This window comes from Ptychodera flava, chromosome 20 (genome assembly GCF_041260155.1).
Source record: "Ptychodera flava strain L36383 chromosome 20, AS_Pfla_20210202, whole genome shotgun sequence".
In the NCBI taxonomy this organism is placed as follows: Eukaryota; Metazoa; Hemichordata; class Enteropneusta; family Ptychoderidae; genus Ptychodera; species Ptychodera flava.
The window spans coordinates 22,845,790-22,989,968 of NC_091947.1; the positions used below are offsets into that span (position 1 = coordinate 22,845,790).

Here is a 144,179-nt window from a genome sequence, read left to right on the forward strand (position 1 = left end):
TTGACTGATGACTAACTGAACCAAATGCATCGGCTAAATCAAAGAATGTTACATGAACTGTTCTCTTTTTATGTCTAGCATCAGCAACAATTTCTGTTAAGCATCGAGAATGTTCAATGCAACCACTGATACCAGGTAGAAAAGCTTTCTGTGTTGTATTGTCAATGAGATTGTTCATTAAAAGGTAGTTTAGTGATCTGTTCGTTAGTATCTGATGATACAATTTACCAATACAAGATGTAAGAGCTATCATTCGAAAGTTAGACGGGTCATGAGAGTCACCACCTTTATAAAGCAACGAAATACGGCATTGAGACCATGATTCTGGTGGATCACCATAATGGAGCTGTTTTGTGAACATAGTTGCTAGAAATCGATGAGTAGTTGGTAGCTTTTTAAGAAGCCCATAAAGAATTCCATCATCACTGGCGCCGATTTAGATTTCTTTGATTTCAAAATGTGCTTAATATCTTTTGTCTAACAGACTTAGATCAAATGACGTATTTTGTGTTGTTGGTATCCAGGGGAACCAAGATAGTTGTGTCAAATTAATGACAGCTTCATTAGCATATTTTGATGGATAAAATGCATTAGCCTCCTGTTTTGTAAATGTCGTTTTGTTGGTACAGTTGTCAAATCACCAGCGGTACATTTTTTTGCAAAAGCGAAAAAGTTATTTCTATAGAGCTTTTCTTGGTGAATCGTCGACTTATCAATATTATTTGCCCTGTTCTGTTTCTTGAGGTAACTTACGATCTTGACCGCTTCGCGAAAGCTTTTCTGTCTTCTTCCGTGCCATCCGTACCATATGCCTTTCTTCGCAATGCATTTTTCTTTCTTTTGGCTTCAGTCAAAGTCTTTGGTTCATGGCTTCGATATACGAACTCTTTTCATTGTCCACCAGCTCGGTTTGGAAGACAAAAACCCGTCAAGTAACACAGTGAATTGTTCCCCAGCTGTTTTAGGACTCATTTGATTCTGGCAAAGTTCAAAGTGCATTGGGTTTATGACATCTGAGAGCTCTTGGTTATATGTTGACCATTGTTTATACTTAGAAAGGGAATGTCGAATTTCAAAGGTGCGGCACAACAAAACAATGAAACAAAGTTACTAGAACAGGTGTCACCGAGCTAGCCATTATGAAAATTCCGATGAGGTGGGCAGGCAATCACGACAATAGAAGATTGAAGCACTCGCTATACCGACAGAATCTGCACGTATTTGCGTATGGGTACAAACCCACCTGTCGTCACAAGAGTTCTTCAAAATTAGTAAAGTGAAAAAGCCAGAGTTATATATTTACATCACCGTGAATTTACAAGTTATTCTTGAAATGACTTCGGAATTTTACTAGACGGCGTGTATATTTTGACGAATATAATTTTGAAGATATGTTCACTTCCGATATGACCACTCTTCGTAGTTGTTATGTACTGTCCGCTGTATCCGCCTGATTCCGTACATAAAATATGACAATACTTCCACAAAGCAAATATTTGCATCGATAAGCTATTTAACTGACGTCTGTAATTTGAGTAGTTACAGTCCGAAGTATCTTAAAATACACTGGCAGGTAATTATTTATTTGTGACTGACAAAACAACGAGTTATTGTCGTACGAATGGCTTTCCTGTTGCTAACCGCTCTTATCGGCAACCTGTAAACCAGTGGATAAAGTACGAGTATTTGACCTAAATTACAGTGCCAGTACGGTCGAGAACAATGCTGTGATGTCATTCGTCCTCATTTGTTTGGTACAATGGTCACAGCTGAGAAGCAGTCTATGAGATTACCTCCGTTGACCTCGTCTTCACAGTGCATGTGAAAAGAATAAGCTGAAAAGATGGTAGCTGAATATTTTGAAAAAAAGGGTCATAGTGCCTCCTTCTCCGACTTTTGCGAAGCAGAAGACCTCATATGACGATGAAAAGGAGACAAAGGAGTCTCAACATGTAAAAAAATTATGGGATTGAAGCATTTTTGTCATCAGTGTCAACACATCACTCAAAACTGAAATATTTAAGTCATTTATTGTTTTCTCTATTCGTGAAAAGCGTGTGCACCAGAATTGCAACACCCGGGTCTTCGTTTTTAATATGGTCAGTTAAATGGGTAACAAGACTGTTTCATTTGCTAATTTAGACATATCGACTACATTTCAATGTGCGCTGCCAATGTTTTTGAATGCATCTTAGCGTCACTGTTGCCCTTCTAGCTGGAAATGCAAAAACTGTGGAATCTAATATACAGTGCGCTTATCAACAATTCAGGGAAAATTGCAATCTGAATTCCGATAAGCTTCTTCCACGATCTAACGGTTTCTCCCCAAAAGTGAAAACAAAGAGAAAAGACTACTTTGATCATATATTGAAAGTGCACAATGATTGTGAAAATTATCCTGCATACGTAGAATTATAAATAATCTTTAAAACAAAGAGTTAATATATGTAAGTCGTACATATCTTTTTTCGCTAAAACGTCACATCAACCAAAAGCTGTAATATTGACCACTTCAAAAACAACCCTAAATGCACTGAGTTACGCATGTTACGCTGTGTCCTTTCAAGTGCACTAAATGCCTATTGATTTGACTTGTGGTAATTCAACAGGCATAAAATGTTTTACTGTACATAAAAATAGCATGATCATTACTTTATATTCCTCCTCCTAAATCGTCTGATTAAGAAGCAGCATCATACGATGAAGTTTAACTCATACAAGTAGTGTTACGACTGTAACAATAGCATACATGCGAATTCCGCTTTACTTCATAAACACTCCTATCCAAAAGGGTTAAAAGATAAGGAAAATATCTTTATCCAAAAAACATATCATTGGTAAAGGACAATATGAATCAATCCAATAGAGTATTAAAATCCGGAAACATGAAGTCACAGTTGAAAAAGAATCGAAATGTCTGTTTATATCTACGTAGCTTACTTACTTTGCTTGTCATACTTTAAATTGTCCCCATAAACGTCAATGATTGTGTATTTACTTTAATATAGATTATACTTGAAAAACAAAGCTTTACTTACATCGAATAATGCTACGCTAAATAAGTAACTTTATTTTTTGCACGGGATTTGACTTTGTCACTGTTGTTATCTCTGTCATATTTTGTACTACCCTATTTAGTACATTTTTTTATTAACTAAGGCCCTCCTCCCACTTCTAATCAAGATCACGACACGAAAATAGTGAAACGTATTGAATCATTTTATGCAGGGCAAATGTTGATTTTCACGAAGGGCGGTATTGGATTTTTGAAAAACAGAATCCCGCAATGCAACTTTAGTACGGGACCATGCGGTAAATTACAATTTGCAGTGGTCATTGATAGCACACACAATGACAACAAATCGATATACAGTAAAAGACAGCTATAAATGATGATTCATGTTACTCTACAGGTGTATACTGCAAAACAGGCAAAGTCCAAGGTCTTAAAACCTGTCTTCCTTGACAGTTGGTTCAATTTATATTATAGCTCTTAAATTACTCAATGACTAGCTAACCTATACATCAAACGAAATTATATTACCATGCCCTGCCCGTCGCATTTTGATTGGTCGAACTGAACCACGTGACTGACCACAAATACACAGTAATGGTTTGTTTACATGCCCGTGAATATGAATAATAAGATTAACAACTCAAAGTATCGTAATTTTATAGCCAAACGTAAATCATAATCAATCACAAAATAAAATGGAGCACTTGTAGGTCAAGTTGAGATACATTTTCTGAAAACATTTCCGGATTTGCCAATTTTTTATAGCGCGCGTGACAGTGCGTCGCGTATTGCTCAGTTTCTGGGGCCCAGTTGTCGTTCGCTCCTGAAATTTTCGCAAATTTTGACGGTTTTCTTGGGTTCGCTGATAATATAATGGAAATAACAGACTCCGCTCTGACCATTAACGTTTATTTGTGGGCGCGGGCTCCAGGAAAGCCAAATTAACGGGCTCGGCAAGCCTCGCCCGTTAATTTTTGGCTTTCCTCTCGCCCTTGCCCACAAATAAACGTTAATGGTCAGCGCGTCGCCCGTTATTTCCATAATATTCAACCTTAATCACCATATTTGAACTCACGGTCAAAATACAATGATGTAATTTGTCTTCTTGTGAATAAAGAAGACAACGATGTGGAACAACAAAAAGTGATCTTAACAATTTAAAGATCCATTAGTTGTAACTTTGGTCATTTTTTTTATTTTGTTTGTTCTGTGTATGCATCTGCAGTTTCTGGTTTGAATCCCTGAACCATTGAGAAATTCCTAATATTTAGCTCATAAATATACCCTATATGAGTTTAATCTGCATTGGTATTGAAATTTTGTATTCAGGTCCGGACTAGAATACATTTATCAACTATAAAAATAACAATAACAATGGTCATTTCACATATACAGGCTGTGTTCGCAAGCAGGACACCGGGCATTGGTCATTATGATCGGATAATAGTAAACTTCTGTAGTTGATACATTGAAACAGAGTAGTGAAAAATTAGTCAAAAGTTACAGCTAATGTCCCTTTAAATTGGTACCCTTGGACCATATTTACCCACAACAACAATTTTGGGTTCCCTGTGTTACTGTTTGTGGGCAGAGAAGCCATTCTTACATTCGTTAAATGTTGTCATAACAATGGCCTGCAAGTGTCTTGTCGTTCAAGTCATTGTTATGTATCATATTGTGACGAAACAAAACTTCTTTGTTGAATAGTATGAATTCATACCTAAGGGACCCAGGAAATCACTTATACCGTCGAACTAGAAACGCCCAGCAAAATAACCATATGTGAGGGCATATGTGGAGTATTGAAGTCGAAAACAAGTTTCCAAATTTACAGTGATAACTAAACAAAAAAAAATATCACAAATTTCTAAAATTAGATTCAAATGGACAAAAAATGTAACAAATATCAAAGAGTGGATTTCAAAAAAAGAAAGACCCCTACCCAAAATAGTATTCTGAACGTTGCTCATATGTATGAAAATCCGATTTGGATCAGGTATACATGTAGTAAGATTCGATTAACCTATTCAGGGTATATTATGGTCGAGGACAACAACAGAGCAGCTAACTACATGTTGATAGAATTTCCTATGAAAGCATAAAGACTCAAATTTGTGAGCCTGCTAATTTCACTCTTTCACAACTATGAGTTAGTCCTATCGTATCTTTTACACAGGAAAGTTTGACCTTCACCACGGGAAATGGGATGAAATGGGTTTTTAGTCCATTTATACAATCCCTATTCTCCCAGCTGGTATGCAAAGGGCGAGTACACGCTAGGGTGGGGGGGGGGGTTGTGACTGAGACATTTAAAGGTCAGAATCGTATGAATCATCATCGCTTATTTCTGCAAGATATGTCCTTCCTTTTCCTCGGTCCGGAGATTCCCATCTTTCCCTTGGAGCTCGGAAGTCTGCATCCTCCAATCCAGCACTCCTCCTCATCTCATCCTGATGTCTAGCAGTGGGTGGTCTCTGTCCTTTAAATATCTTCAGGATCTCTTCAGTGCTTTCATGATCAATATTCACCAGTCTGATTTCCTTCAATATTCCATTCGACGTCTGACTGCTACAAAATTCTGTCACCGCATCAAACAAGGCCTGCGCACAGACCGGCTTCGGAACGCCAAAGATTCCCGAACTCACTGTTGGGATCGCAATTGAACGGACTTTAAGATCTCTGTCGGCACAGCTGAGACAGTTTTGGAACGTCTCTTTCAGCAGACTGATACAGTAGCTCTTGTCTTTAAAACGATACCACCTTGGACCAACTGCATGTATGACATGTTTACATGGCAGGGTATACGCTCTAGAGGGGACAATTTCAGATGCTGCGAGTGGCTGGTAGTTTCGACGGTACAGGATATCTTTACACTCACTCTGTAGTTGATAGCCGGCGGCATCAGAGATAGCAGCAGCCAGTCCTCCGATGTGATCGAGGTCTTCGTTTGCTGCATTAACGATCACATCAGTGTTTTCATGAGTGATGTCACCTCGGTAGACTTGAATGGAAATATCATTCAAGGTAAACTGACATCGATCATTGTATTCCATACCTCTTTCTCGGCGATAGCCACTTGAGAGATTATTATTATATGTCGGGCTAGTCGGGTCTCGTCTTGCATGACGTCTCCCTCTCGGGACGTTTGGCTCATTGCTTGGGTTTTCGGTCGATGCTTTATCATCAAAGTCGAACTTACGGCCCATTTCATTTGCATTGTCATTATCCTCTCGATCTAGAAGGCCGAGTGCACGTCTTAGTGTTGATTTTGCATTTTCAATGTCTCGTTCCTTTCCATAGAACACCATTTCATTACTTTGCATCTTTACGTAAACCTTTGGATGTTTCATTACAACTTCAGCTCCTGCCTTTGTCAACTCCGATTCAGAAGCAGCAACGTTCATTTTTCTCTGGCATAAGTCAACAACGCTATCTTGATACAACTTTGTAATCGCGGACTGTGCTTTCTCGAGATTATCTTTCGAGTGGGCGCTGGGATCATTTGGATAGAGCCTAACAAGGGATTCCTTATCATGTGGTTTTTGTGAGACTTTAATGCGGTGAGTGCTTTTGATTTCAGAAAACTGATGGTTATGAACATGTTTTACGAATGCAAATATATCTGGATTAACCCGTAGAACATATGAACTCTCATCTGAGTCATCAGTCTTCTCATCTTCACGCACACCTGGTTCAATCAACCCACACCTAGTCGCTGCTTCGTCTTGCTTTTGACTTTCTCTGTCGCAAGGAATTTGAATGCCTAACTTCATTTTCTCTGGATTTCCGTCTGTGCTTTTAGCTTGCGGATTTAACTGACTTGTATTCCACGCCTGTGATGTCAATGTTTCTGGAACATCGTGACTACTGGGCGTAAATTTTTCATCAGGTGGATATTTAAGTTGAACATCTTTTCCAGTGTGTTCAGCTTTATCCTTGCTCTGGCCAGCGGATCTACGAGATTGCTTGCCCTCGTCTTCAATTTTATCATCGATGTACTTCTCAAAGAACCTCTGAACATTTTGAAACTGATAATATCCCCCCTCTACAATGAATGCTTTCCCTTCTTTTGTGTTTTCTGTGTGTGAGGTTATACCAGTTTTAGCTGATAAATTCTCGAAAAATTCTTCTTGCTCTCCGATTAAGTCTAGCATCTCCGCAGATATCACCGCACGGACATTACTAAATGGCTGCAAAAGAAACAACAGACAAATATGTGGCAAATGAACTTAACATATCATTTATTTACGTTGTATATATAGAGAGACTGAATGTTGAACTTGCGCCAAGTCTGTGGGCATATAAATATAGTCAATTGAAGGAATAAACTTCAGCCGACTTTCGCGTTAGTGTTGAGGTGATCGCGAAATTGAAGCATTACACTCTAGCAGGCTGTCCCGTAGGGCTTAGGGTGAACGCGATGGCCTACAGTTAGGCCCAGGCAGTAATTGCCACCCAGAAAAAAAACAGGTTAGGCGACTGGGGCCAGTCTAACTGAATGTGTATAATTGAGATGTCCATACAATTTCTAAACAAAATGTCAGCCTCAGCCTGCTCTTTCTTTTGAGTTTGAGAACTGCGTGTTTAACTATTTGTGCTCTATTCCTTTTCAATTGTTATGAATATTCTAGTACTGTTCCAGGTTTATCTGCATCTACTCAGCTTACCTCTGGAGGTTTAAGTTGGACCTTCACCTCACTTTCGAAAAGACGATGTTTTCTTTTCAACACTGTATCTATAACTGGAGAGAGAGAGAGAGAGAGAGAGAGAGATTTTATATACACTGTCACAAGTTACACTACTAAAAATAGTACATTGCTTCTATCGCGGTAGGTGAATTCATGCACGATTTGTGGAAACGATTGTAACGCCATTGTAACGCCACCATGACCACTATTGCAATAGCAAAGTCAAGCAACAGCTGATCATGTTGGACGCTACGATTTAAATGTATACGTGACTGCAAATCATTGAATCAAAAAATGAAAATGTAAATACATGTTTTGCTCCGTTAAATAAATGATTAATATGTAAATGCTATAATGCAACATCGGCACCAGATTATTGTATATACCTGCTTTATCGTTAAAAAACACCATAGCTGCATCTTTTCTTTTGGATGACAGTGGAAACAAGACTAAATCAACATCACCACCTCCATTTGACTTCTTTTGAAAGTAGATGGTGATCTGATCCTTCATTCTGTCGACATTGCCACCTTCACGTCGTGGAATACCGGTGACGAGAACGCTACGGGACGCCATGTCTAGAGTCCAAGCAGTACTGCGATGGCACTTAAATTCTCTGTGACAAAGGAAGACGTAAACTGTTTTCATGTTTTAATAACAACAAGAATGGAAACCTGTCTATATGTTACCGTCACGGTGAAAAGACAACCGATGTCCCATTAACCTTGATAGAACGTGTATGGAGAAGAAGCATCCATTATTGCTCATTTACTGCGTGTGCATGAGTACAATTATACCCTTAAATTGTGAGGCTGCTATTGAACAGTTTCATTTCCTGTGACTGTATAAATAATACGAGAGTGCCGGAGCAGTACCGGGACAGCACATTAATGTGCAATGCTGTAACTCTATTTTCGAGGGTCTGTTCTAAGTGTGAATTTAGCACAAATTCTGAACGTCATTCAGCATTCATGAGCAGTTTGGTACTTCTGTATATATACAATAATGACAGAAATTTGATGTTTTTATTTTAAGAACAACAACTGCAATAACAACAACAACAACAACAACAATTATGATAATAATAATGATAATAATCGAGATGAAAAATTAAACTTAATTTTGACAGTACGTACACTGGTATTACCAACAATTCAACGCAAACGGTTCAACGCCAACCGCTGTAATATCTGCTTCATAAGTTTCATGCATCTTCATATGGACAAGTTTTTTCAATATTCAATATTTCAATATTGTACTTCTTAATCCACACCGAAGAAAATTTTTCACTTTTCTGGTAAAGAGATGTTACTAGGGAGATGCTCATAGAGTTATACCATGGGGCCAAAAGGCAGTATACTAAAACTGTAAAAAAAAAACCAAGTAAGGGAGGAGAAGGTCATTAGTGGAGATTACATTTCAGAGCTTTCTAGTATTAGTCGCTTTTTGCAAGGTCCTTTCTACAGTCAAGTCCGTGTGATTATGTCGAGATTTTAAAAACAAAGTTGCTTAATATTTAATGGCATCATTTGCATCCATTTGTATGTCAAGAGGGCGTCTTTTTTCCTCCTCTATATAACTACAGTCACTAAGAGGGACTGTGATAGACGCTGGAGCGCCTGGGTGGTGGGATCCATTATTGTAACAAAGTAAATATGAATTAAAGGGACTAAGTCGGCCATTTTTCATGAATTTTGTTTAATGCGAGATACTTCTATATTGTTTGAAATGTTGAAAGATACTGAATAAATGGGTGACCATGCATATATTCGATCCCGTTTTAGACATTAAATGAAACAATCGCGAAAATGAATTAATTAAATTGTCATGACCATTAAGATTTTGGCGATGGTTTCATTTAATTTGTCTAAAACCGGGGTCGATTACATGCATAGTCACCCATTCATCCAGTATCTTTCAGCATGTCAAACAAGATAAGTAGTATCTCGTATCAAACAAAATTCATTAAAATGGCCGACTTTATCCCTTTATAGAGATTGTAGTAGCACACTGTCCAACTTCAGTATTTCTTGTCGATTACATGAAGTACAGAGGACCCAGTAATCTGGTTGTTGTTGTTTGCATTGTTGTTTATGTTTTTATTAGTCTTGTTGTTGTTGTTGTTGTTGTTGTTGACCAATACAATGCAACGAACATAACTATAGTGATGTTGTTTCAAACGTAATGTAAGCCTACTATACAAACAACAACAACCAGATTACTGGGTCCCGTGTGATTGAAGTTCCTTTTACACATATTTTACGATCAAAAACTGACAAAAACAACATCAGATTTCCTCAACTGGTTCGACACCTGAGCTCATGGGTGTGTTTATGAGTCATCATGCGGTTAAAAATGGCTACATAATATCGAAGTCGTTTGGGAAGGATTCTTTCGGTGTCATCGACATATAAAACGAACGGTAAACCTGGATCACTCACCTTTTGTATTGTACTGGTCTACCAGTAATCGCCGCGCCTTCAGTCACAGTGCAGGACGAAGACAACCAACCGATCAACCATTACGCAGAACTTCTGTCGTTCAAAGTCCTATTTGTTTACTTTATTTTCAAAATGGCCGATGTTGAGTTTCAGACGGCAACCTATGTTTTCTTTCGTCGGAAACTGGAGCTTGCTATTGTACATTATCATCGGTGGATTTCCCCGCAAGTGAGGACGCCTATTGATGACTGATGACGTTCATATAAAGTGTGAGCCAATCAGAACTTGCGATATCACGGGGAATCCCCGAAGAGGAACTTGTGGACGAAGCAGCAGTGCGCGCACAGCGGCATCGCAGCCTTTTTGGTCAGACTATGGCCGAAACTTCGCAGGGTTTGCTGGTAAGAGGCGTTCCCTTAAACGTCGACGAGTGCACTGCAACCGACAGACTTCAGATTCACTTCCAACGGACGGTCATCTCAGGCCCTGATGGTGAAGTAAACTCGGTTTATTCGCACGCAGGATCTGCGACAGAGCGTGCCTTCGTCGTTGTGTTCAAAAACGGTAAAGGTACGTACACAGAGAACTTCGGTGGAAGTAGCTATCCCGGCGGCGCAGGTCTCATACCGTTCGATTGAATGCTTTCGATGAGACAAAATATTATTTTCTCCCCATTTTGCCCCACCCTAGAGTCTGAACAATAGTGTACCTGTGCACGGCAATATTATAGTATATGTCGCATACTGCCGCGTCGGCCATACTGACAGACGTGCAGACGCTACGGGCTAGACAACTGGTGGTGCAGCTAGCAGCTGTCTTCCCGTGGCGTCTGACTCAGGTTGCGGTCTAGCTTGAATCTATCATACGCAGCGAACAAAGCGAGCTGATTTGGTGATTACCATCTGAAGGGAATGTCAGTAGAATTAGACCGACAAGCCACCAGCAGACACTAGTCTATGTATTTCTAACTTGACAAAGCTTCGGACACCTGTATGAAGAACACATCTATTGCAAATTGGTCTGAGAAACTATTATAGTATTAAAATGGTCCGATCACAGACGACCCAACTGGGTCACCACGGTCAGTCGACAGGCTGGTTGAAGCTAGTACTAAGAGTTTGCTGAATTATAAAGTGACCCAATGATAATTATTAATGATGATCATAACGTGATAATGTAGCATACAACATCGTTAAAAATACGTAACAAATATGGGCTTATATTAAATTTTATCTTTGAAAATACTGTCGGGTATGTTTGAACTCCTCAGTTCTGGGACAAGAGCCCACGACACTGACTATGAGTATTTGCACTCACTGATATCTGATGGTGCATCTGAAACATGTGGAACTAGTGTGATTTTAACAATTTGTTATATGCAATATCTTATTTACAGAAGTCGTTCAAACAGTACTTGAAAAGGAGAAGAGAGTTCACAAAGTGAACTTTGATGGAAAGCCAGTACAACTTGAAGTTACTGCTATTCCACTAGATCTTCAGACAGGAGCTGTGTTGTCTTCAAGGTTAATCATGGCAGACAAACCAGACCAGGTAATTTCTGGACCCACTTTACAAATATTGATTCTTGTCACAGTATCCAGCTAGCTAGATCATGTTTTTTTTTTTGTATATAGCCCGATTAAAGATAATAATTAAAGAACTTAACGCTAATGAACACCCTAACATTAAAACAGTCTATTTGCGTGAAGACTTTAGAAAATTAACAACATTAAAAGCCAGCAAGTATTGGGAATTAAGTGTTTGTGTTTTCCACCTTTGAAAGTTTTACTGCAATATGACAACAAATGTTTAGAAATGCAGGGACAAATGTCACAATTCCTTGAAGCATGTTACAAAGTGAAAGTAAAAAATTTAACAAAGTTTTAATTTCAGTTCTCTTGTAACTAAAAATAAAAAAAGAGCATTTCATTATCTCTCTGATAATCTCTCAGAATTAAGCAATGTGCAGGTCTTAACCCTGGTGTCCCAGTTTGAATGCTGATTGTGGACTACAGAAAAGCGGGTTTCTCTACTGTCCAGTCAAAATGTTGAGAATTACTGCATTTCAGTGGACAAACTAGTTTAAAGATTTAACCAATACCAGGAATTACCTGATATCAGTTCTGAAGGAGGTCAAAGGTCATCATCACAATGGAGAACAACATGCCAGGTCAACTTGGGCAACTTAAAGTGAAAGAAGAAAATATATCTTGTCATAGAATTCCCATTGGAATGACTGTTTATTGATGGTATTGCTTGTGTGTGTGTATGTGTGTGTGTATGTGTGTGTGTGGGTGGGGGTGGGTGGGGTGGGGTGGTTGGTGGTCCCCCAAGGATTAATGGTCTTGTTCCTCCTGGCAGATGTATTGAGGTCAATAGAGTTCGCTGCCTATTTCATTGGTATTTCTTTCCTTATAAAAGCGCAATCTTGAACATTTTTAAATGATTCTATAGATGTGTGTGAATGTGTACTACATCTCTTCCTTTATGATCATTATATAACCTTATAATTGACAGCAACTCGACAACACTCAGGTGTGCATGTAATATTAATTTTACAATTAGGTTTCAATGTCAGATTAATTTAGCATGTTGAATTAAAGTCCAAATTAAACACAAATTTTCAGATCATGAACATTTTTTGACACTCAGGGTTATGATAGAACATAGACACATGTTAATTGCAGAAATACAACAAATATGAAACCAGAAACAAGCACAACATGTGTATCTGAGCAAGTTGGTCTTGTCACTGCATAATGCATAATCTGAGTTAAAAAATCAGATGTACATATTGGTTTTTTCTCTCTGTTTTTGTGCCCTCTATATTCATTTTTAGTTGGTAATTGCATTCATATGAGAGGCAAACTGGGTCAGCAAATATGAAAGTGGCAATATGAAAACAAAGCACTTCTGCTGTAGATCTGATTTGAATCAGATTGAGATATGCTGAACTGCCATGTTTGTCAACAATTTATTGATTCAACTTCTGTATTTATTAATAGGTAAGCTGCACCCAAAACATACTTTGATATTCTCCTTCTGTGTCTCCTTCTGTGTCTTGTTTAACCTCTAAAAGTAAAAGTGAAAGTAGAGTTTTCATTTAGTTTTCTCAGAATTACAACGTATAAGAGCATTTCTGTGAATCCAGTGAATCATATGTTGCATTTAAACAACAATGAATGGCAAAGAGCATTTAAAACATCTGTATAGCCATTGTTTATGTGATTATCAATCAGAGTTAAGCAGCATGAAGTCTTGACCCCCGGTCTTGACACCAACAGTTTGAATGTTGACTGTGGACAATAGAAAACATGTTTCCTCTATTAAGGATTGTCTTTCAGTAATTTATTTCGACTGTTTGCAAATAAAAGGACTGTCACAGTTGACATGACATAAGACACAAGACATGTACATCATGAAACTCCATGCTTCTCAAAGTATTGCATTTTGGAAATGCTCATTCGGCTTGCAAGCAAAAATTTGCAGTGTCCCATATATCGGCTTTCTGGAATGATATTTTTGCCATGTTTGTTGGAGAGTTTTAGTTTCATGGGTTGTTGACGAAAACTGAGGAGTTAAATTATAAATTGGTTCCTATACTATCAATGATTAGAATATCAGCCATAGAAAATTTCTACAGAGTTGTGAGTTAACTGAATTTGCAGTCATTTTCAATTGGGAAATGTCAAGTGATTTTTTTTCAGATATGCAAGAGGATTATGATAATGAATGACAACAGGCAAAATGTTGAAAAATGCTGCATTTTTTTAAAAGCAAAGTACAATGACATAATTTAGTCTTCAGCCATATCCCAGGAATTATCCCCAGCCCATGGTTAGTTCTGAAGAAACAGGAGGTCAAAGGTCACATGCACTGAAAAACCTGATAGGTTCGTAGCAAGTTTCAGAGCAGGAAATGGCTATTTTGTTGTGTAGTTCTCACTCAGATAAAGAATCAACTCATTTATGGCGGCAAGAGAGCTGACATTTTGGTTCCTGCTTTTATTGAAAAGGTGCAGATTGTTATCAAATCAGGGTCAAAGTTCACTTTATGGTTTTCCTTTTGAGGTTTTCCCTTGCAAAGTGAAAGTGAAAATATTAGCAAAGTTTTATTCAGTAATCTCTCAGCTAATTCAGAAAAGACTGCATTTCTATGAATTAAACTGCTGCATGTGTATTAGCATTGATTTGCGGCAATGCATTTTTATTAAAAAGTCTCTCTATCTGTAATTTCCACATAGGATCCATTAGAATTTTAGCAACCTCAAGCTATATTGACTGTAGAGAACAGAAAAAATCATGTTTGCATTCTGTCCTTGCTTTGAAATGTATGCCTGTCTAACTAGTTTCCCCTGAGCATTTAAATGAAAGGACGGAACACATGAAATTGCAAATTCATAATACTCCTTTCTCCTTAAAATGTTTTAAGTAACTTGGAAATGCTTGTGCTGGTAGTGATTCAAAAAAAGTCCTGCAAGAAATTTTTCAACATGACATTAGGTATTTTCAGTATCCTTTCTGTTTATTGAAAGTTGCAGTTTCCCGTAGCATTAAACACAGGAGAAGGGTTTAATTGTAAATGATAATTAAAATTGGAGACAATAATATTGGGTAGATATTTCAGGAATGAAATTTGCAAATTGCAGATTTTTTTGTCATGTTAAAGGAGCATGTCATATGTTTGTGTCACCAGAAGTATAAAAATTTATAATAATAAACGAGAAGAGAAATGTTGAAAATTAGTGAGGTTTTGGGAATCAAAATACAATGACATTAACTTCAACCTTTAGCCATGTATACTAAGAATTACCCTGATGCCTGTTTCTGAAGAAACAGGTCAAAGGTCATTTCTATTGAAAGCCATGTGAAAGGTTGAATGAGGCAACTAAAAGTGAAAGTAGATGAATTTTTTTCATGCAGAGCTCAGCTTTTTAGACACTACCATTTCATCACATTTAGTTTCTGTTTAATGACCTTGTTTCTTCTTGCTTTGAATTCAGAGCAGATTTTCATCTAGTAAATAAAACTTGTTTCCTTATCTTGCTCCTACCAAACTGTCACCTTGAGAATTCTAAATTAATGGCTTTGTGCCAGAGATATCGCCACGTATACCAACAACTCTTTCAGTGTGCCCAGATTTCTGTAAATGACATTGCTCTATGTACTGAAAAATACTTAGTATATGACAGAAATTATGATTTTGAAAGTTAAACCTATCTCCATTATAAGCAAATAAAGCATGTTGATCATGCTGAAGAAAAGCCCTAAATGGCAAAGGTTCTGACCTTGCAAGTTTGTTAGGTTGTGATAGAATTTTGGAAAGATGCAGCAGAAAAGACAACAAAATATTGAAAAAAGACAAGCATGCATGGTATTTGTATTTGACCCAGAGGCTTACTAGTGTGAGTAATGCACAATCTGAGTAAGGGATTAGATTTAGATTGGGGAGGTGGGAGTGGAGGATTTTGGGAAAAAAATTGTTGGTAGTTGAAGGAGAAATAAAACAAGTTGATCCTGTGATGGCTTGAGAAAAAATTGTTCCTACAAACAGAAGTTAAAAAATAAATTGTCGCCATTTGCTAAAATGAAAAGTCCTGGGAAATCTGATTCTGTCATTCTCTTGAGGCACTGCCTTTGGCAGAGTGTTTGTATTTTCAATATTTGTCAGCAAGTCCTGTGTTTTTTGCATTTATACAAAAATCTGGTTAAAATTCACTGCATACAAATGCTAGACAATCAAATATGCAATAAGTAATATGTGGCCAAAAATGAAATTGAACTTTGCAAATATAACACAGAGCCATAATAAGGTTATTTTCACAAAATTGGTACACTTGAACTCATAAACATTGTTTTCTATGTCAGTTACTTTAATCAATCCATATATTAATTATGACATGCGAAACACCTGTTTAAAAACGCAATTTAGAAGTCAGACTTTTACACAGTAACCGAAAAAACTTTTGTAAGATTCCATCCGTACGCTACCATAGCTGTCAATTTTTGCGAACTCCAATAGGCAAGAATTTCAAGATTGAAAGGGAAGCTAAAATCAAGAAGTGATATGCTTTTTTAGCTCTGCACTCTGATTTACTCTGATTTATTCTTTTTCATTCTGATTTCTTCTGTCTGAGCATTGCAGGATGCATGGAACTTAAGGAATAGATATTATTACTTAAGTACTTGAAGTAATTTGCATTATTTATAATGCTCTGCTTTAGCAATGAGCACTGTAATTTCCGAATTTCCCATGAGGACATCTGTATACTTCGATATATATATATATATATATATATATATATATATATATATATATATATATATATATATATATATATATATATATATATATAATCAAATCTAAAGATATTCTTCCACAGACACCTTCTAATAAAATTTGAAAGGTGTCAGCTGAGTGGTTTTAGAGTATTATATGTTTGGACAAAATGTAAAAATGTTCATAAACACTGTCTGATTTGCATGTGTGATTCAAGTGATTACACAGTTTTGTTTGCAAAATATAAATGTTTTCTGATCAGGGCTTTCAGAGAATAGTGTAAAATAGACAGTTGACCATTGATTGTATATGACAGATGCTAAGGACAACTTCCCTGTCTGACAAGTTCATTATTGAAGCTACAAATTTGAAAATTGCCCTACCTGAAGTCTGCATTTGCAAATTACACCATATAAAGAAAATCTTAATGAAAGCACCCCAGGCATTTATGAAAATTACAAAGCTGTAAGCCAAATGCATCAAAAAAAAGATGTTTGACCAAAGTTGAGTTATTTAGCCTTTTAAGTTTACATATGCAAATAGAAAATAACATGGAAAGCTATCAGATGAGCATTATAGCGGAGTAAAACTGTTGTAGACATAAATTTATGTATGCAAATTGCAAATAAATTGAAACTGTTGAATAAAATCGTGCCAAGGAACCTTAAAAAAAAACTTGCAATTTTAATATCCAAAAAATTGTTTTTCAGAAAGTTTCTTTTGTTTTTGGACAAAGAAAATTGGCCACAAGAATTAGTATATCCACATTTTCATCTTCATTTGAGCATTAATTTGATATAGGTCATTTTCAGAAACTTTAAAACATGATGTCAAGTTCTTTTGATTGTACATAAATGTTTTAAGGTATTGTGCACCTCAAAAGAGAAACACTTAAATTTAGCTCAAACTTGCCGAAAGGAAACTTTAAATCATTCTGTTTCAATATCATCGATAGAAATCAGGAGTCAGCATGAAAATTTTGGTTTTCTAGGAACTAATTATCTAAATGTACCAATATTTGAAAGTTATGGCCACCATAAACTGTACTAGCTAGATCACACAGGTTTTGGAAAAAATTCATATCTGTCCCCAATTGTATTCTTCCATACTTACTTTGATCAGAAAGTGTTATGAAGTAAACTCTATTCCAACAGCCATGGTAAAAATAGATTGCAGTTTTTGAATAGTGTCTCAGAAAGTGCAGGTCAAACATGAATGATATAATTTTTTTCTCTCTTTTTTATTTGTAACCAAAAGAAAAAAAAGAACTTTTTGAAGTTTTTTTTGGTATTTTGAAAAATGAGAGCAGTTACAGGAAGGCAAGTGCAGATTTCTGTGCGTCAGGTTATAGGAAATACTGTTTTCAGTCACCAAACTGTAGATTGTGTAAAGATTCACACAATAAATGCAATACAGTTAACATCTCAAATTTGCCTGTGGCAGCAAACATTTCCATTTCAAAAACTAATTTTAGGTTGTTTTATGCAATGCTTTACAGATGTTAACTCAAGCTGGTGAACAAAGTGAGTCTGAGGGTGAAAACAATCTGCGCAATTTGAGTCAAACTGGTCAACAGTGGGATGGATACCCAGGCTTCACGCAACAACCAGGAGGAAATTCCACTATGTATCCACCGCATTCTGGAAATTATAATTTTGCTGGTGCAAGTGAAGCCCAAGATCCTAATCTTTCCACAACATCAGAGGGTTCAGATCAGTTTACAGGCATGGCTACTCCACCCAGGAGTTTGATTGGCCCAGGTGGAGCAGTACGGCAGTCACCATCTGAAGGTGATTTCCAGAAGCATGAGGAACCTGATCCGAACATGCAATATGGGCAACAACAATATCCACCTGGTTGGAATCCATACCAGTATTATCAAGGGATGTATCAGCCACAGCCGCAGCCCCAGATGCCTCCAGGCTATCCAAGTTATCCCCATCCATATCAACAATATTATTACCCTGGATATCAGCAAAGCCACCAGCCACCAAACCAACAGCCTGGACAGAGCAACCAGCCAGGACCAAACTGGGCTCCACCACCAAACCAACAGCCTGGACAGAGCCACCAGCAAGATGATAGTAGTCATCAACTCTCCCAAGAGGTCATTCAAAAATATATCCAAAGTTTTCCACCTGATCAACAAGCGAATCTCCAAAGATGTCCACCAGAATATGTGACTATGAGTTTCCACAGCTTACCCCCAGATAGGAAAGAGTTTTTTCTGAGAAAAGAACAACCTGAAGATCAAAACTCTCAAGAAAAGGATGGAGATGAAGGTAATAACTGATAAGACTTTCAGAACAAACTTCACACCAGTATATATACCTCTTTCTGGAAAGGGCCGATATAAAGGTGAAAAGACTTGCAGTATACACTAAAAACTTTATACCAGTGTACCTACCACTTCAGTTCACTCTTTGTCGTTTGATACTTTTAATATGTCCAGTGATAATATACAAATATGAAATATTTTGTTGGCCAAACTGATTTCCAGTGGAAATAGAAAGTTTACAATACCATAGAATTGGTAACAAGGGAATTCAGGCCCCGTGAAATACTTATTTTAACAATGAAATTAGTTACTTATTGCTAAGAATTTCTTGATCCATGTTTTCAACATTTAACTTACAATTTAACATATGCCTATTGTCTATGGTTTTATAATTTGTTATTAGAGATTTTCTGTCCAAATTCAAAGTTACTGTAAATTTTAGGCAATAAAAGGGTATATGAGTATTTTACAACCTATCTCCTCTTCGAAATTTCAGACTCTATAAATATTGATGACTGTACATTAGCTGTCACTGGATTTGAGATCGGAACATCTGCTGAAATGTTGGAAATGTATTTTGAAAATGAGAAAAAATCAGGTGGTGGTCAGGTTAAAAAGTCGGAAGTAAAGGATGGTACCATTTTCCTAGTCACCTATGAAAGTGCAGAAGGTAAGTCCGAGATCTCTCGCTACATGAAATCTGGCTTTCGTCATGTTGGCTTCAAATCTGGGCTTCAAGATACCTGATCATGATGGCCGGACAAACAACAGTAGTAGTTGTTACTGTGATATTGTTTTCCTTCACTCTCAAATTTGAAATGAACAACAATCCTACATCATAAGCATTGTTTTCTCTACAGAATATAATCCAACCAGATGCTCAACCGTATTTCTCTTTCTGTATACCTGAAATATTCACACCTTTAAAACAGTCAACAGAAATATCACTTTAAAATTTGTTGTAAAGCCATGTTTCAGTGAAGCATACAAAGTCACAAGATCGTACATATTCAAAGTGTCTGTATATTTCTAATCAGAGATTGGTTGATGCAATTACTGATAACATGGCGAAACTTGTGATATGATGTCTGAATATTTTCATCTACAGTGGCAGAACGTGTTATCAACCATGGAACTCATGTTTTAAAGAATAACCATTGACTGTTCAGTGGTATAAATCTGAAAAAAAGTGAGCGATAACCTACAGCTGCTGCAGTAACTTGTGATTATAGTGCACACACAGGTATGAATATTATTAAAATTATTTAAAGCCAAGAAAATGCTTGCTATGTTTGTTATTTCACATGCATAAACCTGAACATATACATTATAAAATCTGCTTCGGATCTACAGTTTATCTGCATGCACAAACTCTTTTCATATTTGTTAACAAACAGCCTTATCCATTTTCATCTGCAAATTCTCCAGTTTCTAGACTAAATTTGTTTTCTTACTTCTGGAACGACTTTTCACAGATTTTGAAGATGCTGTCCAACTTGACCCTTGTAAGCTTCAAGTCACTGGATTTGCGACAGGAACCTCTCAAGATACTTTGGAAATATATTTTGAGAACACAAGAAAATCTGGCGGCGGCCCTTGCACAAGTCTGAGTTTCTTGATGCTGAAACATTTGTTATCAAGTTTGAATCTAGAGAAGGTAATATTCAAAACTGTACAATAACTGAAAATGAAAAGGGGAATATTGGGTATGTTGTTGTTTTCACTTCAGAAAATGAAAGTGTTTACCATCACTTTTCACAACAAACGAAAATGCTGAGGTCTTGATTGTCAAAACAATTAAGAAGTGCAGCTGCATTTTATTCTGCAGTTGTCTTGAAATTGAAAATTAAACATGTGGGTTTAATAAGACTGCAGCATAGTGACCGTCTCAATTTTCCCTACAGGTATAAATATGGCAATGAAATCTGTAGACCAGAAGTAACAAAGAGTTTGCAGAAAGTTCAGAAATGTTGTGGAAGCAAAGATTTGTGGAGGCAGATAGTAATTTGCATTAATCACTAGTAAGCTATTGAGTTAGTGTTAGGGATATGGCAAGGTTTGTGTGTTTGTGTTTATCAGAACAATTGGCAACTTTGATCCCATTATATGCTACGTTCAGACAGGTAAAAATTTGAAACGCTTCTACAGCACAATTTGTGATCTGTAAACACAGATGATTAATAGCTTGAGTCAGCTTGTGTCCACACTCACAAAATTAAGCCATTGTTTTGGTGTTTAAGACGTCTTAATGCGCCCTCTCGAGTTCAAAGGTGATGACCAAGCATACGGCATTGCCACAAGATGGCTGAAATGAACCACGTGGTACTGGCTTGTCTTTTGGTTTTTTTTACCTGCTGCATATGCGATCCAGACCAAGTCGTCGTCGCCTTAATGATCTGAATGCAGACCGAATGCAATCGTTAAACTATTTAGCCCTTGCGTTTGATACTTTCAGAACTGTAATAAAGGGAATACCACTCCACGCATCTCATACAATATTTTTCGTGTTTTTGTTCATGTTTTATTTTGACTATTGGTGTAGATATAAGCCATGGCGAGACGTAGCCGTAATCTGGCTGTCGAATGACAGTGTTATCCTTTGACGCTACGTTTCGAAACCAGTGTGGTTCTTCCTCAGTCACTTTTTTGATATTTTCACCCCTTGGATTTTTGTTTCACTGTTTGTGGCTTAATCATTGTCAGTGTTTTGTTCGTCCAGTAAGGAGGCTAGAATATTTATATTCGAGTCAGTTGATTGTTTTTCATTGTTCGGTCTTTTCTGAAAGATTGTGTACTTGTGCATTTATGAGCGTGTCGCCAATGTTGAATTTCTTTTGTATGCGATGATCAGTTCATCGTGAATAAATTATTTAGTGTTTGGTCTTTTTCTATTTCTTCCTAGTTCTTCAGGAGTGCTTGTTTGATGTCTTTTGTTGTGACATTTGGATTATGTGGACTACAAATTGTGTTGCACTATGCGTGATGTGTGGTAGAAAATATCACTTTATTAGTGTTGTTGTTGTGTGTTTGTTTTTGTTTGTGTTTCTTCGTGTTGCGTAATTTGTTTCCGCATGGCTGTTTCGATATTTGTTGTTGTGAATATCCTCGTTGTAGCAATTTTTCATTAAATGTTTTGACTTTGTTGTTAAAGTCCTCTTTGTTGTTACATGTCCTCATGTACCTTAATGTTTCGCATTTGGTCAGCCCTTGAAGGTTGATTTTGGATGACATGATTTTCTGTGTAAGAACTGGAATGTATCTGCTGGTTTTGTGTGCGTACTTCTAGAGTCTAGTATGTTTTCGTTGTTGTATCGTTGACCTTTGTAAATGACTAGGTCAAGATATGCAATTTCGTGTGAAGAACTTTCATATGAAAATTTGAAAGTAGGATGCATTTTACTGCATTTACTGTTATAAATTCGTGGAGTTCGTGCTCTGTTCCAATTAAGACTAGGAAAATATCGTCTCTGTACACCATAGTGATATTTTTGTTGTGTGTTCACATATGATTTTCAGTTCTAATTCGTGAAACGTGATGTCGATCGGCAATCTCGGGTGGTGATGGCGCACCCACATGTTTGTTTGTAGAATTCGTTGTTAAATTCGAATGTGTTGTTTTCAAAATAATGTTTAGCATCATAGCTAACAGGTATATTGTTGTTGGTGTTTCTACTGGGATTGACAGACGGCCGATTACTGAGGATCTGAGACAGTTATTCAAAGAGGCATCGATATTCTTCCTCTGCCGCTCTGTCTGTTGGAGAACACAGTGATATTGCACTTTTATATGGTATCCGATATTTACGGCTACTTAAGACTATACAATATCGAAGTTAGATTGGCTTAGCTAGATCTATAAAGGGCTGAAATCTCCGATATATATATCGGATATTTAGCGCGATTTGACAGAATCTAGTATCGTCTAGTATAAAAGCAAGAGTCAGTCCTTGGAAGTCGGGTTTGACCCGAACTTTTAAGGTGGCGACATCTCCGATATATATCGGATATTTACGCATGATTTGAATGAATCTAGTATCGTCTATAGTATTGAAATAAGAGCCAGTCCTTGGAAGTCGGGTTTGACCAAACTGCAAGGTGGTGAAATCTCCGATATATCGCATATTTATGTGCGATTTGAATGAATCTAGTATTGTCCAGTATCGCAGCTAGAGTCACTCTTTGGTAGTCGGGTTCGACAAGAACTGTAAGGTAGTGAAATGTCCGATATCTATTGGATATTTACGCGCGATTTGAATGAATCTAGTATCGTCTAGTATCGAAGCTAGACTCAGTACTTGGAAGTCGGGTTTGGCCAGAAGTGTAAGGTGGTGAAATCTCCGATATATATCGGATATTTACGCATGATTTGAATGAATCTAGTATCGTCTAGTATCGAAGCTAGAGTTAGTCCTTGAAATTGGATTTGACCAGAACTGTAAGGTGGTGAAATCTCCGATATATATAGGATATTTACCCGCGATTTGACAGAATCTAGTATCGTCTAGTATCGAAGCTAGAGTCAGTCCTTGAAAGTCGGGTTTCACCAGAACTGTAAGACGGTGAAATCTCCGATATATATCGGATGTTTACGCGCGATTTGAATGAATCTAGTATCGTCCATGGAGTTCTGTCACAGTATCGATATTAGAGTCCCCAAATTGCTGGTAAATATCGGCGATTTCATAGATGCTTCCCATGGGACAACCACAGTTCATTCTAGTATCGTCTAGTATCGATATTAGTCCCGAAATCGTCGATATGTCAAACTGCGATACTAGATTGTAAATATCCGACATTTAAAAATTGTGCAAAGTCGCGCCTTCATGGTCTGTTGCTGTCGACAACTTCTTTGTAAAAAGTTTGTAGATTTTAGCTTCAGTGGCTTGAGCTTGCGGTGGCACTGATCTGCTGTCCGGTTTAAACCTCTCTGTAGAGCCTTTTCTGCAATTTTTTTGTACACAAGGCTGTTGCGACACGTTCTCTTTAGCATTCTTTGAATGCTTTCGTCTGCCCAGACTCAGATTAGCAAGCCTATTTCGTCGTCTGACCAGTTATTTCCACGAGATGTAGAGCTGTGTTCGGCAGCCATGACCAAAGTGAATATTGTATGTTGGTTGTTGTTTGTTTATGTTACAAATACCTGTCGCGTGAGGGCGTTTAAAACGCCTCTGAAGCGGCTCGGTCCGTCCACACAGCGATTTGCAGATAGAGTTAATCCCTACAACGGCTCAGGTCGGGCCGACTAAACCGTCTCAAATCTGAAACGCTTCAGAACCACTTCGGAGTGTCCACACATAACTTTCTGTGCCAGTATTGGCCCAGAACCGTTTCAGAGGCGTTTTAATGGCCTGTGTATGAACGGCATATTAGATACATCCTGCCTTAATTTATATTCAAAGAAATAATTGTTCGTGTACCCTCTTGACAAAAGTCAGTTGAAAATAATGTAAAACAGCATCATGATATTGCGTTTCAGACATCCTGTACAATTAAGTGCACTAAAGTGTAAACTGCAAGCCAATGCCAAGTTCGTCCAGTTTCACAGCACTCAATGCAGTGGTACTGTTCATCCATACATTGTGACTGAAAAAAAAATGTTTAACAAATTTTATCAGTGTAATTCAAAAGTCTGTAGGGAATGGACTCTTTTCTCTGCAGAAGAATATGTCGGGCATATTATCATCACAGACTGAACATATACAATAGCTCCTATCAATTGAACAGGGAATATGTGCTTTCAAGTAGATAATACATAAATACACTGGGGCAGGTACATTTCTGAGCCTTAATAGAGTCAAATATGATCTCATTTTGTTCCTCGATAATATTTTGCTGTAATTTGTCAACTTCCGAGATCTCATATGTAACCTAATAACCTTTTTTCACAAAGTCACAGTTATCATGTATACGAAACAATTCTCGTAGGCAAGTTTTGACATGATGAACCAGTTTATGATGTATATTTACCTCTTTACCCTCAGTGGCAGAATGTGTTCTCAGCCGAGAAAACCACACCTTGGAAGGCTCAACATTGACAGTGCAACAATTTGTGCCTTCTCTCAAACAGCCTGATGAAAAAGACATGCAAGGTACATGCTTTTTCCACTGTTCTCTCACTCTCATACCATCAGATTATGCATTTTTTCATCGGTGTACAGTTACATGTAGCTGTTTTGCTTTTGTTCAGAATGAAGGCAGTGAATATTTGTGGACAAATATTGAGTGATAAACTGCTTTTGAGAGATGGAAAGATATTTGAGATGTTTTGTAGAACTGTAGCGTGGTGTTTTAACTTATCATTGAAGTATTGCGGTTGTTTATTATTATGATGTCAGAAGGTAAAGTGCCAATTCCCATATACAAAAGACTGATCCCAAGTTCATTTGTTCCTCCAATAGCACAATTAGTGTCGCATAAGCATGTCATACTTAAATTTAATAAGTAGGTCATGAGTACACTATAAAATATTAACATATTCTGAAACTGATACAGGAACTCAACCAGAATGAAAAATACATGTATGTCAGTAAAATTCAGGGTCTAAAGAGAGCACCAGAAACCCCACCCCCACCCCCAACCTATGAAAAAAGTTACTATATGCAGTGGTGTTTGCTCTTGGATAGTTACCAGATGTTGCCAACAAGTGCAAATGTATTCAATCCTTTAGGTAGTAGAGAAGCACTTTTTTTCACCATCAATTTTCAACATCCTGACCCGTATTACTGAAAAAAATTTTGAACCTGTACAGTAGGATTTTTTTATGCAGTGCAGATATCGAAGTTTAAATAACCTTTTAAAAAATCTTCAGGTGTTATTCAAATTGATCCTTGTAAACTTCTGGTCACTGGTTTCAAGAAAGGCACATCTAAAGAAACACTGGAACTGTATTTTGAGAGCAAGAAGAAATCTGGTGGAGGTCCAGTAGAAGAGTCTGAAATGATAGACGATGGAACATTTGTGATTACATTTGAAAGTTCTGAAGGTAAATATTCATACCTATTTTAATGATTTGTTATTGAAAACATTGCATATGTTACATTCAAGCTAAGATCGAACTTGGTTGATCTATATGTCTGATACACATCATTATCCTATATTTGCTCTTGTGGTATAAACAAGTCATTCATGAAATATTTGATATTTTGTAGATAGTATAAAGAATTACAAAATCATCAGCCCTTAAATTCAACACTGTCTACTTCTGTTTAAGTCTATCTAATTGTTGCTAATATAGGATGTCCTTGTGGATGTTCTTTTGTGTGCAACAGATAAACATTCATTGCTGCCTAAGACACTGATGTCTAAGAAGAATTGCATGGCTGCAACTGTTTCTTGCATGTTTTTCAGTGACACATTAAATGTGGTGCTTTAAATTAGAACCACAGACAACACTGAAGTCTCCCATTGGGTCAAAATTGAAATTATCCAGATCATTGTTGTCCTCAAAGTTTCACATGTTTCAATGCCATGAACTGCCACTTGAAATCAAGGAGTTCTGAGATGTTGCCTCGAGCGTAACTATGCCATTGCATGCATGAAAATCTTTTGGAGATTTTGACCAGTTCACAACATATATGCACGAGCGATAGCGAGTGCATATATGAAGTGAACTGGTCAAAATCGAGTGGTATACCATCACTGGGTGTGATTTATTGCTATTATATCATAACAATATATTGAAATTCTGGAACGGAACGTCAAAAACGTTTTTTTTGCTCAAGCTGAGAGCTCGCATGTATACCAGCCGTGGTATATGGCCAGTATACCACGGTTCTTTTCGCGTCTCGACCAATCAGATTGCTGTATTTGAGCCATCAATATACTGGTATGATATAATGTATAATATACAAAGTCGTTTTCAGAGGTTTAACATTGACTATTGCTCTAATCACATATGTTGCGTTTCTTGAAAGCCGGTTCTGCCATCTATTAATTTAAAATACCTTGTATCTATATATTCTCTCTACTCTATAGACAACATTAGATTAGATATATAAAACAGTGTTCACAGTTGGGTTCTGGACACCTTGGGCCGAGGGCCAAATGGTGTCCAATATATTTCAGCACAATATCTGTCCATCTGTCCGTAGACAGATTTGTTCCAGTCATAACTAAAAAACTATTGTTTAGAGTATCATGCAATTTAGTATATAGCATTAACATGGAAAGATTTGGATCTGATCAGATTTTGATATCTTAAGAATTACTTTACCAAATTCAATGTAACTATAACTATGCAGGTTCTAAAACTGTTCTATGGTCTTGCCATGCTAAAACTTTGGTGGGCTTGGCTTACAGATTATAATCTCATTTGCATATTTAATGATTTTTTGTAATTAGGCTCTATGCACCAATTTTGACTCTACCTTGGTTGGAATTAAGTCTAAACCAGCAGTGTGTCATTGAAATATGCATCATTTCAAAAACAAAGGAAAGAACTATTGGGCGATTAAAGTGGGAACACAATTTACATGCATCATAGGTGTCATGCTCAAAATCTGATGAGTAACATTGGTTCATTTGCATATTTATAAATAGCCATCTGTATGAAAGCCAAAAATGAAAGCTGAATACTCTGAATTTGAACAAGTACAACGTCGATGAATGATCTGCATGCATTTACACCGAACATCATATGCATACTTTATAACAAGAAACTGTTTAACATGTTCAAATCAAGTTTATATAGCATGCACAATATGTATATACATCAACATCTGTTTTGTTATTTTTGCCGCCATACCATGCATGTTTCTATTCATGCCTCCTTTTGGCTTATGATGTCCACCCAAGTCGTTTCTTTGATTTACAGCAAGTCATTATCATAATGTGAAATCATCAATATTGAACAAGGTGAGTTGTATGTACTTACTGTGCACTTATGACATATTTCTTCCTTTTTCCCTTCAGTGGCAGAGCGTGTTCTCAGCAAAGAAAACCACAGCTTGGCAGGTTCAGAATTGACAGTGAAACAATTTGTACCCTCTGTCAAACAGCCGGATGAAAAGGACATGGAAGGTACTTGCTTTTTTAGTCCCTCTTATTCACTGGTCAAATGTTAATTGTTCAATATTTCAGTACAGTACAGTATTCAGAATGGATCAGCATCTACATTATACATTTATGTTAGCAGTGTACAATGCTGATTGTAGTTGTGACTTTGGTAGTTTAATTTTCGTCATTCATGCTGTACAATGATGCTTAAATTGTTAGATGTAAGATATAAATTATTTCTTTCTTCACCTGTCGGTCTAGTTTCAAATAGCATAATGTTTCACATAGGGCATGTAAAAGTAATGTAGGTTGTTGACTATTCTTGCAAAGAATAGAAATGTGAATGGATTTACTGAATAATGCTGTTGTTCCATTAGTAAATTTCAAACTTTGCATAAGTGAATGCCATTCAAAGTTCCAAGTTTAATGCTACCATCTATCCTTTTTACACAATCTTTAGGTGCTGTCCAAGTTGACCCTTGTAAAATTCTGGTCACTGGTTTCAAGAAAGACACATCCAAAGAAACACTAGAACTGTACTTTGAGAGCAAGAGGAAATCTGGAGGAGGTCCAGTGGAAGAAATTGAAATGAGAGACGATGGTACATTTGTGATTAAATTTGAAAGCTCTGAAGGTAAGAAGGCACACCTTTTAAATGAACTATAATTGAACATATATACCAGTATTATATATGCATAACATCTGGTAGTTACTTAATTTTTTGTACAAAATACAATTCTATAGTCTCGCTCATTGCTAAGTATTCACCTGGATTTTTTAGCTACTATAGACTATAGAAGCTATTGGGATGGATCTGTCCGTCGTCAGTCTGCATGTATGTATGTATGTATGTCCGTTTGTTAGGATGTCCGTCCACTCAAATATCTTGAGAACCCCAGTACTTACAGATTTGATATTTGTTGTGTGGATGCAGAATATGATTATGAGAAATTAAATTTTTTATTTTTTTTTGATAATTGTTGAAAATATGCAAATTAGCGCAAAAAAGGCGTTTTTGGTACAAAATCTTAAATTCTTCTCCCTAACCAACGGTCAGACAGCTTTGATATTTGGTATACAGGTCCCTAGGGATGACCCAACTTAGATTTGTTCAAATTGTAATGAAATATGCAAATTTGTATTTTTTAAGGAATTTTTTTGTCATTTTGGTCAAAAATTTATTTCATCAAAACCCCTTGTCTGACAGCTTTGATATTTTGTATACAGGTTCGTAGGAATGATCAAAATATGATATATTCAAACTATGATGAAATGTGCAAATGTACTTTTGGTGCAATTTTTGCCATTTTTGGTCAAAAATTTGTTTCTCAAAAACTAATTATCTGATACCTTTTATATTTAGTATGCAGGTTCCTGGGGGTTGTCTCAGTGTGATATATTGAAATTGTGATGAAAATCTTGACTTTTTGTATTTTTGGGTCAATTTCTGCCATTTTTGGTCAAAATCTTTGTTTCTCAAAAGTTACTCATCTGATAGCTTGGTATACAGGTTCCTACAGTTTATCTTAATGCAATTATATATGATGAAAACTTCAATTTTGTATATTTGCAGCTAATTTAGCCATTTTGGTCAAGCTCTCCTGAATTGAGCTATCAAAGATATTCACCTTCATCATCAACACATGTGACACAAAAAGTTATTCTCTACATAACACAGCAGAGCTCTGTCGACTGTTAGACTGCTTGGTTTTTCAAAACCGCTGGTCAGACACAGCTTTAATATTTGGTATACTGTTAGGTCCCTAGGATGACCTTATTGAGATAATTTCATAAACATGTATTCACGAGGTACTTAATTTTGTATCCATGTCTATAGTAGCTTCATAGACATTGGCCCTATGTTTACATAAATTTTATGAACTACAAAATTGTCTGCTCTTTATGCATAAAGGCTTCCAAAGTATTTTCTTGCTCCACTGTCAGTGATGCTAAACTATTGAGATATTTGATTATACATCGTCCTCTGGTGTCTGCTATTCAGAATTCCCTTTCTTTAGTCTTCTCAAATAAACGAAAAATAAAATTTTGTATATTTAAAACTTTTAGAATATTTTTCTAATGTTTTGCTTAATTTTCTTAATTTTTCTAAAACTGTTTGTCTAATAGTAAACTAAATTGGACTGTACATTTACCTTGCTAGGGAAAACCACATTCAGTTCAAAAGTTGATTGGACTTGCATATGCAAATGTTTTTAAGGCTAGTTTTCTCATTTTTGGTGGGAAGATCGTGTTTCTTTATCGCCAGTCTAACAGCTTTGAAATTCTACATAAACCTTCTCAAGGATGTCAAAATTTCTTGGTGTTTGAATCAACACAAATTTGCCTATTTCTTAGAAAATCAGCAATTCTACATTTTGCTGATAGACCACTAGATGTATTTCTGTCACACCCATTTCATAGTAGATTCCAGTTGCTCATGCATGTGCAAAACAGATCACCTTCAGAGGTGTCAAAGATTTAATAAGATATAACTATTTTGCAACAACATGTATGACTTTGAAGGACATCTCATACGGACAAAAGTAAAAATTTGGTGCTCTATCTCATTTTAGAATCAAGACTATACCATTCAGATCATACCTTTATATCTTCAAAGCAGATCTTGTCTCACATTCATGGCAAGCAAACTCCCTCTTGACTATCGAGAGCTTATGAGATGTTGTTATGAGTAAAATATGGATTGCAACTAAAAAGAACAATTTTGATGGATAAGCTCAAGCAACCAAAATTTGTTATTTTTGTTACTCTTAATAACTGTGTCACTTAAAGTAGACTTTATACATTTCAAATGAAAGTCAAGCATGATTCATATTGTTCCGGAAAAGCCTTATGACTGTCATTTATCAATTTGAAATCACATCATATCTGCAGGATAGTCATCCCAGGAAGATATTCTACATTGCAAATGAAATAAAAAATAACTTCCAATAAAATATCAAAGTGTCAATGTCAAACAGGAAAGCTGTATGATGTAACCAATGACAGCATAATTATTCTTCACTTTCAGTGGCAGAACGTGTTCTCAGCCGAGACAATCACAACTGGGAAGGTTCAACATTGACAGTGCAACAATTTTTACCCCCTGTGAAACAGCCTGATAAGGAGGATAAGCAAGGTATTTGCTTCAACACATATTCATTAGTGTCAACTTGGGTTTGTTTTTAATTAAATACACTTTTTACTCTTGATTATTTATTATATGTCAGAATGTAACAGAGAGACTGATATATGTGGCAGAAAAAGTATATTCCTCCAAGCAGTCTAATACTTCATATAGTGTACTTAATAGTTAATGCAATTTGCTGATTGCATGTACAGCAGATATTAAAGTGAATGGATTCACTGAAACTGATTCAGAGACTCCGAACAAGATTCAGAGACTCATTGCAGAACAAGATTATATATTGGTTCAAATGTGAAAGGTATATACCTATGTGTATACATGGAGAGACTCAAAGGATTACAGCCAGACCAGATGTTGAAAATACTCCCATATGTTTAATAACATGCATTGTTTATAAACTGATTATGTGGATCTCTGACAAATATTCCTACAGTATCTGATATTATGATCAACATCAAAGGTGAAATTCATCAAACTTCTTTCAGTCATTCCAATAGAATTAGAAATGTTTTATTTTTTGAAGGGCACCTGTATATGCGCCTGAACATTAATAAGAAACATGAAAGTGCAAGAATACTGCATGGCACAAATCAATACATGGAAAAGTGTTTGCGTTTGGATAGTCATCAGCTACAACAAGCATATGCATTTTGGGTACTTCAAGAAGTACAGTAAATCTCCTTTTACCATGAATTCCTTTCATGATGCCTTTATTTCCCTGGTAAAATTTGAACCTTAAGTGAGGATTTTATCGGCTAGAACAAAGGTTAACATCTAATGCTAAATTTTCTTTGACCTTTTTTACATAATCTTTAGGTGCTGCTCAAGTTGACCTTTGTAAAATTCTGGTAACTGGTTTCAAGAAAGGTATTTCTAGAGAAACATTGGAACTGTATTTTGAGAGCCAGAGGAAATCTGGTGGAGGTCCAGTGTTACAGTCTGAAATGATAGACGATGGAACATTTGTGATAACATTTGAAAGTTCTGAAGGTAAATATACATTCCTGTTTTAATGATTTGTCATTGGCCACAATTTTTAACACAACTGACCAAAGGTCTATTGTGTTTTTGTGGTTGGGTTGATCATGTCGGACAGTGAGCAATTTTCTGTAAACAACAAAAAAGCAAAAATCGCCGAACAGACTGTATTGATATTTTGTACAGACTTTTAGACCGTGGTGAATGTTGCATTTTTGTGAAAATGGAGCTAAACGGAACAGTGGGTCATTTTGTTTGTGAAAAGCCTTATGACTGTCATTTATCAATTTGAAATCACACCATATGTGCATGATAGTCATCCCAGGAAGATATTCTACATTGCAAATGGAATGTAAAATAACTGCCAATTTATAGTGTCAAAATGTCAAACAAGGCAAGCTGTATGATGTAACCACTGACAACACAATTATACCGGTACATTACTTTCAGTTGCAGCACGTGTTCTCAGCCAAGAAAACCACTCCTGGGAAGGTTCAACCTATATAGTGAAACCATTTGCCCCTTCTGTGAAACAGCCTTATACAAAGGATAAGCAAGGTACTAGCTTTTAACATCCCTCTTTTTCTCTCATCAACTGCTCAGTGTGTGAATTTTTCAGTAAATATTAGTCTGCTTTTATTTTTGAAGTTAAACACAATTACATTGGTCATTTTTTGATACAAAAGAAGCACAGCGAGACCTTCTTTTAACACAAATGTCTATATTAATATACCGTATATGTAATACCATCATGATTGTATCCCTAGAAAGATTTGAACCGTTTGCTGAGATTTATTCAGCCAGAACAAGGTTAAAATATAATGCCAAATTTTCTTTGACCTTCTTAAACAATTTTTAGGTGCTGTCCAAGTTGACCCTTGTAAAATTCTGGTCACTGGTTTCAAGAAAGACGTATCCAAAGAAACACTGGAACTGTATTTCGAGAGCAAGAGGAAATCTGGTGGAGGTCCAGTGGAAGATTCTGAAATGATAGATGATGGAACATTTGTGATTACATTTGAAAGTTCTGAAGGTAAATATGTATAAATGTACCTATTTTAATGATTTGTTATTGGACACTACTTTACACTAGCATTAGTAGGAGTTTTATGTAATTATAGTTATGGTAAGGTGTGAGCAAATCTAAACTTCATGTAGTATATATCTTTTGTAATCTTAAAGGGTCCTTCCTTACTTTTTGTACAGCCAGCAACTGCAACAGACTCTTTAATATTGAAGGTAGATTGTAGCTTGCATGATCTTGCTATGAGCACAACTGCACAGAAGAGAGTTTTTCTTTTATTGAATTAAGCTGTCATGAACTCAAATTCAAGTTTTCCCTTTTGATTCAGTGTAACATTTTTCTCCTACATAGTTCCCAAACTTGTCTTGTATGGAATTTGAAAAAAGGTTTGTATTTTTTTGGTTTGTTGAACTAGCATGTTCAAGGAAAACTCCAGATGACAATATGTGAACTAGTGTCTTTGGTAAGCAGACTGTATCAGGATCCTTCATGTACCACCACTAAATGTGAACAGCATAGACTGTAACTACACAATGTGATAATCATAATTATTTAATGTCTTGTATATAACTCTGAAATAAATTATTCTTTGCTTACTTGCAGTGGCAGAACAAGTTCTCAACCATCCAGTCCACAAAGTGGGAGGATCAACTTTGACAGTGAAACAATTTATACCCACTGTACAATGCATTGACACTAAGGATGAGGAAGGTACACATTTTTATGCTGCTGCTCCAAGGCATATCTTTCAATATAATCTTACGCAAAAAGAGACTGTGTTCCACATCAGTTTGTTTTAATATTTATTTCAAATAAATATATATATATCCAAAATAAAAGGACACTTCCCCGGGCAAATGTATCTTAGGATTAAATATATGCAGTCTATAGTCCTGAAAAGTGACCACAATATATCAACATCTGGATGTGTGTCTAAATTACAGCTGCATTCAACATTCCTTTTCTATTTCCTTGTGTTGGTAGTTTGATCTGATGAGCTGACACAAAAACAACTAAAAAAAAGACCTAGAATGAAGAACAAATCTAGAATGCTTGTGGCTTTACATCTTGAAGCATTTTGTTAGTTGATAAGTTTGGTTCCAAACAGGAATTGAAACAGTATTGCCGCTGAGCATTGCAACATAGTCACCTACCCTGCAACTAATGTTAACACATAATAAATGTTTTAAATCTTGTTTGCAAGTTGGTCACATAGTCTTTACTGCACAAAGGATCCTTGGCCAGCATAAAGATAGATAAAATGATGATACGGTAAAAATTATTCTCTCTTCACGCAATTTATTAGAGAGTGATCAAGAAGAAGAAGCAAATCGTACTATAGAGGTGAGAGGGTTCTCAGAGGAAACAGGCGTAGAAACACTGGAGATGTACTTTGAGAGTAAAAAGAGATCAGGTGGTGGTCCCATCGAATCAATTCGGATGATTAATGATGTCATGGTTGTCATATTCGTAAGTCCAGATGGTAAGAAAGTTGATTTTACAAAGTATTGTAACTTTGTTTCTAAAATGTAACATTTTGTGAGTAGCTATTTTTAACAATTTGCAACAAGGTGATATATGTGATATTGTGATTTCTATCGTTGGATTTTTCAAATCAACACACATTTTATGAAAAGTTTTTTCTGTCACTTCTCCATGATAGCAACTTGTTGAAAGTTCTGGAAAAGCACAGGGATAAACATAATGACAGCAAATTTTCTTGTGATGCAACATTGTATGATTTTCATTAAAATGTATCAATAGTATTAAACATGTTATAGAGATTAAATCCTGAAAAGCGAACAAACACAACTAATGAGGTGGGAATTAGTATGAAACAAAAAGATTTATGTCTCACCTGATGTAAAAGAACTTAAAATCATAAATCCTTGCATAGTTTTATGGTCAATTAGAAGTTAAATCTGTAAAGGAAAGAGTAAGTCTTATTGAAATTACTTCAATTCTTGCAGTAGTGGCAAGAGTACTCAAGAAAAACCACAAAGTGTCCGGAGTCAAGCTTTCTGTAAAGGAACCTGTAAAGAAGAAAAAGAAACCCAACTACCGAGAGACAGAAAGAGTTTTCTTCTCAGAGGTTTGGTTGAAGGGACATCAAGAGAGAATCTTGAGTTGTATCTGGAAAACTGCACTGGTATAGTTGATGATGATGAAGAACCAGAATTGTTTTTTGGTGAAGAACCAGATGCTGTACTTGTCAGGTATCCTGTAGAAATAAAAGGTAAAGTGGAATAAAAGTTTAGCAATTCAAATTCAAACTGGACCATCTATCAGTTTTTATAATCTGAAGCAAAGCGTACATAGTTTCTGCTAATATAAGTATTTTTACATTTAAAATTTGCATGCAAGATATATACATGCATGTTTTTAAGGGCATGTTCTGTGTGCTTATGTGAATTAACAGCATATTGTGATATCAAGAAAATACGGAGTACATGCATAAGGTCACTCAGTGTACAAAATGACAACAATACATAACTGCAAACATGTAAAGAATTACCTCTTAGCTGAATGCAAACAGATAATTTCATTTTGACCTCTAGACAAAACAGTTTTTAGCTCACATGTTCAACATGTTTACCTCTTAGCTGAATGCAAACAGATAATTTCATTTTGACCTCTAGACAAAACAGTTTTTTAGCTCACATGTTCAACATTAGCTTATGTTGTACTGATATCTGTCTGTGTGTCTGTTGGCTCGATATCTCAAAACAGGTGATCATATCAGAATCAATTGTTACATACTATTACTAGATTCTATTCTAATAGCAAGAACTGATTACATTTTTATGGGTGGGGCTTGCATATTTTATGCTTATATGCATAATTAATATTTTAGAAATAATGAATATACATCAAGAACAGCTCAACAAAATTTGATGAGATTTGCTACAAATGTTGATCAATCTAGGGTACATCAGCTTTGAAATATATTAAAGGGTGACATGAAAGTAAATTGCTAATTTGCACATTTGATGATCTTTCATAATCTGGATTATGTGGAGCGCAGTTAACAAAATTGAAGATACTATGATATAAATTATTGGAAGTCATTTAGCATTTTTGCTTTAGCTAATTACTAATTTGCATATTTAATAAACTTTCCTAATTAGGGATATATATCTTGATTGACTTGATCAAAGTTGACGAAACTTGCTATGTACATTGAGGATACTATGATATAACATTATTGAAAGTGAATTAGCAATTTTACTCAAGCTAATTTTTTTTCTTATAAGTGACATGAGACTGGAAGGACCTGAGCAAAGTTTATGCAAATTACTATGGGTTTTGATAAAAAATGAAAGACATTTTGCATTTCTGAGTCACTTAATTGATAATTTGCATTTTTATTGAGAATTCAAAACTGAAAGGATCGAACAAGTTGAAAGTACTATGTGTATTGATGATAAAGTTTTATAATTATTTAATAGCAGTGAAAAAATTTTGCATTTTTGCATCAGCTAATATATGATGTACATATTTAATTAGCTTGCACAGTTTGGCATATAAAGCTTGAAGGATTTGACCAAAGGCAATTAGACTTGCTATATAAAGTGGTGATACAATGACAACATTCGAAGAAATTTAGTATTTTTATTTCAGCTAATCAGTTTCTGGTATACTTAATGATTTTGAAATAAATAAATAGGGAATATTGTTTATGATGTTGACATAACAATTTCAATGGAGTTGCAAAGTTGTGGCTAAAGATTCAATTTACAGACTACTGCAATATGCAATGCACAGTTCATACCTTGTTCCTATTCCAACTTGCTTTAAAAATTGCCACAATGTAAGGGAAAGCTGCTATCTTTTTCTATTTGAAAGACACTGCAAAGTAAAATTTCATTTCAAAAGCTTGCATTACGTCCAAATTTTATGTAATAGTGTATGTTCAGCCATGATTGGAAAGAGTTATAGTCTTGAATTTTTGAACTTATTTCACTGGTACAGACCATAAAATGTTTCACTGAATGTTTAATCTTGTTTGAATGCAATTAGAGTTCAGGTTGCACACAGTGACCGGTATTTCAGCACGTTTCAAGAAGTCAAACAACACAAACTCCTTTTCATAGCTGACAAAATTCATGACGAAAGCTCAAAAAAGTGCAACTTTGGCCCTTCAAGACTATGCATATAATAACTTTGTGTATCAAGAAACTCAATTGATAAAGTGGCTGTAAAATTTTGATCATCTCACTCTTCACATGTGTCATTTGATATTGAGCTGTCCTGAGCACACACATATAGCTAAAACAAGTTTGTTGCAATCAGGCTGCTCGGTTGAAATGAAAAAATTGTGAATTCATTCAGGAAAGTAAACCACTCGGGTTACATAAAATGTTTAATTAAGTGATTAATCTAACAGTAGGTTTTCACATGCATGTTGTGCCTTCCATTAAAACCCATGGAATTTTGTTCAGTTTTGATACAATACTCTGCTACTTTTGAGAATTACAGTGATATTTTTGTAAGCCAAGTTTACTCTGTACATCACAGTACATAAAGCAAAAAAATACTCATTCTGATATTTTTTAAATCAATTCACTCTTTGCTATTCTATATCACTTTCACTTTTGTGTTCCTCTCAGCATAATACTCTTTTACTGATCTTTTCAAGTTTCCGTTAAGCGATGAAGAACAACACTTCAATTTGCTTGTTTAAGATACTAGGCTTTCGTATTGCATGTAACCTCAAGCTAAGTTTAAAAATCGTTTTATACAACGTGCTGTAAGTTGTGCAAGCAGTGTTTCATTTCCAATTAAATGAAATTTTTAAGTGACCTCTTTATGTTATTATTTTCAAGATTATGAAAATATTGTGAAAAGAATCACAAAGAAGAAATTAAACAAGGCTAAGATAAGTATTGAATCAGTGTATCTCACAAACTGTATCTTGGTTACAAATGTTCCATCAAATTGTACTGAGGATACAATCGACTATACTTCGAAAGCACGAAGAAAAGTGGCGGTGGTGACGTTGTGGACATTGAGGTGAACATGGAGAAGAACACTGCTCTTGTCAGTTTCAAAGACTATAAAGGTGAGTTTGGAGAAAATGACAAGCTGAAAGCAATTTAAGTTGTGTTTTTCCTCATCTGATATGGTAAGGTTAGGTGTATTGTGCTTGTATGTTTGTCCACATGTTTGTATTGCTTTTGTAAGAAAGTCTCCCTAACTTATCAAGTTGGTTTGCTATTTAGACTGTGGGTGTCAAGATGGAATTTCTCAAATATATGTTATGTTAGTCTCTTAAATGTAAAATTGAGCTTATGCTGTGTGAGCATGGTCAAATTCGGTAAATTCTGGTAAAAAATGCAAACTCAATAACCATTGGCTTATTGCTTTGGTAGTTCTCATGTATTGATACCAAGGGAAGTCCTGACTAAGGTTTGTTCAAATTAACATTAAATTTGCCTATGAAATTTCTCACTATTAAATGTTAGCTCTGCTGTCAGCAAAGCGGAGCACACTGTCTGGTGTTTGGTGTCCTCTTTCAACTTTGCACTCTTCTTTGAAAGTGCTGCTCAGAAATCTTTCACATTTGGTCTACAAGTCATTCAGAATAATCATTCATAGATTTGTTAGAATGATGAACTTTGCATATCTAATATTTTTTAACTGATTTGGGTTAAACAGCTTCTTCTCGGAAACCACTGGACTGACAGCTTCAATATTCAAATTGTGGCTTAGGATGCCTACAATACGTTTTAGGAAAATTACCATAAAATATGGACATGTAAACTTTTGCAATTTTTTCCAATATTTTGCTCAATTTTCTTTGAAAATCTTCTTTGTCCTTCAAAGAGCAATCAGTCATTGTTTAAAGTTGCCGGGGATATTTCTCAGTTTTGTTTAAACGGTGATGAAAGTTGCATAAATTTTGTCCCAAATTTTCGTATCTTCCGATAAAAAATTTCTCTAGACTTCTAGTTTATGGCTTTCAAATTCTCTGTGTACCTTCTTTGGTATTTTCTTGTAAAGTTGTGTAAAAATTGGCATTAAATTGAATATTTACCTTTTGTTATCACTCTTTTGTCATTTTTCCCATATTTTCTACAATTTATGTTTCTGAAAACTGTAACATTAATTTGATAGCAATTAAATTTTGTCTTTAAGTTTCATGTCAGGAATAACCTTGTTCACTCTTGTTCAAATGAATATGATATTTCAATATTCAAATTTTTTGCTCACGTGTTGACACACGTGGGCATATGTCGCAGCGATGTCTGGCTGTCTGTGTGTGTGTGTGTCTGTCTGTCTGTCTATCTGTCTGTCTGTGTATCAGATCAGAATCAAATCTGGAACATAGATTCAGTTTGCAAATGGCAAGAACTGATTAGTTTTTGGTGGGTGTGGCTTGCTTACCTTTTGCTCATTTGCATAATTAATGATTTTAGAAAAACTGATATATATTGACAACGACTGCACATAATTTGATGAGATTCACTACAAATGTTGATCACACAAAGATATATCAGCTTTGAAAGATATTAAGGGGTGACGTGAAAGATAATTACTAATTTGCATGTTTAATGAAATTTCCTAATTAGGAGTATATATCTGAATTTACTCGATCAACATTGACGAAACTTGGTATGCATATTGAAGATACTATGACTTAACATTATTGAAAGTCATTAAGCATTTTTACTTCATCCAAATCCCAATTTGCATATTAATGACCTTTTGAAATTAAGGATATATATTTGAAGTTACAAGACCAAAATTGATAAAACTTGCTCTGTACATTAAAGATACTATGATAGAACATTATAAATGTCATTAAGTATTTTTACATCTGCAAATTCCTAATTTGCATATTTTATGAACTTTCCTAATTAGGGATATTGGTCGGAATTAACGAGACTACAGTTGATGAAACTGGCTATGTACATTAAAGATACTATGATAGAACATTATTGAAAGTCATTAAGCATTTGAACTTTAGCCAATTCCTTATTTGCATATTTAATGAACTTTCATAATCAGGGATATTTATCTGTATTGACTAGACCAAAGTTGACGAAACTTGCTATGTACATTAAAGATACTATGATACGACATTATTGAAAGTCATTAAGCATTTTTACCTCATCCAGCTCCTAATTTGCATATTTAATGAATATTTGAAATTAGGGATATTTGAATTCACATGACCAAAATTGATGAAACTTGCTATGTACATTAAAGATACTATTATGTAGGCTAACATTATTGAAAGGCATTAAGCAATTTTGCTTCAGCCAATTCCTAATTTGTGTATTTAATGAACTTTCCTAATTAGGGATATATACTTGGATTTATTTGATCAAAGTTGGCATAACATGCTATGTACATTGATGATTATTCAAGATTATACCAATATTGGAAGTAATTTCGCACTTAAGTTTTCATGTCAGCTAATTTATAGTTTGCATATCTAATGAGCTTTCAAAGTTTGGAATATATAGTTTGAAGGACTTGACCAAAGGCAATTACACTTGCTATGTAAAGTGGTGATACAATGACAGCAGTCAAAGAAATTAATTATTTTTATTTCAGCTAATTGCATATTTGAATACTTAATGACCTATAGAGTTAATCTGTGGTGAATATTGTTCATTATATTGATCTTAATACTGTCAATGAAGTTGCAAACATGTGGCAAAGGTCAAAGTTACACATAACTGCAATATATAATGAAACACGTGAGCATTTACAGTTCATATCTGGCTAGGGTTAGTTTTCTCATTTTTTTGTTTTCATTTTCAATATGTACCTTCTTAGGGATGCCTTCATGTAGCGATGTTCAAATCAGCATAAATTTGCATATACTTAGAATAAGAGCTATATCAGCTGCTAGCTCATTTGATTCTCATGTGTTTTAAGAAAGTTTTTACTCTGATTTTCTTCTTGTATGATTATGCTTTAAAATGTTTCTTTTATATTCCCCGGTTATGACCTCATCATACTTCATGAAAGTAATTATCAAATTTGCCACTTTGATAAAGGTTGAATGATCGCTTACCTTAAATTACTTTTGAAAAAACAGTATCATTGACTCTGTTTTTTCTTTTTTTTGTGGACTGGGGAGGGGGATGTTTGTGTGTGTGGTTAAAACATGTACCTTTACCTTCAAAGGTAATTGTCCAATAACTTTCCGATTTGACTTGTAGGGTTCTGTAGATGACCTCTTTAAGATTCAATTTATGATCGTAAAATTTGCCTGTGTGCATACATACATGTATGCCAGTTTCCTTGTATTTTTTTAAAAAGATCTTTATGGATTCGGTCGGTGGCATTCAAACTAGGCATCTCTAAAACACACTTGATTCTGATCAAATACGATTGGAAAACAAGAGTCATTGATATTTGTTTACTTTGGTATTTTGATATTTTTGGTCAACAATATTTGACAACTTGTTCTTTGAGTGTGATGGTGTTTTTTCACTTTTGTCAGCCTCAAACAGTGACAAATTAGTAACATTATATCTTTAGTTGCCAACCTTGCTTGAAGAGGTGCCAATTTATGGGCACACAAAACATGAAACATAACTCTGCAATGATGAAACAATTTTAGAGAAGAAATGCTATTGCCATGATGGTATTTATTTTGAATACTTAGCAATGTTAGTTTTGTTTTCACATTTATTAGTCCCCACGGACACCGTCCGGGGGACTTATAGTTTGGTCATGTCCGTGCGTGTGTGCGTGCGTGCGTGCGTGCGTGCGTGCGTGCGTGCGTCCATTCACGCAGATATCTCAGAGATGCAAGAAGCGATTTCATTCAAACTTGGTACAAGGATTACTTCATATGTCACACAGATGCACGTCGATTTGTTTTGTGATACGATCCAATATGGCCGCCAGGCGGCCATTTTATTACGATTTTTTCATGTACAGAGCCATAACTCAGACATGTTTCAACCGATTTTATTATAAGTTGGTACAAGGACATTGACCAATGTCATAGATATACACGTCATTTTGTTTTGTGATACGATCCAATATGGCCGCCAGGCGGCCATTTTATTACGATTTTTTCATGTACAGAGCCAGATCTCAGACATGTTTCAACCGATTTTATTCAAAGTTGGTACAAGGACATTGACCAATGTCATAGATATGCATGTCGATTTGTTTTGTGATACGATCCAATATGGCCGCCAGGCAGCCATTTTATTACAATATTTTCATATACAGTGCCATAACTCAGACATGTTTTAACTGATTTTATTCAAAGTTGGTACAAGGACATTGACCAATGTCATAGATATGCATGTCAATTTGTTTTGTGATACAATCCAATATGGCTGCTGTGTGGCCATTTTATTACGATTTTTTCATATGCAGAGGCATAACTCAGGCAAATCTCAACCGATTTTATTCAAAGTTGGTACAAGGACATTGACTTATGTCTTACATATGTACGTCAATTTGTTATGTGATACGATCCAATATGGCCGCTAGGCAGCCATTTTATTACGATATTTTCATGTACAGAGCAATAACTCAGACATGTTTCAACGGATTTTATTCAAAGTTGGTACAAGGAGATTGACTAATGTCATACATATGCATGTCAATTTGTTATGTGATACGATCCAATATGGCTGCCTTGCGGCCATTTTATTACGATTTTTTCCTGTCGAGGGCCATAATACTCTAAGGCATATCTTAACCGATTTTATTCAAAGTTGGTACAAGGACATTGACCTATGTCATACATATGCAGTGTTTCCCCTGGGTTCCAAAATCTTGTAGCAAATTTGGCTAGAAGCCCTAAAAAATTATTCGCCAAACCAGATATTCAATTAGCCAAGCCGATACCACTGATCACAAATGACGTCATTTCTTTCTCATTAATATGCAAAAATAAATATTTGTCTGCATTTTCCGTAAGAATGACGGAAATAAACCCTGTTAGTGCTACTATGGATACTAAAAGTAACACCAATTTATGGTTCAGATTACAAGGTGCCAACATCATCCACGCATACAACATAAAATTTGTCCGAATTTCAAGCGACACTTGTCCAAAGTTAGCTGACTATATTCGATTCAGTAACAAACCTGAAATCGCTCTCGTGCGATACTGTACATATCGCTACAGACATCGGCACCAAACCTGGTTCAGCATACTAGTTTTTTCAAACGAATCAGATATCCATTATCGTAGCAGTTCGAAAGTAAAATACTCTCAGACTTGAGAAATATGTGCATTTTTTTAGACTTCCAATACATTTGCTTTACGCTTGAAGTTTAGCAAGCGAAGCTCGGACAGCGCACAGCGTATCAATGGCGCTTGGGTCAGGGGTCATCATCAAAGACGTAAGTGTGTATTCACAGCCACTTGAATCATGCCATGGATCGCGGAAATCACGGATCATAAATCCAAATGTTCACGTCTATTATGTAAACAGAACCGTAAAATATCAAATATATACCATTTTGATATGGAGAAACATCTTTTTGTTTCACTGACGATCAAGTTAAATGCTCAAATATCGCGACAAGACTTAGCGTATTTGCACGATGTGAATGCGGAACTTGGCCGACTCAGCGGACGAGCGAGCGCCTTCTCTGAAAGTCTGTATACGATGTCACGTCACAATACACCACGGTCCGTGATACACTGAAAATTGCCGCGAATTTATATTTAAGGAAGCCAATTCACACAAGTTTCTAACGCCAGTAAAGGTATTTTCTTGTTGGCAGCAATACACCAGGAACATTTTCGCTATTCAAGTGTGCCTTACTCGCTCTACGTTCTAAAAAATGCCATGCGTATGCATGCCGCTACCTTCCTTTCCAAATTCACGGTCGACTTTCCTACATTGATCATAATCTTTCTTTCCATTTCATAGCTTTACTTGCACGTAGAATGTGTGTTGTAGGGGTGGTTCCCCCCATATTGGTGGAGCAGCCAAAGTCAAAAAGGAAAGTTTGCCGTTTTTGCTTAGTTTCACAGTCACTACGATCCTTCAGTGTTGACGATGACATGGCTGTCACTGCACGGAGTTATCACATATTGCGCGTAGTCAAACCCAAAACTTCGCAACATTTTAGTCAACTGGTCATGATATACATGCGGTACTATTGATTTGTGAGTTATTTCGTTACAATTTATTCATACTGTATGTGTTACAAATAGGATCTCCTGACGCATAAGGTCGGGGATGTAGAGAGATAAAGCATGACAAGTTGAATGCAGGACATCGATGTGCGCGCGGACAGACAAAGTGATGACGTCATAGTGCAATTTTCGATTCGCAAGTTTGGCTAACTTTTGCCAAAATCTTCTCGCCAAACGCTACTTTTTTCTCGCATTTGCGATTTGGCGAGCGGGCAGCGGAAACACTGCATATGTATGTCAATTTGTTTCTTGATATGATCCAATATGGCTGCATGGCAGCCATTTTGTTACAATTTTTTCGTGTCCTTAGCCAAAACTTGGGCATGTCTCAATTAATGAAGAGGACTCTATCCTCTTAGGACATGCAATCAAAGTACCCATTAACAAGTGGGGACTGTGTCATCAACGATGACTTGTTTTATCGATAAATGTACACGTAAGACGGTAATTTTTCAAACTGTTAAACAGTAATAGCGGGAAAAAGTACACCACATTATAGGAATACCCCACTTCCCTACTTAGTTATCAGAGGATTAATTTCACAGACCTGCCTTTCCTACAATGGCACCAGCTGGATAAGATAAACGTAACAATGGAACATTAACACCTTGGGGGATTAAAAGTCTTCTGTTTGTCACCCGAGTTGGTCAGGCAAGGACCCGGGTTTCAGGTACCATGCAAGTTAATGCAGTCTTTCCCTAATGAATTTGTGTCATGAAGGTAAATGAAATTGATATCTTGTTTTCGAAAGTTGATCACAAAAATCAAAATGTTATTATGTTTTTTTTCATCTGTCCTCAGTCCTAGAGTCAGTGTTATCCAGACAACATACATTGAGTAAAAAGTCAATACAAGTTCAGCCATACTATGAATGCCTTGGAGAAGTTGTGAGCAGGGATGAACCACCAGCTCGAATACCAGATCCAATGACACTGAAAGGCCCTCAATTCTCAGTTCTCAGTTATATCATGTCTAAACAAGAGCTGCTGTCGGAACTGAAGCAAACTCTATCTAAAGTCTATGCTCAGCATGAGTGGCCTGCCGAGGGAAAAGACAATGCTATTCTTCTCATTCCAAATTTTCCCAAGAATGTTGAAAATCAGTTTCAAAAATGCAAAGCTTGGCCAAAGGAAGTGGAAACAGCACTTACCACATATTTGAAGAATTTCAAGTGCATTGACATCCCAGTGCTGGAAGGTATCTGGCTTCAAGTGATTAGTCAGAAGGATGGATGGGCTACAGGAGATGTGGATGTGGTGGAAGATCAGGACTCATCACAACTTTTCATCAGTGGAAGGACAAATAGTGTGGAACAAGTTGAAGACAGAGTGAAACGTGTTATTAAAGACATTGAAGAACAAATGCAGAAAGCTAAGCAAATGATCAAAGACACTTCAAAGCTTAATGGTACCAAGATCAAACAGCTTATGATGTGCAGTTTTGCCAAAATGGTAATGCACAAATTTCCAGATGTAACTGTGAAACTAACACCAAAACACAACCAAGTGACATTTGAAGGTCTTCCAAATGATGTCACCTCTGCAAAATGTGAGATGTATGAAACCTTGAACAACATGCCAAAACTGAGAATCAAACCAAAAACACAGTCTCAGCTTCACTTTCTACAGCAAACAAACGCAAGCCAGAAAGTTTATGACATATTCAAAGAAAGGAAAGTGCAAGCTGTTTACTTTGTTGAAAATGAAGAGGTGGTCCTATCAGCCATGATGAAAACATCTTAACTCAAGCCTGTGAGATATTAAGAAGGACCATCATAGAGGAAAAGGTGATCCTGAAGCCACGTTCACAAGCTGCCATTCAAAAACAGGAATGGAATTCATTGGTGCAGAAACTAGAAGATGAACACACTCTTACAGTAGTCATTCCAAGACATAACCAACATGCTGTATTGGTCACTGGTTTTGAGACATCTGTCAAATCCGTGTTACCTCAACTTCAAGATTATATAGCCGTGAACACTGAAGTTGATGAGTCAGTGAAAATTGAAAATGGTAGAATGCAGTACATTCAAACCTACGCAAAAGATGAAATCAGCAACATACAGAAAGGGGCAAAGAGGCTACCATTACGAATGAATATTCAAAGCAAAGGTCACTTTGTCATTTTGACGATCAGTGGAACAGAAGATGATGTCAAAATAGCAGCAAAAGAACTACAACAGCTGGCAGATAGTGTGTGTCGACGTCCATATCCTATTAACAAACCTGGGATGGCCAAGCTCTTCATGGGAGACAAAGGTAAATCATACTTGAAAATGACAGAAGATCAATTTAAGTGCATAATTGATGTCAACAATCCATCTGAAGAAGATTCTACAATGGCTGATAGCAGTCATGAAGAAGACTTTGAGGAGATTGATTTTCCAAAATCTCAGCAAACAACCTATCACATTCTTGTTATTACACACTGAAGGACAGGAGAAGAATTGTGGTTGGGAAAGGTGACCTAACAAAGATGCATGTAGATGTCATCGTCAATGCAGCAAACACAAGCCTTGATTCCTCCACTGGTGGACTAACAAAAGCAGTTGCTGATGCAGGTAAAAATTGGTTAATCTTGGTTTTTGAGTCTGCTCCATTGTATCTGCTGTTTGAAAAGTATATAAACAATACAGTACTATAAGACATTTTGTTGTATGAATAAAGTTGCCAATGCTACAAGGTTATTGATAGGTTGAACAAAGATCCCATGATACAACATCAGCATACATGTAGTTGCTGTATATTGTCTAAGAAATAATTTCTGGTATGCAAAAGCTAGAGTTTAGATTCAGAGTACACAGTGGTGATTGCAATTTTATGTAAATTACAGATATGGTAAAAAGCTGTAAAAGTCATGCCTTCAGTATGAGCATTGTGTACACACCGAAGGTTAATTGAATTGTAGCTAATGAGCTAATGTTGCAGCAAAGTCTGTCCGTCTATGTAGACAGCCTGTCTGTTGGTGTGATATTATCTCAAGAACAGAGCTTTAAGGTATCTTTAATATTAGAATTTCTCTCCAAATGATTAGGTGTTCAAGATGCATCACAGAGTACAATTCTTCAGCAGCTTACTTTGCTAGCTTCTTTGGTTACATGTTATGAGTGTAAAATTATTAGACTGGTATTCAGTTCTTGATACCTTTGCTGTTTTCTGTCAAAAGTGTCAAATCTTGCTTTTTACAGATATTTCTGATGATTGATTTTCTTATTGGGAAATCCGAGAAATTCTTTTGCATGTTCCTTTGTCATAAAATGTGAAAAAATATCAACTTTTTTTTATTTCGAAGGTGGTCCAAGTATACAGGCGGAATGTGCAAGGATAATTGGGAAAAGGGGAAGGCTGCTTGAAGGGCAAGCAGTTGCCACAGGAGCAGGGAATCTACCATGCAAACTCATTGTGCATGCTGTGGCTCCAACATGGTATGGATCAGGATATGGTCAGTCGATTGCTCTAGATGACAAAAGAAAAGAGGTACTTCTGCTGACTGATGTTGTTCGAAATAGTCTCAAGATAGCAGAGAAGATGGGTCACACTTCTATTGCCATACCAGCCATCGGTGCTGGAGGCAATAGGTTTCCTTTGGATTTGTGTGTTAAAACTATACTGGAGGCAGTGGACTCCTACTGCAGAACAAACAAACCCAAGTCTCTCATGGAGATAAGAATAGTCGATAATGCTGATACAACTTGTCAAAAGTTTCAGAATGGTTTGGTTGAACAATATGGCTATGGTAGTGTTGTGATAACCAATGATGAAAGATCAACAGGTTTGTAATGATGTTATAGAATTTGATCGGCGAAACCTTTTCGAGTTTGAACATCTTCACAGGATAAAACAGTGCTCAATACCCTGTTTGGTAGAATGGAACCATGATCCTCATGAAGTACATTGTGGGAAGACATTTAATGAACAAAAGAACACACAGAATGATGTGCAATTACAACAGAAAGAAAGCAATTGAAACATTCCTCTTTTTCTTACCTCATTTGCATATTTTTGACACTGACATGTTCATTTGAACAACATCACATCTCAAGCCCTGCATCTACCTGTACACCAAATACTGAGATGGTTGCTTTGGCGGTATGGGAGCCTTTGTGTGTGACGGACATACATCCGCACATACATACCCACATACATACATACATACAGACAGACATACAGACGCCATCGACTCAACGTATAAGCTCTTTTTGGTATTATATACATACCAAATATGAGCTAAAAACTTTCACCATCTTAGGTTTTTGAAAATCAAAGATGTTTTCATAGAGTTAATACAGGGACAGTGGCCATTTTGAATTTCAAATACTGGTAGATCTTGGATTTCAACTAACTTTTGGGCAAATTTGAGTAAAAGCTTTAGTCTTTCACTTCCGAGGCACACACTACCTTAAGCCTACATGTACATGAGAGGCTATTTGTGCAACTAACTTCTCTTGATTATTAAAAATTAGGTATGTATGAATTTTTTTTTAGCTCACATTTGGTTATACCAATGTGAGATTATCATATAAGCTGAAGTCGGTGGCATCTGTATGTATGTGTGTGTGTATGTATGTATGTATGTATGTATGTCCGTCAACTTCGAAAACTCATAAACCGCTGCTCTTTTTAGCACGGTATTTGGTCTGTGGATGCATCCTGGGCTGTAGATAGGATTTTGTTCAAATGAAGTTTGCAGTGCCCAAATTATGCAAATGAGCTTAAAAAATGTGAAAATGGTCAAAAATCAATAACTCAAGAACCGCTGGTTTGATTGCTTTGAAAATTAGTATGCAAGTACCTTAGGTAGACCTTATACAGTTTTATGTATATCGTGAAGATATCTTGAATTTTGTATTTTTGCTGAATTTTTTGATTATTTTCCTCATTTTAAGTAAAAATTCTTCTTCTCTGAAACCGCCATCCCAGTTTCTCTCAAATTTGGGTTGGATGTTTGCAAGGGTGTTACCCTTCTAATTTGTTGAAATTACGACAAAATTGGAAAAATTACTGTTTGGGGCAATTTTTGTCATTTTTGGTCAAAAAATCTTAAAAATATTTTCTTTTTAAAGCCCCTGGACAGACAGCTTTTATATTTGGTGTACAGATGTCCAGGGATGACAATAGTTAGATATGTGGAAGTTATCCTGAAATATACAAATTTGTATTTTAAGACAATTTTGTCATTTGTGGTCAAGAAAACTTGTTCTCAAAATTACGTGTCTGATAGCTTTGTGGGATGTTATTAGATAAATTTTCTGCTCAAAGTGTTGGGAAGCCCCCAAATTTTTATATTTTAGGTAATTTTCTCAGTTTGTGACCTTAAATGACCTACATGTACACCAACCCAGGATATGTTATGAGACAGTTTTGAAGGCTGTGAACGTAATTTTGTCATATTTGGTATCGATTTGTTGTAAAATTTGATCCAGAAAACAAAGCTGAGGTAAATTTTTTCATTGCGGATCAATTTTTGCAACATTTCCATGTAAGACACACAAGAACTGATGAGAAATTTGGATCCAGGATAATTCCAGATGTCGTAATAACCCCTCACAGTGGAAGGCATTTCACTATCTGTAACTAATTAAAGTGCTGTTTACATTTGAATGATAGCACTCATAGCATTAATTAAAAAAACCCCAAGGTTGTAAATATATTTCCTGCCATCTGGCCTTATGTAAACATGATCAACAAAGGGATGGAACATTTGATATTCAGGAGGGGGTAGGGTCTAGAAGATTGATGAGATAGCATTAATTTTTTACCAGATCCCTTGTACATTTTTTCCCACTCTTTATTTTTTCCCCACTCTTCCAACCTTTTCTTTTTGTCAAGCCTTCTCTGGCTAATTTTTTGTTGACATTTGCTTATGTATGTAGGATCTGCTTGTCCTATTGCTATAGAAGTTGATATGCATGTTCCTAAAGATGACCTCCAGTACCTAAGTTGCAGACCTTATTTGCTTTTGTCATTCTTGTTTTTCTGGTTTAAATATTTCTTGAATGGACCAATTCAAACCGAATGTGAGCACACTGTCCTTGACGGTTTTTTAAATTCTTGAATCTTGTTCATTTAGATGATTGGCAAATGGCACCAAGTCATTCAGATGGAGATATGGAAGAAGACAGAACTACTGGGGCAGGTGCTCAGTCTACAAAAAACCCATATGTTATGAAAACTGCAGAAGGCAAGAGTGTAACATTGATCAAAGGTAGCATTGCAAAGCAGAAGGTATGTAAGCTTATCTAGCATACTTAACTTGAAACATTTGTGCATGACTATGAATTGGCTTATTGTAAGCTTAGTTTAATGCTTTTGGTTGATCAATATTGAGACTATGAGGTTATTACGAAAATACCGCAAAGGATGCACGAGGACATTGGCGCAGCGTATCGCCCGACGCGAAGCGGAGGCGATGCGAGGCGCCAATGTCCGAGTGCATCCTTTGCGGTATTTTCGCAATAACCTTATTATTATACATCTTACATTCCTGATCGGGGCATCAAAATGTCGGTGTAGTGACCGTTTTCGTGCAGTGCCAACAATTTTTCTTCCGATTTTATCATGCCAGTGTGAAACGCTACCTCGGACGCGCTTCTGCAAGTTTTGGAGTGTGTGCACTACACACATACATACGTACAGAGCGCGCGCGAGACTTGTTCTGGCACTCGTCCAAGGGGTCCCTTGAAACCGTTCTACAGTGAACGCGCAGATACAGCCGCAGGGAATGAGGCGCCTTGAAACCGTGCCGTATGGAAAGGGCGCGAGTTCTGTACGGCTTTTTAGCGCACGCTAAATTCTATTGTTCTCGATGGTAGATGTATAATAATACATGATATTACAAAATAAAATTTACACAGAAAGCCAGCTGAGAATGAACAATTCAAGGGATCGAAATTTTATAACACTTGTGTAGCTGGTTTGTAAACTTGTTTCAAATTTCACTACACAACCTGTACTTGCTATTAACTTGTGTCCAACAACAGATGGTACTGTTGTTTCACAGTATAGGCTTCCGCTGTAACTTATTTCTGGAGGAAAAGATATTAAATGGTTCAAAATGTTCAACCGTTTGTAAAATAATTTGGTCTTCTTTCAACCGTATCTTTTTTCTGGGAAACATATTCAAGAAATGCCAAGGTAAAGACAAGAGTGTAGCTTGTCTCTGACTAGCTGCTATAATGTGAGATGGGCGTATGGCAAAGTTGTAAAATAGCCTGTAAAAGTGTACCAGTATATATCCCAACCTATGTTTTATTATCCATCAATTAATATACAGTCCTTTGGTCAATGCCACTTAAACAGGAATATACAGGACTTTGGGCGCTCATTTGAGGAGTTCTGATGACAAAGCCATTTGGATATACTGGGCAGGAGTTTTTGTCATAGCTAAACTCTGACAAGTCTCAAACCAATTACACAATTGTGGTAACATTTAGATCCATTTCATTGTTCATTCTCAACTGGCCTTTAGTGTAATATTCTCAGGGAAGGAACAATCAAGACATTTACATAATTTAATATGCTGATTAAGGCATAACTTTGTCAGATATATCTAACAGAAAGTTTAAAAAGAAAAACAATAGATTGACAAAGTGTTAACTAACACTTCACACATCTGGTAATGTAAGATCCGGGATTGAGAGGGCTACCTTTAATAGAAATGTCAAAGCTCCATAAGGGTCCCTTCTGCAAATATATTAACAATCCAGCCAATGGACAAGAGTAAATATCTATTGTTCTAAGGGATTATAGATGGATTTTTTGGCCTTCAATACATTTGTGTAGTCTAATTCAAACATGTGAGGACATCATGACTTTCATATTTGTATAAACCATCAAACCTTTTTTTTTGCAGTTGGTTTTGACTCATAGGATGATTGATGTGGTCCTATGTATATTTTTGAGTAAAACTACATCTGCATTGAGGGGTGTGAAAATTTCAGTGAAATATATATCTGCAGTAAAGTATTTTTATGCTATTTTGTGATTTTCGGTAAAAAATATCAAAACTACTTATCAGACAGCTTTGAATATTGGTAAAATGGTTTCTTGGGATGACCTAGTTGAGATGTGTTCAAATTGTGATGAAATCTACCATGAAATATTTTTAAGACTATTTTCATATTTTTCTGTCAATAAGTCATTCTTCAAACTACTCATCTGAGATCTCTGGCATTGGCATATGTGTCTTTTGGATATTCAAGTTCAGATACTTTCAAATTATAATGAAATCTAAAAGTTTTCATTTTGAAGAATATTTCTGCTATTTTGGTCAAAAAATGTATTGTTCAAAATTTGTGCAACGTTTTTCTTTAATTTTTTTATGCAAGCCCCTACTGATGACATTATATTTTAGACATGTGCAAGTTGTTGTCAAATCTGCATTGTAAGTAAAACTTGACAGGACCAGCAAATTTAGATTTTAGAATTTTACCCACTTCTGCACATTTTTAAGCTTACCGGTATGTTGTAAACTGTATGGGAGCAACAGTGTCAATGACATGATATTTTTAAATTCTTAACTTAAGATCAATACAGCATAACATGCTTTAATTCCTTCAAATAGGCATGTTAATCTGATGTAAACATTGTTTATGAAATATAATTTAGTGCATGTAAAAACATTCAGTCACAGCTGAATGAAAATGAAACACTTAGGTTTGTCAAGAGAAACAATGTTTAGAGTTAAGATAGTAAGATTGTGACTAATCCTTGAACACTGCCAGGTTGATGTGATAGTAAACACTACACAACCATCTTTGGATTTAAACACTGGTGCAGTTTCTAAAGCCATCCTCAAGGTGGCTGGCCAACAACTTCAGCAGGAAGTGAACATACAGAAGACAGAAGTGTCCACAAATGAGGGGGATATATTGGTAACCACAGCAACCGGGAGCCTGAAGTGTAAGAAAGTGTTCCATGTCTTGTGTTGTCAGTGGGACAGTGGTGGAAAAGCAGAAAAGGTAAGTTTTTGAACAGATCACAGGGTGAACTGGATTTTTGATGATAGTTAACACATCAATTCTGATATCTCCTTATATCTGTTGTTATGCCCAGCACAAAAGAAACTTATAGGAAATGATTCCCCACAAAAATGAACACTGTAAAAACACAAAATTTAGTTTAAGTATGTATTTCAGGGTCAAATATTAACTCTCAATTTTTGACAATACTTAACTGGTATACATGCCTGGGTGGACTCATTTTAAGGCTGGTGGAGTAATTATAGTCTTCATAGTACTAGTCTTGGTCTTTTAAGAATCAGAAATTTTACTTTCCCTAGAGTGAATACAGGATATGTTATCATTTTGAATAGCTGGTACGGAAAAGTGTTCGGTAATAATTTGTTTGTCTCTGTATACCTAAATGTGCTGGCTGACTGCATTCTCTGTTCCTGCGTTGAAAGGGAAATAGCTGGCGATTTGTTTCTCTAGTACAAAATGCACCAGCTAATTTTATGTTACCCAAGTTTCATGCATCTTGCATTTGTCAGACAATTTTTCCCTTATGATGTTTCCTCATTAGCATTTGAAGCTATTCTTATAGGTTGGTAAAAATTACCTGTCTGTATATATATGTATGTGTGTCTGTCCACTGCAAAAACTCCTAAACCACAGCACCTACAACTTAGCATTTGGTGTACAGGTGCACCCATGGGTGGAGTTGTGAAATTGTTCAAATGAACGTGTCAATGTCAAAAATATGCAAATGAGGGGAAAAAAGGAAAAATCATGCAAATTGCTAAAACTCTGTAAGTGTTGGTCAGATTAGGTTGAAACTTGATATACAGGTTCCTTTAGGTATTCTCAATGAGATGTCTACAGATTTGGGTCTACAGATTTGCATGTTTGTATTTTTGAGTTAATTTTTTCAGTTTTAGTCAAAAAATCTTGTTCTCTGAAACGGCTTGTTGGCATGCTTTGAAAGTTGGTATCCATGTCCTTCCGGATGACCTCAGTCAAGTTTGTATAAATTGTATTGAAATTTGGATATTTGTAATTTTGGGACAATTTTCCCAATTTTTGGTGAAAAATATTTTATTCCAATGAGTACTCATCTGATAGCTTTGATATTTGGTGTATAGGTTCCTAAGGTTGATCAGAATGTGATGTATTCAAATTCCAATGAAATCTGCAATATTGTATTTTGGGGCAATTTGAATACATCACATTCTGATTCCAATGAAATCTGCAATATTGTATTTTGGGGCAATTTTTGTCATTTTTGGTCAAACAATGTGTAATTGCTCTAAAACTGCTCATTTGATAGCTTTCATATTTGGTATACAGGTTTCTTAGGTATATTTTAATGTGATATATTAAAATTAGGATGAAATCTGCAATTTTGTATTTTTTGGGCATTTTTTGCTATTTTTGGTTGAAAATTTGTTTCTCAAGAAATACTTGTCTCATATCTTTGATATTGAGTAGACAAACATGTTCCGTCGGATGATCACAATTTAATATGTTAAAATGATGACAAAATCTTGTCATGCATGTGTCACAAAAAGTTATTCTCTACATAACACAAAGGAGCTCTATTGGCTGTTAGGTTGCTTATTTAAATTTTCAGAGAAATCTTTTTCAAGTTTTTATATTGTGCAGGTTTTTTCCTAATTTTTGACAGGAAGATTTAAAAAAATATTCCAAACAAATGTCAATGAAAAAAAATCAGCCAGTGAAGGTTTGCCATCCATATTTGGAATCCTGGCAGATTTTCAAAAAATATTCCAGACAAATGTTAATAAAAAAATCAGTCAGTGAAGGTTTGACAAAAGAAGGTAGGTTAGTGGGAAAAATAATGTACAATGGATCAGATAAAAAAGATAATGTACCGCATCGATCTTCCAGACCCCCCCCCCCCCCCCCCCCCCACCTTCAACCCGATATCAAATGGTCAACCCTGATGTCTTTCTGCACACAATTAACCATGCAGTGTATATTAGTTTAGTATGTCAAGTTAGGTAAGGATTTGAAAGGAATAGTCAAATTCACCACAGTTAAATTTCTTAACTTTATCTCTTGTGTCATCATCTTTGTGTGATTGGTTAAGTTTGTAAGTTGTTCAAATGTGGATGCACCAGTTGTACTGGAAGAAAACAATGTTTACTTTTTCCTGTAGGGTTTCTGAGTTCATGGTTGTATGTTGAAGTTTACTTTTTCCTGTAGGGTTTCTGAGTTCATGGTTGTATGTTGAAGTCTCTCCATGTATCTGGTGTATGGGCAAAATGTAAACATTGGTTGCATGTTATGTATTTCAGTTTATGTCAAATATTGTTCATGAAAAATCAAGAAAAGTATGCTGTGTGCATGTACTGATAACATTTGTCAATACATAAACTGCTTTGCTGATTCATTGCCTTAAAATTTACACAGAAGTAGACAAGGAAAAGAAACTTATCAAATTGATGTAACATATTCACTCTGAGTGCCTGTAGGCCTATATTTAACTATTTTATCATTGCATCCAGCTGTTTGTTATATCTTTATCACTAGTACTCTCCATGGGCCAAGGCACACTTGGGGGCCAATGCCACCACTCTGTGCCAGTCTGTGTATATCAGTCTGTCTGTATGTATGTCCATGTTTCATACAATTGTTGGCTGGTTTTGATAACTATATGGGAGCAAACAGTGACATTGTCACTATTTTAGCTCACATTTAAACCAATGTGAGGTTATCATATGAGCTGAAGTCAGTGTCGTTTGTATGTATGTATGTATGTATGTACGTACAGTATGACCGTCAACATCAAAAACTTGCGAACTGCTGCCTTTTTAGCTTGGTATTTGGTGTGTGGATGCATCCTGGGCTATAGATGGGATTTTGTTCAAATGAAGTTTGCATTGCCAAAATTATGCAAATGAGCTTAAAAAATGTGAAAATGGTCAAAAATTAATAACTCAAGAACCGCTCTTTTGATTGCTTTGAAAATTAGTGTTCAAGTACCTTAGGTGGACCTTATACAGTTTTATGTATATCGTGAAGATATCTTGAATTTTGTATTTTTGCTGAATTTTTTGTTATTTTTCTCATTTTAAGTAAAAATTATTCTTCTTCTCTGAAACCTTGCCCAATTTGCTCTCAAATTTGGGTTGATTATTTGCAAAGGTGTTACCCTTCTAATTTCAACAATTACGACAAAATTGGCAAAATTACTGTTTTGGGGCAATTTTTGTCATTTTTGGTCAAAAATTGTCAAAACTCTTATTTCTTTAAAACTGCGGGAGGGAAAGCTGTAATATTTGGTATACAGATGCCCAGGGATGACAATAGTTGGATATGTGGAAATTGTCCAGAAATATGCAAATTTGTATTTTTAAAACAACTTTGTCATTTTTGGTCAAGAAAATTTGTTCTCAAAAACTACTTGTCTGATAGTTTTGTAATTTGGTAAAAGTTCTGAAGGATGTTACCTTATGCTCAAAGTGTTGGGAAACCCCAAATTTGTATAATTTGTGACTTAAATTACCTATACCAACCCAGGAGATGTCGTGAGACAGTGGTTAAGGTTGTGAACATGATTTTGTCATATTTGGTATTAATTTATCGTGAAATTTGATCCAAAAACAAAGCTGAATTCATTTTTAGCTCATATTTGGTTTTATATATAAATACCAAAAAGAGCTTATATGATGAGTCTAAATGTCTGTATATTGTGGGTATGTGCGGATGTATGTCCGTCACACACAAAGGCTCCCATACCGCCAAAGCTACCGTCTCAGTATTTGGTGTACAGGTAGATGTAGGGTTGAGATGTGAATTTGTTCAAATGAACACATCAGTGTCAAAAATGTGCAAATGAGGTAAGAAAAAGCGAAATTCTGAAACAGGCTTGAAACAGGCTTACTCCACTGACTTGAGTCATTTCCTGTCATTGTCATTGAACTGTTACATATTAACAAACCTGCTCAAACCTTAGACAGTAGAGGGGAGGAAGACCGTCAGTAGAGGGGAGGAAGACCGTCTATGGTCAAACTGAGGCAGTAAGGGGGCTAGCTGCCTTTCTGCTATGCATGTTGCTAAAGTTGACCTCCAGTACCTAAAGTTTCAGACCTTAATTACTTTTGTCATTCTTGTTTTTCTGGTTTAAATATTTCTTGTTGTTTTTCTGGTTGTACTGTGCAGAAATCATTGTCATAACATCAACGTAGAATTTTCCTGCACTGAACAGATAGAAACAACATTTATTGTTGATCTTTGGTACCCATACTGGTATGTACAAATTCTGAGCAAATGTGAGCAACACCGTATAATTGCGGTATTTTTTTCATTTCAGACCAATGTTTACCAATGTTTCCATGTAAGACACAAGAACTGATAAGAAATTTTGATCCAGGATAATTCCAGTTGTCATAATCACCCCCAGTGGAAGGGCCTTTCACCATCTGTAACTATAACTTAAGTGCTGTTTACATTTGAATGATAGCACTGATAGCAATTAAAAAATCCCAAGGTTGTAAATAGCTCACCTACTTTACATTTCCTGCCATCTGGCCATTGTAGCTCTTTATGTAAACACTGTCAATACCAAGGGTTGAAAATTGTTTTTACCTAATCCTTTGTACATTATTTTTTCCCCACTCTCACACCTTTTCTTTTAGTCAATCTTTCTCTGGCACATTTTTTATTGACATTTACTAATGTATGTAGGATCTTCTTGTCCCATTGCTATAGATGAAGTTGATATGCATGTATCTAAAGTTGACCTCCAGTACCTATGTTGCAGACCTTATTTGCTTTTGTCATTCTTGTAAACGTTTTTCTTGTTGTACTGTGTAATCATTGTCATAACATCAATGCAGAATTTTGCTACACTGAACAGATAGAAACAACATTCATCATTGATCTTTGGAACCAATTCTAGTATGTACCAATTCCGATCAAATGTGAGCAACACCCTATCATTGGCAGTATTTCTTTATATGGTTTGGATGTACCATTGTACTGTAGTTCTAGGTGGTGTTGAACATAAATAATATTTGTTTTGATGATGACACTCAAATCAAATAATGAATTTGCCTGTTCAATGTTGTCATAGTATATTTTACCAGAAACAATATGTTTGGTACCTCAATTACAAAGAGAGATATTCTCCCCTTTTGATAATATTTATTTTGAAAATCTTTTTTACCATTACACCACACCTAACTAAACTTGAGTTTGTTGCAGTACACAAGGAAATATGTGAAAGCTCAATTATAAATAACCCTAAAGTGAATAAATAAAACTGGTTTTGGTAGCATTAAACACTCACAAATTTCACAACTCTTTCAATTTCTTGACTGTGTGTAATATACTATGCACAATGCTACTTTACATATCCAAAGGAAACTTGATCTATTGTTTTTGGAGTGTGACTGGATCTACAGTATTTTGCTGTCCATGAATAACACAGTCTCCCAGCTGTCCTCAAAGCTGCATTTGCTTCTTCTGCATAAAAGAAGGTATTCGGATGAGCAGTTTGAGTGCTAACCACGTCTTGCGATATTAGATGAAGTGATTTCCTAACAAATTATTGTTGATAGGACAAGTAATGGGTATGTGCCTTTCTAGGTGGTAAAAGCATATTAATGTCTTACAGTATTTACTCAGTTTTTATTGTAGGGTCAATACTTTGTTACAAAAGTTATAATGAAACTGAACAGCATTGTGCATTGTATTATTTTTATAGCTTTTGAAGTCAGTGATGCAGGGATGTTTTGACAAAGCAGATAAGTCGGGGATGCAGTCAATCGCTTTCCCAGCTATTGGTACTGGTGGTCTCAATTTTCCAAAGGATGTGACGGCGAAGATCATGTATGATGAAGCTAAAAACTATAGTGCTGCAAACCCCCAAAGTCAGCTAACTGATATAAAATTTGTGGTTTATGACCAAGATCATGAGACAATCACGGTAAGCAGTGGCATATTCATATACATTTATCTGACTTACTTCAAATGAGTGTTTGGTGGCTAGCTCTTGCCTCAAAGAAAATACCTTTAATAGAGGTGTCAGAACAGAGAGCTCTGAGTACATGTATGTCACCTACAGTTAGAAAAATTAATTCAGATGGTGGATTTTTCATCAAATTAGCTGGTCTTAGGCACCAGACTCCTTGTTTATTACATTAAAGGCTACTGAGTGGAAAGTCAGTCAAACTCAAAAAAGCATGACAAAGATACCAAACATATGACAAAAACAGACAAAATTTCTTTGCATCCAGTTATGTTGGTAGCAAGATTAATAGCTCATAATTACACACCCTAATGGACCAAGATTGAATGTCTCATATAAGTTGGGGAATTTCTGTATGACACTGGCCTCTGGCTCATGTGAGATTGACATTCCCTTAAAAATGTGGTCTAAACCACCTCTGCTTGTTGAGGTGTTGGATTATTTATTTTACGTCCCTTCAATACTTACAAAAATTACAGTGATCATATTTCATTTGTATATAATACCATTATCATAGATATCATATTTTGATTTATATTATTCCCTGTGAAAAACATAGTGCACATGCTATATGAAAGTGACATACTTTAATGAAAGTTTTCTCACTGCTCTAACAGCGTTAAGTAATAATAATCTGGGAAATGTAATATTCATAATATTATACGTTTCCATACGGCATTGTGCTTTGTCAATCTTCTCACATATTTGTTACCAACAGGGAATGCACAAACTCATTTTATCATTTACTTAGAGTGTCTTTAGTCTGTCCACACTATAGTACTGGTTTTTTAGTATACGACCTCTGATTTGTCTAATATCACAAGCTGGTTGGGTGCAGGACAGCAAAGGACCAGCAAGTAATTGGTACACAAATTTCTCTGTGTACCATACATCAAGTGGGAAAAAATCAATCCCACACTGTCCTCACACTCCCAGCAAACTTGGGACATGAGAAAAAGGGGTTTCATTTTATACCAAATGGTCAATTGTTTAAGTTATTCATTGTATTCAGAAATTTAGCATTGAAATCTGGGTGATGGTTTCTGAAATCCTCTGGAGCAACATTTCATGACTCTAATTTTAAGCTTCATGTATTAGCACATTTTAATTGAAAGGTTTGTTATTCTGCTGACTGCACTGTGCCAAGTACATGTTGTCCACTTGGTGTTTTTAGTATTGGTACAACTGTATCATGTCATATGAGCCAACTTCATTTTGAGTGCACCATACTTCGTAGTTCAATTTTAACATGAGTACAAATTTAATATGAATAGTTGATCTATTGGACTAGGAAACATAATTTTATCTAAATTTGAGTAATCAAATCATCAACAGAGTTTAATATTGACTATCTCACTTGCCTGAGAATTTCTAGAAGGGAACACCATTTAAGGTGCCATACTGTTGAAATAATATTTCCTGAGCACCAGCTCCCTGTATTCCCTACCAATAGCCCATTTTCCACATATAATATCTCTTTAGCTTTGCCATGGTTCTGAGAAATGTAAGATTAATGGAAAATCATCAATACGTGTGCTGGTATTTCTAATTGCTTATAAAACCCTTTTGATTGTATGTATGTTAGGCCTTTGAGGATGTAATAACAAAACTCACTGGTGTACAGTTGAGGAAGAGGCATCACAGAAGGCCACCAACAAAGCAGCATGGTGCAAGTATGACAGGTTCCAGGAAGAAAGGATATAGCTCTTCACCATTGCAGTCTTCTCAGTATTCTTTAACTACTTCTGCTGTCCAACAGTCAAGTACTGCTGGGATTGGTAAGTTACAGTACTTGTAGCCTTTGCCATGCTGTTGCCGTAGCTATGGCAACTTCACAACAGCAAAGTTCTTTTGTTTGGCAGGTAATCTGGCCATTCCTTTTTAAAGGTCTAGGATAATTCAACTTTCTTATACCTTGGTCAACCATTTGATGAAGACATTTATTGTACTCTGGGTAAAATTTAACAATTTTATTGAGCCAACAACTTACTACAAGTAACTTCTACTTGTTATATTTTTTCGTTTTGTAAGTCCCAACAGACAAAGTCTAGGGGAACTTCCAGATTTTGTTGTGCCCGAGCGTCCATGGGTAGAGTCTCTGAATCTGTGCATTGTTAATTCACACAAATTTCTAAGAGATGCCCAGAGTGCAATTTCTTTCAAACGTATTACTGTCTCTGCTATACATACGCACGTCAATTTGTTTTGTTATGCAATCCAATATAGCTTCATCACAGCGATTTTGTTTAAATTCTGTATTTGATGTGTACATACAGCCAGTACTTAGACAGGTTTTGACCAATGTTTTGCAAACTTGGCACAAGGACACATTATGCACTATATTGACTAACATTAGGAAGTTAATTATTTAAACAACATGATCCAATATAGCAGCGCAAGATGGCCATGTTGGATTTTGTTAGTCCACATCCGATGTAGATATCTCAGACATGCCTGCCCAATTTCTTTCAAACTTTGCACAAGGATAATACACTATATCATACACACTGGTATGCATGTCGATTTGTTTTGTTAGACAATCCAATATGGCTGCCAGGTGCCCATTTTCTTACAGTATTTTTAATGTCCATAGCCATCCATAAGACAAGCCTTGACAGACATCTATTAAACTTGGCAAAAGGACAAGACTTACATACACATGTTAAATATCTTTATATGATATGTTCCAACATGGCCCTCAGATGGCCATTTTTGCAACTTTTCATGTCCAGAGCCATTACTATTAAAGTCATCCCTTTACACCTTTCTTTTAAAGCATGGCACAGGAACAAGACACTATTCAACCTACACAGCATGGCAAATGTCTCAAGATACTTGATCCAATATCATAAAGCAACCTTGGGCACCTATTTTCTTGCAATTTTTTTAATGTCAAGAAGCCATTACTAAGACATGCCTTGACAATTAATTCTTTAAACTTTGCACAAGAACTACCATATACTTATTATAACTTGCATGCACATAAAATTTCTTCATGATAGAATTCAATATGGTTACTAGGCAGCGATTTTGTTCTGACTTTCTCATGTTCACGCTAATTACATATATTACTATTTTTATAAACTATATTTTGGACTAATTGTCCATATAGCAGTAAAAAATCTTGTGAAAATTATAAACAGTTTGGTTAACTTAATAAAAACAACTTATAAGTCCTGTGCAGCAGTGGGGATTATAGATTAGGTTGTGTCCATCCATTGGTCCATGCAACCGTCACCGGTGATTTCACAGGAGTTTCTGAAGCGATTTTTGAACAACATGGCCTTAGTAAAGTACCATGTGGCCTCATAATGCGCGCCATATTTTGTCACAAAACAAATAAAATTTAGCCACTAAGGATTTACTTTGTTTTTTATATTCAGAGGTACATCTCTGAATCTGAATCTAAAATTGGCCGTCATGTCTTGTATTCAGGCTTGCATTCTCTTAATCTGAATCTGAAATTTGTCCCAACATAATATATAAATGTATATAAAGACACCAGAATTATTCGTGATATTTCAAGGATTACCGACTCAAATGTGATGAAACTTTGTACAGGTGTTGGTATACCAGAGCAGTAATAGTCGCAAAGATATTTAGAGGTATAATTTCAATTCATTGCTAGCGCTGTTTTGCTCATCTAATGAATTTTCCTAATTAGTGTACTATGCCCAGAAATACTGCAGCAAGTTTAATGAAACTTGGTACAGATGTAGAACTCTCAGTACTGTAACGGAGTTTTAAAAGACATTTTAGCAGTATCATGTCAAGTAATTCCTAATTTGCATATTTAATGACCCTTTCTAATCAGTGTGATATGTCTAGGAAAATACTGCAGCAAATTTAAAGAAATCGAGTACAGACTTTGAACTCTTAGTACTCTAATAGTGTGCCAAGATACTTAGTAGAACTATATGAATTAAATGCTAATTTGCATATTTGATAAACTTCCCTAATTATGGTAGTGTGACGTGTCTAGAAATACTGCATTAGATTTGGTAAAAAGTGGTACAGATGTTGATGCAATAGTGTTGCAATAGCATGCAAAGACATTTAACAGTATCATGTCAAGTAATTGCTGATTTGCACATATTTAATGAGTTTTCATAATGTAGGTGATATGTCTAAAAATACTACAGTAAATTGAATGAAACTTTATGTGAATGTTGAACACACAGTGCTGTAAAAGTGTACAAATACATTTACAGTCTCATGTCAATTAATTGCTAATTTGCATACTTAATGAACTTCCCTATTAAATTAGTGTGCTAGTCCAGAAATACAGCATGAAATATAATGAAACTTTGTGCAGATGTTGAACTCCCAGTACTGTAACAGTGTGCAACCACATTTCGCAGAACCATGTCAATTTAATGCTAATTTTGAATTTTTGATGAACTTTCCTCATTAGCGTGATAGGTCTAGAAATACTGCATCAGATTTGATGAAACTTCGTACAGATGTCGATTTTACAGTGTTGTAATATCATGCAAAGACATTTAGCAGTATCAATCCTATCATGTCAGCTAGTTGCTAATTTGTATATTAGTTAAAAGCTTTTGTAATTAAAGTGATATATCTAGAAATACTGCAGCAAGTTAAAGAAACTTGGTACAGATGTTGATCTCAGTGCTTTGTAGACTACAATGACATTAAACCCAAATAGCTGCGAATATTATGCATTATTTTCATGATTTTATTTTCAAACTATAGTTGGTTGTGTAAAGTTGCTAAATGAATAATGACGTGTATAGAAGTATCACTGCTCGCTGATTTGCACCATGCCTGCGCATTTCAAAGAGGAACTTCCCCTATAAAAGCCAGATTATCATAAACCTATGCAAATGTAAAAAAGCCACGCTACTTATCAGACGTGCTGTGTTGGTCCCAGAATCTCACAATTTAAACATGTTTCAGGCGTTGATTGCCATTGAATCTTGCATATAATGTCTGTGAATATATAGCAACTACGGTAAACTTGAGTAAAAAATAAACTGAAAACAATGTTCCATTTGTTGGAGAATGCATATGTTTCAAAATGTGTTCCCTGTACAACCATCTGACCCCTCTTTGCATGTGTCACGCAAGTGCCCATCATGATTATTCAACTTTATCATACGTTCAAAGTGGTGGCTATGAGAATTCCAAAATCGCCTGCCCAGCGTATGCGAATGGTTGCGCCATCAGTAATCCCCCTAGTGTGCGCCCACGATCCTGTAACTTCCCGTTTAAGAGGTTAAATTATAAATGGGTGCCCCACTCATAAAATTGCGCCCTCATGGAAAAGAACAAAAGTGCAGTATTTCCTGCACGTACATGCACATTGTGATCATAAAAGAAACAAGTATGATGCCTTTTACTTGAATGCACAACACATGATGGGCAATATTTTGTTGTTATAATCTTTCTTTTCTCTGTCACATGATTAGTTATGAGAATGGCAGGAAATCTAAAATGATGTTTGAATTTACGTTTGAATTTACATGCCACTTTCAACACTTATTACAATTTTATAAACTTTTTCAGTCTTTAATGGGCCTTATATTCAAAGAAAACTTTTGTAAAACTGAGGACATTTTGAGATAGGTTTATTACATGTTTGCAGCTATTGGGCTTAATTAACAACATCCTGTCGATTAATTACTAACTGACTTATTTAATGACCTTTCATAATTAGGGTGGCAGTCCAGATTGGCTGTACATTTTCACCACTATGGTATGGACTAACCCCATTGTTTTCTGTAGTAAAGTTGCTTCTCTAAACAGGGAAAGAATGTTTGTAATTAGTGATCTATATCCTGAATGACTGCACTAAAGCTGATGACACTTGCTGCAAATGTTTATCATACAACAGGGCTTTCATTAATTTTTTTATCAACAGGCTGAAAACATCTATCAGGAGGCTAGTTAATTAAGGCAGCGACCGAAGGTTGATGACCTTTGGTCATCGGCAGGCAGGAGAGTTTGAGAAAATTTTCAGAGGTTTTATGGCTTTTTTTGGCTATTTTAATGGCTTTCCAGATGCTTTTCTATGCATTTAGGAGCTAAGTTTAAGTTTATTCAGCATTTTATCTAGTTTGATAGCTTTTTTTGTGTAAAATCATTAAAACACAAACAGTGAAACAAAAATCCATGGAGAGCAAGTACCAAAAAGCAACTAAGGAAGAGACCGCACACTGGTTTCGAAATGTAGCGTCAAAGGATCACGCTGTCATTTGACAGCCAGGTTATGGCTACGTATCAAGAGCCAAACACGCACAAAAATACATAAACAAAGAGAACGAAACAAATAGTATAGGCTATGTGTGTAGCCGCTTTCCCTTCACTACATTTAATAAAATAATATGAATCGAACTGTATCACGTGTGATCAGTATAGTACAACACTGGAGTACTTAAATTTGTTGAAACAAACTTAGAGTCGAGACACTGAAGACACGCTTTAAGTGGAGACTGTACAGTCACAGTCAACATGAGTAGGGCATGAAACAAATTAGTAACGGGGTAAAAGTCCAACATTTTTTCAAACTCGTATTGAACGTTAAAAATGTGAGTACTTTATGCCTCATTCGACTTACTATTCAAGATAACATTAGGGGAAGACTGCATTAACTTGCATGGTACCTGAAACCCGGGTCCTTGCCTGACCAACTCGGGTGACAAACAGAAGACTTTTAATCCCCCAAGGTGTGAATGTTCCATTGTTATGTTTATCTAATCCAGCTGGTGCCATTGTAGTGCCATTGTAGGAAAGGCAGGTCTGTGAAATTGATCCTCTAGGGGAAGTAGGGTATTCCTAAGTTAATGGAGCTTTCCCGTAATGAAATGTCGTTTAGCAAATTAGCTTTACCCATGGTGATTGATCGTTTCTCTCGCTGCTCGATCGCCAGAAATAACTACATACGTTCTGTACCATATACTAGCCTTATTATACGGTTCATTCAGTTGACTTCGTAAATCCGAGATTGCAACTACGTAAACGTCCGTATTCCATTGTAAATCCTTATCGTGGCATAAATTCTTGACTTTCAAGAAATTTGAAACAATCAAAAATTACCTCTTTTCTTCCTCCCGACCCCCCATCAAACAAACAATCAAACAAACTTGTCGCCGGCCGCTTGAAATGGTATAAGGTGAACCAGTAGTACACAATAGACGAATCACAGGATCCAACATTTTTCGATACTGGACAAAAACCAATCAGATGACGCGACGCATCAATGTCAATCGACTTGATTGGACAATTAGATCATTGCATTATCTGACTCTTGAGTTTCGTATGATGCGGAAGTGAGATAGCGAGGCAAGTTCGCATTATAGATTCGCCCATAATTGAAGCGTAAATCACATTTTCACATTCTGTGTAAAAGCCGATCATAAAGGGTAAAAGGAAGGATCGGTGTTTGATTTCAACCGGTGATCGTTCCGTTTTCTATGTAAACGCCGATAATAAGGGTGAAAGAAGGGATATCGATATATGTTTTCAACCAGCGATCCTCCGTTGTCAGGTGGCAAAAAATCGCCGCCTGACGGCTGTTAATGAGAGCCCTGTATAAAGATTTAACAGTCAAGAACGACACTTATCAGTATTTATAGCTTTTACAGTATGCCTCTTCTTTAGTTAACATAGGGGCATTTTTGGTTCACATCTTTCGTTCTGGTTTTTTAAAGTCAAGGACCATTATTCAGATATGCCTGGACCAGTTTCTTGCAGATTGGTTGAATTTTGACATTTCAAGAGCCATTTTATGACATACCCTATTCTGTCCAACTTATTAAAAGGACATAATCCCATTCCATTCATACTAATGTCTATTTTTTTACAATACAATCCAGTATGGGCATCAGTCACAGATAGGTCTTTGGTTCCCGCATTTTTTTCATGTGCATCATACTTACTTCAATTTAGTTACTTCTACAAATTCCCAATTACAGCAGGGACTATGTCATTGTCGATGACTTGTTCTTATTTATCATTTCAGAGTTTAAATAAAATGAGTCATACACTCTTCAAAACTACATCTTAAAAATTTCTCATAAGCATATTTGCTAACAATAAAAACATGACAGCTGATGTTCAATATCGCCATCATCACAAAAGTGATCGTTAAGAATAACACCCAAATGTTTTTTCTTTGTGACAAATGCTATCTTAACTCTTTTGAGATACACAGAAGGAATGTAATGATCATTGACAAATAACATGTTACACATGTACAGTTTGTCATTTTGTTATTAATAACATTGTGAGTATCACCATAGTCACTACAAATATTGACCAACTTCTGAGTTCCCTTGACTAAGGACTAATCAGACAAATATCATCAGCATACATTAAATGATGGATGAAAAAATCCTCAACTATGACAACCAATTATTACAATTTTCTGATGAAAGTTTTGGTGACAAGATCCCACCTTGCTTACACCAGTTGAGTAAACCTTTAGAATTGCATGCACCCAAGCGAATAAAAATCTGTTGAGTTCGATACCAACTCAGAAGAAATCTGACAAAGTAAACTGAAACTTTGTAACTATTAACTTCTTGAATAAAACTCAATGATTGACTCTGTTAAATACCCTGGAGGCGTCCATGAAAGTGATGATGACATTACTACCATGCTTTCTATAGCTACTCCAGTTGATTACTTCTTTAAGTACAAAAACACATATTGATAGAGTGACCAGAATTGAACCCAAACTGATAATGTGACATCTCAAGAAAACTTTCAATTTTCTAATTAGAATTAATGGAGGCATCATGGGCCAGTGGCTAGAGCAGTGGACTCACGATCAAAGGATGGTGAGTTCGAGCCCCGGCATGGCTGTGGTGTTGTGTCCTTGAGCAAGGCACTTTATTCCTCATTGTTTCTCCCCACCCAGGAGTGATGGGTACCTGGTAGGACAGAGGTTGTTATGTGTGCGTTTAGCTCTGCTGCGCTTATTGGCTGCACATGTGAGCTGTTGTTTGCTCCCCAGGGAGTTGAGTGGTATCATATTAGGTCCAGTGACCAGGGGTAATAATAATTGTAAAGCGCCTTGATCACATGTACTTGTGGATATGTGCGCTATATAAGAACCCAATATTATTATTATTATTATTATTATTATTATTATTATTATTAATTAATTGAGCTTAGAAGCAACAGTAAAAAATGCAACCAGGTGATAATAACTTTTGTCACAAATGTTGTTATTTTGTCGTTTATAATGGGAACTATAACACAGTATCAGAAAGTCAACTTCCTTTCATGCAGAGAAATGTCTTGTAATATGATGATGAAATTTGCTGATTCTTAGTAGGAACTTGAAACCATTTTCGATAAAGCCTTTGCATTGATAGATATAATTAACAGCCCTGTATTTCCCTCTGTACCCAGTACTTTAGAGTCAAGTCACATTTTACTCCTGTGTTCGTACCAGGTCAACAATTTGGAAAAGTTACAATATCTACTGACATATTCTATATGTGAGGGACTTCTAAATTTGTCCATTTTTATCACAAACCAACACTCAAACTTCACATAGGCACATTGCAACCATTGATCACACACCCAACTTTTTCTCAAATTTGGCTGACTAATAACATTTATACATCAGACATCAACTGCACATACACATCAATATAAAGTTTCCTCCACCATTTTCGGGATATCTGTTGCAATGACCAATATCACTTCTCCATCATTTCTGTCAATGGTTTCCAAATTCATTAACTAAGTGGGGACTGGTCATTCAGAAAAGTCCCCTTCAGTTTTCATGATGTTAAAAAGTGAAAGGGATTCAAAGTGAATGTAATCATGTTTTTTTTGCATCAAATACTCCAGGAAAAAATTATTTACTGACATAAAGAAGAGCAAAAAACGTTGGGAAATTATGATTGGAGATATATGTGTTCAAGTGAAAAGTGGTGACATCACTAGAGAAACAAATGATGCAATTGTCAACAGCACTAATGAAAATCTTGACCTCAATAAGGGTAAGTTTAAAGTGAAGAATGTCAGTTTACAGTTTTAGGCATGTTTGAATCAGTTCCCCTGCTTTTATACTTTTTAGCTCCCCAGTCAGCAACCAAAGCTTAGCAAATTCACTGATTTCTATCATTGTCTGTTGTCATCCATCAGTTGTCCATCAACAGATGCCTTCTCCTCTGAAACCGCAAGTCTCATTGCTTTGAATTTTATATGCAGTTCACTTGGGGTTACCTCACTTAAGTTTGTTCAAATCGTGTTGAAATTTGCATATTTGTATTTTTGGGGCATTTTTTGCTGTTTTTGACAAAAAATCTCTAAAGAATCCAAATGTCCGATTGCTCTGATATTTGATAGCAGTTCACTTGGGGTGACCTCAGTTAGACTGCTTAAAATCAGGGTAAAATTTGCATATTTGTATTTTTTAAGGCAATTTTTCATTCTTTGTCAAAGTCTTCAAAAGTGTAGGTCAGATAGCTTCGATATTTGAGATGTAGGTCCCTAGGGATAACCTTTTACAGATTTGTTCAAATTGTGCAGAAATATGCAAATTTGTATTTTAAGGCAATTTTTTGTCATTTTTGGTCAAAAGTTTTTGGTCAAAAATATATGTGGTATAACAGGTTCATATGGATGATCAAAATGTGACCTATTCAACTTATGACAAAATCTACAATTTTGTGTTTTTTTTGGCAATTTTTGGTCTACTCATCTGATAGTTTTGATATTTAGTATATAGGTTCCTACGGATAAACCTAATGTGATATATTGAAAATTATGATGAAATCTGCAATTTTGTATTTTTGGGGCAATTTTTGCCATTTTTGGTCAGAAAATTTGTATCTCAAAAACTGCCCGTCTGATAGCTTTGATATTTGGTATGCAGGTTCCTAGGGGTTTCTACTTATTGTGTATTGAAATAATGATGAAATCTACAATTTTGTATTTTTGCAGTCATTTTTGCCATTTTTTGTCACGCCACTGAAATGAGCTATCAATGATTTCTGTCTTCTTCATCATCACTTGTTTCACAAACAGTTATTCTCTACATAACGTAGCAGAGCTGTATCGGCTGTTATGTCACTTGTTTGTCACTTTCATTCATAGGAGACCATAATGTGATAAGGTGAACTGAAGCAAAGAAATTTATATATCATTAGACAAAGAAATTTAAAAAGAAAACAACATTAACCTATTCTATCAATCTGTAAGCAATCCCAATATTGACAAAAAATACCTTAACAGATTTGATGGACTTAGCCCCCTGGGCTCAGCTGTTTCTTTATTCCACAGTTACAATCACTTATAATAACAAAGTGCACACATATTCCATTTTTTGTTTTTTTTCTATTTTTTCATTTTACTATGTACAATTTGGGAAAAGTTACAAATATATTAATCTAAGGGAAAGTACAATTTCAACAATCTCAGGTGCAGTATCCAAAGCAATTATGCAAGCTGGCGGTAGGAGCATTGTTGATGAGTGTAGAAAATTTGGAAGGCAGCTACCTGGAGATGTTGTCATAACAGGCGCTGGAAAGCTGCGTTGTAGCCGCATCATTCATGCTGTAACAGTTACCCATCAAACACTAGAGCAAAGCATCATGCGTATTTTGCAGTTGGCTGAGCAGAATGGAATACAATCTCTTTCCATGCCAGCCATTGGTACAGGTAAGTGCAAAGTGCTAATACCTTAGTGTTGGCAATGTGTAAGTAAATATGGGAAGAGCCCTAAGCTGTATTAAGCCCAGAAAAATTGACCAGCTAGAAGAAAACAACCATCATAGTGTAAAATAACCCTGGTAAACCTCTCTACTAAAGGCTTATCAAACTTTCCCACTTTCAGGATCTCTCCTGATGATGTTTTCTTTGTCTAGTAATATTTTCAATAGATCACTGCTTCAAGGGATATCTTTCTTTTGCTGAGTGACAAAATACAATGAATGTTAAATTGCCACATCAGGTATTTGAAATGAAGAATTGCTTTCTTTCAATGAACGATATTAAAACAATTAGTGATTTCTTGCTACCAAACAGATTCTAATATAGATTTAAAACCATGCAAATCACAAAATATCAGTCTGAGATTGTATTGCAGAGACAAATGCTGTATGTTACTTAATGCATTCTACATTCATTGATAATGTCTTCTTTATCATGCAACTGCTTCTTGCAGTGTCTAAATTCTTCTAGACTTGGTGTTTGCTTCTGTTTTTAGCTACTATAGACGATAGTCTATAGAAGCTATTGGGATGGGTATCCGTCCGGCGTCCGTCGTCAGTCTGTATGTATATATGTATGTATGTATGTATGTTGTATGTCCGTTTGTGAGGCATCAGTCCACTCAAATATCTTGAGAACTGCAGTACTTACTGGTTTGATATTTGTTGTGTAGATGAAAAATATGAATTTCAGAAACTATTTTTTTAATTTTTTGATATTGTTGAAAATATGCAAATTAACGCCAAAAAAGGCGTTTTTGGTAAAAAATCTTCTTCATAACCGCTGGTCAGACAGCTTTGTTATTTGGTATACAGGTCCCTAGGGATAACCCAACTTAGATTTGTTAAAATTGTGATGAAATATGCAAATGTGTATTTTTAAGGAATTTTTTGTCATTTTTGGTCAAAATTTGACTTACATTGTATGCAATTCGTGTACTGTATAAACCCTATCGATTCACCCAAAAAAAAATGATTAATATGATTTTAAATAATTGAATTAATTAGGAAATCATCAAAGCCAAAATAATTTTAGTGTAGAATTATTAGAAAGTTCATCTTTTTTTGACAGTTCATAGTGAAATGCTTACCATCTTGGAGGATTAAAACATGTAAAGGCAACTTTCCTGAATCCCAACTTTGACATATTCTGAACCATCATTTATTGTGCCCTGTATGTTATCTAAAGGAAATTGCTCATAATAGTTTGTCATGATAGGGTGTTCAAATAAATAGAGATAGAGAGAGTTCTAATTTCCATTTATGGTTGACTTGGGAAGAATAAAATAAAATTACTTTTTGAGGAAAAAAAATAGAGCGGTCAATTGAAAGAGTGGTCAAAGTGATAGGGTTTGTACGGTAAAGCTGGGCTGTAAGATTCCTCGTGCTATTTATAGCAATTATGCAATCTGTGTAAACAGTGCAATGAAAGTGTTACATGATTCTTTATAATGCTTTTGATGACCTTGAACTTCTTAAGTTTCAAACATTTGTCTCTTCTGTGTGCTTTCTCTGATTATAATACCTACAGGCTCAACTTATTCAACAAAACTTATTTGCAATGTTAATTTGAGAGTTTAAAATGTGCTTGGTTAATAGGATGAAAATACAGATAAAGATAACTATATAGCTGAAGATTCTTTATAACCTGACAGATATGCTGTTTTTTTATGACGTATTAAAATCTTGATAGCAAGTCTTGTTTACTTTAATTAGAACGTAACTAACTCTCGTTTTTTAGCTACTATAGACTAATATAGTCTATATAAGCTATTGGGATGGGTATCTGTCGGCGTGCACTGTCAGTATGTATGTATGTATGTATGTATGTATGTATGTACATTTGTGAGGCGTCCGTCCACTCAAATATCTTGAGAACCGCAGTACTTACTGATTTGATATTTGTTGTGTAGATAAAATATATGATTTTGAGAAACGTTTTTTGTTAATTTTTTTATATTGTTGAAAATATGCAAATTATCGCCAAAAAAGGCGTTTTTGGTAATAAATCTTCTTCTTCATAACCACTGGTCAGACAGCTTTATTATTTGGTATACAGGTCCCTAGGGATAACCCAACTTAGATTTGTTGAAATTGTGATAATATATGCAAATCTGTATATTTAAGGATTTTTTTTTCCATTTTTGGTCAGGCTATCCTGAAATGAGCTATCGAAGATATCCACCTTCTTCATCAATACATGTGTCACAAAAGGTTGTTCTCTACATAACACAGCAGAACTCTGTCAACTGTTGGGTCACTTGTTTTTTCAAAACCACTGGTCAGACAGCTATTTGGTTTACAGGTCCCTAGGATGACCTTAGTGAGATAATTTCATACAGTCAGGAAATATTTAATTTTGTATTCATGTCTATAGTAGCTTCAGGGACTTTGGCCTTATGTTTAAACAATTATATGACACAGATGGGTCCCATTTAAGTTCAGTTGTCAAGCTCAAAAGTGAAATAGACTTCACTTTTTGGAAGCCTTAATTCACTCTTCTGCATACACATATTGTGTATTTTGATGTCACTATTTATGCTAGTACAAACATGCCATGGCTTCACAAAATGCTGCAACAATAATAATATGACTAGCAATTGTTACTTTCTATACAAGGCTCTTGATAACAAACCATTATGAAAAAGTCATATTGTTTCCTGGCTATAACTGCTAAGGCATATCTCATTTTAAAGTAGTTCAGCAAGGTGTTTTGTTGAAAGTGAATAAAATGTACATGAAATTGAAAGAAGCTTAAGTTAAGTTGATGCTTATAATATCCTACCTTCACATCACCAATGAACAGCTTTTGTGCTCCTTCTTATTAATCATTTTTCTCTCTACTTTATTCTTCAGCCACATGCTGTACTCTTCTTTAGATCTGCCAACCATACTCTAATTATTCTTGTTTTCATGGTCTTCCAATATATCCTTTTTCTTTGACCACATAGATTAATGCTTATACGCCTACTAGGCAAACTTAATCTTGTGCTCATTATTTTATGTGTATAGTTGCAAGTTTGTTCAAGTGTTGCCTGTGGTTACATAATGGCAATTGCAGCAGCAGACTTGCTGCTTGAAAGTTTTAGTTGCAACTAGGGTAGTTGTAGGGAGAACTCAGGCTTCATTTGCAGTTTCCTGTAATTTTAGTCTATTTACAATTAAACAATTAATATTTACCATTAGGTGGGCTAGGAATGGACTCCGGTGATGTAGCAAGTAAAACTTTCCATGTGATTGGTGACTTTGTCCAGCAAGTGTATCCCCAGAACTTAAAACTCATCCGAATTACCATATTCCAGCAGCCTATCGTTGGCATATTTCAGCAAGCAATGACTGATTTGCTGACAACACCGGGAACACAGGATGACAGGGGAGTAGTAAGAAAGTGGCTTGGTAAGTGCTCATCTTAGATAAAAACAGAAGATATCCCTTGGCAGGCCATTTGCTGTTTAAAAAGCATCAATTTGTCCCAGATTTGTTCAGAAATAAGGCCAAAGTAATTAAATTCTTTGTTTTGCGTCCACTCTAAATGGGAAAAGGTATGCGTCTAAGCAGCTGAAAAACACACACAAGAAAATTAACACAATGTAATTTGATTGCAGCAAATAAAAAATTGTAACAAAATTTTATTTCAGAAAAGCTAAGCGGTTATGTCCTAAAATTTCCTATTCAAATACACTGTGTGTGTTTTTCATGAAAACCTTAAAAACCTAAGCGGGTGGGGATGCAAAACAAAGAATTTAATTACTTTGGCCTAATGTATGTTTTAACAAGTCATCGTTGATGACACAGTCCCCACTTGTTAATGGGTACTTTGATTACAGGTCCTCAGAGAGGATAGAGTCCTCTTCATTAGGTCTGTGATAAAAATACTTTGATACAGATGGCACTCAATGGCCAAGAATGAGTTCCATGGTGATGAAAACATGAAACCAATGTAGGCCACTATCCTAAAGGTCATTAAATGAGTCAACTGGGAATTAGTTGACAGGATGTTGCAAAACATGTTTTCGTACTATGCTAACACTAATAGATTATCACCGGTACCATATTTCATAAAGTTTAATGCAGTATTTACAACACTATGAGATCAACATCTGTATCAAGTTTCATCAAATTTGACGTTGTATTTGTGGATATATCACTCTAATTAGGAAAGTTCATTACATATGCAATTACAAATTAATTAAAATGACACTGATAAATGTCTTTTTCACTGTTAAAGCAATGTGAGCTTAACATCTGTACAAAGTTTCATGAAATTTGATGCAGTATTTCTTGACATATTAGCCTAATTATGAAACTTCAATAATTGACTTGATACTGCTACATGACGTGAAACAAATTGACGAGCATGTATGAAATATGTCAATGTCCTTGTACCAACTTTTAATGATACTGGTGGAAATATGTCTGAGTTATGGCTCAGTACATGAGAAAATCGTAAGAAAATTGCCACCATGCAGTGATATTTGATCTTACTGTTTAAAAAATCAACACGTATATGTATGACATAAGTCAATGTCCAGGTACAAACTTTAAATAAAATCAGTTGAGACTTGCTAGAGTTATGGCTCTTGACATGAAAAAAAACATAACAAAATTGCCACCATGTGGCCATATCGGACGATATTGAGAAAAAATCAACGTACATATGTATACTATAAGTCAATGTCCTTGTACCAACTTTGAATAAATTTGCTTGATACATGTATGAGTTATGGTTCAGGACATGGAAAATCATAAAAAAATGGCCACACGGCGGCCATATTAAATTGTATCACAAAATATGGATGACATAGGTAAATGTCCCTGTACCAATTAGTTTGAATAAAATCGGTTGAGATATGCCTGAGTTATAGCTCTGTACGTGAAAAAATTGTTACAAAATGGTCGCCTGGCAGCCATATTGGACTGTATCACAAAACAAATTGACGTGCATGTCTATGACATTTGTCAATGTCCTTGTACCAACTTTGAATAAATTTGCTTGATACATGTCTGAGTTATGATATGGTTCAGACATGGAAATCATAAAAAAATGGCCACATGGCGGCCATATTGGATCGTATCACAAAATAAATCAATGTGCATATGTATGACATAGGTCAATGTCCTTGTACCAACTTTGAATAAAATCAGTTGAGATATGCCTGAATTATGGCTCTGTACACGAAAAATCGTAACAAAATGGCTGCACAGCAGCCATATTTGATCATATCATAAAACAAATTGACGTGCATATCTATGACATTGGTCAATGTCCTTGTACCAACTTTGAATAAAATCGGTTGAAACATGTCTGAGTTATGGTGCTGTACATGAAAAAATCATAATAAAATGAACCCCTGGCGGCCATATTGGATCATATCACAAAACAATCGACATGCGTATCTATGACATTGGTCAATGTCCTTGTACCAACTTTGAATAAAATCGGTGGCAACATGTCTGAGTTATGGCTCTGAACATGAAAAATCGTAATAAAATGGCCGCCTGGCAGCCATATCTGTATGACATAGGTCAATGTCCTTGTACCAAGTTTGAATAAATCGCTCCAGGCATCTCTGAGATATCTGGGTGAACAGACGGACGGACGCATGGACAAACGCACGCACGGATGCATGGACATGACCAAAACCTATAAGTCCCCACGGACACTAAAAAGATATTCTGACAAATGAGAGAATTGCAACGAACACTTAAATTTGCATATTGTACCATCATTTGGAAAAATTCCCATTTCAGGAGGGGTACATTTGGTAAATTGAAGGTTATTCGGGATGGAATAAATGTTAATAAAAAGTAAACATGCTGACCCTAGGCTAATTGTACTCCGCGAAATAGCGAAATGACGAAATGGCGAAATCACGATTTTCGATTTTTTCCAAATAGCAAAATAAACAAATAAAGAAACTACACACAGAGAAATTACCTGCCACCTAGAGTATGCTTTATAATCGTCTCCTACTCTTACTAGTACAACATTACATGTAAAACGCCATGTTGAACATCGCTGAAATTGGCCTCGGAATCAAATTCAGTTTCGAGTGACTGAACAAACAGCTGGCATATGTTTTTTTTCCAAACTGACCAAAGTCATTTTCTGTCACATGAAAAGTATTTCGACCACAACAAGTTTATTTTGCAGTATAAGAAAAGGCACTGATTAGCGATGATACCATTGTCGGTTTAGTTTATTTGTTTGGCCACCGTTTTATCACATACTCCTGCCAAACTACGTGTACGCATGCACGCTTACGCAAAACATTTTTATCTTGGTACAAGAGATCTAAGGGACAAACCTTTAGATATTCGGAGGGGGTGGTCAGAAACGGAAAAAAATTCAGAACAGAAAGTTTGGGGAAATATCTTCACACTACATTGCAAAATAAACAAAATATTTAGAACACAATTGAGTAAAATAAATCTGCAAGACTCAGAAAAATAATTTGCACATCTGAAATTTTCAGTTGTACAATTTTTTTTTTTCACAATCCGATCGTGACAACCTCCCAAAATCTAATGGTCTGTCCCTAAGCCTCGAGGTATGCATGGTTTTGTGCGCTGTCAACTTCCAGGTTCCCTATCGCGCGATTTCGTACTTTCGGTGCTAAACTTCGATGTTGAGAATCAAAACATGTGCAGATTCACTGAATTTGACTTTATTCAGATGAAACTCAGCAGATTTTCTTATCAATTTCCAACCTGCACGGCATACACATGGGTTTTGGAATCCACCGTGCAGATTGCAGTGTGCACCCGGGTATTTCGGCTTAACATCGATTATAAAGCATACTCTAGGTGGCAGGTAATTTCTCTATGTGTAGTATCTTTATTTCTTCATTTTGCAATTTGAAAAAAAATCGTGATTTCGTCATTTCGCTATTTCGCTGAGTACAATTAGCCCTGACCCTAAACGCTTAAATATGTTTATTTCAGCATCATTTGAAGAAAATCAGGGCTCCCGCTACCCGATCGCCAATTAGCCAAATGCTACAAAAAATTAAAAATGGCTACAAAAATTCCAGTTTGGCAAATGTAGTGGCGATTGATTTTCTAGACAGTGTCCCCCGGGCCCCCCTCAACAGAAAACAACAGCTATCAAAAGTTTTAAGATGTTGAAACAGTTTACCCTCCTTCCTACCTCTCAGGTTTGGTTCATCTGGGTTTAAGCCATTTTCCCGTGGTACAGCAGTCTCTGAGATAACTCCCTGTATGCATGTTGCATGATTTCAAAAGCATTGCGCAGATTGCCCGTACTCTTAGTATCATGCTGTGCCTTCTGCCGTACGATGTCAAACTTTATAAAATGACCCAGCCGTTTGGTAGCAGACAGAATGTTCAAAGTAAGAGCAACTTCAACAGGTATGTGCTGTTTGGAGTATTCAACAACGAACATTTCACTGTACCTGCTTTCCCTGGTGCAGATCCAATATTGTGATCGATCGCATATTTGAACCTATTGTTGTCCGTGTCGTTCTGGCTGGCAATGAAAAGTGCTTCAAAAGTTGACAGAAATTCTGTTCCGTTCCACATTCGAAGCCAAACCAGTCAAGAATTGTCTTCGATCCATCTTTTATGGAGACCACAACGATTTCATGTCCTTCCGCTGACATGATTTACGGATAAATCAGTGTAAGACCTCGACCATCCATGTACGGTACAGTGCAGCGTGCTGAAATAGGGAGACCTGTGCGCACGTGAACTTTACGTATAGCGGCTGATGTACCCTTTTACGGTAGGCAGTCTGAATTGTATTCAAACGATCCTACAACATTGGTGTTTTTGCGACATTTCAGTAAACTGCTGCGTAAAGGCAATCTAAATGTGTTATTACAGACAAAATCAGGACACATCGTGCCGCATTTTCGAGGAGACAGACTGTGTTTGTTTTTCAAATTTCTTCCAAAACCTACCCGCCCGCGGACGGCAAACAAAGAATTTATTTTATGGCGCCTTATATGCATTTGGTTTAAAAGTGTGCCCATGTGTGATCCTTTTGACTGTAACATTTGTGAAGTGATGCACTTTTGATGTATTTACATCATATATTATGCACCTCTGTATGACAGCATTGGTCCTGTGATGTACTTTTGATGCATGCATTGTTTGAAAATCTTTTTAACTTTACCATTTTGGCAAGAAAAGGAGTCAATCTGTGCTTTGACCAATACATCATATGTGCATTTTTTAAACGAAAACTGAAAGTCAGGATAATGGTTCTGTGATGCACTGTCGATGTATACATCATATGTGCATTCATATAGAAGCCATGTGGTTGATAAATATTTTTAGCTTCCTGAAAAAAGATTTACCTTTAGTGTATACATCATATGTGCATCTTTTGATGAATAGATACATCGCCACCCTTTGATGTATACATGATGTATTCATTTATACCTTTAGTTTTGGTAAGGGTATGCACATATCATGCACAGTCGATGCATTATTGATGTACAAATCTGTACTGCATAATAGGTGTGGGTGTATACATCATGTATCTTTTTTGTTCCAAATCTAGATACTTGATGTATACATCAGATGTGCACCAGGGGTTTTTGATGCACTTTTGATGTATACACCATTCAATACACCGCCAGTACATTTTGTGTGCATCTGAGCCAAAACGGTGTATACATCATGCACAGATGATGTACATTTGATGCACAGTAATTTTGGTAAGGGGATCATCCTCACACTCAATACTTTTAAGGTGAAACACAGTGAGGTTTTTGATCTCTTTTCAAGATATACAAATATACATTTGTACAGGCAGTCTTAACAGTGTGGACTGCATCCCAAATAAGCTGACCTTATGCTGCTTTACTTAAGCAAATGGGAGCTGATGAATTAAGAGCTGGAAAATTCCATGTCTAAGACTACCATCTGACTATTCTAACAATGTCAGATACCTATCTTGTTTCTTGGCGTGGTACAATTACTGTTTCCAATACACACTCTACACTTTCTCTTTCAATCTCTCTTTCTTTCTCATTGATAGGTGCTGTTGGATCTTCAATAAACAGACGTTTTGGGGACCAGATGAAGATAACGAAGAACGCACTGAACTGCGCAAGAAATTTGACACCATTGTTTTAGATATATATGCTAGATCACAGCAGGATATCAATGGAGCTATAAAACATCTTGAGAAAACAATGGAACATGAATTTGTAGAAGAGGTATGAAATCAACATCGCTATTAAATTATAGTGTTTAAATTTTGAAAATATTTGTTATCACATGTTCAATGTATAACATTTAATTTAAGCAGGGTATATGTTGTCACAAAAATAATTATTAATGGCAAAAATAATTGAACTTCAGGTAACTTGTACAGGAACTTTTAGCATATCATCCTAAAATAACAAAATATACCATTTTAAGTTGAGAGAAAGTACATAATATTATTATTGCTTTTGAAGAAAAAGTTTTCTTCAGATGATGCCATTTGTAGACAATAGATGCAAGTGACATGTGCATGCATTGTTCAAAATTCAATCTTCCTACTTGGTATGTGCACAATATGTTTCTTGTCACAATATTAGAGCAACAGGCTCTTCCGGTAGGATACCAGTGTTGGCTGTGGTTCAGCATTGGGACATAATTAAAACTTCAACATCAAATGTAGACAGTGATTTGTGAATGCTGGTATTGCTCTGACATGTTTATTATGTGGATGTTACCTCTGTCAACATAATAAAACTAATCTGAGCAGGTGAATGACGTTAGGTTTCAGATGGGCACCATTGATTGATCGAATGTTACAGTTAAGTTGGAGATAACAACTATAGGTGGCAGAGCTACATGTACAAAGTCACCCTTTTTCTACCAAAAACTGAACAGGCTATAATTAAGGGGAACATTCTCCTAACACAATTTAGTATTAATGAAAGAAGACTCAGTGACACGAGAGTGGCGTTGCAGAATCTGGGGATGGACTCCACACAAACGTCATAGTGCACCTGAGGGCCCTGCGGTGGCAATCGCAGATTTGAGTGGCATCGAAGAGGGGTGACGTGGTGTCGGAGTGAAGCCTGCCAACACAGTGGGTTTGTCCGGCGTCGCTAGCAGCCTGGCACATGAGGAGGGCCTGAAGTTCACTGGCTCAAGTCACGTGACAGACCGCGTGGTACCATGACAGACCCAGCAGGCTCTGTGATGGCAACCCCCTTTCTTTATTAAATAATAAAAATGTTGTGTACAAGGGTGGGATGGTGGGAAAGCAAAGCTCAGTGCGGCAGCTAGCACGTGAATGCTCAGTTTTGGAATGAACGGCAACAGGAAACCTCGGTGAAGGTCACGGTTGAATACATTTGCATGTAATAAAGTGAAGGGATTAGCGACTATGATTCAATGTCCACTGTAGAAATGCAAAGCTCAAACATAAACATGGCAAAGAGACGCTGGTGGAGGCTGCAAAAACATGACACGTGTACAGCGTCCCTTCCTTCATTAACACAGATTACATAGCGAGGAAAATGTAATCATAATATTAATGAAAGAAGACTCAGTGACACGAGAGTGGCGTTGCAGAAATCTGGGGATGGACTCCACACAAACGTCGTAGTGCACCTCCCCTGCGGTGGCAATCGCAGATTTGAGTGGCATCGAAGAGGGGTGACGTGGTGTCGGAGTGAAGCCTGCCAACACAGTGGGTTTGTCCGGCGTCGCTAGCAGCCTGGCACATGAGGAGGGCCTGAAGTTCACTGGCTCAAGTCACGTGACAGACCGCGTGGTACCATGACAGACCCAGCAGGCTCTGTGATGGCAACCCCCAAATTGGCGTAGCAACAGGCGGTCTGGCATACTATGCGTGGATGCATAAGCGAAGATAGTGACGAGTTGTTAAAAGCAACAGAGGAAATAAACAGCATGAAGTGTGTTGAATGCAAGTAGTCAAAGCAAGCAAACTTTATGATACAAATGTTCCGATATCCATGATGCATGTAAGAAGTGTTCCTGAGTTCAATGTTCGCGCCCTGACTTCACGTCCCTGACTACGGTCCTACTCCGAGCAGCGAATATTAGTCATATGTGAATGTAAAATGTTCACGAAGGGAAAAACCGTATCATTTGAGGTAGCTGGAAAGTGAAAGAATGGCCAAACAGGGCAAGTGTCAAAGTAACTCTAACGTGGCACAGCACGCGAACAGTGCAGGGCAAATGGGGAGCGAATGAGCGTCAATAAGGCACTGCGAACGAAGGATACATTATTGTCAATGTCCTTGTGCATGCGAAGCGACCAATGTTGAAGCTACAGCTCGAAGGGTTGTAGTTGGCGTTGAGATGTAGACCTGGTAGGCATCGCTTCTCCATCTTCCTAGTGTCTTGATGAGCCACGCTGGTAGATTGGCATCCGCCGCTGTGGTAGCGGCACCACTCCTGAAGCTGTGGGTGGCAAAATGATGAGCGTTGTTTATCCCAGCTCTGCTTAGCAGGTCACGAAGATGGATATTCAGGGCGTGTCGTGTGAGCCATGCTCCATTGTTAAATTGGAATACCGGCGTCTCCGCTACAGTGGCACGAAGACGTCTATATTTAGTATAAGCCCGCACGGCACAAATTCCTGTGTTTGTGGGTGCAATCCTGATGTGCTGTCCCCGCCGATATGGGTCGGTCTTCGATGCCTTAAGTGAAATTTCTAGGTCTTCGGATATTGTCACATCGCGAGCCAGGAGTGTTCGATGCCTTAAGTGAAATTTCTAGGTCTTCGGATATTGTCACATCGCGAGCCAGGAGTGTGCGTGTTTTGTCGAAGTCGTGGCTCCCTGGTGCTGTGAATTCACTGACACGGAGGAAGCCGAAGAAAGCCATGGTGAAGGCTGACCATAGCATTAGCTTGTCATAGTCACACAGAGATGCGTGTGCCCGTAAGGCTTCCTTTAGTCTCACAAGTATGTCGATGGTAATGGGCAGTCTGGTGCGTTTTTGGTCTCCTAAGCTCCGGTGTATGCCTTGCATTGTACGTTGTAACTGTATGTGATTGCTGATGTCATCTTCGAAGCCCATTTCGGTGTGCAGGCGGATTATGGCTGCGAGATAGACCCTGATTGTGGTGAACTTGAGACCATTACGGGCTAGGTCGGTGATGAAGAGCGTTGCCGACTGCAGTGTCACTGGGGTGGGCGTTAGACCGTGTGTGTGGCAGAATGCAATATAGTTTGACTGACCGACCTGATATGTTTTCCTTGTGGAGCCATAAGCTGCAATGCTGTTGTGTATAAAGGCCTTGGCATGTGACTCTAGTTCGAGGACAGCAGAATTTCTGGTTGGAGGTGGCTTGGAACGCCAGGGTTTTACATGACGCGCATTTCTGCGTCCTTTACGCATAAAACCGGACGCAGGACCCCTCAAAAACTGAACTACGCGTCCCTTCGGACGCAGAAATATCTGTTGCTGGTGTATATTTTGTGAGCTGCTGAACACGCAAAACACATCCCAGTAAACCTTACCGACCCCATACTTTAATGGAATGCTCCGTAGTGCATTGGCCTCCACTGTTTGATGACCAATGGTACCCGCGGAAACAAATTTTACTACCGTAAAAAGTGACTTTCAAAATGTAAAATGATTCTTAATTGGTCGATTTGTTGTTTGCGGCGATCAACACATGTATATGCATCATGGCGGGTCGTATCAAACACCCAAAACAAGCCGATCTGCGAAAGTTTTTCGGCGGCCGCAGCAACCAGCACGATGCCAGGTTTGGTCGAGGCCGAAACAGCAGCTACGGCATGCGATACTGATACATCAGGTCCCCCGGCCAAGTCAGCAAAATTACGAACATTCAACAGAAGTTGGCTCGATAGATTTAAATGGCTTCGATATTCTGAAGAGCGAAACGTCATGGAATGAGATGTATGTTTGAAAGCGAATGTTACATGCCCGTTCACGGAAGGTTGTTCTAATTTTCAACATTCAACTCTCACTCGTCATCAGGACTCGAAAAGTCATCTCACAAGTGTTAAAATCCTAAGCGTGAGGTCACAATTTACTACTGCTCGCAAATCTGCAGAGGACCGGCAGTTGCAGGGTAAGAGTAACGGAACTCGAGGCGTACGCTGCACAATTACGTACTGTTTATCTGATCGCTAAACGTGACCTTCCATGCAATGTATTCACTGACATCATGCATCTACAGAATCTGAACGGCTTAGACATTGAATATTATAAACGTCCTCCGATAGTTATGGAGTTGAAGAGTGTATTCAACGTGTGATCGAAGTTCCTGATTGATAGCATACATGCAAGTCTTAGTGATTTCATCGGCCTATAATGTTGGATGAGACTTGTGAACATAACCGTTCATAAGAAACTTGCCATATATGTTCGATATATTCAGAATGGCGAGGCGAATGTTTCTTTCCTCGGTAACCAGCAAATTACAGATGCCACTACTGCAGGGATCGAAAACGCCTTGATTGAATTTTTGACTTGGAAGAAATCTGTGACGCGGCCGTAGACAAAATATATTGACTAGGAACAGACCGGCGGCCGTTTTTGAACGGGTACGGGTTGGGTGCAAAATTAAAAGCCAGAAATCCCAACCTTGTTCAAGTGCATTGTGTTGCACATCGATTGAATCTTGCTGCTTCTCAAGCAGGCAGAGATATTGAATATTGCAAAGAATATCATATATAATCCATTCATTGTATAAATACTTTAATGACTCTAGTGTGAGAGATATGACAAACTTAGAGAAATTCAACTCTGTTGAATTGGAAGGCAAAACAAATTATTCAGCCTACATCTGTTCGCCGGTTGTCGGTTGAATCAGCTGTCAAGATGATTTTCATCAGTTTTGAGCCAATTGCCTTGGCACTTGCAAGTGACAAAAAAGGGGGAAAGGCTGATCGGCTGTTGAAATTTGTCTCCAATTCATTGTTTCTGCTATTCACCGCCTTATTGATTGATGTCCTTACTGTGATTGGAATTTTGAGCCTTTTACATTTCACAAAGATTCTGTCAACCTATCCCATAAAGTGTTCAGTCTACTAAGGGCACATTGAATACAATGACTAATGATTCACACACTGTCAGAGAAGTCTTTAATGATTTGGGTGATGTTCCTGGCAATGGTCAGAAGACACATACAAAAACATTCGAATCACTTACAATCAGCCACTCAGACAGAGGTTCTGTACTGTGAGAGAAATTATATCAACAAACTGCTGCAGTATTTAGATAGCAGATTTCAAAATGATGAGATGAATATTCTGGAATGTTTTGATGTAATTCTAAACCCACACAGATATCCTGAAAATTTGGCCAACCTACCTGACTATTGGGTCAACCAGCTTGATCAACTGTTGAATCATTATACAATACACCAGGTATTGATGCTGATAGAGCTAGGGCACACTTTCTGTTTTACAAACACTTCACAAGATCTCATAGGGACGCACTGAATTTTGATATGTATATCAAGCTGTTGCCAACTGATTTTACAGAGGAGTATCCTGATTTTGCCATTCTTGCTAAAATTGCTCTTGTCATACCAGTGTCCTCTGCCCCATGTGAGAGGGGCTTTTCAGTACAAAATGCCATCAAACAGAGGGCAAAAAATACCGTAGACTCAATCCTCAAAGGCTTAATAGACTAATGTTCATCAAACTGGTTGGCCCCATCATAGATGATTTTGACTTCATGAACACTGCTAGGTTATTTGCTGAAGGAGCTGTTGGCAGAGTGTGAACTCAAACCTACTGGACTTGCTAGGTGAATGCCATTTCAGAGTATGAAATTACTTACCTTCTTGTCAATTTGACAAATTTGAATACTTGTTCAAATTTCACAACATTGTGAACTTGTCATTAAAGTTATGAGATCATTTTAATCATGAATAGTGTTCTTTGAATTGATCAATGAGGGCCCTGAGCAGTATGAACTAGAATTTTCATGTAAGAATTATTTTAAGAAATGTGCAACCATTTGCCGTGTGTTATAACACTAATTGAACACAGTGAAGACCATGGCATGGATAAACAATAAAATATTCTTTTGAAATAAATTGGGACCCCCATATTTTGATGTAGGACTCCCATTTTCTAACACCAGGGGTCCCAGGGACTCTCAAAAGTAAAAAGTGATGTAAAACCTGGAACGCTGAATGGGTCTTGGTCTGCCATTGGTGCAAGCTGCCTGAATTTCGTCATCTGCAAACGAGAAAGTGAATCAGCTATTGTGTTATCTGTGCCTCTTATGTGAGCAAGCATGACATGAAAGTTCCCTTTGGCGGCTGCAAAGAAGATAGCTCTGACCAAACGCATTATTCGTCGACAGCGCGATGAGCCTTTTTTCCAGATGCTGACCACTGACGTGTTATCGCAATGGAAAAGAATTCTCCGTCCATGCCACAATTGCCCCCAAATTGAACAGGCCAGCATGATTGGGTACATCTCTTGCCATTCGATTGAAGCGTTGAAGTCGTCAGGCCAGGAGAGATGGAACCAATGACCTTTGTGGTATGCACCACAGCCGATTGACCCAGCGGCATCTGTGAACAGTTCGAGGTCGGAGGATGCAGACCACTGTGTATCAAGGAAGGAAGCGGAGCCGTTCCAAGTGGGAAGAAAATCCAGCCACCATTTGACGTCGAGGCGGAAGTCATCTGACAGGGTGATGATGTCATTGGTGCGTTTGACGGTTGTGCTGAGATCAATCATACGGCGTAGGAAGATTCTGCCAGCCGGAATACATTTGCATGCAAAGGAGAGAGTTCCTATTAAAGATAGAAGTTGGCGTTTCGTGCAGCTTTGTCGCTGTATCCATGTTGGCAAGGCTTGCATCAGATCGGTGAGCTTGTCGTTTGGGAGTCGCATGACCATTTTGATTGTGTCGAGTTCGATGCCCAGGAAAATGATGATCGGTGATGGGCCTTCGATCTTCTCCGGGGCGGTTGGGACGCCAAGGTAGTGACAGACTGATACCATTGTGTTTAAGAGTTGCTGGCATTTATCGGTGTGTGGAGGTCCTGCGCCGAAGTAGTCATCAAGATAGTGAAGTAGGTCTTCAGTATCGGCTCTCCGGCTGATGATCCAGTGAATGGCATCTGCTATCTGATTGAACAGGAAAGGTGCCGATCTAAGACCGAAGGGCAGAACACGGTCAAAGAAGTAGTGATCCAACCATTTGAAACCAAGTAGGTGCCAGTCTTCTTTTCGGACAGGACAGAGGCGAAAGGCATACCTGATGTCGACCTTTGTCATTAAAGTTCCTTTGCCATACTTCTGTATTATGGCAACGGCATCGTCAACCCTGGCGTAGGAGAGCGTGTAGTCTTCTTTACAGATGTGGGCGTTGACACTGTCCGTGTTGGGTCGGGATAGGTCCATAATAATACGATGGCCCCCGGACTTTTTTGGTCGAAGGCCGAGGGAGTTGATGACAAAGTCTGGAAGTGGGGGGCTGGTGAAAGGTCCGACTGTGTGGCCAAGCGAGACTTCTTTGAGGATTGCTTTGGTGACGATGTCTGGGTTGCTGAGTGCCGACCGTGCATTTGGTGTGAAACGGGGGTGATGGTGACCTTTGAATCCCAGGTTTGCGCCATGGCTGATGCTTTGCAAGACAGATGAAACAAATTCCTTGTTGGGGTGGTGGTGCAGTTCTGCTGCAAATCTATGAAGTTGCAGTGGGGTTGTTGGTTGGAGTGATACGGTCAGCCCTGGCTTGCATGTTATGCCCTCGAAAGGGCTGTGGTGGAAAGGGCTGGTCTTGCTGTTGTTTTGAACCAGATTTTTGGTGGGATGATGCGCCATGGTCGGTGGCAGAGCAAAGGAGCATGTGTGAATGCGACCATGTGCACATGGACTTTTGCAGCTCGGTTGAATTGTCGACATACCTGAGTGCTTGTTGTTGGAGCAATGTTGTTGTTGTGTAGCTGTAGGCGTGGCATGGAGTTGTCCCAGTAATATGGGTTGCGAGAGGCAGCATTGGTGTGACATTCAGATTTTAGGTGACCTCGTTGGCCGCAGGCGAAGCATTTTGGAATCAGCAGATGTGGACGCTGCTGAAAGCATGTAAAGTCTAGTTTATGGTCTGGTACACTCCAAATGTGCTGGTCGGGATATCTGGATTTGTTAAGACGGAAGGCTTTATCGTACCCTAGCCATGCCTCAGGCTTGTAGGTCTCAGCCTTGGATGCTATGAATTGGTAGTAACTGCATAGGTGGACGGCTTCGTGAGGGAAGAAGTATGACCGGTAGGCTTGGAATGTCGCAAAGCACTGTGACCATGACTCGAAACTGTCGATATTCTTCCGTTTTATGTGGGTTGTGAAGGTGGCCACGCCAGGAGTGTCCGGGTCGAAGGAGACTTGCGTTTTGGTGGTCTGAGCAGAAGATGGGAGGAGGGTGTCGGGGTGTAAATCAGCTAGTTCGATAAACTTACCAGGGTTGGCGAGTGCTGTTAGCGTTGACTGGTCGACGTACGGAAGGTTCAGATGTGATGGGGGAATCGGTGTGGACTTTTGTACTGGCGGTGGCTGTACGTTGGCGGTGATGACGTTGAGCTCGCTCGGAACGTTGTTAACCATGGAGGCCGCCATGTTTGTGCTGGCGCCACCAACGGCCTGCTGGTTGACTTCCTGTCGATGAAACATGGCGGAAGCTGGATCGGGTGTGGTCTGGTAGCGTGTCTCAATGGCGTCGTCGTTAATCCGGCGGCGAGAAGTCGTCGTTGGCTGGATGTGCTGCCGAAAGTGGTTGGTTGCGTTGAGTTGGTTAGATGTGCCGATCAGTGCCGGTGATAGTACCTCTTGGTAGGAGTTGATGGCCTGGCCCGTCGTGTGTCGAGTGAACGCATCGACGGTATGGTTTGAACTTGGTGCTGAAGTGGTATTACCGGGGCCGACGCAGATGACGTCCTGGGCGGTTGACCCCTGCGTAGCCTGCAGTGACGCTACCGCGGCGGTGACGCTCCCGCGGCGGCGATTTGAGACTGGATGAGTTGACCGATGTTTTCGGGAAGGGTTGCACCATCGTTGTTATTCGGAGTGGGTCGACGTCGAGACTGTCGTGAAGCCTGACTCTTCTTGGTGGTCGGGGTTGTATTGAAGCGTGCAGGTACGCGCTTGGTGCGAGAGGACAGACGGCGAGCGGTTTTAGTTTTGCCCATGGTTCCTTTGAAGGTGAGGGATGAATCGAGATGAGGACAATGGTAGTGTGGAACTGGAGCGAGTTCAGAAAGCAAAGCTCAGTGCGGCAGCTAGCACGTGAATGCTCAGTTTTGGAATGAACGGCAACAGGAAACCTCGGTGAAGGTCACGGTTGAATACATTTGCATGTAATAAAGTGAAGGGATTAGCGACTATGATTCAATGTCCACTGTAAAATGCAAAGCTCAAACATAAACATGGCAAAGAGACGCTGGTGGAGGCTGCAAAAACATGACAGGTGTACAGCGTCCCTTCCTTCATTAACACAGATTACATAGCGAGGAAAAATGTAATCATAATATTAAGGCCTATAGTATGTGTTTTTGATACATCTGCCAGGTGTCTGTGAAACACTTAAGCCCCAGGTTAGCTAAGAGATAGTAATCATTTTGGCAGAGGGATAAGATTGGGAGGGTGTCATAACTACCATCATTTCAGTGGTTTGTGTTGTACCTGGAATACGGGGAGTAGACATACTGCAAACTACGTAGCACAGGCTGAGTCAGGGCAATTACCATCCAGGCAGTGATATACTCTGCAAAAGTTGAAACATCGTCAGGGAGGAAGTCATGAGTAGTCAAAACAACACCACACATTCAGCTAGCTGTTCAGACCCCATCATTTGCAAGTCTTGTTTGTGCAGATCTGGTGTTATTGCTTTGGCTACGTCTGACCTCCATCCGAACAATGTTTTGCAACTTTTGCAGAGCTGATTTCTCTGTGTCCGACTGATATTAATGCCTAATTAATTACTCCTGACAGTGTTGGCAACTCCTCAATTTAGACAGCATGTCTAGTTCTCATATTGCCAACGGTTCAATGCAAACCACTGTGATAAGTTTGAGTATTGCTATTGCACCCAATCACACCATATTTACAATTGCTTGAATGGTTATTGATCAGAAACTGTTGTGACCAACACAAAAACATTTTCAAAGGACATAGATTGCAGTGTTGTATTGCAAACAATTGCAATATCTAACAAGTACTTGTCACGACAGTTGGCAAACATTTTTATAATTTGAAACGTACGACTTAGACAAAACTAAAATATTTAAGTTCAGGTTCTTGTATTCTGATGTAAAATTTGAGATTTTTAAAGGTAATTTTATGAATTTAGTGAATATCAAGTTCTCTCTTGATTTGGCTAAAATATTCCTTCTGATTTGGCTGAAGGTATTTTGTAAATGGATTTTCATTTCATTCCTTTGATGGTTCTGTATATACTATGTACTATATGTGTGGCAGACAGAAATATATGAAAAAATGTTCTGTAACTTTTTAAAAATAAAATTTGGTGGGACAGTCACTTAAGCAAATATATCAAGACAATGTTTTTCCCTTCTATCATTTTAAAGTCACTTTTTTGAGGTCAGGGGTCAAAACTCATGTTCTGAAGTTTTTTTCCAAACCACTGATTTTATCACTTTGATTTCAGGCTTTGTGCTCTTTAAGTTGAAGTGGAGTCAGAATTGTTCATTTTTTGGTGAAAAATACCTTTATATTTAATATATTTTATAGAATATTTTCGTTCGTTTGCTGTTTACTTGCATCAAAATATCGTCTAACTGTGCCATGACAGCTCTGCATGACGTTTCGCAGCCATAAGTTGCCAACTGCAAAGTACAACAGCGAACAACAATTTGTTTTGCGCAGAAAGGATGCGCGTAAGTATAATGACGTCAGCCATGTAATATCAAATGCAGAGGGCATCATAACATTTGCAGAGGGCATCATCACGTTCTTTTACATGTCACGTGAGTCGTGTTTAACCAATGGTAGTGCACGCTGAATGAGTGAGGTGTAATAATGTGTTTTGTTAGGCAAACAAACACTTGCCAAATATATTAGTGAAAAAGTAAATATTCAGACTGAGTGTGGATACCAAAACAAAAGTAACCGATATAATGGGATTTTAATCAATGTCCAATTTGAATTTTAGTGTAACAGACAAAAGATACACAATAATGGGGATTACCCAGTGTCAGGTCAGGTTTCATTTGCGCGTATATAGTATATAGTTTTGGGTACCCATAACATTATATGTGCATGTGTGACCTTATTATAGTGGTTGGGTTCTGATTGCTAAAGTCGGGTACTACCGTACTATGGTTGATAATTTGTTGTCAAATTAATGAATGACCTAATTGATTAATGTCTCACTTTAATAAAAGCATTGTTCATATTTGTTTGAGCGACAGGACTTTTGTTTGAATTTATAGTAAAGTACATTTGTGTATGACATGAGAGTCCGTCAGGACTTTGATGTCCCTGTGCCCAATATTTATAATCTGTGATTGGAGTACATTACCAATGTCAGCTCATTTTGTTGATGTGATAGAGCATTAATAAATCTTGTTACACGTACTACTAATAAATAAATGTCTGCTTTTAGGAATGTATTAGCTTTTTAGTCCCCGCAAACAAAGTCCAGGGGGACTTACATGTACATTATGGGATCCGTCCATCAGTCCGACTGTGTTCATCTGTCAGTCCAGCCATCTCTCTATGTCTGCCAACATGCCACATGCACATGCAAGTCCACCCCATTCAGTATACATTGAACATAATCCAGTAGTCATGCATGAAAGATTGTATGTGATAGTGCCCTCTACAGCCACTTGCGCATCTTCCATATTCTATGTCACAACTTCTTTTTTCAAGAGAGAAAGGAATCATATTGTGTTTGCCTATTAGCGCTTCTGGACTTTGAAACTGCATTTACAATCATATTTGTATACTTTTACTGTTGCACTTTGACAAATTTACATTAGGCTGGAACTCATTGACAATGACTTGCTATATTACTGAAAAAATGGTACTGCATTATTATTATACCATTTTATACCTTTATAGGTTATTGACAGGAAACTGTGAAAAACCTGTCCAAAGAAGATATGTCAAGCCTGAACATTTTGGCAGAAAGTTTGAATGTGAGTAACAACACATTTACATTTTTACATAGGAGGCATTGTGTGTTCACACATGCTAAAAATTTATGTTGCGCAATTGCTCGAATTGTAAACCTAATAGGTATTCAATGTTTATCTCATGAGATATATATGCTGTATTGGCTGTAGGTACTTCTGACAAGGATGACAACTGTGATTTCTGATAATAGACTCCAAAATTACGGTGTTTTGATGACCTATTAATGCTGCCAGGTTTTTGAAGAAACCACAATATAAATAAGTTGCTCTGCAGCCTTTACACTTCATAGACACTTAAAACACAGTTCAATTAGATTTTGTTTATCTGCTATCATAAAGTTTAACTGTGTCACATTGTAAGCAGCTGAAAGCAACAACTTTTTGTAATTATAGGATTCAAAATTACTTCAGAGGCATTGTAGTGACAGATTTTTTCACCATGTTAGCAAACATTCAATTGGTACAAATTAGATGTCCCAAGGATTTACATTAATTTTGTAATAATGCTAAGCAGCTTTTAGGTTACCTCTATTTAACCATGGAAAAAGTTAAATGCTGACAAAGTATTATTTTCAGTTGTTAGAATGATTTTAACAAATCTGAATTCATCCTCAGAAGCCTGAGATATCAGACAAATTTAAAGTAACTAAATGTGAAAGATTTTTAGTTCATTTGTTCACACACATAAGTTTTTGTCATATGTGTATCATAGACATGATATCTCAAGAACAGATTTTATCACAATCAAACCCAGTACATAGATTTGTCAATAATAATTACTAATTAAAGTTTGTTCAGCATGACTTGCATTGTTTGTGCTAAATTGCATTAGTATATTGAATCAGAGGATACTAATGTGTAAGAATATGGAAGGACTTTGCCACAGTAGATGAATTTGCAACGTATGTTGATGATGCAAAGTAGATGGTAGTGAAAGACATAAGTTTCATGTCAGCTAATTATTGCAGATATAATGATTTTTTAATAGAAGTTATATCAATGGCTTCTGCACCAAATTTGATGAACCTTAGCCAAGATATTGCCCAAAGGAGGTACTGTGGGGCAGTGGTTTGGGTACCAGTCTCACTATCAGAGGATGGTGAGTTCGACACGGTTGGCAAGTCCAGAGTAACAGACTCACTGTCGGAGGTGGTTAGTTCAAGACTGGAGCACGGTGTTGTGCCCTTGAGCAAATGCAAGGCACTTTGCTCCTCATTGCTCTATTGGGTAGTGGGTACGGATACCTCCTCCTATAATTGGGCGTTCATCTGTTGGATGATCGATTGAGTAAAAACAAAAACATACATACATAAGTTAACTTGAGAACATATTGCAGATTATTCCAAATAATTGGAGTAATGAATATGGCTTTTAAAAAACAACTTTACAATATTAGGGCTACTTATTTCTAGAATAAACATGTTTGAAGTGAATCTTGCTATAGATGAAAGATATTGCATAATGTAAAAGATATTAATTGTGCTCATGCATGCATGGTCTTCCAAATGTAGGTAAAGGTCGATACGGTTGACACTGGTTCAGTGAGTAGGCTCCGAATACAGGGTGGTCCAAAGGATGTGATGAAAGTTAACAAGGAAGTTAATGCTCTTCTTGAAAGAATTAATGATCAGGAGCGGCATGAAAATGAGGCAAAGCTGCTTGCCAAAAATGTGAGTTGGTTATTCTTAAATGAAAACGAGGAATTTGAAGAGTATGACCAACTTACTACAGGAATCATAGAAAGAGCTCATCAAGACAAAATGACTGGTGATGTCTTGTTATATATAGAAGGAGGAAGATACAAAATAGACTTCGATCAATGACAGAGATTGCGAAGACAACTCTACAGTGTTGAAGTTAGAAGAGAATTGAAGGAAGGTTAGTGGTCAGCTTGTTAGTCCCCACGGACACCGTCCGGGGGACTTATAGGTTTGGTCTGTCCGTACGTGCGTTGTGCGTCCGTGCGTGCGTGCGTGTGTGCGTCCGTGCGTGCGTCCGTCCGTTCACGCAGATATCTCAGAGATGCAAGGAGCGATTTCATTCAAACTTGGTACAAGGATTACTTCATATGTCATACAGATGCACGTCAATTTGTTTTGTGATACGATCCAATATGGCCGCCAGGCAGCCATTTTATTACGATTTTTTCATGTACAGAGCCATAACTCAGACACGTTTCAACCGATTTTATTCAAAGTTGATACAAGGACATTGACCAATGTCATTGATATGCACGTCAATTTGTTTTGTGATACGATCCAATATGGCCGCCAGGCGGCCATTTTCTAACGATTTTTTCATGTACAGAGCCATAACTCAGACATGTTTCAACCGATTTTATTCAAAGTTGGTACAAGGACATTGACCAATGTCATAGATATGCACGTCAATTTGTTTTGTGATACGATCCAATATGGCCGCCAGGCGGCCATTTTGTAATGATTTTTTCATGTACAGAGCCATAACTCAGACATGTTTCAACCGATTTTATTCAAAGTTAGTACAAGGACATTGACCAATGCCATAGATATGCACGTCAATTTGTTTTGTGATACGATCCAATATGGCCGCCAGGCGGCCATTTTCTAACGATTTTTTCATGTACAGAGCCATAAGTCAGGCATATCTCAACCGATTTTATTCAAAGTTGGTACAAGGACATTGACCAATGTCATAGATATGCACGTCAATTTGTTTTGTGATACGATCCAATATGGCCGCCAGGCGGCCATTTTCTAACGATTTTTTCATGTACAGAGCCATAACTCAGACATGTTTCAACCGATTTTATTCAAAGTTGGTACAAGGACATTGACCAATGTCATAGATATGCACGTCAATTTGTTTTGTGATACGATCCAATATGGCCGCCAGGCGGCCATTTTGTAATGATTTTTTCATGTACAGAGCCATAACTCAGACATGTTTCAACCGATTTTATTCAAAGTTGGTACAAGGACATTGACCAATGCCATAGATATGCACGTCAATTTGTTTTGTGATACGATCCAATATGGCCGCCAGGCGGCCATTTTCTAACGATTTTTTCATGTACAGAGCCATAAGTCAGGCATATCTCAACCAATTTTATTCAAAGTTGGTACAAGGACATTGAACAATGTCATAGATATGCACGTCAATTTGTTTTGTGATACAATCCAATATGGCCGCCAGGCAGCCATTTTCTAACGATTTTTTCATGTACAGAGCCATAAGTCAGGCATATCTCAACCGATTTTATTCAAAGTTGGTACAAGGACATTGACCAATGTCATACATATGTACGTCAATTTGTTTTATGATATGATCCAATATGGCTGCATGGCAGCCATATTGTTACAATTTTTTCGTGTCCTTAGCCAAAACTTGGGCATGTCTCAACTGATTTTATTCACCGATTTTATTCAAACTTAGTACAAGGACATCGACCTATGTCATACATATGCACATTGATTTGTTTTGTGATACAATCCAATATGGCCGCCGTGTGGCCATTTTTTTCCGATTTTTCATGTCCGGAACCATAACTCAGACATGTATCAAGCAAATTTATTCAAAGTTGGTACAAGGACATTGACTTATTTATACATATGTATGTCGATTGGTTTCACGAGATGGTCCAATATGGCCACATGGTAGCAATTTCGTTATGGTTGTTTCATGTCGAGAGCCATAACTCTGGCAAGTCTCAACTGATCTTATTCAAAGTTGATACATGTACATTGACTTATGTCGTACATACACTTGTTGATTTTTTAAACAGTAAGATCAAATATCGCTGCATGGCGGTGAATTTGTTACAATTTTCTAATGTACAGAGCCATAACTCAGACATATTTCCACCAGTATCATTCAAAGTTGGTACAAGGACATTGACCTATTTCATACATATGCTCGTCAATTTGTTTCACGTCATGTAGCAGTAACATGTCAATTATTGAAGTTTCGTAAATAGGCTGATATGTCAAGTAATACTGCATCAAATTCATGAAACTTTGTACAGATGTTAAGCTCACATTGCTTTAACAGTGAAAAAGACATTTATCAGTGTCATTTTAATTAATTTGTAATTGCATAAGTAATGAACTTTCCTAATTAGGGTGATATAGCCACAAATTAATACAACGTCAAATGTGATGAAACTTGATACAGATGTTGATCTCATAGTGTTGTAAATACTGCATCAAACTTTATGAAATATGGTACCAGTGATAATCTGTTAAGTGTTAGGATTGTATGCAAAAATGTTTTACAACATCCTGTTGATTAATTCCTAGTAGACTCATTTTATGAACTTTAGGATGGTGGCCTACTTGGTTTTATGTTTTCATCACCATGGAACTCATTCTTGGCCATTGAGTGCCATCTGTATCAAAGTATTTTATCACAGACCTAATTAATGAAGAGGACTCTATCCTCTCTGAGGACATGTAATCAAAGTACCCATTAACAAGTGGGGACTGTGTCATCAACGATGACTTGTTGTTTACATGGTGTATATCATATTGTTCAATATTGCTGTACTTACTGTAACAGTATTGACTAACCCAATTGGTTACCAATATCTGCTCTAGATATGGTTGGCACCAATAACTATGTTGGAGAATCCATGGATTTAATTTGCTTGCGCTTTTGATGATTTTATTTCTTTGCCTGGTCAAGGGCAGACATATTCGCAATGGTAATTAAATGCCAAGATTTAATTAATGTATATCAGAGTGAGGTTACACCCAAACTCACATTGCCCTGCTTTCGTATGTGTTGACCGCAATATCGCAGTCTTTCGTGTTTGACCGCTGTGGATTGTATTCAACCCTAAACTGACCACGATCACTGACCATGATCAGTGTGACAATGATCTGACCATTTTTTATGGCCACTGAATCATTGTCAGATGATGGTCATTCATTGTCAGGTCACATACCATTTGATGTGAGTCCCATTCTACCCTGAATTGTAAGGACAATATAAGACACAGTCATTTATTGTCATGTTATATAGTTGTGACAATGAAACATAATCATTTGTAGTCAATTGCCTCAGCCTAAATGACAACAAAATATGGTCATTCATGTACAGGAGCTGTGGCTTGAGCATGAATTACTGTATGATGTGCCTAGACAAATGCTATGACCACAAAACATGTTAATTACATTGTCATGAATCTCCAATAAATACAAATTATTGACCACAAAATATTCCTTTTCATCAGCAAGATGAAGACTGTTAACGCTCTGAGTGCCAAAGTCAATTGTTGTTGCCTTATAGAATATATACCCCAGTCACAGATTTTTGCCAAAATTTTGATGAAATACTATCGTTGATTCACAAAACAAGTCTAGCCCATGTTTTGATCATTGATCGAGTGGGAGAAAGTTACAAGTAGTATGGTGCACACCATGATAAAGTTTGATGTTGGAAGATAGTGAACTCACATATATATTTAATAATATGCAAACGTTTTCCCTGAAAGCCCTTTATACAGCTTTGTTCACAAAAATGGCAAAAAGAATTAAAATTTTAGTTAATATATGATTTTTTTGTTTACTTACTAGCAACACCTACCAGATATTTGTGGAAAAGAATGATCGAGTCTTGCACCTCACATGAACAATGCCAGAGAAAGTCCCCGAGATAGTCGTGACTAGTTCGCATTGATGTTCATGTCAGAGGATTGAACGCACATTGACAGAGAATTTCTTCGATTGTTTGCAATAAATTGCATAAAGGTTTACCTAAAATTATTTTTCCTTCCTCTTCATGCTTTACAAAGTCTCTGTACTAGAGAACAGTATCCTGGAGGTCATAGCTAGGTCAGGTAGATCATTCTAATATTTGACCTATAACCCTTAATACAGCATCACATGTCTCAGGCTACACATTTGATTTGCTCATTTGCGCACTCCATCATTTGATTTCAAATGGGAGCCATGTTTGGTCTAACACTGTGGGCCCCTGGAACTTACAACGTTTTCAGCACAGTTTTGTGAGATAAACTGTGGACTATTTCGCTCATTGAATAATTTATGGAGAATTATGATCACTGTTTGAAGAACTCTGCCAGAGTTTAATGCTGTCGAGTGACACTGTCATGAGCTGATTCTCAAATAACCTGTATGCTGCTGACCGTGTAATGATCAAGGGCAATGGTGTGCCTCAATTGGCCTGGGTTAGTTTGTACTGGAGATTTTCTGGGATTTATTGAGGTTTCTTGATAGAATTTGCTTCTCAGACACTTGTTTACACCATTGGGGATTGTTTAAAATCACTGTGGTTCTTGGAGAACATGATGTTGTGACAAGAAATCCTCTCTATCCGTATTGATTGTTGCATTGCCATGGCAAGCAATCAATCAAAACTGACTGTGCATTACAAGGGAATATGCCACAAGGGTGACATTGAAGTTTTATTTTCATCAAAATTCTTGATGTTTCAATAAGGCATGGCATTGTTTTTAATTCAAATTTTACTCTAAGCTATCACCAAAATATTTTATCCAGATAGGATTTGATTGTTACAAGTATTAAATAAACTCTGTTGAAGGTCTTACTGTGATACTTTCTGATGCTCAGTCAGGCTGCAGTTCAACATCAAGGTCATCTCTTACTGCATCAAAAGTATATTGGTTGATATTTCTTTATAAGTATTTCTCACGTTCATAGCCATATACATTACTTTACAATAATTTAGCCTTTCATTTAAAATTTTTACGTAAATACAGCATGCATTAAAGGGGAAGTTCACCAAGGGTGATTTTTAGTCCCCGTGGACAAAGTCCAGCGGGACTTATAGATTGGGTCCTGTCCGTGCCGTCCGTGCGTCCGTCATCAACAGTTTCTCAGACACTGCTGAACCAATTTTGTTCAAACTTGGCACAAAGGCATAGCACTATGACCTACAGATGCACAAAGATTTATTTTGCGCTACAATTCAATATGGCCGCAAGGTGGCCATATTTGTGCGATTTTTCATGACTTTGAATATTAACTCAAACATCTGTGAATTGATTTTGTTCAAACTTGTGACAAAAGGAAAGCACTATGATCTACATGTGCATGTCAATTTATTTAGTGATACGATCGAATATGGCCGCAAGGCGGCCATTTTTTTTTGCGATTTTTCATGTCTTTGAACCATAACTCAAACATCCATGTACTGATTTTGTTCAAACTTAGCACAAAGGCAAAGCACTATGACCTTGATATGCACGTCAAGTTATTTTGCAAAACATCAAATATGGCCGCGAGGGCAGCCACATTTTTTGCGATTTTTTCATGTCATTGAACCATAACTCAAACATCCATGAACTGATTATGTTCAAACTTGGCACAAAGGCAAAGCACTATGACCTTGATATGCACGTCATGTTATTTTGCGAAACAATCAAATATGGCCGCGAGGCAGCCACATTTTTTTGCGATTTTTTCATGTCATTGAACCATAACTCAAACATCCATGTACTGATATTGTTCAAACTTGGCACAAAGGCAAAGCACTATGACCTTGATATGCACGTCAAGTTATTTTGCAAAACAATCAAATATGGCCGCGAGGCAGCCACATTTTTTGCGATTTTTTCATGTCATTGAACCATAACTCAAACATCCATGAACTGATTATGTTCAAACTTGGCACAAAGGCAAAGCACTATGACCTTGATATGCACGTCATGTTATTTTGCGAAACAATCAAATATGGCCGCGAGGCAGCCACATTTTTTGCGATTTTTTCATGTCATTGAACCATAACTCAAAACATCCATGAACTGATTATGTTCAAACTTGGCACAAAGGCAAAGCACTATGACCTACACATATGCATGTAAAGTTATTTTGCGAAAAGTTTGAATATGGCCGCAAGGCGGTCATTTTTTTTGCAATTTTTTTATGTCTTTGAACCATAAATCAAACATCTGTGAACTGATTTTGTTCAAATTGGAAAAAAACTTGTCACAGAGGACAGGCCAGAAAACAGAAAATACCATTTTTTGCTCACGTGTTTACACACGTGAGCATATGTCGCAGCGATGTCTGTCTGTCTGTCTGTCTGTGTGTCTGTCTGTCTGTCTGTCTGTCTGTCTGTCTGTCTGTCTGTTGGTCCGATATCTCAAAAACGGCTGATCAGATCAGAATCAAATCTGATACATAGATTCAGTTAGCAAATGGCAAGAACTGATTAGTTTTTGGTGGGTGTGGCTTGCATACTTTTTGCTCATTTGCATAATTAATGATTTTAGAAAAAAACGGATATTCATTAAAAACGACTACACACAATTTGATGAGATTTGCTACAAATGTTGATCACACCAAGATATATCAGTAGTAGGAACCATTAAGGGGTGACATGAAAGACAGTTGCTGATTTACATATTTAATGAACTTTCCTAATTAGGGATATATGTCTGATTTGACTCCATCAAAATCGACCAAACTTGGTATGTATATTAAAGATACTATGATTTAACATTATTGAAAGTCATTAAGTGTTTTAACTTTAGCCAATATTCTTAATTTGCACATTTAATGAACTTTGCTAATTAGGGATATATATTTGAATGGACTGGACCGACGTTGATGAAACTTGCTACATGTATTGGAGCTACTATGATACAACATTTTTGAAAGTCTTTAAGCATTTTTACGTCAGCCAATTCCAAATTTGCATATTTAATAAACTTTCCCAATTAGGGATATATATCTAAATTAACTTGATTGAAGTTGTTGAAACTTGCTATATACATAAAAGATACTGTGATATAACATTATTGAAAACAAAAGACATTTTTACTTCAGCCAATTCCTAATTTGCATATTAAATGAATTTTCATAATTAGGGATATTTATCAGAATTGACTTGATCAAAATTGATGAAACTTGCTATGTACATTAAGACACTATAATACAATATTATTGAAAGTCATTAAGCATTTTCTCTTCAGCAAATTCCTAATTTGCATATTTAATGAACTTTCCTTATTAGAGATATATATCTGAATTGACTTGACCAAAGTTGACAAAACTTGCTACATATATTGCAGATACCATGATACAACATTATTGACAATCATTAAGCATTTTTACTAAAGCCAATTCCTAATTTACATATTTAATGAACTTTGCTTATTAGGGATATATACTGGGATTTACTTGATCAAAGTTGGCAAAACATGCTATGTACATTGATGATTATACCTGGTTAAAACAATATCGAAAGTCATTTCACATTATAATGTCAGCTAATTTATAATTTGCATATAGAATGAGCTTCACAGCTCAGCATATATGGCTTGAAGGACTTGGCCAATGGTAATTACACTTGCTATATAAAATGGTGATACAATGACAGTAGTCAAAGAACTTTAATATTTTATTTCAGCTAATTACATATTTGTATACTTCATGACCTTTTAGAATTAATCTGTGGTGAATATTGTTCATTATGTTGATCATAATACTTTCAATGAAGTTGCAAACATGTGGCAAAGGTTCAAATTTACACATAACTTCAATATATAATGAAATTTAACACGTGAGCATTTACAGTTCATATCTGGTTTATACAGATCAAAACAGAATAAGAATGAATTCAGTTCGTGCTCACACAGATTTTCTGTCGAGAGTTTTTAATGTCAATGGACATTGTCGATTTTCGTCGCGTGATAGCGCCACCACTTTGTTATTGTTTTAGCTTAATTATTGTACCGCCGGATTCGGAAACACATTTGAATGGGATGCTGACCACGCGCATTAGATGCAGTGATGTCATTGTCTTTGTTTGACTATATTGCACAGACATTAGTTTGCAAATCATTGGCCTCATGCAATTTGCATCAAGGCCATTCCACAGCAACCAAGACACCAAAGATTATAACCGAGCAGACAAGCGGGGACTGTGTCATCAACGATGACTTGTGTAACAGCTGTGCCAGCTTTGTGGTCACTTACCCCGGAAAAGCTATTTTCACCATTTATAACACGCGATTTTTTACAAAAAACGATAAAAATAGTACAGGAAGTTGGCCATGTACTGTGCAGCATGGGAAAAAGCTCCAGGCTTGGAGCTTGCATCATGTGATATGGAAAGGACCATGTATGGACGGGTATGGCCCCGCATTGTCCACTCACAGAAACACAGTAGTAAACAGCAACACAAAATCTGACAGTGTACAGTTTATTATAAGTGATTCATCGTTTATGCAAGGATACTCAGTATTAACAAAAGTTATGTAAATACGCACAGCCTGGTTTGAGCGTGGGTGAGTGGACAATGCCATACCCATCGGAAGACGGTCCCTTCCATATCACATGATGCAAGCTCCAAGCCTGGAGCTTTTTTCCCATGATTCAAATTACATGGGCAACTTCCTGTACTATTTTTATCGGTTTTTGTAAAAAATCACGCGAGTTATAAATGGCGAAAATAGCTTTTCCGGGGTAAGTGACCACAAAGCTAGCACATATGTAAAAATCATCCTTGGTGAACTTTCCCTTTAATAAAGTTATTGGAATACTGAGATACATGTACATCTTCTTCAAAAGGATTACAGTATTTACTATACAGTGTATCTTATTATACTTTTAATGGCTTTATATACATGTTCTTTTCCAAGGTGTATTTTATCAGTAATTTTGTTCAATTTTTCATTACATCGTTTTTATTATGTTTCAGAATTACAGGTGAAGTTGAAATATATTTTTAATTACTCAAAATTTCTGTTTTGGTTGTTTTTATGCAAGTAAGCATTAGTTCATGAGGCTCACTCATGCAGTGCAATTGCTTGTGAGATATGCAATAACTCAACAATGGTATATGTAGATCCATAGAGATTCCAATCTGAATCTGTCATGATAAAAACATTACACTGATGATCCAATACAGAAACACTACTTTGTAGGAGGCAACAAATTTCTTTATAATCCTTATACTGCAATATTTTTAGTGTCATAGATTCAACATTGTGCAAGTAACGTGGTAGTGATTTCATGGTGTTAAGTATTTAAGACCTCTAAATACTGCACTCCTTTTTTAAACCATATATCCTGTTTATATTGCATTTCACCACTTATGCAATGGGTTGATCACAGTACATCTGTTTGACCCGATTCACCAATGACCACAAATGACAATGAAATGACTACCAATGACAGTGAATTGACCACCAATAATGACAATTAATTGACAGCAAATTCATTTCCATGACCACTGTGACCATGAATGATGATTCATTGCCAATGACCAAGAAGTTCATGGTCAGAACGTGATCTTTCATGGTCAGAACACAATCATTTACGTTAGATTACCGTAATGGATCATAGTCATAACACGATTGGCCACATATTGACAATGATTGCTAAAACAGAACCAGGGATATCAAAACACATCCATGCACTTGATTTAAGGGTGCATCTCGATCAAACTTTATGTCCCTGACTGACACCTGGACCAAATATGACACTGGTGTCTGACATTAAACATACACCCCCTTATTGTTTGTGAGTATGACTTAAAACCAGTGAGACTTGCTCTGGTCCTGTACAACTTTTACATAAGTATAGTCCCTCTTATGTGGCACTGTTCTTATTAGTATCACTTGATAAGCAACTTTTACCATCAACGCAAAATGCAAAACTTTTTAAATTGGCAGCTAGCTCCGGGACACTAATTACTAAGTGTTGACTTTTTGCACTGAGTCTCTTAGAATCTACAACAACATCACATGACATGTTTATATTTATAATGCATTGTCATCAGAGTGCCTGCTAAGCAGATTGGATGCATCATGACGTAGGGCAACTCTGCCTGATGCATTGAAATTACAGTCGATGCTTCACTGACACAGCTGTGAAAAGCCTTTCAATGTACAGAAATGCTCAGTCAATATATAATTTACATATTAGATAACATGTTTTCCTGTAGTGTTGGTTGACAAAAATATGGAATAGGTCATTTCTCAGTCTCCGCGGTGATTTGTGATGATAATAACTTGTCTTGCTGTTCTATCTGTGGGAATGGGGCAGCCATTGTTGTTTTCATTGTCTTCATGCTCGCTCATGCAAAAGTATGAGGAATCAAGGAAGGCATACAACTAAAGAGGTAGACTGTCGACAGTCCCTCGTGCCTTCTTTGACCGGATTCACTTTATTAAAGTGCGGTAGCAATCCAACATAGGCGATCGAGCGCCAAAGGCGCGAGGCCGAGTGCCGAAGGCACGAGATCGAGGGCCGAAGGCACGAGGACTGTTATACCTTGTATGCGCCCTCACAGAACCGTATGAAAAAGGCGACGGTGACGTCACAACGAGTGGCATGGAAGGGGTGGGCTTATACTGCAGCGCTATTCCTCGATTGTACGCGCTTCCCAGATAACGATTGTTGACATAAAAACAGCGCGGCTGTGGTAAAGGAAGGGCCAGCTAGTGGGGATCAAGGAATCAAAAAGTTGTTTTACTGACATAGAAACTTGTTGAGTTAGGTTTTCAGGCACAGTATCCTGGATACATGTATATCACGAGCAATTGAAGAGCAATACACGAGCAACGCGACGATCGCGACAAGAGGTTACAAACAACGGCAGTTTCCCTGTGCTCACAGCACTTTACTTTATCCATGTGGCTTAGCACGGTCGACGGCCCGTGGCCCGACAACACTTAGACGGAATCCGGGACGGCCGAAGCCCAATTGTTTTGACTACAAATACAATGTTAAAAATCAGTTTTAAAAGTTTGAAAATTGATTCATTCTATTAGTAATTTCTAATCTTTTACGATCACGGCAGAAACTGGAAACCTAAACTTATACTCCACATGAATGTATGACCTGAAGGATGACCTTTCACTATGGTATTGTTACCCCACCCATTACTATGATGCGATACCTCATGAATATGTTATAGCAAGGGGGATTGCGTGAGACGTAACAGTTGCTTGTATCAGCAAATACCGGAAGCTATACCAATACAGAGACCAAGCGGTACAAACGACTGGCTAGGGTCTACTAAAGAGGGTGCTTTATTACAAATACTGACATGCTTGTATCATTGATGTAAAATGTTTGTTTGAGCTTGTGTCATGCATGTCAGTGAGGCACAGAAAATCAAGTTTTCTTAAGTTGACTCAAAATTTTTATTAATTCCCCTTAGAGGGCACATTGATTGTCATACTCACTTGACGTACTTGAAGAGATGTTGGTGTAATTCATTAGTCTCGACATCTGTCATTTGCATTAGACAGGAAAAAATGCCATAGGATATTGATAGCTAATTCATATTCTTGCCTTAGAAGCCCAAGGGCCATGATCAGTCTCACAGAAATTTAACTAGGGTTTTGTTCAGTGTCAATGATATTTAGCCCACTGTGACCTATTTGATCAGAGTAAGCACAATGTAAAACGAATCTTGCAACCAAGAAATATTTTACAATTACTATTTAACCTTTGAGCGCCAAAGTCATTTTTGGTCCCCTCTATAAATATTACCCCAGTCATTTTTAGCTCCGCTGTCAGCGACGCGGAGCTAATCGAATAGGTTGATTTTCCGTCGTCGTCCGTCGTCGTCGTCGTCCATCGTCGTCCGTCAACAATTGCCTTCTCCTCTGAAACCGCAGTCCAATTGCTTTGAAATTTTATATGCAGCTCACTTGGGGTGACCTCACTTAAGTTTGTTCAAATCGTGGTGAAATTTGCATATTTGTATTTTTGGGGCATTTTTTGGTGTTTTTGGTAAAAAAATCTTCTTCTCTGAAACTGCTTGTCTGATTGCTTTGAAATTTGATATGCAGTTTACTTAGGGTGACTTCAGACAGATTTGTTCAAATTGTGGTGAAATTTGCATATTTGTATTTTTAAGGCAATTTTTGTCATTTTTGGTAAAAAAATCTTTAAAAATCTTCTCCTTCAAAACTACCAGTCAGATAGCTTTGATATTTGGTACATATGTCCCTAGGGATGATCTATTTCAGATTTATTCAAATTGTGCAGAAATATGCAAATTTGCATTTTTAAGGCAATTTTTGCCATTTTTGGTCAAAAAATGTATTTCTCAAAAAGTACTGGTCTGATAGTTTTGAAATTTTGCCTACAGGTTTCTATAGATGAACTTAATAATATGTATTGAATTTCTGATGAAATCTGTAATTTTGTATTTTTGGGGCAATTTTTGCCATTTTTGGTCAAAAAATGTGTATTTCCAAAACTACTCATCTGATAGCTTTGAAATTTGGTATACAGGTTCCTACAGATGAACTAAATGATATTTATTGAAATTATGATGAAATCTGCAATTTTGTATTTCTGGGGCAATTTTTGCCATTTTTGGTCAAAAAATGTGTATTTCCAAAACTACTCATCTGATAGCTTTGCAATTTGGTATACAGGTTTCTACAGATCACCTTAATGATATTTATTGAAATTATGATGAAATCTGCAATTTTGTAATTTTTGGGCAATTTTGACATTTTTGGTCAAAAATGTGTTTTCTCAAAAGTACTGGTCTGATAGCTTTGAAATTTGGTATACAGGTTCCTACAGATGAGCTAAGTAATATATATGTAATTTCTGATGAAATCTTTAATTTTGTATTTTTGGGGCAATTTTTGCCATTTTTGGTCAAAAAATGTGTATTTCCAAAACTACTCATCTGATAGCTTTGAAATTTGGTATAGAGGTTTCTATAGATGAACTAAATAATATATATTGAAATTATGATGAAATCTGCAATTTAGCTTTGCACTTTGGTATACAGGTTCCTACAGATCACCTTAATGATATTTATGGAAATTATGATGAAATCTGCAATTTTGTAATTTTGGGTAAATTTTTTCCATTTTTGGTTAAAAAATGTGTTTCTCAAAAAGTACTGTTCAACAGCTTTGAAATTTGGTATACAGGTTTCTATAGATGAACTAAATTTGATCTTTTGAAATTATGATGAAATCTGCAAATTTTATTTTTTGGGGCAATTGTTGCCATTTTTGGTCAGAAAATTTTATTCTCCAAAAAACTACTCATCAGATAGCTTTGGTTGACATGTTCTTAGGATGATCCAATGTGATATATTCAAAGTACGATGAAATCTTCAATTGTATATTTTGCAGCTATTTTAGCCACTTTTTTCTGGCCACTGCATTGAGCTATCAAAGATTTCCACCTGCTTCATCAACATGTGTCAAAAATAGTTATTCTACATAAACACAGCGGAGCTATATCGGCCGCTAGGTCGCTTGTTTTCTGATTTTTGCCAAAATTTTGATAAAAAAACTGTAGCCAATGAAATGTGATATCAATTTGATCCAAACTATAAAAAAATTACAGAAAAAATTCATAAAAATTGGTAAAAATGTCACAGTAAAATTTTTAAGTGGGAAAAAATTACAGCACTCAAAGTGTTATAGGGGAAGTTCACTAAGAAGGCTGATTTATACATATGTGCTGGCTTTTGGGTCACTTATTCCTGAAAAGCCATTTCCACCATTTATAACTTGCGTGATTTTTTAAAACAGATGAAAATACGGCATAAGTTGCATTTTATGGCTTCATCAACTTAATGTATTTTGAATCATGGGTAAAAAGTGCGCAAGCTTGGTGCTTTCATCATGTGGCTATGCAGGGGCTATCTTCCCACGGGTATGGCATTGTCATTCATGTTCACACCAGGCTGTGTGTATTTGCATAACTATAGTTTATGTTATGCAAATATACGCACAGCCTGCATAAACGTGAGTGAGTGGATACATTAAGCAATTATGTATCCTTACTTAGGAAAGTTTGTCAAATATGCAAATCTGTGTTCGCGCTGAATTGAAATCAGAAGTGGCGAAAAAAAAATCGATCTTAATTCGCCACAGTGGCGAAAGTGATTTTTGTTTAAAAAATATGGCAAAACAAGAAAAAACGTGGGTTTTTAGTCTTTTGTTGATCTGCACTTCTCTTTCGGCGATTCGCGAAAAAAACTGTATCTACTTCCGTATTGTTCTCTTTCGACGTACGCAATTGCAATCGAGCCAAGTCTCGCGAGAGATTTGACGTCAATTTGTGTGCATTGTGCATGTAAATGACTATCGCAACAATTGAAAATTTAGACAGACGCAATCAAGCCCCTATTCCCGCGATAAGTTTGATGTCATTTTGTCTAGTGTACAGCAAACAACAAGCGAACACTCGCGAGAATTGAAACTTTTGCTTCAGCAGACATACGCATTTTAATCGCGGTCACAACGTTCGGTGTTGAAATTTATTTGCATCGCGGTCTAGACGTTCCGTGTTGCTCATTTTAATCGCGGTCTTATTTTAATGGTGGTCGATTTGCATAGCGGTCCTCATGGTCCCGTACTGATGTTCATTTAAATCGCCATCCCCACGATGCGTTCCGTGTTGCTGTCAATTTGCATCGCGGTCTCGACGTTCCGTGTTGTTGTTCATTAGAGAGGTTTAGTTAAACATAATCCTACATGTACGTCTGAACTTCAAAGACTGAAGGCACACAGTGGCTTTAGTTGCGAGTTCCTGATGATTTTGCAGCATTGTTTTTTTTTCAGAAACATACGAAATTCGTGTAAGTTTTGAGAAACAATGTCTCTACGTGAGGACTATTCAAGCTCGTTGTATCCTCACATTAAATTTACCGATTTTCTGTAATACAGTTATTTATGTGGTTTAGGGAAATCACTGTGACAGCTTCAGATAAAATGTTTAATTGGACGACAACAGTTCATTTAGGCCTTGTCTGGAAATCATAGCACGTACGTACCAGTGAACTCTACTGAATTTTCTGATATCAAAGATGTTTGCTAATTTACAATGACATTTTAACAAGATTTCCTGTCTAAATTCCAGGCAATTCATCAAGAAAATCTAAAAGTTACTATACCTAATTAAGACTACATGTAGAAGTGTCGTTTCATGATGTTCTGAAAGTCTGTGCCACATGTATGCGACGTGACTATAGACGTGACAAAGACGCTACGCGTACTGATGGAACGTAATTACGTGTAACCAAACTTCTATTTTAATCGCAGTCCGAACGTTCAGTGTTGCTGTCATGCTGTTGATTTGCATCGCGGCCCAACCTTCCGTGTTGCAGTTCATTTTAATCGTGGTCTCAACGTTGCGTTGTTGCTGTCGATTTGCATCGCAGTCCAGAATCTTGCAATTTTTGAGTGTTAAAATGAAGACAATTGGATACAAGGTTGATGTGCATTATTCTTGTGCATGCAACCGACACTGGAGATAATAGCATTATAGAAAGCTTTATTTCGTGAAAATGTGCGGCTAATAAAATTTATGTGTGGCTAATAAAATTTGAAACTATTCGCCACGGTGGCTAACAGCTTTCCAAACCCAGCGCTAACACAGCAAATTATTAATTGGTTTTAAGTAAAATGCTAAAGGACTTTCAATAATGCCATATTATATTATCTCCAATGTACATAGCAAGTTTCATGAACTTTTATGAAGTCAATCCAGATATATCCCTAATTATATTATATCATGCGCTTATCCATCAAAATGGCACCTGTTACCTCACTGACAGTGATGTGAATGGAACAGAGTGGGACAAAGCTATTTTAAGTATGCCAAAAAGCCAGCACTATTATTCTTATGTAATTTGCGAAAAAATTGTTACTTTTTCGTTAGCTTTGAAATCTTGACCTGTTTCATGTGTCTGTAGCAGGTCCCAAGTTATTGAATGTGATAAATGCAATGTTCATGAATGAATTTATGCATATATTATCGTCGTATACTGTATGTGTGTTGTCAACGTAATGCCAACTTACAAAAATGCTCAGTCTCTGGCAAAGAATTACCAAATTCTATCTCTCAGACGTCGGTTTTCTGCATTTGGGGCTTAAAGTGATAAAAGTACCCAAGTATGGTGACACACAAGTTGATATAAATATAAGCATTAACCCCGCTGCAGTTGGGTGTACACTCATTTTGGTTCCACTTTACTCCATATAACATTGCATATCGGCTGGTAATATATGTCGCACATTGTACACCAAATTGAGTGTATGATTGTCATATGTAAATAAACAGTCGAGAATCAGGGATTTCAAACATGACCATCTACTTGCACAAGACAACATGTTATATTTGATAATGTTGTCTTACATTTTTTCAGGTGGTTTCAGCCTGCCTTCATCATGGGCAAAGATGTCAAGTACCGAGACAGTGTGAAGACAGTCATTCTTGATCCTAAGTCCAATGAGTATGATACAGTGGCAAAACATTTCACACAGACTTTGAAAGCCCATCCATTACAAAAAATACACCAGGTATGTCGTAGTTGTTCCATTTACCTAATCTGTTGTTGAAAGTTATGTTTATTAAGTTTCCTTGACAAAAGGAACTTATTGTCCTTGATTAACAGTTTCACCCTCCCCCACCCCGATGCTTAAGACACAAATAAGCAGAACCTGTGAACTCATGTGCTTCTGTGTTCTTCTGTTCTGTACATAATGCAATATCTCATTGTTATTAATAAAAGATTTAGTGACGTTTAACTTTTCTTGTAGTATTTAAATTTGGTTAATATCTCCTATTGCTTTTGTCATAAAGCATGGAAGCTAACTTTAAAATCACACCCATGGCAAGGCCTACTAGCTACTATGGACTTACATGTTGGTGGCATAGAAAGACAAGCACAGCATACACCAGTTGGCTAGAGCAAATGGCACCAGAGCAAACAGCTCCTTTGAAAATATTCTCATAGCAAATGAATTGAGGACTTTATGTAACATCTTCTTAGCTTGCATCCTTTTTAACAAACTTAAAGGGGAAGTTCACCAAGGATGATTTTAGTCCTTTGGGCCTTTGGCCCAAAGTACTAATGTGATGACGCGGCCTCTGTTGTTGCATACAGTGGGCCGTATGCTGTGGACGCAGGTATCTCAGAAACGCTTCAGTAACTTTTTCTGAAATTTGGTCTGGTGGTCACTTTGGCATGTATCTCAAACGGTCTTTTTTCTTTTTTTGATTGAATCATTTTAAAGTCACTTTTTTAGCTTTTTTGTGAAAACCACTATTTTCAATTTTTCCTCAAAACCACTGATTTGATTATTGTGATATTTGGCATGGGTGTTCGTATAGTTGAAATGCCGTCAGAAATGTTCAAAATTTGGTGATACATGCCTTGTATTATTTTTAAACAATATTTTTATCCATTTTTATTTTATATTTACTTGATTTTGACTCGCTTTCGTTAAAGCTACCGTCTGCGCATGCGCACAACTCTAGGACAAAATCTGAGTTGAAGAATCGAATCGGACGCCATCTTGTTTCTCGGTCTGGGCACATTTTTTACTTTGTGAACGTTTCACTGTGTATTTCAATATGTTCTATAGTTATAAAGTTGACAGTGATGCACTTTTGCGGCTGTCGTGTATTTTTTGGTACGAAAGGCGCCTTTGATCGACTGAAGAATGATGGTACCGGCAGGCATATCAGTTCTACTGAGGAAGTAATCCACTGGCCCGCATAGGTCAGGGACTCACTTAGGGGAGAACCACTTGATTTCTGGGGGGGGGGGGGGTATGGAGGATTTTGAGAAAAAAAAATTGTCACCAGGTGAAATAAAAGAAAAAATAAGCCTGTAATGGCTTGAGAAAAAAAATTCTCATAACAGACAGAAATAAAAACGGAATTGTCACAATGCAGTTGAAATGAGCAAAATTTTGGAAACTTCATTCTCATGTGTTCTTTGCTAGCATGCTGCCATAGGCAGCGCAAATGTTTTTACCACAAGCAATTCTCATGTGTTTTTTTTCCCAGCACTTATGATATAAGCATTCACTACTTTACACTTCAGTGCACTCGATGTTTTCCTTCCCTTTTCTGACCAAAGAAATTATATTTCAGGATTTCTGTTGCAATATCTCAATGGTACAGGCAATATCTAGATGGGACTATTTGACTTCTGTACATTGTGAAAATTTAAAACACAAGACAGGAGTCAATAAACTAGTGTTAAAACCAATACATTATTCTCTCAACATAAATATGTTAGAAAGATTACAAGTTGTCAAAGAAAAATTGAGGAACAACAAATATAATGAAATACAATGTGTGAGCCTTGTTTCTCTGACCACAAAAGATAACATCTCCCCTGAGAACTTAAAAGGAATTGACTGTTATAAAGAAAAGCAGGTATAGTACTGATCACTGTTGATTTGCCAAAAAAGTGTTCTATAATTTAAAGTTGTATATATACTAGACTTTCCATTTTGTTTTCATTCGTTGGAATGTAAAATGAATATATAAAACCATCCTGTGATATGTGAAACACTGGCTTAAATTTGAAAAATTGCACTGCTACTCCATTTGATAAAAAAATTGATGCAGGTGTGACAGTTGAAATTAAAAAATGCTGTCTCTCTGACAAAAAAGTTCCCATACCCACTTCCTGCATACCCCCCCCCCCGAAATCAAATGGGTCTCCCCTTAATATGCGCATGCGCATATAACAAGTTAGCGTTGTTTTGCAAGGACCAGCTCCTGGCAAGGACTTTGAAAAATCAAACCGACGCCGTCTTGTTTCTCGGTCTTGGCGAATTTTGACGTTTTGAAGCTTTTAGCGTTTATTTGATGATGTTTTGTAAATATGAAGTTCACAGTGATTGTATTTTTGTTGCTGTCATGTATTTTTTTGGCACGAAACGCTCCTTCGTTACCGGCGAATCCATTGCTTTAGCGAGGCAATCCCACCGGCGGCCCGTCAGTGATAGCTTGGTGAGAGCGAGGGAATTTGCTCTGTCCTTCTACCTCCATGTCATAACAAACTAGCGTCGTTTTATGTTGATGTACTGTCCTCTTTCGACACAGCGATAACTTAAGTTTTCTGTTGCTTATTTTGGGTAATTTCGACAGTTGTGCATTGATTTTGACATTGTTGACTTCGATCGCTAAAGACAGTGTGTGCTTTAGACTGTCGACAGTCCTCGTGCCTTCTTTTGACCGGAATCACTTGCGGTAGTAATCCAACGTAGGCGATTGAGCGCCTAAGGCGCAAGGTCGAGTGCCGAAGGCACGAGCTTGTATAAATACCGAAAGCTACGCGAGACCAAGCAGTACAAGCGACTGGCGAGAGTCTATGTGTGCTTATGTTGACCGATTTACGCGCACTTCAGAATCACGGCATAATCCGACATGGTAATTTGGCATGATCATCAGATCATACATGATCCGAGATTGCACTTTAGCAAGGTCACGATAACTAATGTTGTTTGTTTCACTGTCGTTTAATACCTATATTTCCACTAAAAGACCATTAGAATTTCCTCCTGGCTACTTTGAAATCGTGCACTGGCATGCATGTAGTTGTCAACATCACTATGCTTGAATGTAGCAGACTCTTACTATGAATATATCGACTGCCACTGCATATTGCATATGTGTGCAAGTCACTCCATATCATATCAAAAAATGTAGTATTACAACGTTTGAGCTGCCAGAAGCCAGAATTTACAGTTTATGAGAAAGTTATCTTACATGTAAAACTCAGTTCTACTGTGAACAAAATGCAAGCTATGTTGCATAACTATGGTGAATAACATAATATTTTGTACCTATCACCGTGTCAGAAAATCAGAAGGAAACAACCACTCAGACAAACTCTGGTCAGGATGATACTGTCCAATTTTAATATTTGTCTCTCGGCACACACTAGATACTCATGACTGTAAAAAAACACTTTCCATATAATTGTATATTCAGTTTTTACATTTAGTTTGCTTTTCACCATATTCTATGTCCTTCCCTGCACTACTATTCAATTAAATATGTTTTTGCTCTTCCCTGCACTACATAATTCAAAATTAAATATTGTTTTTGGCCTATACATACTTGAAGGGTAAGCTTATTTAGTCTCATACATTAAAGATGCACTGTTGACCTTCAGAGTCCAAACTTTTTATCATTGTATTGTAGATAGGTGTACACTCCAAATACTAAGTACAAGTGTGGTGAGTGTAACAAGCAAATGTTTTTTTAGTCAATGGCCCAAATTTATTTTCTATTTGATGGACAATAAATACATGTGTAATCAATGCCAACAATCCAGTTTAAGTAATTTGGTTTAGATTAGCCATTGTCCATTATATTACAATAGTTTGTGGCTAAATTTTCTCCCCTTCTGTATCATATAAGTTCACCGTTTCCTGTTTTAGATATTGTTGAGTTCCATCTCTTATTCTTGATTCACTTTCATATTAACTTTCATTTATGTCCAAACAATTTGACTTTTGCCAAATTTCACATTTATGGCAATAATAAACAGTAAGGAGGCACAAAGGACGTCGGTGCCCCCGGGCCCCATGTTTACATATGTGGTAGCTCTGTGGTCATTTACCCCGGAAAAGCTATTTTTGCCATTTATAACTCGCCTGATTTTTTTACAAAACCAATAGAAATAGTACAGGAAGTTGCCCATGTTATTTGAATCATGGGGAAAAGCGCCAAGGTTGGAGCTTAATTGCATAATGTGATATGGAAGGGACCATCTTCCCATGGGTATGGCATTGTCCACTCACGCATGCTGAAACCAGGCTGTGTGTATTTACATAACTTTTTTTTGTATACGGAGTATCCTTGCATAAACGATGAATTACTTATAATAAACTGTCAACTGTCATATTTTGTGTTGCTGTTTTCTACTGTGTAACTGTGAGTGGACAATCTGGGGGCCATACCCGTCCGAAGATGGTCCCTTCCATATCACATGATGCAAGCTCCAAGCTTTGGGCTTTTTTCCCATGATTCAAATTACATGGGCAACTTCCTGTACCATATCGGTTTTTGTAAAAAATTGCCCGAGGTATAAATGGTGAAAATAGTTTTTCCTGGGTAAATGACCACAGAGCTACCACATATGTAAAATTCATCCTTGGTGAACTTCCCCTTTAAACAATTTTTTGGATATTAACTAGGTTAGGATGTATTTGTAGCTAAATTAAAATGTGCTGTTTGTAATGAAAAATCTGTAAATAAAATGGTATTACATGTATGCTTGTTAGTCCCCACAGACACCGTCAAGGGGCACTTATAGGATTGGTCATGTCTGTGCGTCTGTACGCTCACTCAGATATCTCATAGATGCCTGTTGCGATTTCAATTAAACTTGGTACAGGATAATTCCTTATCTTATACATATGCAAGTCAATTTGTTTTGTGATACAATCCAATATGCCACAGCATATTGTTACAATTTCTTCATGCTTGAAGCCGTAACTCAGGCAGTCTCAACTGATTTTATTCAAAGTAGGTACAAGGACATTGACCTATGTCATACATATGTACATCAATTTGTTTCACAATACAAGCCAATATGGCTGCGTAGCAGCCATTTTGTTATGATATTTTCATACTGAAGCCATTACTAAGACACATAGCAAACTGATTTTATTCAAAGTTTAGTACAAGGACGTTGACCTATATCATAAATGTGCATGTGAATTGGTTTCACAATCTGATGCAATGTGGCTGCCTGGTGGCCATTTTGTTATGATTTTTTCATGTCCAAAGCCATAACTAAGACATATTTCAACCAATATTGTTTCAAAGATAGTACAAGGACATTGACCAATATCATACATTTGAACATCAATTGTTTGATGATGTGTAGCATTATCATGCAAATTAAATGCTGATTTGCATATTTAGTGAATTTTCATAATTAGGTCGATATGTCAAGAAATAGTACATCAATTTCATGAAACTTGTAAGAGATGTTGAGCTCACATTGCTTTAACAGTAAATAAGACATTTATAAGTGTCTTTAATTAATTTTACGTTTCCACCCATCATGGAACTCATTCTCGGCCATTAAGCCCCCATCTGTATCGCAGTTTTTTTAATCACAGACCCAATTAATGAAGAGGACTCTATCCTCTCTGAGGACTTGTAATTAAAGTACCCATTAACAAGTGGGGACTGTGTCATCAACGATGACTTGTTCAAAGTGTGTAAAGCTTGTATACACCTACAATGTAAGTATTAAAAGCAATCATTCCCATCTGTAAATCCAAAATTCATAGGTCAAAAGTCACACTACTTGTCGCTTGTCATTGTGTTTAACAAAAACAGCACAACACAACAAAGAACAGCATACTGCAAATGCAATGAACACAGTATCGCAACACGTAACACAGTCAAAATCATGAAAGAAAGATATGCGGCCATCGGGAAAAGCAACCAGGTTATTATGTCAGGTGTTTCAAAAGAGTAAGCATATCATGGCCCACAAAATGTGACACTTGCTATATACCAAATTGTTAGGCAAAATAGAAAGTGGTCACAATCTATAGAATATGATGCAATTTAAGCGATCATCTGTCTCACAGATACATGATACTTAGTTATGAGCCCATGACATATGAAAAAACAAAACAAATTTGAATGTCAAGACAAGCCTTTGTCTAGTGTAACTGTTTGCAAGAGAGGTAGGCACTCATACCCGGTATATCTTTGCAAAGCTGAGATATGCATACCCATAGCAGGGCTCAAATAATGCTTTTCTGCCTGTCCCGGACAGGTACTTTGAGGCCTTGGACAGGCAGTTTTGAAAAGTACTTTCCATTGAACAGGTAGAGTTTTCAGCCCTCAATCAGTATTTCAATCTTTTTTCCCCTACCGTATATGTGAAAATTTCAATCAATATAACTTAAGAAATTTTTGAAACCATGATCTGGACACTCGGAGATCAAAAACACAATAAAAAAGATCAACAATCATTTCAACACCATTGATAGGAGGTAGCAATACGGCTAGTTTTCAATCGGGTTCGAATCCACAACATACGGCATATGGAATATTCAAGTCACACGGTGAGGGCGCGTTTTCCTTGTCAACAATTAAGCTGAAAAACAACAATGAATGGTGTCACTCAACATAATAACATTTTCCCAGCAATTTCAGCTATCACAGAAACCAAGATAGAGACTCTTCAATAGTTGCCAACCTCTCAAAAGAGTTGTTACGCAAGATCACTTTTATTTAATTTCTTTGGACTGTTTTCTCAGATGGTTTAGTTTGGTACATTTTCTAAGAATGAACAAAACGATTTTTTGTGGACAGGTATTTTTTGGACTGGGACAGGCACTCCTTATTTTAACTTGTCCAGTGGACAGGTGGTTGGAAAAAAGTATTTCAGCCCTGCATAGGGCAGTGAGAGTGGAATGTTGCTGTTTAGGTGTATATTGATGGTAGTGAAGGTGAAAAAAATCTCTCTTAATTGTTATAGAGTCTCAGTAACAAGGTAACCATAGCAAATTTGAGAAAATATTCAGATACGAAGCAGAAGAAGCAATAATCTTAATCTTAAGTTAAAGTTGACAGCTTCAGCTCAAGGTTCCTTCTTCTAATTGACTGAATTGCCTACAAAATAAGCGCCCTTGTAAACTTTATGGCAATATACGCTATGCACTTGACTCGCTAGCATTTACCCTAACTCAGATGTTTAACATTGGCCTATAGAAATCAACTGGGCTGTTAGCAATGGGCGTAAATTCCTATAAGTAGTATAATTCCCTAAACCTGATACACTCTTTTGAAGTAACCATCATGTTGTGTTGATTGATGTATTGTTTTGACAGATGCTAAAGTAAGGTTGATGCTGACTCTACCTTAAAGTTGAAGATTATCTCATCCTGATAACATTTCCTTTCCCTTAATATTTTCTGACTACCTGTATTTAATTAAAGCTGTATGATAAGTCAGTCATTCATATATAACAGAGTTTTCTGATAATGGTCCCAGAGCATTTACTCAAAAAATGGGTATATTGTCAGTGGCACACCTGGAGCTTAATAATCGCCCAGAGCGTTAATTTGGTAGGGTAACCAACACCCACTAAGTACTCACAAAAGCTTATTTTTGAGTTGAAGCTCATAGAAACAGTGACAAATAAAGAGTAAGATGTTGCAGAATACCTTTTCATGAGAGTTCTTTTTCTTTATATCTTTCCCCAACAAATTCTGACAAATCCACCTGTGCCTCAGAAGGAAACAATGTTACACTTTCTCTGATCTGTGAATGATGTAGACAACACACAGATGTACTCTTACACACACATGTATGCATAAAAGTACAACAGTTTTTACTGTACTTTTAATACAATTTATACATAAAGACGTCTAGTCATAAACTACAACGATGTATCATTGTGTATCTCTGGATCATTCCATTTGCAGTTATTTTCAGTACAGTCAGGGTGTCTGATGTTGGCTGCAGTCAGGAAGCCAGAAGCCTCAATATTTTTATTTTGTTCACCATACAACAGTCATTTTATTACAGCTCACCGGTGTGTTTTTAGTGTAAGGGCAAGGTAAAGTGAAATGTCTCTGAACAGATCAAGCAAAGCTGAAATCCAAAATAAGCACCTACTCTCAAAATAATCGCCCAAAGGGCCTTTATGTGGATGGGCCTATTATCAGATAACTCTGATATGTTGATTTAGAATATTTAAGCAGTACATTTCTAGACAAACATTGAGTTGGATTGGAAGTTGAGTCTCCACTGTAGCTTTTTGTGATAAAGATCTGAAGTGATGCCTAAAACCGAAGACTTGGTGTATGTCCCACACTGATTTTCAACTGAGACACAGCTCATTGGCATCAAAATTACTGAGACAAGGATACACAACAAAAGACTTGTTAGGACTTTCAAAAAGTTCTACGGTCGATATGACGACATTGTGGCCAAATATGACACCTCGGTCACTCAAATGATTAACGACAGCATTCCCGGCTGTGACTTATTACAGTGATTCATATCCCGTATCTTTTCATACAATATTTAGACAATCTTGGGACAAATCCTGACGGGTGCAGCATGCTAGCAGGGTACGCTTACCCATTCCGGACAGCTGGTATCACCACTATCAGTGGTTCAGGATGATCCTACTTAAATTTGTAAATCACAATCGTTCCATGGACCTGGTAATATATTACCTTGAATGGAAATGATTATCTGACCAGTTTAATGTCATATTACCCTATCAAAAGCATTACAATCCCAGACTAGTACCACAACATAAAAAACATAGTAAGAAGTGTAACACATTAACACATAGCTTTACAGAAAGGCTTACATGAGGCAGATAATAATACTATTAGATTCCAGCCACACTGTCCTTGGACATATTATTTATAAAGTTTTTCATGACAACCAATTGGTCCAGATGGATAATGTGTGCCTACCTGACAAAGTCTGCACTGCTGGCAGGAGAATAGTGGTTCATTAAAGAGATATATATACCGGTAGTTTCAGAAAACAAGTCTTGTGTTGTTTTTGCTTTGGGCAGTGAATAAAACAGTGACTTGAACCAAAACAATGGACTTGTAACCATAGTTAGAGTAAAAAGGTGTTCATCAAGTTTGTAACCTGTTCTTTGAACAAGGGAAAATATATTTTTTGATGTTACCGTGTATTTCACCAACTCTGTTCAATTAATTCACTCTTCACAGATTGAACGCATTCAGAATCCAAGGATAATCGACAGTACATGGTTCTGAAGCAAATATGGATACAAAAAATAAACCTGGAACTCAAAATGAGAGGTTATTGTATCATGGTACCAGTGGTGATGCTGTACCCAAGATAAATGCAGGTGGATTCAACAGAAGCTTTGCAGGAAAAATGGTAAGTTCTAAGATTTAAGTTGGAATCTTTCGTGACCCAATCATTATTGAATAAAAGTGATTCATGGTTATTTATAACAATTTCTTACATTTAACAAATTTCATGTATGTCAATATGAAATCCACTTCTGAAAGAGAATAAGTATGAAGGAATGTACTGTAATTTTGTTAGTACACTGAAATAGTTGACAATAAACTATTTATTATGATGAGAAACCAATTTGCACAATTTGGCATGGCTCATTTGACATATAAATGCTACCTAATTTGATTGACAAAGGAAAAGAATGTCAATGTTTAGAATGTTTGGAATTTTCTACTCTGAAGATCTTGTTGAATTGTATATAGCCATCGCCTGTGTGTTTAAACGTAATTCATTAAAATCTGCGAACGTGAATGTAAATCTTGTGCATTATTTTTGCATTACAGCTACCTATTATGGAGAAGGAAGTTATTTTGCTGTAAATGCTAATTATTCTGCCCATAACACATATTCTCCCCAGATGGGAGTGGTAAGAAATATGTGTACCAGGCCAAAGTTCTCACAGGGGAGTTTACAACAGGTAGCCAAGGTATTTTGATTCCACCTTCGAAGAACCCCAATGATCCAACTGACTGCTATGATAGTGTAGTTGATAAATTACAAAATACTACACTTTTTGTAGTCTTCAATGATGCTACAGCATATCCAGAATATCTGATCATATTTACTTGATAAGCAATAAAAATTATAATGCATACAATTATAAGTCACTTTAGGAAATAATTCAGCTGATCAATTTCAGCAATCAAATACTTCTTCAAATGTCATATCAACATATTTTTCCAACAACATCTGGATGTACATTTAGATACTTTTAAGAATATTGACAAATTATGTAGAAACAGAAATGTGTAAGCAAATCGAGGTGAAAATCCTTGTTACTGATTTTATTGTTATTGGCTGTTTACCATATTTGAATCCTGATATTAATTTATAGAAGTCAGTGTCAAAGTCTGAGTGATTGGGAAGAAAATATGCCCAAAACTCATCCTAAATACATTTTAAACGGTTTTAAATGCCATGTTGTATTTTTTCGTAAAATGTTGGAAATATGTCATTTTGATACCGATGGTTTATTTTTTGATCGTGCACTTATGTACAGATCTTGCAAAATCAATAGTAAAATAGTGATCCACTGAATTTTAAGTTCAAAGGTTCAAAAGTTCATCAGTGACAGTCATGTAATCTGCGCTAGGGAATAATGGACACATTCTAAATGTGATTAACATACAGCATTGCACTGAGTGTATGGTGTGTGCCTTGCTGCATGTAGACTCTCTAAGCATTATCGACAGATCAATCAGTGCAACAACATAGCTACAAGTGCAACTGCTCAAAAGTTCATGTAGAAGTGAGATACAGGATTCTGAAAGTCACAGATTTAACTTCTTCTTTCTGTTAATTTTACATGATCCATCTGTAATTTTAGGATCAAATATAGACTATTGGAACCATGCGATGTACAACAAATTTTGCAAAAAATTGTATATTCAGCAAGTAATTCACATTTTACAATAGTAAAGACCAAATCAAACAAACATTTGATAGATTTTAGGTGAAATCTGTGTCTCACATATCCTTCAATGTTTGTGTAATGGCAAATTGAATGATTATCTGTATGTACATGTATTTTTTCATAGTCACAGCAGGAAGAATTGTAGTTCAGTGGCTGTATTGACTACCAGTATTAATTTCTACTCATTCCAATATACAGAACTGATTCTATTACAGTGTGACTAATTTATTACCCATGCAGTTGCATGTATTATAGAATCACAATCTTGCACAGTCAAGGGGATGAAGGTGGGATTGACCACCAGTGTGACGTAAATCTAGCAGCTGAATGAATGAATGGATGAATGAATGCAAGCAATGAGACAAAGGCTTAACGAAGCACAGTGCCATGTGGCTGATTGGCTGCAAAGGCAGATCAGTAAAGGTCAAGGGCAGAATAGTTGATTTGGTAGAAGAACAAAGGTGAAGATGAAGGGATGGTAGATAGCTAGGTGTAATCATGAAACACATCTGTGATAAACACAGATTCCATTTAAAATGTTTGTGTTAAATCTAGATTTTCAGTTCATAAACATTCATTAGTCTGTCAGGCAGGGAGGATATTCATTTCACTTGCCCAAATGCCAAATTCACTTGCGAGGGATGTCAGCAGCATGAATATTTGAGGCCCAGAGAATTTTAGTATGTAACCTGTGGATGTTTATTTGTATTGACTGTCTTGTATTTTATCATAAATAGAAGGCACATAAAGAGCAGGGACTGTAATCAAGTCAATGGAAATTATGAGATAAAAATATTTTTCATCAGTGTTTTTACAAGACAAAGGGTGCATCTCTATTACATTGAGGTTTTAATGTGGGATTGAGTCACTTGTTGTTTGGTTCTGTTGTGTAAATGATCTTTCGTGTACGTGATTGGTAATAACACCAACGGGCAATAGTATATTTTAGTGTGAGTTATGCATAAAGTGCTCATTGACAATATTTTTGAATTTCAGTGTAGAGAAATCCTTTGTTCGTATGGCCTTAAGAATTTTGTAAAGTTCATAGTACATCATTTTTGGTACATGTGGCAATTCACTTTTTAGCTCACAAGTTAAATGTATGACTCTTGTGATAGTGTACAAGAGCTTGTAACCACGGGCACTCTATTGTTCTGAATTGATAGTCTAAGCAGCTTATATGTAAATAGGAACTTTGATGATAACTTTGATGATAACTGTGTGAGAAATTTATAACAGAATGCCGTTCAGACTAAAATGCCGACTTTGCTACAACCAGATCAATGTCGAACCGTGTCTACGTGAACATCACAAGCGACAACATCAACCGCATTCTTTCGATCTAAAACGCTGTGGCGGAACCACGCACTCATGTATAACGCGCATGTACAGTCACGGGCCTGCGCTGTGTCATTTTACATAATGATATATATACTGTATACATTTCTGAGGCCGGGACAGCAGACGACAGTTCAGAGGCGCTCGCGTGAATGGCTGTCGTCGTGTGCACGTTCCATTCAAGCAGCCACCGCGCTCATGTACACGGCAGTCATAGTAACATACCATCGTCATTCTCCGCCACCGCACTTCAAATACGCGCTTCCTAATTGTGGTAAATATGCACTGGTAAGAACTCTGCATGCCGTGCATGCCGCGGTGGGGAATAGACTGGGTGTGAGAGAAACAATAATCAATTGGGTGAACCAGCGAATGCGACTGTTTCAATTCCTTTTGTATTAATGGTACCTCATTTCTGTAGAGGCTTTATTTTTTAAAATCACGATGTAAGTTCTCCAGCGGCAACAGAAACTAAATATGAATGTTTAAATGCTTATACACCATCATTTAAGAAGAACAGAGTGCCCGTGCGTGTAACTAGTACTAATGCTTACCAAGCACCTTAATGTTATTCACTTAAGTACATATCTTGAATTAGATTTATGATTTTTTATCTACTCTGGCTGTATGAAAGGAGATGGGTATTGACTATAGCATCATTAGTTTTCTGTCAGATAGTTACATTTTGTCCACTCATAAAGTCATGTATTGATTGTAACTTGTAGACAAATCTGCCAGTGAAGCAGCTTCAATCTGCCACATCTGTGACACTACGAAAAGTGAAAGAAACAGCCTCATCTGCAGTGACTCACATTCATTACAAAATGTTAAGCAACAGCTGGTACTGAGAATTTGTTATGAAAATGATCCCTTGTATTTACTAGTATGCTAAAATGAGTTAATGCAACAAAACTTGTTATAAATGCTATACCGGTACATCATAACGGGAAAGCTCCATTAACTTAGGATACCCGACTTCCCTAGAGGATCAATTTCACAGACCTGCCTTTCCTACAATGGCACTACAATGGCACCAGCTGGATAGATAAATATAACAATGGAACATTCACACCTTGGGGATTAAAAGTCTTCTGTTTGTCACCCGAGTTGTCAGGCAAGGACTCGGGTTTCAGGTACCATGCAAGTTAATGCAGCCTTCCCCTAATGTGGTTGCAGGTGAGATGCAGCTTTTATTTTAAATTGCAAAGACATGACTACCTGAGAGTTGTGGTTGTCAAAAACATGTCTCAGTCAGTGAAATAATCTAATAAATTATCACATAAATAACAAATAAAGCATTGACACGGGTAATGCTGGAAATGGAAATTCTGTCGTGTATATTTTATATTACATAATATGCAAAAAAAAGAAATAAAATTATTATCATGTGTTTTGTGATTGCTCAAGTGCTTTTGTTATGGGAGGTAACCCAGTAAAGTTTAAGTATTAAATTATACAAAAGTTCTCCTTGGTATATCGATAATGCACATTTATTATACACCTACTGCAGTAACCTATGGGAGAATGACCGTCCAATAATTTTCCGTATTTTGTATAGTACGCAGAGTCCCGAATACGGGAGACGGGTGACGCGCCTGTTTGACGTTTGACCTAGCGATTATCGGATGTAAACAAACTATTTTACTGAGAGTTTTAGATAACATCTTCCACCAAAATGTATTCGTAGTATAAGGTTTAAAACACGCTAAACACAAAACTGAGTCTAAATGCATTTGATTTTTATTTCAAAAAACAAATTAAATTGAAAATATTCAGCGAAGTTTGCTTGAGCTGCACTGAAAATTAATTGGCTTCGTGCCAACGCAAGGGACTTGTACTATGGAGCCGCATCCCTCAAAATTTACCATAGAATTATTTATACCAACGATTAATGGAGGGAGGTGTATAATAATAGGGTTATACACAAAATACGGCCCTGTATGGACTCGGGCTCAGTGAGTGACGTATTGGACTCGCCTTCGGCTCGTCAAGTACGTCACTCACTGAGCCCTCGTCCATACAGGGCCGTATTTTGTGAATAACCCTATAATATGGGATACAAAGAAATGTTACCAATATTCCTAAACCATATACTCTTCCAAGTTTTATTGCATACACTGTTACCTTTCCAGGCAATGTCTGTAACAGACTTTGATCCACACACAACTATGCAGCCATCAATAAATTCCAAAAAAATCCTTACAGAGATTCTGTGAATCTATAATTTATAAAATCTTATAGTAAACCTTTGTGTGCAAAAATGAAAGAACTGCAATTTTGTCAGTGTATCAGATTCCAGAGAACCACACCAGGTGGACATTATCCTGTGGCCACTGTTATTGCATAGAAAGGCAGAATATGGAAGGAAGAAGGAAAAATGAAATTTAAACTAAATATGACTCAAAATGCTGTGTTTTAGTATATACTGCGGTTGTCTGTAAATTGAATTTCTTTCCACAGATTTGCAACACTATTGAAACTTATCATTTACATCATATTCACCACAGATTAATTCAAAATGTCATTATGTATACATCAAATTAGCTGTAATAAAAAGACTAAATTTCTTTGACTGCTGTCACCACGTAAAGCGAGTGTAATTCTCTTTGTTCAAGTCTTCAAGTTTTGTATGCCAAAATATGAAAGCTCATTACATATAAAAAATATCTTGCACTATAATATAATCGCCTCATCACTAAACAGAGAAGGTTTAAAATACTTTTTCAGAGCTCCTAGTAGTTTTCAGTGCTTTAATGTCTTCTTGGCTTTCCAGTTTTTATATTTCCATTTTGTTTTAAGATTAGAATTAAATTTTTACGAAATATTTTCAGAGCCATGACATTTACAGCAGATACAAGGATTTGCAGCATTGGTTTAGCTTCAAAACTTTATTTTGAGTGAGGCAGACATTGTTTTCATCACATTGAGTATAGCAATAAAGTTCCAAAGCCCAGTGTTAATTTCATCAGTCAGACTCTGGTGTTTTGCGTAAACAGAGTTTACACTGTATCAACCATCACTTTGAATGTAGTGCGATACAGTCTTTCCTCAAACAAGTCATTGACAATGACATAGTCCCCACTTGTAATAGGAGTATTAGTCTTGATGGGGCAGGGAAATGAGGTCATTAAGAAGTATACTGGAGTGTATATGTCAGATGTATGGACACATAGGTCTATGTCATTGTTCCCAATTTGAAACAAGAGGCATGTCTAAGTTATGGTTCTAAATCGGGAAAAAAGATCAGACCTTTAGCTGTATTGCCAGCCAAGAAATACATATGTGCATAATAAATGAGGTACAAGATGTGACATCTTAAGGTCTATTATCCTATCAAATTGAAGCGTAAAGAACTTGTGGTTACTGAGTTATGCATATATATGCATATTCAAGGTCAAAGGTCATCAAGGTCACGTGACATTTTGAAAAAAACATTGTATTGCTAATTAATCCATATATGCCAAAATTCAGACCTCTAGCTCTATTGGCTTGCCCACAATTATATATGGGCATAATTAACAAGGTAAAGCATGTGTTGTCATAAGGTCTCCCATCCTACTAAATATAAAGGACATAGCACTTGTGGTTACTTATTTATTGACATAATCGTGTATTTTAGGTAAAAGGTTATCGAGGTCACATGACATTTTGTCAAAAAATTTCTATCCTATAGTCTATCCCTATATACTAAAAATCATACATTTACCTCTATTGGCTTGTTCAAAATTAGATATGCACATAATTAATGAGGTACAATATGTGGCATCATAAGATGTCCCATCATACCAAATATGAAGGGTGTAGCACTTGTGGTTACTGAGTTATGGACAAATATGTATATTTGAGTCAAAGGTCACCGAGGTCACGTGACATTTGGCAAACAAATTGTATTGCTAAGTTATCCCTACATACCAAAATCAGACCTCTAGCTCTAGACTGAACCGCCGTAGACTGAACCTGGGCAATGGTAACTCTCGCCGTAGACTGAACCTGGGCAATGGTGTCACTTGTATATTTTGGCATAGATTGTGAAACTGTATGAGGGTTTCCAGAGGGTTGTTCACATAAGCACATTACAATGTGTAAAATATGACTTTATTAATCATAATCATAATTTATTAATAATCATAATTATCAAAACAATGGAGTTTCCAGATGGCATTTACACAAAGTAGACGACATTGTGTGTAAAAAAGTTTAATATTCTGTAACATTCATATTAATAATTTATTATTATTATACATCTACCATCAAGAACAATAGAATTTAGCGTGCGCTAAAAAAGCCGTACGGAACTCGCGCCCGTTCCGTACGGCACGGTTTCTAGCGCCCCCATTCCCTGCGGCTGTATCTGCGCGTTCACTGTAGAACGGTTTCAAGAGACCCCTTGGACGAGTGCCAGAACAAGTCTCGCGCGCGCTCTGTACGTACGTATGTGTGTAGTGCACACACTCCAAAACTTGCAGAAGCGCGTCCGAGGTAGCGTTCCACACTGGCGCGATAAAATCGGAAGAAAAATTGTTGACATTGCACGAAAACGGTCACTACTCCGACATTTTGATGCCCGATCAGGAATGTAAGATGTATAATAATAAGGTTATTACGAAAATACCGCAAAGGATGCACTCGGACATTGGCGCCTCGCATCGCCCTCCGCTTCACGTCGGGCGATACGCTGCGCCAATGTCCTCGTGCATCCTTTGCGGTATTTTCGTAATAACCTCATAATATTCATAAATATTTTTTATGATAATAATAGGAAAAAATCTTCACAAATTATGCCTACTGGACCTGTGGCTATTCTTGTAAATTTTTCGATACATAAACTGCAAAAGGTTGCAATGTGGTTGTGAATTCTTGATCTATATAATAATATCACAGTCTGAACATTCCAGGCACTCTTTTTGTGGCATTACACAAACATCAATAGTTACGCAAATATGAAAGTCTATAAGTTTTCTAACCAAAATATGTGGGGTAGAGTAGGCCTTACATTTTGAGAGTGAGGCTGCTCAAGCTGCATCATGCCCAGGGCACCGTTTTTTTTAATAAACATATCGTCTTACCTCCTTAATGGAAACAGCTGACACGCAACTTCTATCTAGGTCCCTCTGTAGGGTTTCGACAGATCGCTTTTCGAAGTGGAGACTCGTCACGTAAATATGGAACGATGTATGCACAGTTGCGAGTGTAGTGATACGTACCGGCCGCCGCGTACTATGCATACCGGCGGCCGGTACGTATCACTACACTCGCAACTGTGGTGTATCGTATTGTCTTGGCATATCCAGCATTGTCAATAGTCGCGAAGTAGTTGCTTTGTAAAGCACGCATTTACAGATTCATAATGATATACAATGCGAGTAACCGGCAAAGTGAAAAAACCGAGGCCTAGTCGGGCCTAATCGGGTCCTCTAGGTTGGTGATCTAAAACTTAAAGCGAATTCATGACAAACGTATCCCATATGCCATTTAGACACGTCCGAGTTAACAGTTGTACTATCTAAAAATGGGCGGAGAACGGCGGGAAAGACATTAACCCCAACATGTGCGTTTAATTCTCAGAAATATCTTTTATATTTGATAGAAAACTAGTTTGTATGCGTAAATACTTTTATGTTCGGCACACAACCCGATATGACACGGTAACCTAATAAGTGAGAAAGGCCTCCGCGAGCCGAGAACGGCCCCAAGCTATGTACGTCGAGAAAACGGTCCCGGGATATAGAGCATGTTGAGCACGACGTAAATCGGCGCGATGCGAAGTCTGCTTGTACCCGGAAGAGAATTAATCAACCCCGCGGTCGCCGAGGCATGGCAGGCTGCGATCGATGCAAATTGAAGGTGAATTTCAATAAAACAAATAATAGCCAAAAGCAAAATCGAACCTGCACAAACTGTATTCTGTGTTCGGTGGCAAAAAGTAATCATCAATCGAGGGTACGCAAAATGCTTGATTTTGGCAGCGATCCCTGGCGTCGCTACAGATGCATGCTGCCAACGACAATGCACTTTTAAGATATATTTATTGTGCATGAAAAGTATATGAACTGACTAATTTTAAGACAAGAGGGTAATTAATTAGCTGTTCATAATTTGCCCTCCCACAGAAAATTTTTCGACTTGCCCTCCCGCACTCAAACTTCAATTTTACCCTCTCCCACTTATTTTTGCCTGTTTCCCCTCCCCACTGTGAATTTTTGAAGCTCCACTGCGCTGTGGCGAAAAAAGCTTGTTCATTTCCTCTGCCCTGGAAAATATTCCCCTCAAAATTTTGTCATTCCATTTCCCTGCAGATATGAAGCTACCCTACCTGTAATGAAAAACCTATCGATTTCCCCTGCCCTGTGAAAAAATGTCCCCTGAAAATTAACATTCCCATGCAGACACATAGTACATGGCCTTCTATTTGGTTTCCATCCTGAATGATATGGATGACTGGCTCTTTTCTGCCCTCCCCTACAAAAAGACTAAACTTTAATCCCCTGCCACCTAAAACACATGTCCCCTGCCCGAGCAAAATTAACATTTTCCCTGCAAAAAAAAAATAAAAGGGTCACCCTAACCGGAAGTGTGCCGACTGAATTCATAGGCGCCGCCATGTTTTTTTAGTGCTGTAAAGAAACAAATACAAAGCATGCAATATCTCTCTTTTATTAGCCAGCAATTCTTATTATCCTCCTTGCAACTGACACAATATACCGTTGCCATTTTTAGAATGCTAGTTTTCAGCTTGCAAGTTGAAGTTGGGCAGTGCAATATTGCAACGATAATGATGGCACAATACGTCCCTTGTTAAATGCAAAGGTAGTTATCATGGTAAAAAATTGCCAATTTATCTCCAACATTTTTACTTGTGAAACAGAAAATCTATACCTGCAGGTCTTACATCGTGTATGTGAAAGTCTGTTTTCATCAGAGGATATAACTGGCAAAGTTGCCGTTTAAACGTATATAGCAAGTAACAGTTAATTCAAGTTTAAACCCTTTATAAACCATGAATCAATACAAATAGCATTTCTAATTACCCCTGGTGCGACAGCAAGGGCTGAGTAACTGCGCCGATCTGGCCATAGGAAACCGAGAAATCTTGTGGTTGTTGTCATCTGTGCTTTATGTTTATATTCATCGTGTTTTTGTAAGGACACTATCATTATTTGACACAATGCAACTCTCCCAAGGTGACACATTCTGTCTTACGTGTCGTATGGGCGACCACCACGCACTCAAACATGCAAAAAGCTTTCGGGATGCCTAATAGTTATAGGCCTAATTTTGAGCAATGATCCGTTTAGACCATGTAAAGAATTATTAATTCTTTGTTTGCCGTCCTTGGATATTCTCACTTGGTATACCAAAGATAGCATATAAGGTGAATCATTTCATTTGCATCTCATTTACATGTATGTAGTATGTATGTATGTATGTATGTATGTATGTATGTATGTATGTATGTATGTTGTATGTATGTATGTAAGTATGTATGGATGGATGGATGGATGGATGTATGGATGGATGTATGGATGTTTGTCTGTTAAGATCAAAAACTCCTAAACCGCAGCAGTACAATCTTGTTAGTGTTTAGTGTACAGGTGCATCCAAGGGTGGAGGTGTGAAATTTGTTCAAATAAACATGTCAGAGTCAAAAATATGCAAATGGGGAAAAAGGAAAAATCCTGCGAATTGCTAAAACTCAGTAACAGTTGGTCAGATTTGGCTGAAACTTGGTATGTAGGTTCCTTTAGGTATTCTAAATTAGGTGTGTACAACTTTGGATGGAATTTGCATGTTTGTATTTTTGGGGTAATTTTTTCGGTGTTTAGTCAAAAAAATCTTCTTCTGTGAAATGGCTGTCTGTATTTGTAATTTTGGGGAAATTTTCAAATTTTTGGTCAAACATTTTTTTCTCAAATTGCAATTTTGTATTTTTTGGGCAATTTTTTATCATTTTCGGTCAAATAATGTATTTCTCAAAATTACTCGTTTGATAGCTTTGATATTTAGTATATAGGTTCCTAAGGTTTATCTTAATATGATATATTGAAATCAGGATGAACTCTGCAATTTGATATTTTGGGGCAATTTTTGCCATTTTCGGTCGAAAACTTTGTTTCACAAATTCTACTTTTCTAATAGCTTTGACATTGAGTTGAAAATTGCTATGGATAATCTTAATTTAATATGTTCGAATTATATCTTCTTCAATATGTATTTTTGCATTTATTTTTGCCATTTTGGTCAGGCTGACCTGAGGTGGGCTATCAAATATTTCCTCCTCCATCAACACGTGTCACAAAAAGATATTCTCTATATAACACAAAGGAGCTCTATGAGCTGCCAGGTCGCTTGTTTTACATTTTCAAAGAAATATCTTCAATTTCCTATTTTTTTGAAGCTTCTTAATTTTTGACGGAAAACACCTACAAATTCTGAAATAGTCTGCTGTATTGATTCTAAAACTTTTCAGGTTGTATTGATATGAACAAAATTAATAAATATTATATTTTGTGAAAAGATTTTCTGATTTTTGGCGATTTTATACACACAGGAACTAAGAAGACATAATGTGATGATTAAATAGTAAGCATTTCATATGGCAAATTGCATTTGGTGTTGAAATGCGGTAAAAGAATCATTAGAAAGCACAGCTGAAGGTGATTTTAGCAGGTTTGGTTTTCAACAAATATATTCCAACATTTTTTCAATGTTGAAGAGTATGAAGGTTATATATAGTTCACACGCTTCCAGTTCTCTGTCTTTCGTATCTCTTCAAGTAAACATGGTCAATACCATGGGATGGACCATTTGATAACCTGATGGGGATCTGGAAGATTTTCGAAAAAAAACCTCCCCGGCAAATGTCAGTGAAAGACGAATTCGCCAGAAAGGGCTCGACAAAAAGAAAAGGTGGGAGAGTAGAAAAAATACTGTACAACCGATCAGGTAAAAAAATATGCTACCTCATCAATCTTCCAGACCCCCCCCCCCCACCCCAGGATATCAAATGGTCAACCCCTAATGTCTTTGTGCACACATTTGCAATGCAGTGTATCTCAGTTGAAGATGCCAAGTTAGGTCAGGATTTGAAGGGAAAAGTCAAGTTCACCACAGTGAAAATTATGAAGTTGATCTCAATGCCATCACCCTTGTGACATAATTGGTTTTGTAAGTTGTTCCGAAAGTGGATGCACCAGTTGCACTGGAAGAAAACAATGTTTACTTTTCCCTGTAGGGTTTCAAAGTGAATGGTTTGTATGTTGAAATCTCTCCATGTATCTGGTGTATGAGCAAAATGTAAACATTGGTTACATGTTATGCAATTCAGGCAAGGTCATCTCTTGTTCATGAAAATCAAGAAAAGGTAACTGTTTGCCTTTATTTGTCAACACATAACTGCCTTGCTTGATTGTCTGAAAAATTATCATATAAGTAGAAGGAGCAAAAGAAACTAATCATATTCACCATGAGTGCCTGTACCGGTATATGTATAACTATTTTATCATTACATTCGGCTAGTTGTTATATATTTATCACTCTTCATGGGCCAAGGTACACAAGGGGGCCAATGTTATCACTGCCAGTCTGTGTATGTCAGTCTGTCTGTATGTCCATCCATCCGCAAGTCTTTCTATAGCCCAAGTTTGCGGAGCTAAGCTGAATAATTTCCACATTAAATGTGGCCAGCTTCGGAATGCTTAGACGGCTACCTATAATAGAATGCAAGCTTGTAGATGTTGATAAAAAAATAAGAAAAGAGTATGATGTATCATAATTCCAATGTTACTATGTATAAGAGAATAATTACTTGCTTATTTGGCACGTATTGTAGGAGGAACAATGTATGCGATATTTTGGTTGAAAAGCATAAAATTGGTATATATGTAATTTTGAATTTTTCTTGATTTTTAGGATCATCTGATTACGACACATCAAAATTGGTGATATTTGTATAAGTAAATGTGAGCGATTTGGAAGACAGAAGTTTGCAGTGCAGCTGACACACAGTTTTACAATATCTATATATTGTGTTTAAAAAAGTGTTGAGGTACCGATCTAGTAATTCGGCCACGTTCTGCATGTTTTATTTTTTAATGCCATTAAAATATGATATTCTTGAAGTCTCTGGTCCATCACAAAAGATTGAGAATTTTCTGCACTTTTTACCTGTGTATTTGTGGTAGATACATGTACATGCTAAACTGTAAATTAGTATTTGTTTAAATAAAGTCAACATTATCAAAAATGCTAATGAGCAAAAAAAGTGAAAACTTGGTGAAAACTCCAATAAAATATGGTTAGATTGCTTGGCAAGGCAGCTAACATACCACATAATTGTACAAAAAGTGTTGCATGAAAGTCGTAGTCGGGTCGGAAGGTAGGGTTCCATGCACCCCATGGATATATTTTGTAATCCTTAGGGTCTATATTTGATGAATTTTGATGTTCTCAAAATCAAATATTGTCCCATGGGGTTCATTTGGCGCCATCTTTACCGCCATCTTGGCCGCCATCTTGGATTTCAACAATGGGGTAGGGGTCACATATTTACCGCTCGACGGAAACAGAAACAACAAAATACTACGAACGTTACATTTTAGATAGCCCACATGATGGCCCTTTCATTGATATATAACTTAATGGGTAAATTAATATTCGAACGTCGATTAGACTTGATATCGGCCATTGACTGTAAATCGTATAATTTGCTAAATTTCAAACCCAATAATTAAGTTCCCGTTCCTCTAAACTATTTTCCATAAGGTTTGTATATATTTTTTGGAAGAACTAAGTGCGAGAAACAAGAAAAATAACATTAAAAGTATGTGTCTTGAGATTTAATGGGTGCATGAGCTTGTTTTCTTAATACGTGGTATGCCACATATCCGTGATTGATATAAGGGTAAGGGTAATGTTTCCCTGTCTGTTTCGAATTATGAATGATGAAACCATCAAAAAGTTACATTTTTTACAAGTGCTCAATCAGGCCTTTCTAAAAATATATAGATTTATGGGAAAAGTCGCATATTTGAAAGTTACAAAACTTAAACCTTTCAGTTTGTGTCGATTTTAAGTGATTTTTAAAAACAAAATAATATATGGGGTAGGGGTAATGTTTCCCTTCTGCCTCGAACCATGAATTATGAAACCATATAAATGTTATACTGATTGAAAGCTCTGAAAAGGGCTTTTCTAAACATGTATAGTTTTATGGGGAAAAGTCGCATATTTTAAAGTTACAAAGCTTAAACCTTTCAGTTTGTGTCAATTTTAAGTGATTTTTTAAACAAAATTATAACATAAGGGGTAGGGGTAATGTTTCCCTTTCTGCCTCGATTCACGAGTCATGAACCATATAAATGTTATTTTTTGTTGAAAGATCGGAAAAGGGCCTTTCTAAACATGTATAGCTTTATTGGGAAAAATCGCCTATTTGAATGTTACAAAACTTAAACCCTTCAGTTTGTGTCCATTTTAAGTGATTTTTTAAACATTATGCACAAAACAGTTAGTCCGTTGGCTAGGTATCGAAATCATCCTCTCTAAGGCATTTACCCAATATGATTTTCTGTTAGCTAGTATTCTCAGCTGTCAGAATCTGCCTATTTTCCATTTAACTGATGGTGGGTAAGAGTGTAACGACTTGTTTTGTAGATGGCTGTCACGCCCTCACTAGTAAAATAGGAATGGGTAGGGGTAACATATTTACCGTTACTGGGAAACAAACAACAACAAAGTACCATAAACAATACATGTTTAGAAAGCCCAGATAATGCCTTTACCATTGGTATATAACTTAATTGGGATAAATCAATATTCAAACATTGATTAGATTTTATATCGACCATTAAATGTAAATTTTAAAATTTGCTTAATTTCAAACCAATTAAGGGGCAGTCGATAATAAAAGCTGACGCACAAGAAACGTAATTCCTTCGTTTTACTTGAAACCCCTCCCTCCCCCCCTCAAAACGAAAGTTCTTATGCGAAATCAATTTCGTATTATGATGCCGTTTCTGACAAACTCAGAAGTACCTCTCCGAACTGCACTTCCATGAAAAAATACCGGAAGTGAACATTAATTAATAAACCTTCACATTACGCGTTTCACTTTATGAGACACAATATTTCAATGTATTTCGTTCGTAGGGAAACGTTTCACGCACTTGTTTCACTTTGAAAAAGCATACAAGTTTTTATTTCACATTTCTGTCTTTTCGTTGTCTTTTGTCTCCGTATTTTATGGTCATTCTGTTCTCGATGAACGCGAAGGTAGTATTGTTTTCTCGCCACAAAGTCGCACTTCAAAAAACAATAGACGAAAATCCTTATGCGATTTTGACGCACACAAAACGAAATGAGCTTTTACCCCCTCCCCCCAAACGAAAGAAGTACGTTTGTCGTGCGTCAGGTTTTATTATCGACGGCCCCTAATTAAGTTCCTGTTCCTCCGAACAAGTTTTACAAGGTATGCATATATTGTTTTAAAGAACTTAATTAAAAAAATGTTTTAAGTGTATATCTTGGGGTTTAGAAGCTGCGTGAGCATGTTTTCTTAATATGTAGTATGTCACATAATTCTCTGTAATAGACTTATGGTTTGCCTTGCGTTGAGGAAGAAAATGCTAAACTAGAGTTAACCGTAGTAGCTTCTAGATAATTTTTTTGTCTGTGTTTTATATGTTATTAGTCCGTGTGCACTTGTGTTTGAATTTATTTTTCTGAGTTTTTTGTCGTATTATGTATCGGAGTCTCATTTTCAGTTTGAATTTATTTGTATCTTGTAGGAGATTAATTATGTTTGGACTTATTGGTGTTTGAATTATTTTCAAGCCTTTGCAAAGAGTGTTCATTTCTATAATTGTTAAACTTGTGTGAAGAAAGATTCTTGGTAAAACCATGTTTTTTTGTTGGTCACTGTGTTTCGTTTATGTTTGGTATGTTGTAATACTGTGTTTGAGAGTTATTTTTGCTTTTTTTTAGTTTTATTACGCCTTCTGTTTCTGAGTTTTAACACAATTTTGTGTGTGGTCATGTTTTGCCATTGTGTTACGGTAGTGCTATTTAAGGGAAGCGCGGTGGCCTTTAAAAAACCCTTTGGTTTGGTTTGGTTTGGATTTTATACCGTGGGATAGGAAGAAAACCCGACCTATGGTCGTTGCTGTGAATGTTTGTGTTTGGGTTGTTTTATCCTCCTTTTTGCCTATTGGAAGAATCGTCTTTGCAGTCTTCCATCCTGCGTTCTGTGTAGTGAGTGTGTTCGATCTCTCTCTTAATTTTTGTGATGTACAGTTATCTTGTGTCCCGGTGCTTTATTGGGTGAAGAAGGAAACAGTTAGAGATCAGGGTGACAAATTGGTTGCCACGGTGTCTTTCGAGGTGTTGCCAACTTTAAAGGAATTCAACACTCGGTATTTTGACCTGGTAAGTATGCCTTTATGGTTACCTGTAGGCTACGTGGTACCGAATAGGGGCCGCTTGGGTTTCAACACGTTCGATACTCTTTACTGTCATGGAGGTACTATATCTCGCTTATACCCCCGCTGTATGAGTAACTGGGATCTGAAATGGGAAAGGCTCAATTAATATCCATCTTTGCTAATATTAATTCTCGTTTGGCTTACAGATGACCACCACTACTTGTTTTGGTGAAAATTTGAGTTTCCATCGGACTTAGTATGATTTTCTCCTGTGTGTTATTTATGAAAAAAATGAAAATTGCATACATGTTGTTGTCAAATATCTCAAATGTTTGGATTGTGAAAGACAGACTTCCCTGTGTAATCATACAAATGAGTTAGTGGAATTTATTGAGTAGATTACAGTAATTGTATTCCATCATTACAGTTTGGATTAGGATTCGCTCAATCTATAGATAAGCTATTACTTGATTACACCTTGATTCAGCATGAATGGTATTTTGCATTTGCCAGGCAACCAGCCAGCCCAGTCCCTGGAATCGCGAAAAAACCTTTAACGAAGCCTTTGAACGCTTTTTGTGAATTGTGTAAGAATGCCTTCTCTGTGGCGTATAATGTGTAAAGCCGTTGTCTAGCTCGCTTGACTCTGATGATTATGTTGACTAAAGTACTTTTTTCTCAGCTGCTGGTGGCTGATCTAACTCGAAAGTTAGATCAATCTGGTCTCTCTGATTCGGTCATGCTGGTGGAATGGTGTTTTCAAGCATGGACCCTAAAATGTCCGTTTCAAGGTCTATGCTTCAAAAAGTCAGGGTCTAACATCGCTAACTGTCATCCATGATAAGAAACTAATGATAGATTCACTTACAAGGCTTTTTAAACATTGAGGTGTCAATGGGAATATAAGCCTTTTTAGTCATTTTCTTAGGTTTGTCTCGCCTTCTTATTGCCTGGTGTATAGAGTGTTTGTTCGCCTTCTGTTTACTATTTAGTTGCGTAATTTGAATGTGTTCTGTGACATTTGGCTTTTCGGGTTTTAGTTCCAGAATTATTTTGCTATTGAATTTTAGTACCCAGTCGAAAATGTAATCCTCATTGGAGTATATAGTGTTCTGCGTTGTAAAATAATTTCGACAAATTGGTTATGATCTCTTGTTTTCTGGTAAGGAAGGTAAAGTGTTGTCGATCCATCTATCTTAGTATGGAGAAGCTATATTGTGGATTAATGGTGATTGGTTTTGAGCGATAAAAGATTCTCTCGTGTTCCCGTGTGGTATTTAAAGTAATACTATTAATAGTGAGCTCTGATTCGCCAAGACGGTGACTGTGCATATACATGTATTTATGATATACTGCACAGTTGGCCAAAGTGGTTTCTTTCACATTGTTTTTATTTTCATCACAAGTTTCAATATACTGATATAATATTTAAATAATAACACATGAGAGCGAGGGCAATATCACGATTTATTGCCTACCCAAGGGATGGTGGTCATGATCGAAATATTGATGATGCCCGAGCCGTAGGCGAGGGCATCATCAGTATTTCGATCATGACCACCAGCCCGAGGGCAGGCAAAAAATCGTGATATTGCCCAAGCTCTCATGTGTTATTATTTTTATTACACCGAACAAGCAAACATGCAAAGAAACAAAAACACAAAGACTTCTTCGAGTACAGTTAGTTCGTCTTCTGAGTCCGGACCTCAGCGTAAAATGTTGTCAGTGCCGAGTCTAGGTTGCCGCTAAAGTTTGCCGATCTCCTTGGTGGCGTATCCAAATTTGTTGCTTGCATAGTCGCTGAACACAGAAACTGCATTCCTTGTTGCCATTTCATTCGTTTGCTGTTTACTTGCATCAAAATATCGTCTAACTGTGCCGGTGACAGCTCTGCATGACGTTTCGCAGCCAAAGTTCCCGACTACAAAGTACAACAAGCGAACGACAATTTTTTTGCGCAGAAAGGATGCGCAGTAAGTAAAATGACGTCATCCATGTAATATCAAATGCAGAGGGCATCATCAAGTTCGCAGAGGGCATCATCACATTCGCAGAGGGCATCATCACGTTCTTTTACATGTCACGTGAGTCGTGTTTAACCAATGGCAGTGCACACTGAATGAGTGAGGTGTAATAATATCTATTATTGCCTGAATACATGGCTTTATGTGCTTGAGAGCAGGTGACAATTTCCCGACTCCAGGAGGGCAGATTGTGTCCTGCTGCGAGGGCACATAAAACCATGTATTCAGGCACATAGGCGGAGGGAACCGGGGGGCAGGGGGCGGCCCCCAATGCTGAAGGTGGGGGGGGGCGCAAAGGTACATACTTTTGCCCCCCCCAACTTTTACAAATACACATTGACTACGGCTAGCTGTCCCAGCTATTGCTGAGTGCTATGTAGGGAGTTAAACAAACAACTTGAGTTAAGGCGCCGTAAAATAAATTCTTTGTTTGCCGTCCGCGTGCGGGTAGGTTTTTGGACGAAATCTGAAAAACAAACACAGATCGTATGATCGAAAATACGGCGGGATGTGCCCTTCCTTTGTTCGCGATGTTGCAGTAATTTACTTTAATGTCGCAAAAACGCAAATGTCGTACGATCGTTTCCATACAAATCAGATTACCTATCTTAAAGGGGTACATCAACCGCTGTACGTAAAGTGTACATGTGCACCTCCTGTTGTAGCGGACTGCAGTGTACCGTAAGTGAAGATCAATCGACCGTTTCACAAGTTGATTTCTCCCTCAAAGTTTTCAAATCGGCGGAAGTGCGTAAAATCTTTTTGGTCTCCATACAAGACGGATCGAAAACAAAACTTAAAGACAGGCTATCATCTCTCGTGAAGAAAGCCTTCTTTTACAAGAATGGTAGTCGTAGGTATGAATACATTGCCATCAAGCGCAACTTAGGCTATTTCATCAGGTGCAGCCAACGAACAATGCACTTTTAAAGGGGTCCTTACTATGATAAGATATATTGTACATGACAAGTAATGTGAACTGACTAATTTTAAGTCATGAGGGTAATTAATTAGCTGTTCATAATTTACCCTCCCACTGAAAATTTTTCGACTTACCCTGCCGCACCCAAACTTCATTTTTACCCACTCCCCACATATTTTTGCCTGTTTCCCTCCCCACTGTGAATGTTTGAAGCTCCCCGGCCCTGTGACCAAGAAAACTTGCCGATTTTCCCCTGCCCTTGAAAAAATTCCCCTAAAAATTTTGTCATTCCATTTCCCCTGCAGACATGATGCTACCCTACCCTCTAATGAAAAAAAAGTGTCGATTTTCCCCTGCCCTGAGAAAAAACTTTCCCCCGAAAATTAACATTCCCATGCAGACACATACTTCAGTGGCCTTCCATCGCGCATTACATATAGTGAAATATGGGGTCAATCGATAGGCTAAGTAGTCTGGGTAACCTGTAAAAGGCATAAGTACTTGCCCTATGTCTCCATCCCTGGAACAACCATGGCTGAAATTCCCCTGTCCCCGTTTTAAAAGTAACTTCCCCTCTCCTCGTTTTTCTCCAAGCCCTGTCCCAAGGACAATCAACCAAAAACTAAAATTTGCTCCCCTGGCACCTTAAAATATGTCCCCTGCCCAAGCAAAATTAAAATTTCCCCTGCCCTCGAAAATTGCTTCCGGAATAGCTTTTTCGATGAATAGCTCCGTGGCTGCACCTGTTTCACCAACAACATGATGCCAGCTCAAATGACAAACACAGTGATGTTGAGGTGATTCAAATGCTTTATTTCCTAATTGACAACATATTTATCAAGTTTGCTGGCATGACATTCAGGCAAACCATAGGCATTTCCATGGGCACAAACTGCGCCCCACTTCTTGCAGACTTATTTTTGTATTCGTATGAAGCAGAGTTCATGCAATCACTTCAGAAATCTGGGTGTAAAAGGATTGCCAAGCGATTTAACAACACCCACAGATATATTGATGATCTCATCAGTTTAAACAATCCTGGTATATCCAATTATCTACACCACATCTACCCAGATGATTTAGAAATAAAAGAAACAACTGAAAGTGTGGACTCGGCATCATACCTAGATGTATTGTTTGAAATTAGACATAATACACTATATACTAAGCTGTATGACAAAAGAGACGATTTCAACTTTGAAATCATAAACTTTCCCTTTTTGTCGAGCAATATACCATCATCTCCAGCTTATGGTGTGTATATTTCACAACTCCTCAGATACAGTAGAGCATGCCATTCATATGAAGACTTTCGAGTTAGACACAGCCTATTAGCTCAAAAGTTAGTGAGGCAAGGATTCTCAGAAAGTAGATTAGTGAAATCATTTAAGAAGTTCTACGGTAGATACGGAGATGTTGTATCAAAATATGACCTGTCTGTTTCTCAAATGATGAGTGACAGCATACCAAATTTTGACTCACAAAGTAATTTGGTGAATCACCAAATAACAATGAATTTGTCACTTTGGGTCAATCTTGACGGGTGTGGCTAGCTGGCAGGGTACGCTTATCCATTCCGGACACCTGGTACCACCACTATTTCGTGGTTCAAGATGGCCCCTTGCTTTTTCATCATCTATATGTTCCTTGGACCTGGTAAATTTCACACTTTACCTTGAATGATAACGATTATTGGACCTGATTTGATGTCTATTGACTGGTTTAGCTTCGAATAAGGAACGGAACTGAATTTCCATCAGCTTTTCCACGATCCGCGATTGATCACGATGTTGGATCTGCACCGTGGCAAGCAGGTACCGCCGGTGAAATGTTCGTTGTTAGAAGCTCCAAATAGTTCGTACGCGGTGGAAGTTGCCCTTACTTTGAACAATTTTTTCTGCTAAAAACGATTTGGACATTTTATAAGTCCGGATTAGAATTCAGTTTTCAAAATAGCAATGGCCATTCGGCATTGCTGTCTTGACAAGCAGAATATTTAGCATTTTAGTATGCAATAGCGTCAGTTTTCTGTCATTAATATGCAAAAATAACTATTAGTCCGCATTTTCGGCAAGAACGATGATATCAAAACCTGCTAGTGTTATAATGAATACAAAAACTCACACTAATTCCTATGAATTTATGGCTCAGACTACAACTGAGCTGCAACAACGACCGCGCATGAAAAAATTGTCCGAATTTCAGGCAGCGGTGTCTGAAGTCGCGCGTGCAGCTATATTTAGTAACAAACCTGACATCGCGATCAGCGCTATTGGAATTCGGCTAAAAAATAGTTGATACACAAAATTCAGAATTAATAGCATTTAAAGTTACAGCTAATGGAGCATTCAACTCAACAGTAACAGTGCTCAGGACTAGTATTTATTTGACTCTTAAAAAGGAGGATTTGTACTCGAGGCTGTTATGATTTGTTCAGCTACCCACTCTTCTTACTGTAAAAATTGTAATTTTATGGAAGAGATAGTAGTTTCACCTTTTACCAAGATGTTTAGCATTTGTTTTCTGAGTGACAACTACATACTCTGTTATACTCAGTAACTTTTGCAGTTTTATATTTGGAATTTTCAGGTTTTGCAAGAACACCTTTTTGTTCTAAGCTTACCCCAACATGTTGAAATACATAGTGTACAGTTGTCAAAACAACTGTTACTACTCGTTTTTCTCCTATTATCTCATTACCTCATCTTGGCCTGCTTTTACTCATGGACTCGTCTTAGCTTGCTGAGAGGTGCTGGTAATCTTCGATTGACTACACGTTGGTACTACATAGACTTTATTTCTCGGTAGACAAGCTTGACAGCTGCCATCGCCCAAGATACGCTTCTCAATTGTCTGTCCTCCTGTCCTGTCTGTTGTATTTTTCTCTCTTGTCCTTTGTATCCCTTTCCCGTATTATTTTAGAATGGGATTTTAAACGTTATGTTTAAGGCTTGGTTTGGATCATATGATAGATATGAATTAAAGATGGAAATATACGTCCAATCGTAAACAGATCTCGATCTTAAATGTACATGTCATAATTGATATACAAATGTCACTTAGACACGTTGCAAAATTGAAGCCATTGCGTAAACGGTGAAGTTCTTATGTTCCTTCATTAGGTGTTGATTCAAATATATTTTGTTTTCTTCAAAACTTCGTAATACGTAATTTGCATCTTTTACATTTGTCGCAAATATGCTTTTTATTCATAATTGAGATCTTGTTATTTTAATAGTTTTACTCTTGCCTATGACTACCTAGTGCATAAACCTCCGTCAGAGACAAACTATAGATCTGCGTAACACAACCAGTTGATTACTATCACACTGTACATGTGGTACACTAGGGCCTATGTACTGGTATAGTGTTTATTGCCATTGTTTATTATGGAATTTTTGTTCAGACTCACAGTCACCTAACTCTAAGTATGTTTGTTGTACTTATACTTTGTTTCCAAGCATTGCTTTCAACGTGCTTAATGAAGAGCATAAGAAACACTGCATTGTAAATGTAACAGATGATTTTTAATACAGTGACCCATAAACCGATGGGAAAGTTAAAGTTTATGCGATTGATCTATGTTGTGTGTTTGTTTGTTTTTTTGCTGGCTGGCTTGTAGGTTTTTCAAAAATCCAAGGACAGCAAACAAAGAATTTTCTTTACACGGCCTAATACATAAAAACACAAATATTGAGACATTGCCGTATGTGAAAGTAGTGGTGCTTTCATTACATTTTTTACTATTTAGATTGATTTTGGCCTGTTTTAATTATTTTAATTTATTCATGTATGATTTAATATTTTAATTTATTCATATATGCAAATTTTAGATCGTAATTCATTCATCACCAGAATATAGGTTACCTTTGCCCCCCCCCAACCCTGAAGTGCTTCCTATGCCCCTGAGGCAGTAATGTTTTTATTACATGCCTCTTCACATTTACTGCCATCGCGGTAATTGTTGGTACACTGAAGCCCCAATATATTTAGGGAAACCGCTGGAGATGTTGATATATACTCAAGTAATTAGCAATCAGTGTTGTTGAGACATGAAGGCGGCTCTGTCGGTCTCGGCAATAAAACTGATATAGAGTTAGGGACGGACCATTAGATCTTGGGAGGGGGTGGTCAAAAACAGAAAAAAAAAAATTTCAGAGCAGAAAGTTAGGAAAAAAAAAATTTTCAAACTAGTTTGCAAATAAAAAAAAAAATAAATAAGAAGACAAAGGCATAAAAAAAAATCTGCAAAAGTCTTTAAAATTTTGAATTTTTTTTAGATTTTACCACAGAAAGCAACTTTCTGTATTTTTTAGTACATCCTCCTGGCACATTTTTAATTTTAATTTATACATTTAGAGTGACTGTATCCCTTATACTGGAAGTTGTGATTATCTTATCTTTTCAGGACTTTTGTATTCTGATCACTTGAAAATTATGAAATTATAGAGCCTGTTTTCTACTTGTTTCCTGCGTTCAAACCAAGCAGGTACACTAGGTAAAACATTGAAACTATGGTATGGTTGTCAAGACAGAAAGTTGTATTTGCCTTTTAAGATCAAGGTAAACAGATGCAGGCCACATCAGTTTCATTTTTTTCACAGCATTTTATTGCAATGATAATGCAAGAATGGGTGAACAAGTAGAAACACGTCAATAATGATAAAACAACATATCAAGTCATTATGTATTATTTTGCTTTTAAAAAGGCATTTTCAATTCTTTTTTCTCAAAAAACAGCCTCAAAAACAACAGCAACACATGTTTTAACATTCAACAATACACTACGTAGAATGCCATCTATCCAACAAATCCCAACACAAAAACACACAAAAGGGTTGAACTTTGAAAGTTTCTCGATAGCAAATACTGAATAAATCTGCATGAATAATCGTTTTTGTGTAGCAAATTTCAAAGAATTTGACAACCCCTTTCAGAGAATACAGATTTTTTGACCATGAATGGCATAAATTGCCCTAAAAAGACAAATATCGAAATTTCAACACATCTATACACATCCAATCAATTTGGACATGCTGCTACAGAGAAATAGATGTTTTGATCAAAAAGGGCAACAATTGCTCTAAAAACACAAATATGCAAATTTAACTATATTATTTAGCTTATTTTAGCTTCTCAGCTTGTCAAAATCAATTGTAAATCATGAGATATGCATGTTTGGTGGGGTGAATGTAGGCATTTCACCACGCAGTAGAAAGGGAAGCCAGGAAACCAAAATAGTCAATTTTCAAAACTATAGGAAGCTACTGAGGAGCAAGAAGACCATGTTTCAGAGGAAGATGTGTAATCCAAAAAAATGCTCCCCAAGTGCCACCAAATAACACCATTTTTATCTCTATTTTTCAAAAGCTCCAACGGCAGGAGGGGGACACCCCCTCCTGACCATCCCCCCCCGCAAAAATACTCCCCAGGTGCCACCAAATAACACCATTTTAATCTCTATTTTTCAAAAGCTCCAACGGCAGGAGGGGACACCCCCTCCTGACCATCCCTCCCCCCCCCCCGCAAAAATACTCCCCAAGTGCCACCAAATAACACCATTTTAATATCTTTTTTTCAAAAGCTCTAACGGC

At 37.0% G+C, this 144,179-nt stretch overlaps 5 protein-coding genes across 5 annotated transcripts; 3 read left to right on the forward strand and 2 right to left on the reverse strand.

Annotated features, from left to right (window-relative positions):
* Positions 1-2,011: 2,011 nt before the first annotated feature.
* Positions 2,012-10,291, reverse strand: LOC139120346 (uncharacterized). Its single transcript, XM_070684686.1, has 4 exons — positions 10,146-10,291; positions 8,091-8,320; positions 7,684-7,757; positions 2,012-7,206 (listed from the first exon to the last, which is right to left on the reverse strand). The coding sequence occupies exons 2-4, from the start codon at positions 8,278-8,280 to the stop codon at positions 5,326-5,328; spliced, it is 2,145 nt and encodes a 714-aa protein (XP_070540787.1). The 5' UTR covers positions 8,281-8,320; positions 10,146-10,291; the 3' UTR covers positions 2,012-5,325.
* A 228-nt stretch (positions 10,292-10,519) lies between these two features.
* On the forward strand, positions 10,520-24,793 carry LOC139120348 (AT-rich interactive domain-containing protein 1A-like). The gene is made up of 7 exons (XM_070684688.1): positions 10,520-10,715; positions 11,542-11,696; positions 17,923-18,706; positions 19,199-19,372; positions 19,811-19,945; positions 20,178-20,359; positions 24,684-24,793. Exons 1-5 carry the CDS (start codon positions 10,520-10,522, stop codon positions 19,861-19,863), a joined length of 1,362 nt encoding a protein of 453 aa, XP_070540789.1. The 3' UTR covers positions 19,864-19,945; positions 20,178-20,359; positions 24,684-24,793.
* On the forward strand, positions 23,790-46,411 carry LOC139119529 (protein mono-ADP-ribosyltransferase PARP14-like). Its single transcript, XM_070683370.1, has 14 exons — positions 23,790-23,934; positions 24,684-24,791; positions 25,511-25,684; positions 27,613-27,720; positions 28,157-28,330; positions 30,725-30,832; positions 31,658-31,831; positions 32,679-32,852; positions 33,447-33,554; positions 34,150-34,348; positions 34,814-35,059; positions 37,817-37,905; positions 44,782-45,528; positions 45,729-46,411. The coding sequence occupies exons 1-14, from the start codon at positions 23,790-23,792 to the stop codon at positions 46,409-46,411; spliced, it is 3,237 nt and encodes a 1,078-aa protein (XP_070539471.1).
* LOC139120347 (protein mono-ADP-ribosyltransferase PARP14-like) lies at positions 37,673-120,233 on the forward strand. Its single transcript, XM_070684687.1, has 16 exons — positions 37,673-37,905; positions 44,782-46,540; positions 47,272-47,751; positions 50,050-50,204; positions 52,703-52,939; positions 58,650-58,871; positions 60,499-60,691; positions 68,742-68,893; positions 70,317-70,556; positions 73,793-73,994; positions 79,614-79,794; positions 91,626-91,702; positions 93,211-93,577; positions 109,814-109,967; positions 119,151-119,325; positions 119,754-120,233. The coding sequence occupies exons 2-8, from the start codon at positions 46,456-46,458 to the stop codon at positions 68,762-68,764; spliced, it is 1,395 nt and encodes a 464-aa protein (XP_070540788.1). The 5' UTR covers positions 37,673-37,905; positions 44,782-46,455; the 3' UTR covers positions 68,765-68,893; positions 70,317-70,556; positions 73,793-73,994; positions 79,614-79,794; positions 91,626-91,702; positions 93,211-93,577; positions 109,814-109,967; positions 119,151-119,325; positions 119,754-120,233.
* LOC139119530 (uncharacterized) lies at positions 82,244-82,945 on the reverse strand. Its single transcript, XM_070683371.1, has one exon. The coding sequence runs from the start codon at positions 82,943-82,945 to the stop codon at positions 82,244-82,246; it is 702 nt and encodes a 233-aa protein (XP_070539472.1).
* Positions 120,234-144,179: the final 23,946 nt, after the last annotated feature.

Coding starts and splice junctions, on each gene's coding strand:
- LOC139120346 (XM_070684686.1), bottom strand. CDS start 8,280: ATGGCGTCCCGTAGCGTTCTCGTCACCGGTATTCCACGACGTGAAGGT. Junction 7,758..8,090: donor GTTTTTTAACGATAAAGCAG/GTATATACAATA, acceptor CTCTCTCTCCAG/TTATAGATACAGTGTTGAAA. Junction 7,207..7,683: donor TCCAACTTAAACCTCCAGAG/GTAAGCTGAGTA, acceptor TTTCTTTTGCAG/CCATTTAGTAATGTCCGTGC.
- LOC139120348 (XM_070684688.1), top strand. CDS start 10,520: ATGGCCGAAACTTCGCAGGGTTTGCTGGTAAGAGGCGTTCCCTTAAAC. Junction 10,716..11,541: donor TGTGTTCAAAAACGGTAAAG/GTACGTACACAG, acceptor TCTTATTTACAG/AAGTCGTTCAAACAGTACTT. Junction 18,707..19,198: donor AGAAAAGGATGGAGATGAAG/GTAATAACTGAT, acceptor TCGAAATTTCAG/ACTCTATAAATATTGATGAC.
- LOC139119529 (XM_070683370.1), top strand. CDS start 23,790: ATGACCAAAGTGAATATTGTATGTTGGTTGTTGTTTGTTTATGTTACA. Junction 28,331..30,724: donor TAAATTTGAAAGCTCTGAAG/GTAAGAAGGCAC, acceptor CTTCACTTTCAG/TGGCAGAACGTGTTCTCAGC. Junction 35,060..37,816: donor CCAGATGCTGTACTTGTCAG/GTATCCTGTAGA, acceptor ATACTTCGAAAG/CACGAAGAAAAGTGGCGGTG.
- LOC139120347 (XM_070684687.1), top strand. CDS start 46,456: ATGCATGTAGATGTCATCGTCAATGCAGCAAACACAAGCCTTGATTCC. Junction 58,872..60,498: donor AAGATCATGAGACAATCACG/GTAAGCAGTGGC, acceptor TATGTATGTTAG/GCCTTTGAGGATGTAATAAC. Junction 60,692..68,741: donor GTCAAGTACTGCTGGGATTG/GTAAGTTACAGT, acceptor CAAATACTCCAG/GAAAAAATTATTTACTGACA.
- LOC139119530 (XM_070683371.1), bottom strand. CDS start 82,945: ATGCGTAAAGGACGCAGAAATGCGCGTCATGTAAAACCCTGGCGTTCC.